General features: G+C 40.6%; 2 protein-coding genes and 1 pseudogene across 3 annotated transcripts; 2 read left to right on the top strand and 1 right to left on the bottom strand.

The window, feature by feature from the left end:
• Window positions 1–12666: 12666 nt before the first annotated feature.
• Window positions 12667–24188, top strand: PROX2 (prospero homeobox 2). The gene is made up of 5 exons (XM_044232326.1): window positions 12667–12760; window positions 15806–17196; window positions 20978–21085; window positions 22373–22567; window positions 24003–24188. The coding sequence occupies exons 1-5, from the start codon at window positions 12667–12669 to the stop codon at window positions 24186–24188; spliced, it is 1974 nt and encodes a 657-aa protein (XP_044088261.1).
• Window positions 24189–46196: 22008 nt separating this feature from the next.
• On the bottom strand, window positions 46197–122967 carry YLPM1 (YLP motif containing 1). 2 transcript variants are annotated; one of them, XM_044231184.1, is made up of 21 exons: window positions 121986–122966; window positions 112691–112927; window positions 111384–111563; window positions 109642–110636; window positions 90974–93094; window positions 88239–88359; window positions 80723–81143; window positions 80518–80610; window positions 79328–79523; window positions 78720–78838; window positions 78080–78234; window positions 74327–74389; window positions 73933–74052; window positions 73532–73708; window positions 73369–73452; window positions 73006–73089; window positions 69157–69237; window positions 65930–65981; window positions 60768–60898; window positions 46679–46861; window positions 46197–46356 (listed from the first exon to the last, which is right to left on the bottom strand). In XM_044231184.1, exons 1-20 carry the CDS (start codon window positions 122856–122858, stop codon window positions 46715–46717), a joined length of 6450 nt encoding a protein of 2149 aa, XP_044087119.1. In that variant the 5' UTR covers window positions 122859–122966; the 3' UTR covers window positions 46197–46356; window positions 46679–46714. The 2 variants fall into 2 exon arrangements, with proteins under 2 accessions (XP_044087119.1, XP_044087120.1); XM_044231185.1 differs by lacking the exon at window positions 90974–93094 and having other exon boundaries at window positions 121986–122967.
• Window positions 82590–83443, top strand: LOC122894005 (annotated as a pseudogene).
• Window positions 122968–130810: the final 7843 nt, after the last annotated feature.

The raw sequence follows: 130810 nt of genomic DNA, 5'->3' as shown, positions 1-130810 counted from the left end.
AAATAAATAAATAAAATCTTTAAAAAAAAAAAAAGAAAAAAGGAATGAATGAATGGGCCGCTGGTGCCTGCTCTTTTTTTTTTTTTTTTTAAGGATTTTATTTATTTATTTGACAGACAGAGATCACAAGTAGGCAGAGAGGCAGGCAGGGACAGAGAGGGGGGAAGCAGGCTCCCTGCTGAGCAGAAGCCAGATGTGGGGCTACGATCCCAGGACCCTGGGATCATGACCTGAGCTGAAGGCAGGGGCTTTAACCCACTGAGCCACACAGGAGCCCCACCATGTTGGTTTCTTAAGCTGAGTCATTTTACCTCATCCTCAGGCACCTTTATGGTGCCTTCACTCGTCCAAACTCTGTAAGTACTTCCGCTGAAATTCTGAAGGGATGGGCAGAAGCCCTAATTAGAAATAGAGAAAACTGTCTTGCCCAGCTGCTACCCCTGATCACATCCTTAGCATCCTTCACCTGGACTATTTTAAAAGCTTCCTAAAGGGACCTGGGCCTCTACAACCACTTTCTCCAAGCAATCCTCCATATCCGTGTCAAAGATCCTTTGAAACACAAACCTAATCTGCCACTCTCATGCTTGACCTCTTTTAACTGCTTCTCCCTATCAGTAGGATGAAGTCCAAACTCCTCAATTTGAACGGCACCTGGTAACCTGGCCTTGGGCTGGGGTGATCCACCCCCTGATTTTCACAGGTGCTGAGTTTTAGTCCTACCACACTACTGGCGATCGCTCCCATGTGCTATTTCACTTCTTCCCATCTTTGTGTGGGCCGAGCTCACCTCCCATTTGCCTAGGCACTGCTAATCAACCCGTAAGTCTTTTGAATCCCTCCCTAATGCCCTCTGTGAGAGTTAACTGATACCTTTTCTGTGCTTCCAAAATATTACACAGCATGTATCTCTCCTTTGCATTATAATGTGCTTTTTGTCTGTCTTCTCTCCTGGGCAGAGCAAAAGAAGGAATGGGACGATGGCTATTTTCCTGAATCCCCTGCCGAGAACACAGTGCCTGGTACTCCATAGGTACTCAAGAAATACAAGTGGAATGACTAAAGACTTCATGCTTACAAGACTGCTCTATGCAGCTGAAGAGTTTCCAAAACAGGAATCCCTTGAAGGGTTTGCTGTTAATATTTCTAGACAGCTACTTCATTTTTTCCTCTTTAAGTGATTAATTTTAGAGATTATGCAACGTTTAGATGCTCGGGCCTGGAAGATGTGACAAAGCATTTCTTCTGGAATTTTGGTGATCACCCAAGTTAATCTCAGATGTTACGATTTTAGATACATACACACTCGCACAGTGGCATGAGAAGTCTCTTTCAGAGGATAAAGGTTGAAATTGATTTCCTTGAGACGCATATGAGCTTCCGTGGAGTCCAAGGTGCAACCCAATGAGATCTCACTCTCTTCTTTATTTAGAGATTCCTAGGACACAGCACCATCCATTGCGACAGGACTTATGTATATAAGTTTGCAAACTTGTGTTTATGGCTCAAAGGGAATTTATTTCACATTTTAAAAATATTTTCCAATTCCAATATAGTTAACATACAGTGTTACATTAGTTTCAGGTAAAATACAATGATTCAACAATTCCACATATAACTCAGTGCTCATCAAGATAAATGCACTCCTTAATCCCCTTCACCTGTCTCACCCAAACCCTACCTCCCCTCGGTGTGTTCTCTGTAGCTAAGAGTCTGTTTTTTGATTTGTCACTCTTCCCTCCTTTGTTTGTTTTGTTTCTTCAATTCCATGCGTGAGTGAAATAATATAGTATTTATCTTTCTCTGACTGGCTTATTCTACTTAGCACCCAAGTTGTTGCAAATGGCAAAGTTTCACTCTCTTTTATGTCTGAGTAAGATTCCAGCATATATGCGTGTCTGTATCTATATCTATCTATACCACGTCTTCTCTATCCATTCATCTGTCAGGGACACTTAGGCTGCTTCCATAATTTGGATCTTGTAAATAATTCTGCAATAAACATAGACGTGCATATATCCTTTTGAATTTGTGTTTTCATATTCTTTGGGTAAATACCAGTAGTGTGATTACCCGATCATATGTTTTACTTTTAATTTCAAAAGGGAATTTTATTTTACTTTATTTTAAAAAATATTCTGTATATTTATTTGAGAGAAAAAATAAGCGAGTGCATGCGCACAAGGTGGGATGGAGAGAGGGAGGGGCAGAGGGACAAGCAGACTTCCCACTGAGCAGGTAGCCGGACATGGGGCTTCTGAGAGAATCATGACTCAAGCTGAAGGCAGACACTCTTTCTTTTTTAATTTTTTATTTTTTTATTAACATATAATGTATTATTAGCCCCAGGGGTACAGGTCTGTGAATCGCCAGGTTTACACACTTCACAGCACTCACCATAGCACATACCTTCCCCAATGTCCATAACCCCACCACCCTCCCCCTACCTCCCTACCCCCCTACCCCTGGCAACCCTCAGTTTTGTGAGATTAAGAGTCACTTATGGTTTGTCTCCCTCCTGAGCCCATTTTGTTTCATTTATTCCTTTCCTATCCCCCAAACCCCCCACTTTGCCTCTCAACTTCCTCATATCAGGGAGATTGTATGATAATTGTCTGATTGACTTATTTTGCTCAGCATAATACCCTCTAGTTCCATCCACGTTGTCGCAGATGGCAAGATTTCATTTCTTTTGATGGCTGCATAGTATTCCATTGTATATACATACCACATCTTCTTCTTTTTTTTTTTAATTAAAGATTTTATTTATTTATTTGTCAGAGAGAGAGAGCAAGCGAAGAGCGAGCACAGGCAGACAGAGTGGAAAGCAGAGTCAGAGGGAGAAGCAGGCTCCCTGCAGAGCAAGGAGCCCGATGTGGGACTCGATCCCAGGACGCTGGGATCATGACCTGAGCCTAAGGCAGCTGCTTAACCAACTGAGCCACCCAGGCGTCCCTATACCACATCTTCTTTATCCATTCATCTGTTGATGGATATCTAGATTCCTTCCATAGTTTGGCTATTGTGGACATCGCTGCTAGAAACATTTGGGTGCACGTGTCCCTTCAGATCACTACATCTGTATCTTTGGGGTAAATACCTAGTAGTGTGATTGCTGGGTCATAGGGTAGCTCTATTTTCAACTTTTTGAGGAATCTCCATGCTGTTTTCCAGAGTGGCTGCACCAGCTTGCATTCCCTTCAACAGTGTAGGAGGGTTCCCCTTTCTCCACATCCTCGCCAGCATCTGTCACTTCCTGACTTGTCAATTTTAGCCATTCTGACTGGTGTGAGGTGTTATCTCATTATGGTTTTGATTTGTATTTCCCTGATGTAAAGGCAGGCTCTTAACCAACTGAGCCACCCAGGTGCCCTGTCAAAAGGGATTTAAAAAAAAAAACAAAACATTTTTTGTGGGGCGCCTGGGTGGCTCAGTGGGTTAGGGCCTCTGCCTTCGACTCGGGTCATGATCCCAGGTTCCTGGAATTGGGCCCCACATCAGGCTCTCTGGTTGGCAGGGGGTCTGCTTCCTCCTCTCTCTCTCTCTCTGCCTACTTGTGATCTCTGTCTGTCAAATAAATGAAATTTTGAAAAAAGAAGAAAAAAGACAAGGAGAGGAGGTCTAAAAAAACATTTTTTGTTATATAATATATATTCATGGGTGCTGGATGACTCAGGGGGTTGAGCATCTGCCTTTGGCTCAGGTTATGATCCCAGGGTCCTGGAACTGAGCCAATGGCAGGCTACCTGCTCAGCAAGGAGTCTACTGCCTCCTCTCCCTCTGTGCTCTCTCTCAAGTAAATAAATAAAATCATATATATATATATATATATATATACATATATATATTCAGAAGGGTATATAAATATACATATATGATTTAAAGAAAAATAGTAAAAAGAATACTCATACTCAACATCCAGCTTAAAGTGGAAAAGCCCTATGTGGTCCTCCTTGCTAGTCCTCTTAGAGTTAACCTCTGCTAGGACCAACTATACGGTAACCAGTCCCTCCCTTTCACTGCAGTGTCTATACACGTGTGTCCTAAACTATAGACTTGTTTTACCTATTTTTTTAAATGGAGGAAAAGATGTATTTACTTTCAAATTATATAAGAAAAAAATGTTGTTTCTAGAAAAGGATAAATGGCTCAGTTAATGAAAACACAACAGAGTGGGCAGCACACCTTAGATAATACACACAGCATTTTTTACCTGAAGTCCCCCATATTCATATGTGTGGTCTGAACTATACGCTCATATCCTTGTTTATGTATTTTTGAATGTAATTGACCAGATGGTAAATGGCTGGGCAGTTGCCTATGTTTCTGTCTCCAGACTCCTTAAAATAGAGACTGTATCCCATGTTCATTTTGTATTACTCGTGATACCTAGATTCCATCTATCTGTGCATTTCTCCATTCAGCTGTAATTAAAGATGATGGATGGATGAATATACTCTGTGAAAATCTAGACGTTGTTGGGCCCATTTTTAAATATAATATAAATGGAATCACAGTGTCAGTATCATTCTCTGATTTAACTTCTTTCACTCAGTGTCCTGTTTTGAGGGTTCACCATGCTGAGCTGAGCTGTGGTGCATTGATTTTCACTGCTGTGTATCACAACATACACTCCACTTCCCAAACTGAAGGACGAGAAGATGGCAAAATTCAAGTGATGTTTGGGGGGTAGGTGGACTTGGCGGGTGAGTTCTCCCCAGCTCTGCCAGACAGGAGGGTTCTGGCCCCAGCAAAGAGCCTCCCCAGTAGTATTTAGACCTCTGCTAGAGGGGAAAGCCACACAGCCCCTCCTTCCTGAACAGCGGAGATGCCATATTCCTGCGCCGAGCTGGTTTTGGTATCCTCAGGATGCTTGAGGCCCAAGGAGAAAAGGATTCACTTTGGAGCAGCCTGGTCAGGGAATTTGGAAGAAGAGGTCAGGAGCTCCCCCCGGAGGCGAGTACCATGGGAGAAGCCCCGTAATTCAGTCCCCACATTTTGACGGGACTCCATAGGTCCTTAGGCAAGAAGAGATGGCATTTCAGGAAGGTCTTCTCTCAGCAGGCTTTCCCTGGTCATCTGAGTTGGGGCAGGGGTGGGAGATGGGGGGGGTAGTGGCAGCCAACCAGCTCTGGCCTCTATCTGCATATTCATAAGCCCCCCCACACCGGTTGGCTGGGCAAGGCAGCCCCCACTGTCCCCTCTGCCGCCGGCAGGGCTGGGTCTGTCAGATGGTGCCTTGCACTGAGAAGGGGCGGGCCAGAGGCTTCTCTCATTCAGCCACAGGCGCTGGGCCTGCCTGGGGAGGAAGCCAAAATCACTTCCTGACTATGCTTCTTTGTGCCCAAGGCTGGTGAAGAGTGGGCTGCTCCATCTTCTGGGATAGCAGACCCCATCTGTGCAGAGCCCAGGACTTGGATCTCCCTGAGGGCGTCTTCTCTGTGAGTAACACCATCGCTTGCATTGACCTTGAATGAGCACTTTTTTTTTTTTTTTTAATGATGGAATGTTTATTATAAAAATGTTCAAGAATGCAGACAGGTGGAGAGACTAGCATCACAAGGCCCACCCCTACATGTCATCGGGGTTGGTGCAGTATTTGCTTCATCTGTTTTTATTGGCCAAAATATTGTCAAGCACATCACAGACGGCAGCACTTTTTGCTCTGAACACCTCACTCTGCCGTAGCTGCCTCTCCGGAGCACTTTCTAAACTCTACTTTCATCACGTTCTCAGTGAGGGGACTTCAGTGAGGGGACGGTGTCATCTCCATTTTAGAAAAGCAGAAACAGCAGAAAGTGTGTCTTGAGGGCAAATGGCTGGAGTAGAGCCCAGACCTCCTGACTCCCAGCCCAGGGCACCAGTCGCCGCCACAGGAAAGTATCTCACATCCACCAGGGTTGTGCTAGATAGCGAGGAGACAGTGCAGCCCCTTTGTGACCTTGGGCATGTCACTTCACCAGGCTTCGGTGGCCTTATCCTTGAAGCAAGGGCAGGGCATGAAGATCCAAGGTTCCCTCACACTGGTCTGTGATGTTTTCATTGGTTTTCAGAAAAGACCATGTAGGGGTTTTTACCAATCTAAATTAATTTGGATACAAGCCCTTCCTCCTTTCTTTTCTTTAAAAATCAAAACAAACAAACAAACAAAAAACCAAAGTAGTTAAGATTCTTTTCTTTTAGGAAATAAAAATGATAGTGGATTGTAGTCTTTTGCATACCTATTTTGGGGGAGTTTGACCTGCAAATAAAGTGTCAAGACCTTTAGGACATTTTAGACTCAGGCTGGTCCAGTTTTTTGTTTGTTTTCATTTTATTAATGGTTGAAATCTAAAAGTCAGGAAACCAGGCACTGTCCCAGATGATCCGCAAGTCCCCTCCAGGGCGAAATAAAGTTCCGGGGCTGTAGGGCCTCCCAAGCCTGCCCTAGAGGAAAAGGAAATTGCAAATTAAGGAGTGCCTATGGTCCCGCACTAGGGAGAGCCGCCCCCACAACTCTAAGAAACAACGCTGTCATCAGTCCAATCCTTTTTTACGGACAAAGAAACTGAGAAAGGAGAGAGGCAAAGTTAACCTATGTAAGATCACGTGGGAGCTAGTAGTGAGTCTGGCCCAAGTCCAGCACGCAGGGGATCCCCCTCACAGGCACCAATGACACCGACCAGGAGGGTTTCTGACTTGGTGGTATTTATTCTGTCTGTGGACAAGGCTGCGTGGACTGGGTTGTCAAACTGACCTCCTATACCTATTTCCACAGTCAGCCAATGCAGGGAGAGCTGCCCAGGATTGGACCAGAGATGCATGGGGTCATTCACCACCCATAGCCACATGGGGAGGATGCAGGGACCCCCCCCAGAAGTGAAACAGAGATGAGGTTGTATATGAAAACACCTTAGTAAAATGTAAGAATGCTGTTTGACCTTGAGCTGTGCCACGCAGTTCGTTAAACCTGGTGAGTACCCGGATGAGAGGCTGCTCGGGAACTCTGAATTCGTACACCATGAGCGATCACTAACATGAATTGCTTGTGATGGACCCTTCGATCCTGTGCCGTGTGCATGGGAGAGGCTGTTTCAGGCTAAGGCATTTTCCTCCATATTTCACCAGCCGTATCGTGCGTGGGTGGTTATTGGATAGGAGCAAGACTGGTCCCACTGGGAAAAAAAAAAAAGACTGGTCCCACTGGGATCCAATAATCTTGCATAAATCTGGATCAAGCATCAAAGGCAGCAATGAGAATGAATTGCATCTTTTGGGCTTTGGGTGATGCCCCATAGCCCACCTTGATTCACTGATTGGCTCTCTGATGGTCCTGCTGGAGTGTATCAGAGGTGTTTGCTCTTTCCTAAATGTGGGCACAGCACAGCACAGAAAGGGAGACACAGGCTGTGAGCTGCCCTTTCCCTTTGCCCCCATAAGCAGATATCAAGGAAGATTTCTTGGAAAGGCATAGACTTGCAGGGAGAAGGGTTCCCGTGCTAGGAGGTGATCTGCATAGTTGCAAATTCCACCGACCCTGACTGTCTTTTCAGCCAGGGCCCATGGTCTCTAACACTTCAGACACCGATTTCTTTCTTAGCCCTATTATTTACTTGAAATTCCACCTTACTCTCATTTTACACTTTCTAGCTATAAAATCCTACATAACTTTGCACTTATCTCATGAGCCCTGTGTTCTGTGCTCATGTTTGTAGCTAAATTTGCTTCTTTAGTGGAGCGTTTTACGTCTGGTGCCCAGGAATGTATGTCCAGGGAAGAGTCAATGAGAAAATCCAAGCTTTGTTTGTTTGTTTTTTTAGTAGACTTTAATTTTTAGAGGAGTTTTAGGTTCACAGTCAAACTGAGATTTTCCATACATCCCCTGTCCCCACACATGCATAGCCTTCCCCACAAATGCAAGTTGTTTTAATATCAAGAGCAAAGGTTGCTTTTTAAAAATTATAATGTGAAAATGTGCCCATTGAGAATACAGGAAAGTAAAAAGAAGAAATAGAGAAATTTTAAAATTATAATGTGAAAATGTGCCCATTGAAAATACAGGAAAGTAGAAAGAAGAAATAGAGAAAAAGAACTATCCATGGTTCCATCACTCGTGAACAACATTGCTAACATTTTAATGTATTTCTGTCTCATCTCTTCTCCTTTGTATTTTTAATAAGTGATTTTCTCACTCTCTACTTATTATAAAATAATGTTCTATAAACTCTTCCTAAACATGATTTTTTAAAAAATGGATACATAATATAGCATCACATAGATAGTACCTTATTTATGTTCAACCCCTATCTACTCTTTAATTGTGGGATGATCGTTTTTGACATAAATCTGTGTGTCTGGCATCATTTTCTTGATTTTATTTCTTAGACAAAGAACCATTGGCTCAAGTGGTATAAAAATGTCTAAGTTTTGTAATATATATAGAAATGTTTCCCCAAAATACTTACTCCCAAATATGAGAAAAATGAGCCAGCTTGCTGAGAATCAGAGGTATAAAGGGTGAGATGATATTTTCACCCATCGTATTGGCAAAGATTTAAAGGACTGGCAATACCCAGTGTCAATGAGGATAAGGGGCTGCAGGGATATGTGTTGTTTTATAGAGATGTTGGTAAGAAAGAAAATTGGCTATTTAGAAGTATACACACAAGCGGGACGCTGGGTGGCTCAGTTGGTTAGAAGTATACACACAAGCAATGCAATGAATACATCCTTATAAAGAAGTCCATCGAGAAAGACGATTATCATATGATCTCTCTGATATGAAGAATTTGAGAGACAGGGCAAGGGGTTGTGGGGGGCAGGGAAGGGAAAAATGAAACAAGATGGGATGGGGAGGGAGACAAATTATAAGAGACTCTTAATCTCATGAAACAAACTGAGGGATTGCTGGGGGGTGGGGGTAGGGAGAGGGTGGCTGGGTGATGGACATTGGGGAGGGTATGTGCTATGGTGAGTGCTATGAAATGTGTAAGCCTGATGATTCACAGACCTGTACCCCTGGGGGCAAATAATACATTATATGTTAATTAAAAAATTCAGTTAATACGGAAATATACAGAGTAGAAATGGAAAGTTCTCCTGTAGACCCTCATCTCCACTACCAATCAGTTGGTACATTTCTGGAGGGCAGCTGAGCAATGAGTGTAAAAGTCTTACACATGCCTAGTCTTTGACCCTGAATTTCAACTTCTAGAAATAGATTCTAAGCAAAAAGCAGTCTAAGTTCCCAGAGATCTAGACAAGACTGTTCATTCCAATATTATTCATGAGAACGATAGTTAACATTTATCAGTAATTTACTATATGCCAGGAACTGGTCCAAAAACTGGATCCTTGCAACAACCCTATGGTAACGGTAGGTATTAATGGGTATTTCCACGCTACTGATGAGAAAGCTGAGGTACAGAGAGGCTACCAGTCTAGTAAGCAGCTCTAGAGATTTAAATCGAAGCAGTCTGACCCTGTGGTTCATACTCTATTATCTGTGTTGCTAGACTAGTGACAATATAAGAAAAAAATCTGTCTGATCAAAAAGGAATTTATTAAATAAATTATGATATATACTTACAATGGAATGCCATCAGATTTCACAGTGTTGTAGATTGATACTCATGGACATACAAGACAAAAAAAGAGAAGCCATAGGACTATGTATTTATAATTCCATTTAAAAAATTTATGTGATTAGGAGAAATCATGTAAGTTTATCTGTACACAGAGAAAAAAAGTATGGAAAAAAAATGACGAACACCAAAATGTTAACTGTGACTTTTTTTCCTAGGAGGCAGCTTTATAGGTGCCTTTCTTTTTCTCTTAGTACATTTCTATATTTGGCGAGCAAAACGACCCTTAATTGCTTTCATCATCTAAGAAACGCAGTAAAGCTATTTTTAAAGGGTTGTGGCAATGGCTCTGTCGTCAGTGAATGTGAGTGCGCTGCTGGTTAATTTTTAAATAGAAAACATTGCTGCTTCATGCCACACCCAGGTAAAGGGCTCTGGGTGGCACGCGGACCCAGCACGCAGGCTTCCTGTTTCTCAGCTGCCCAGATGCAGAGTTTCCATGATTGTCCGAGTTGGACGTCATCATCTCTGGGCATCTAACCACAGCGGGGTCCCGCTGGATTTCTAGTTTCTGGCCTCAAGACATTCCCGCTGGCTGCTGCTTCATGGAGCGCACCGAGTTCTTCTCTTACCCCCATAGTTCTGTCTCTGGGGCACACAGACTACATGGAACCTCAAAGAACAAAGCCTTAGATAAACCACAAAGGATATTTGGCCAAGCTGGTGGCTTTATGCCCTATCTGTCTGTCTATCTGTCTCTGTCTTGGCTTTGTTCCCTGTAGATGCTAGAAAGATCTGAAATAATGTATGTCTAATGAAGACACAAAAATCAGTCTACATGAGGTACACACGGAACAATTTATGCAGCTGCGTCAGCAAACATCAACGTGGCGACCGTTGGAATCCAGGCACTAGCTGGGGTCACAGTCTGAAGGTGAAGAGACAGAGCGCCCGGGTGGCTCAGTCAGTTGGGCGTCTGCCTCCAGCTCAGGTCGTGATCTCGGGGTCTTGGAAAGGAGCCTCACATTGCATCAGGTTCCTTGCTCAGTGGGGAGTCTGTTCTCCCTCCCACTCTCCCTCTGTGCTCTCTCTTTCTCAAAGAAATAGATAAAATCTTTAAAAAAAAAAATAAAAAAATATAAAGGAGAGGAGACATTGAGTACTTCAGAGAGGAGGTGACATTTCATATGGATTTTAGAAAAGGAGTAGGTGTTCGTCAGGTAGAAAAGTGAGAGCGGGGCCTTCCAGGCAGATGGGACAGTGAGTGCCAAGGCCTGGACTGGTGAAGGAGCTCGGCATGTTCAGGGAGCACAGAGCCCGGGGCAGCTCAGTGGCAATGCTTACAACGGGGCACGTTTCAAGGACAGTGGCTCCGGAGGAGCTGAGACCTCTCTACCTTCGATTCAACAGGCCGCTAGCAAAGACTGATTCCGTGGAGGGCCATAAGTAGGCCCGTGTTTTAGAAAATTAATGTTGATGCCAAAGTTGCTGATGGAACAGGGATAATCAAAAGGGAATTTCCACCAGCTCCCACCACCGCAGCGACCCACCTGGCAGCTCCTGTCCATGTCCACTGCCTTCCCCCACTACCGTGGGGGAACCAGGGTTTTGCTTCTCTAAAATCGATCTCTCCCCTGGCATCACATCTCGCCCCATCTTCCTACGCAAGGACGGGTTCCAGAAATTCTCCCCCTCTGGCCTACATTAACAGACTCTCTTTCTACGGCATCACCATTAGTCTACACATATGCTGGCGTTTCTTCTCTCTTGAGATCCCCTCTCTTGACCCCATTTCTCCTTCCAGCCACGGTCCCATTTCTCTCCTCTCTGCAGAGCTCCTTGAAAGAGTTGTCAGAGTTAATGTCACCAATTCCTTCTCTTGTCTTTTGCCTTAAATCCACTGTGATGGGGGCTTTTTCTCCCTGCACGCCACCAAAACGTCTCTGACCCGGCTCTCAGACGCCTCTGTGTTACTAACAATCCTTATGTGACTTGAGCTTTCCCTGCTCCTGGAAACACTTCCTTTGCTTGGCTTTCAGGAACTCCCACACCCCTAGATTTCTTCCTAACTCACCCTCGACTCGTTCCCCTTCTACCCCAGCCTCTTTATGTTGCTGTGTCCCAGGACTCAGACCTTGGCGCCCTCCTCCCCTCTGTGTTCATCCATTCCTTGGTGAGCTCATACACCTGCCTGTTGACAACCATCAACCTTATATTTTTAGCCCAGATCTGTTCACTGAGTCCCCAGGCTTACTTATCCAACTGCTTTCTCAACATCTTCATGTAGATGTCTCATAACTATCTCAAACTCAACATGTGCAAAACAGAGCTCCTGAAACTCGTCCCCAAACCCTCTTCTCTAGAATCCTCCTGATACAGCTCCTGCAATTTGGTCCTTCGAGTCGCTCAGGCCAAATGCTTTGGAGTCATTGTTGGTGATACTTTATTTCTCTTTGTGCTCCAAATTTGTTAGCAAATTCCAATCTGTTAGCAAATTTCATGGGCTCCACATTCAACATATACCCAGGATCTGATGTAACTTCCCGCTTACATTACTACCGTCCTGGCCCGAGACACCTCCTCTCTATCATTACCTTCTAGGTCACTGCCTAGATGCCTAGAGGTGGAAAGCATCCTAGGCTGTTTCAACCCTTGCTCCCCACCCCCAGCCTATTCTTCATCCAGGAAAGAATGATCCTTTCAACCTGAGTCAGGCCATAGTACTTATAACCGTCCAGCGGGTCCTCATTTATGTCAGAATAAAGGCTGATGTCTTCACAGTGGCCAACAAGGCCCTAGTACAATGGCCTTCCATACTTAGTATGCCATGACATCTGGCTCTCTTTGCATGAATGTTAGCTCTACGTGGACAGAGGATTTGGTGGTCAACACTCGATCCATGTTTGTTGAATGAATGAATCAATGAATGAATGTAGAAATACCACAGGGAGGACAGGCTAGAGGATGGGCAGCCAGTCACGAGGTATTGGAATTGTCCAGGTGAAAAGCCTGAGACCCTGAATCAAAAAAGTGTAACGGGAAAAGCAAGGTGGAATGTAGTCCAGAGCAATTTTTTTTTTTTTTTTGCCATAAATGATCAGGCATGGTAACCAAAATCAGTGTTGAGGATGAGAAGTCAGGGAGGAGTCAAGGAGACAGGCCTGTTTCCAGCTTAAACAAGATCGGTAGTGTGCGAGGTGAGACTGAGGGGCAGCTGTGAGGAGTGTGAGCTTCAAAATGTTGAATTTAAGCAGAAGATGTTCATTCAACAGTTAGAATAATCATAACCAATCTCCTTTTCTTTTTGGAAGGTACTTAACTGAAAATATATATAGTTTGTATTACTGCAAGTCTCTCTTGGTTAAAATATCAATTCTGCCAGTTCAGGGATCATTATTAGTTAGAAAGCAGGCAATGCATGTTAAAGGATGACCCAGGTATGCCTAGCAGATGGTAAGAAAGAGCTGATGTAAAAATCGCTATTTCATATTATACAAATAATATATATTCATTGTCAAATGATCACAGGAAGTTTACAAACGTGTTTCTCTTCAAGAGGTGGTAAATCATCCAAGCTGTTGAAAAGAATTTAGCAATATATTTTCAAATGTACATTAATTTGGCAAATGATCTATTTTATTTTAGTAATTAACAAATGTCTTACTCAAAGCAAAAGACTTCTAATGATTCTGACCCAAGAACCTCACTTTCAGCACCATTTTCCCCGTGACGGCCCCGTGACGGCTGGGCAGCTGTCACCACCTCCCACCTTCCACCCTGGTGCCCGGAGCAGCATGGCTCACGGAGAGCTTGTTCGGGAATCTGGTCTCCCAGCAGCTCCAGATGGAGGCTGTGGCCACGTCCATACAAGAACCCAGAGGCTCCTGAAAAGCCAACTTTACCTGCAGTAAAGAATTCCAAGTAAGCTTCAGATTGAGAGTAGGAAGGAAACAAGCAGTCTCTCTCCTACGAGCATTTGTGCAAGTGAAGCAAAAGAGAGTGGAAATTTCTGGAGGAAAGAAATTCATTTACCTCTTATAGGAAAGGAAGCATCCGCTTGACCGACAGAGAAGTCAGTCTCTTTTTCTCTTTTTAGAGATTTATTTATTGATTTGAGAGAGAGAGAACAGAGGGAAAGGTCAGAGGGAGAGGGAGAGAGAGCCTTCAGGAGAGCCGGACCTGGGTCTCCATCTCACGATCCTGCCAAAACCAAGAGTCAGACAATTAACCGACTGTGCTAAGGAGCCCCGAAGTCAGCCCCTTATATAGGTCTTTCCATTTCCAGGGTGGCAGCTAGAGTGTGGTTGTGTCAAAGGATTTAGAATCTTAGTGGCTAAAAGCCAATCTCAGCCTCACTGAGCCTCAGTTTCCTCATCTGTAAAATGGGTGAATGACACTGACATTCAAGTTTGGCACCAGGTGCAATGAGGTGGCGTGGACAAATGTTTGGTAAACTTGAAGTGCCTTAAACTTGCTATCTGAAGCCTCCTGATTCAAGTACAGTGTATTTTGATACTTTGTGGGGGAAAATATAGCTTTAGGCAGGCTTTCCTAAAATAGCTCCCTGCTTCTTCCCACACCCACATCCCAACTTACAGCCCCTTATTGCACTTTTCCTTCTTAGCAGGTATCACGACCTGGAAACAGACGTGTTCATTCCCTCTTCTCCTGAGGGACAGCCAGCCTCATGAGAGCAGGATTCTGCTGGTTCACCGCTGTCTCTCTAAGTGCTTGGACAAAGGCCCAGCGCATAGGAGGGGCTTAATAAACAGTCGTTAAACGTGAACAATGAAGGCAGAATCTGATTCTTCCGGGAGCAGGACAGCTGGTTCTCAAACTTGGGTTTACGGGTTTCAGATGCAGGTTCCCTGTCCCATAGAGGGATTCTGATGGTGCAGGGCAGGTGGGGATTCCTGAATTTGCTATTTTAAACAAGTGCTGGGTTGGGTGCCGGGGGCTTGTGGTATAGACACTGAGAAAGTTACTCTGAATCAGATAAACCTTGTTTTGACTCCAGCCTGCCACTTGCTTGTGGTATGACCATAGGAGGATTACTTAACTTCTCTGAGCCTGTTTCCTTATCTCTTAAGTGAGAATGACAACACGCTCAGGGAGTTATGAGAATTAAATCAGGTAATGGATGTAAAGTTCTTGGCACAATGCCAGTGGTACAGTTAGCTGCTGCTATTACACTTATTATTATCATTGTTGTTATTATTATTATTCTATTGTTATGTCCTAGCAAGAGAATTTCTCCCTGAAGGATCACTCTTAGGAATGTTCCTTTTTTTTTTTTTTTTTTTAAAGATTTATTTATTTGACAGAAAGAGGGAGAGAGCATAAGCAGGGGGAGCAGCAGACAGAGGGAGAGGGGAAGGCAGGCTCCCAGCTGAGCAGGGAGCACTACACAGGGGTCAATCCCAGGACCCAGGGACCATGACCCAAGCTGAAGGCAGATGCTCAACTGACTGAGCCACCCAGGCGCCCCAGGAATGTTCTTTTTTTTTTTTTTTATAAACATATAATGTATTTTTATCCCCAGGGGTACAGGTCTGTGAATCGCCAGATTTACACACTTTATAGCACTCACCATAGCACATACCCTCCCCAATGTCCAAAACCCCACCTCCCTGTCCCTCCCCCGCTTCCCCCCAGCAACCCTCAGTTTGTTTTGTGAGATTAAGAGTCACTTATGGTTTGTCTCCCTCCTGATCCCATCTTGTTTCATTCATTCATTCATTCATTCATTCAAACCCCCCATGTTTCGTCTCCACTTCCTCAGTTGTCTGGACAACTGTCTTTCTAGGGACAACTAGAAACTGTCTAGGACAGTTGTCTTTCTCCGATTGACTTATTTCGCTAAGCATGATACCCTCTAGCTCCATCCACGTCGTCGCAAATGCGCCCCAGGAATGTTCTTATAGTAGAATCCCAGCCAGCAGTGTAGCATCACCCGGGAACTGGACAGAAATACAGAATCTGCCCCACCCGAGCCCTGCTGAACCGCATCCACACTGTAACAACCTCTCTAGGTGCTTTGTTTCCAACTTCAGGTTTGAAAAGCACCACTCAGAATCACCTGTGCTGTTGTTTTCTTCCCGTCTCTCATTCCAGAGTCGGCTCAGGTTTGTAAGCTCTGGCATCACGGAGTCTGAGTCCTTGACAGCTGCTTCTCATCCTTCTGAGTGCAGAGGAGGGACACCCCCCGCCCCAGGCTCGCTCTGGGTACCCCTCCCGCTGAGGACATTCGGAGAAGGGACTCCTTCAGGGAGCCACGGCTCTGAGCAAGTGTCTTTTTAGCCAGGAGCTGGATCCAAACTCTGGCTTGCTTCCTCCTCTGTCCCGGGCTTGCTCCTGCCTGCCAGAGCCCTGTATGGAAGGTGAGAGAAGCCCAGCCCCCCCGGAGAAGGGCAGAGACTCTCCCTTTGCCTGGAGCCCCGGCCCCAGCTCCAGCTTCATCGACCCTGACTGGTTTGGGGATGAGAACATCCAAGCAAAGAGGGCCAGGGTGGAGACCATCGTCCAAGGCATGTGCCTCTCTCCTCACACTCTGGCTCCGGCGCCCAGCAAGGCCCGAGCCAGGGACGGTGCCTGTTGCTCAGGGAAGGCCCGGGAGCGGAAGAGGAAGCAGAGCCTTCCCATGCAGCAAGGCCCCCTGAAGCCAGGCCCTGCCGGGGACCACAGCAGCCGGAAAGGGGGCCCTCGGGTAAGAGAACAGCTCCACCAGCTGAAGCAACAGCTAAAACATTTACAAAAGCACATCCTGTGGGCTGCTGAGCCCAGGGACACGGCCCAGGACCCAGGGGGCTCTGAGACGGACAAGGGCCCTCTGAGGGCACAGCAGAGGAAGGGCTATGGACGTAGGCCCCGGGCTCTGGACAGTGACCACTACCAGGGTTCCCATGGGGACCACCCTGAGGAGGAAAAACACAGAGCCTCTGAGGCGGAACACCAGTCTGAGGAGCCCAGGTTCCTTCCCTGTGGAGCACAGGCATTGCTGGAGATTCTGAGGAAAGAACTGACCGGGGCAGTGTCCCAAGCTGTGGACTCAGTATTACAAAAGGTACTGTTGGATCCACCAGGCCACCTGACTCAGTTGGACAGAAGCTTCCAGGGGCTTGTGCCAGAGGGGAGAAGTGAGCCCTCACCTCCTGAGAGAGGTGCCTGTAAAGACCTATTTCCTCTGGCCGCCTTGCCCAGGAGGGCCCAGCCACAGACTGGGGTCCTGTTGCAAAACTTCTCACTGGCCAAGTCTCTGGACCCTCCCAGGTACCCTGTCTCTCTGAGGATGATCCCTATACCCTATCAGGGTCCCCCAGCAAACTGTCCTTTGACTGCGCCTTCCCACATCCAGGAAAATCAGACTCTTGGCCAGCTGCTGGGTCCCAGACCCAGTGGTCACTGGAGCATCAGTCTTCCCCACGACTCAACTTCCCAAAGTCATTGCTCTTCAGAGTCCGGCCTGCGACCGTGGGGAGCAGTCAAACTGCGGCCATCGGTGCTGAGCCAGCAGCAGTACGCCTTGCCCTTCACTTCCCCCCGTCTGGAAAGACTGCCCGTTCTTCCCTCGGTGAAGATGGAACAGGGCGGCCTGCAGGCTGTCCCCGATGTGCTGCCTTTTCCTTCAGTCCACATATCCTTTACTAGAGAAACAGGAAGCCTGGAAGGTGAGGGGAGGTGGGGACAAATAACTCCATGGCATTAAATAGCTTTGCTTTCCCGGTGGCCTCCTTAATGCTTGCTTCCAGGCTCTCCTTCCCTGTGGTTCAGTTACCAGGTTCTGACAAGAAGGTGGCGACCTTCTGGCATTTAAGGATGCTGGGAAAGTTCATCTGCCTTCTTGTGTGACATACTGGATCCTACCATTATTGACTCTTTCCTTTGAGTCTGAAAGAGTTTCATTTGTTTGTAAACTCAGAAGGCCTTCCAAAATAGGATAAATACCCAGCGGAAGGAAAAACACCATAATTTGGTTGTCAGCAGCCTGTACGCCTAGGCAGAGAGGGTCGAAGGAAAGACCTCGTCTGATGCCCGGCTTCCCAATCTCTTGGCTCCACAGGCAAAAAAGCCTGCATTGCCCAGATAATTCATGGGGAAGACATGAGGGACCCGAAACTTCTGAGGCAGATGGAATAGGGGACAGTTTCCTGAGGGACTAGACCCAAGAGGCAGCTGGGAGGGGTAAGAAGCCTTTAGTCTAAGGAACAGCTTCTAAGCGGCAAGTGAGAGGACTAGAACTTGGGGACTGGGCATCTGGTGGGGTGGCGAGGGCATGGGGAAGGCTGAGGGGCCCGGGCAGGTCTGTAGGGATCTGGATCTTACTGCAATCCTCAGGCAGACCCCACTCTCTCAAAGAGTGCTGCCCAGAGGAACCCTCCCTCGGGATATTAATGGTTGTTAAGTTAGGGAAAAAGCAGCTTCGATAAATACTAGATTATTGCTACTGGTTATTTAAACACTGGTTGTTAAATACTGGTTATTTCTATTACTGGGTAGTTTGACTGCGGGACTTCTCAGAGCTTTTAGCCTGCTCATGTCCTCTGTGAAGCTCTAAGATGAGAAGGTCTGCAGCCTCAGACGCACGTGAGGGAAGATCGTCTTCCAGCAGGCGTCCTTGCAGCGCTACCGCTCCTGACAACATTAGTTAGGATGTTGCTTTTTTAGCGAGCGCAGCTCACACCGCTCCTTCTCACGGGCGGCCTGTAATTGAGTCTCCAGAGGTCAGTGCGTCCGTGGAGCTGCATACGCAGGTGTGAGCAACCTGGGCAGCTGTATGAAGGGCGACAGGACGGGGTGGGGACCCGCTCAGGGCCACAGGGCGGCGGGCTCTTGTGTTCTAAATACCACGAGCGCCCTCTTCTGGTCGCAGGTGTTGGAAACGCGCCTAAAGCTTGGGCACCACCTCGCCCCGCGCAGGCAGGCAGGCCGCGAGCGGCTCTAAAACCAACGCAGGAACACCTCGCCGGCCACTACTGCCTCTCAGGCAGCAGGAAAGCTTCTTGGAGGTGTAGAGAGAGATCGTCAGGAAATCGCCCTGTGTGGCAGGGCCCACCTGTCTGGGCCTTCTGTAAGAGGCCACTTGGTTAAAATTAGGGCCATAGTGGAAGAACCTAAAGGACCCAACCCCAGAGGTTCTTCCCTTGGCAGGGCAGATGCTGATACTTCTCGGGCACCTACTGTGTGCCTAGCCCTGCCCTGTAAAATGAAGACTGGGCTCCGCTTTGGGAGGTTTGGGGGCCCACCCACGGGTCCTGGCTGCATGGAATGGTTTGGGGCCCCCAGGCGGCATTCTGGTTCCCCAGATGGTCCCTCATTCCGGTTGCCTACACTCCAGCATCAGCGATGTGTTCTTCTGGGCGGCGACAGCTACTTTGAAGCGTAAAAGAACGTTCACGGTCGCACCCCGCCCGACGCCACCGGCAGAGCCGGCGCGGTGACCAGACGGCAGGGGGCAGGGGGCAGCACCTCCGCGCGGCGCGCCTTCTGGTGGCCGGCAGGGAAGCGGCAGTTCGCAGGGACCCGTCCACCACCTCTTAGCCGCAATTCTGAGACTCGAGAGCCCTGAAAATCCCGGTGATGTCTTCCCCCTAAGGCTGATGGAGACGTTTTCGGCGGCAAAGCCTGACCTGCACTGAATGGAGGCTGTCGATCGACCATCCCAATTTGCTGTGGAAATCTGTACTGGGGTTCGCACTGCTGCCACGGACCCCGCCCTGGCCCTTTGCTCACCTATGACAGATGCACCGTGTGGCCATTACTCGGGAACAGATTCTGAAATCTGAAGCCCATTTGGCCCAGCGTTTCGGAGAGGGGGCTGTGGGCTGGTGTGACCCCACCATCTTCAAGCCTGCGCTCGAGATCGAGAGGCAGGGACAGAGAAGCAAACAGAAAGTCCCAAGATAGACACCTGGGGAGCCAGGAGTCACACCCCGGATCTGACTGGCCGGCACACACTTTACTCCTACGCTTACATTTTAGAAATGAGGCCCAGAGAAGGTAAGGGGCTTGCCCCTAATAGGTATCTGAAACTGGGTCTTCGGACTCCTGAATCCAGCCTTCTTTCCACAGCATTTGTGAACCTAATTTAGGAAGGATAAGAAGTGGGTCCAAGGAGGCCCAGGCAGGGGTCCTCTGGGCAGCCGCCTGGGAGCCATGGCCAGCTGTGGCTGTAATTCATTGGTCTCCTTTGGCTAAACTGCTATCTCCCTACTGAGAAGTCTTAATTGTCCTAAACGTACAGCTCTCTGACCTGAGCTCCAGCGTGCCTCTGTGTAATGCTTCTCACCCAGCCCCAGGCCTGTCCCGGGAATGCTATGGGTTCTTATGTAAGAATCTTTATTTCCCTCCCACGCTGGCATTAGGCCGTCGCACCACAGCTCCCTGCTCTTGTGAGAGGAGAAGAGATCTGTTCTCAGAGTGAGGTATGGGTTGGAGTATAACGGGTTCAGGTTGACCATCTAATCACTCATTCATTCTTTCAGCCAACAATCATTTATTGAGCACCTACTATGTTCCTAGCACCAGGCTAGCCACGTGGAATACAAAGAGGAAAGGATAAGGTCCTTGCCCTCAAGGAGCTCACAGTCTAAATGGGGAGACACACATGCAGTAAAATTTCCAGTCAGGCCATTGCTGCTACAGAGGTTTGTACAAAGAGCCTTGGTAGCCCAGGGTAAGGAAGGCCTAATTCAGCAGGGAAATATTTCACAGAGGAGGGGTGTCCGAGCTGAGCTGGGCGGGGTGAGGGAGAGCTCTGCCAGGCACATGGGGAACAGGTGCAGCTGAGAAGTTCAAGCTTCCTGAGCCGAAGCAAACTGGGATCTTGCACTTAAGCTGGTTTGGTGCTTGTTGGCTTAAATGCTGCCAAGGGAGCCATGAGAGCAGAACAGGGACTATCTAGTTAGCTCACCTCCTTTTACAGATGGGGAAACTGAGGTAGAGAAGGGGAAAGAAATCTCTACATGGGGTTTTGAAATCTAGGACAGACCTGCCATCTCTTCCCATTCTATTCTGAAAGTAGACACGCACAAAGTATGACAAGCTATATTTGATGTTATATAGGCCTAGAATTTTGCACATAAAATTTTTGTTTAATTCTGAAAATTTACTGTACACATATGGCATTAATCATCTGGAAAAAGTTGTTGTTTTTTCCAGTAAGCTCTAGGCCCAACGTGGGTCTTGAACTCAAGACCCCAAGATCAAGAGCCACATGTTCTACTAACTGAGCCAGCCAGGTACCCTAAGAAAAAGCTTATCTGATCAGATTTGCTAGAGACAGAAAAATGGAACTAATACACCATTCAGCTAGAAAAAATAAAATAGAAACCATAAGGAACAGGACAATTCATTATTTGGATAAAGTGATACAATTATTTGATAAACTGATATTATTTTCCTTGACGCTGAGATAAATCCAGGAGGGCCTAAATCCTGGTCACTTGAAGAAGGCCAAACTGATGTTTTTCTTCACACGCTACCCCAGCTCCAACCTCTTGAAGGCTTACTTCCCCGATGTCCAGGTAAAGTCATTCCTCACTTCTGAAAGCCTCGCAAAACTCCCAAGAGGCAGTGGGTTTTGGCCAGTGGGAGGCAAGTCCTAGGTCATCATACTTGCCCCTCAGGTCCCCTTCGTGTTGCTGCTGGAATCAGTACAATGTCCAGTGCTGGGGCTGAGAATCTGCATGAATAACCTTGGACCACAAAGGTTGGGTATCTGAATTTTAAGATTTTGAGCTGTACATCTACCCAGAAACACATGGAGAGGGAAGGTAATGGCATCTTTGGCCTCGTGTTTTGTCTCTGTTGGGCAGACCATGAGAAAGAAAATATATAGAGTCAGGCACTGTCATGTTTATATCCAAAGTGCTGGACTTCAAAAATGAAGGTGCACAGAGATCAAGCATGACAATAAGGAAGAGAAAACTCTGATGGTTTGAACCAGACCTTGCCTGTTCCCGTCAAGTTTCTGAGGGCCTCCTCTACCCTGGGTGTTGGGATAGGGCGGGTAATACTTTGTATCTACATCTTTGTATTTTCCAGATCTTTCCCTCATATTCAGTTGCTCAGCTGGCCCCTGCACCACACTCTGATTTCAATTCATTCTGCAACTCCAGGGCGGCAGTGAACGGCTCTCTGCTCTATACCCTTATCCCTTCCTTTCACCCTTGACCTGGCAGCAGGCTCTGGGGCTGCCATGTAATCTGCCCAGGTGCAGTGGAAGCATCTGGCCTTGACCACAGACTCTCCCAAAGTTACACGAGATACCATGGAAAACTTTTCATGGTTTAAAGAAAAAAAGGCATAAATCCAGTATATCAAAACAGTATTTTCTAAGAGACATTATAGCTAATTGAGATTTTTCTGTGTACAAGTGAATAGACTAGGAAGACACTGTGGCTTCTTTTTTAAAGAAAGCCCTTTTGCACAGACCTGTAGCCCTGGGGCTAATAACACATCATATGTTAATAAAAAATAAAAGACTTTTTTAAAAAGCCCTTTTGGGGGTGCCTGGGTAGCTCAATCAGTTAAGCATTCGACTCTTGATTTCAGCTCAGGTCATGAACTCAGGGTTGTGAGACTGAACCTGGGGTTGGGCTCTGCACTAGGCATGGAGCCTGCCTAAGATTCTCTCTCTCTCTCTCTGCCCCGCGCCCCCCTAAAAAAAGAAAGCCCTTTTGAATGATGGTTGAAGCCATCCTCACTAAGCCCTGTGTTGAACCGGAAGTGGACAGTTCTGACTCTGAGCACCTCACAGCAAACGTGATGTTTTTTGGCAAAAGACCTGATGGACCCTGTTGTTTGTACAGTTCAACCGCTGCATAACCTCCCAGATGATTAAGTGGTTCAGCAACTTTCGGGAGTTTTATTACATCCAGATGGAGAAATTTGCCCGGCAAGCAACTACAGATGGTGTCACAAATCCCAAGATGCTGGTGGTACTCCGTGACTCAGAGCTTTTTCGAGCTCTCAATATACACTATAACAAGGGAAACGATTTTGAGGTAAGACCATGTACTTGGATCCCATGAGGTCCGATGAGTGCCTTCCCTTCGTGATTGAGTTCTAGAAAAGATCCCCTTCTGTGTCTGTCCTTGAGTCGCTGAGAGCTGGGGCGGCCTGGGGCCAATGTTTGTATCACCCACAAAGACGAGACTCAACATCTTCTCTGAGGCAGTGGGTGGCTATCACAAGATGAATATACAGGCGGTCTTCGTTCTGAAACTAAAACAGAAGTTGACCAGATGTTGTGCCGTTTTAGATGTAACACTCTGCAGTGAAAATACCACAGCTTGTTGACCTTTTTCCCCTTCGTGCCAGGAGGCCCACAACTAAATGCCCGGCTGTGGTAGCACCTAGACTTGGCCCCCGTTTTCTTTACAATTTGTTCGTTTCATCATTTGGTTCTTTATTCTCGCTTGGACAGTTTTATCTGTGGGCCTTTCGTGGCAAGTCACCTCAGATCCTTTCTTTCTGGAAATACTGAAATAGACAGTAGTCAAGCTTCTCGGTCCTCTGGGGATCTCTGTGAAGGCACACTGGTGGCACCTTAGAGGGAAAGCATCAGTCGAGGGTGAGCGGGTGGCCGAGATGTCATGGGTGAGAACCTCTAATGCAGACACATATGTCCTGTGGGCAGCTGACAGCTCGGCTGGGCTGGCCGCCCGTTCTGGAGGTCGCGGACTACACTTCCCTCTCCCCGCCTTTCTCACTTGATTCGGATGCCTCTGAGAAAGGGAAGAACTATCGGCAGCTACCAGATGTCTGCCAGGATATGTTTGGAAACCAAAGCTTCCTTTCTGAGGCTCGTGGGGGAAAGGCCATGTGGGTGGGGCACACAGTGTGCATTTGGCCCACAGTGGCAGCAAGTCCTGGGCCAGGCGGAATTTGGAGGACTGTGGGACTCCCCATCATTTATGGTACCTGTCTGCGTGAGGTCCTGGAACACATTCTTGAGTCCCCCTTCAGCCTCGTGCTTGGCTTTGGAAGCAGGAATGATTCCAAGTCTTTTGGATCCAGTCCCCAAAGATGGTGGGATGAGGTACAACAGCTGTAAACTTGGGGGGGGGGGTGCCTTTCCTCATTAGGCACTAAGGGAAAGCATATTAAAGACCTTTGAACCACAAATTTAATTTCAACTGGAGTCAAGAGTTTCCCACTTACTAAAATCACCACCATTCGTAGAATCAGCTCCTCCTACAAAGGGAGTGTCCCTAATAGGCTTTCTCCTAGGGGTGTCCCATGGGTACAATCATTTTAAGGTTTGTATTTGATGAGAGAGAGCAGGGGATTCTCAGGGCTGCAGAAATCGAGAGGCAGGAGAGCAGAGATGCTCTTATCAGCCCGCTACCCAAGGAGCAGCAGCATCGAGGTCTGCATGGCACTGGGTCTCCTCGGCCTCATGTCTTTTCTTTCTTGTGGGTCTCTCTGGGAATGCAGGTCCCAGATTGCTTCTTGGAAGTTGCCAGCTTGACGTTACAGGAGTTCTTCAGGGCTGTCTCCACGGGGAAAGACTCAGATCCTTCCTGGAAGAAACCCATTTATAAAATTATTTCGAAACTGGACAGTGACATCCCAGAGATATTCAAATCTTCCAACTATCCCCAGGAGCTGTTTCGGAATTAAGATCCCACAAAGTGAGGAGCAACTGGCCAAGGTTTCCTAGATTTGTCTTAAATGACAGTCAGTATAGTTGTAGTCATAGGAAAAAAAAGGGGGGAGCAGAAGGAGAACCCCCCCACAGGTAAGGAGAACCCCCCCACAGGTAACAATGACCATTTCTGATCATCTATTTCCTTTTTCAGAATCCTCAGAGTCTTAAACCTAACCATAAAATATATCAACCAAACGTAATGGTGTGCTGGTAGCATATTATAAAAGGGACACAACAGTTTGCGATTGGAACTGAAATCTCCACTTCATTGTTTCCCGGTGTTGGGACCTTGGGAACTTGCCAGCATTCTGCATCTGCAAAGCCAGGTCGTGAGGACGAAAAGATATTCTGACCTCAAGGACTCTGCGAACTGTTACTCACTACACAGGTGTTCGTTTTCTCCCCCTCGGCTTTCAGATGAAGTTATCTCGTGTGTGTGTGTTTTGTTTTCACACATTCCCGGTTCTAGTTACCTATTTATTGAGCTCTGCCTGTTGGCTAGACACATGCAAAGACATTATCTTTAAGCTTTCCAGTCGGAAAAGGAGATATTATCTTCATCTGAAAGATAACCAAACCCAAGTTGGAGAGCTGGGAGGCAGCTTGCGGAAGTATAAGGCTCGGGCGCTTGGGTCGGCGGGGATGGTCAAGAGTCTGGAGGAACCCAAGCCCTTCTGATGCTGGACGATATGCAGGACCACCTCATGCTGCTTTTTGTGATCTCCAACAGGCCACTGTCCCCAGGAAGCATCCAGCACTAACGGGGCACCGTCATCTGACACCTCCTGCCTAGTACTCAGGAATGCCTCATCACCCAGGACTTCCGCTGATTGTGCCAGCGTGCAGAAAGCTAAACTTTCTGCTAGACTTGAGCTTTGCTGTTCATTCATTCATTGGCTGAGAGTTTATCAGTGGGAAAACCCAAGTAGGTGCTAGAAGACCAAAGCAGTTGATGCCCCAACCTCTTACATGCAGAAGAAACTGAACGTCAGACCTGGGAGCTGGAAAAGGCCTTAGGAGATCATCTGGCCCGCCCTGCCTTAGTTAGGAAGGAGGGAACTGAGGTCCAGACGGGACCCTTGCACAGCCTGTGCAGAGTCCCACAGACGATGAAAGGCATAACTGGGAGGAATAGAGCATGGCACGTAGAAACAGAAATGCTCCCACTCCATACGGAAACTATGGTCAATCTTTCGGATGAAGGAATTCATGAAATCAACATTTTCCCCCCTACTGGCCCAACACAAAGTGTGACTGATTCCGAGTGTCTAGGCAAGACCTGTGCAAAGCTGAGACACTGCACCTGTCTTCACCACTAGTGAGGGTCAAGTCTTGTAAGCACTGCAAAGGTGTGCATGCTGGGGTCGGCCCACACAGAGCTCAGCACCTGCCCTTCTAAGGGATGTCTGTGGTTTCATTAGCTTACTTCTTCCCCGTCTAGACAAAACAAGTTTGGGGGTGGCTGGATCAGAGCCAATAAAATCCCTAAACTATTGCTAGATGTATCAATATAAAAAGGTATGAAAATTGACTTTCTTTTGAATTTTCTCTTCAAACAGCTTGGAGGGAAACTAAAACAGGTGGATTCAGCCCAAACCAATCTTTTCAGGTTGCTTTAAGGTTATTTGTAAATATCCTTTGATACATCTGGTTGTACTCAGATTACCTTTGCCATATTTTCTCCCATAATATTCCCTTCAAAAAATGAAGCAGTCTCCAAATCTAAGTTTTAAAAGCAGGCAAGCACTGAGTAACCCAAGCAAGGGCAGTTACCAACGGTTGGAGATGGCAGACGGACCCACTACCCAGACTGGAATTACATAGTTCCTAAAGATATTCATGGGAAACAATTCCAAGTTCACATGATTGTCTGATATGGGGCAGCCATTTCTGGGACATTTCTGTCCCAAACCTGAAATTCGTTAGAGTGTTTGAAAGATTAAGCCAAGCCACTCCAGGGCAGTGAACCTGGTCCCAGGGACCAATTAGATGAAACGTACAAGCTCAGATTGAAAACACTTGTGTCCTACGGTCCTTCCAGGAAGCGTTCTCTACCCACTGACCTAAACACAGAAGAATGTATAAATACACATACTCTGCCAACAGAAGAATTCTAATTTTTTATATTTTTGTTTCTACCAAGTATATCTCTTTCTCTGTTGGGAACACATTCTGAGCTGGTTATTAAGTTCTTTTAGCTGTCATAACATTGCCGAAGATCTGGCCATCCTTTCCATTAAGGTATATGTGGGCACTATTCTCTCCCAAATCAGACATTTTCAAAGTCTGGTCAAACACTGCACAATTGTCTAATCCTTTAATGGTAGACAGTAGGACCTGGACTGGGGTTTATGACGATGGCACTATGAGGGAGTTAATGCTCAATTAGTGACTAAAAGCAGTAGTTGGCATTCCACGCAGGAAAATGTTCACTAGGAATCTTATTTCAAACATGGCTTCATACAGTATACACAGCTCCAAACCAGATTTGCACAGTGAGGAGGACAAAGGGACTTCCTGGGCATATGGACGGAGCCTGCCTGAAGTTTTTCCTTTCTATCCAAGGAAGGGCAAGGCACCCAGGGCAGAAGGAACAAAGCCCCCTTTAATAGGGTTTTGTACCTCAGCCCTAGCCCTTTATGGAAGCCTGCGGGTCCACTCTAAAAAAACCCTTTGTTTTTAGTAACAAAATACAGAATCATCAGAAAAAAATAATTTAAAACAGGACTTCTATAGCATAATTTTATATGTATCTTTAGAAAATATTTCTTCTAAAAATCCTTGTAAAATTATGGTAATGAGTTTCTTGAAGTCCTATATATTCTAGATTTTCATAATCTTTGATTCTAGCTCTTTTCTTTATGGTTTTGGCTCTTTGTGCCGTAAAATAGATACAAAGTTTCATGATACCTGCGTTCAAAGCAAAATGGAAATTTAAAAAAACCTTTAATGTTTTTTATACACACTCTATGAGGCATTGGCACATAATGCAAGATCATTTCCTCAGGACTGAGAGAATAAAAAAAAATAATGAAAGCGTGAAGGGTAGGGCAGAGATAAAGAACAGGCTGGCTACAACAAGTTACAGTTCTATCAGGCTGATGTTTAAATTATGCACATTTAAATTAGAGGAGTGCTCTACAATTCTTAACAGCTGCTTCTGGGCTTGATGCTTTGGGGGAGAACATAAGCTTGTGAAAATATAGCAAATATAATACTCATGAAAGTATAAACATATTCTTGGCCAGATTTAAGTATATATGACACACACTGTAAAGAATGAGCTCTGGTTACCTATTTCAGAGTATTAATAATACATACTGTATCTCAGAGGTTGATCATGGTACTTACAATTGAAAATTATGTATTAAATGCTCCCCTGTGGAAAAAGATAACTCATGAGGAGTAATTTTCAGGGGTACACAATTCCTATAGACCAAGAAGGAACTCTTCCAGACTATAGAAATCTAAGTATGCAGGAGTTGAATGCTCAGTCATATAAAATAACAAGACGACAAGACAACAACAACCCCCAAGCCCCAGATGTTAGCCTCCAGAAGAAGAAGGGACTGTCTGAGGAGAGGTTGAGGGCAGGTAGACATAATGAAAACAGTAAGAGAACGTCTACCCCAAGTCTCACCAGCTCACACATCTACTCGCTCTCCGAGGAATCTGCCTCCTCCTTCACCAAGAGTCTTCCGCGCTGTGTGGTTTCTCACCATCTTCCCCTTTCACGCTCACAGACTTGTTTTGTTATTTCCAAATTCTCCAGTCACCCCTCACACACACACATCGGGTCCTAGTCTTCCCTTTGAACCCCCTTCCCCTCCATTTACTGACTTCTGTGGCTCAGACTCTTATTCCTTGATAACCACTTCTGGCCTGGAAATTGAGCTTTGGTAAAGAACGCTGTCTCTACCCTAACCTTTTCCCCGCCTTCTCCTCAGGGGTCTGATCTGTCACCCCCAACCCTTCGCTCTCCTCTCCATCAATACCTTTCTTAAGAAGAGTTCTGCAGTTCAGTGCATGAGTCCTGGAGCCTGGTTTCATCGGGCTCCAGCACCTACCAGCTGTGGATCTCTGCAAGTTACTCGGCTTTCCCCCCTGTAAAAGAGCTATAATAAAACAGCTCCTACCTCACAGTGATGTTCAAAGGTTTAGGTAAAATGTGTGTGGATTTCTCAGCCCATTCCCAGCGCACAGCATGTTGTTAGATATATTATTACTTAGCAGCCCTGAACTGCTAGCAGAGTCAGGAATTTGCACAGCTTTACAGTGGAAAAAGAGTTCTTAGCTTAAGAACTTTAAAATCTTAAAAAAAAAAAGAACGGCACTGATGTGTGATGTTATGGATGTAAGATGTATTCTGAATTTTGTTTTTATTACAACCATGCAATAAAATGCACAAATACTGTGGTGACGCATAAAACTAAGCTTTAAACTGAGATGTTAACATTTTCTTTCTCTCTCTTTTTTTTAAAAGATTTTATTTAATTATTTGACAGAGATCACAAGTAGTCAGAGAGGCAGGCAGAGAGAGAGGAGGAAGCAGGCTCCCTGCTGAGCAGAGAGCCCAATGCGGGACTTGATCGCAGGACCCTGGGATCATGACCTGAGCCGAAGGCAGAGGCTTTAACCCACTGAGCCACCCAGGCGTCCACCAGAGATGTTAACATTTTCTGAGAGGGAAAGAAAATCCAGCTAAAAAAGCCTTGTGCTATAAAGTCCATATACCTTCCTTCATCTCCTCTTTACAACAGTCCTGTGTTGATGTGTCTACTTGGCACATGACGTAACGACTGTCGCTATTTGCTGGTTGGTTACTAAAGGCACGTCTTTTACAGGCTGATACACTGTAGTCGGACACCCTCTTAACCGTAAGTGTAGTGACTAACGAGGTATTTATAAAATTATTCAACTTGTCATCTTTAACAACTGTCCATTGAATAGGCTGTATGGCTTGAATATTTTCTTGATTAACTCCTGGATGGTTGTTCAAAGCATCTTTGCAGCTGTTCTACTCCTTAGAAAGTTGGATGGGTACGTAGGGGATCCTATACTGACACAACCATACTTTCCCTCTCCTAATGTTTAAAAGCCATGCTCAGGATCACATTTCCATAAAGCTAAGCTTGCTTTTTTTTTTTTTTAAATAATTTTATTTATTTATTTGACACAGAGAGATCACTAGTAGGCAGAGAGGCAGGCAGAGAGAGAGGGGGAAGCAGGCTCCCTGCTGAGCAGAGAGCCTGATTCGGGGCTCAATTCCAAGATCCTGGGATCATGACCCCAGCCGAAGGCAGAGGCTCTAACCCACTGAGCCACCCAGGTGCCCCAGCTTGCTTTTTTATTACAAATAATCTGGTCCCTTTTGTGTGTGTGTGTGTGTGTGTATGGTTTGGTTTTTTTTTTTTTTTCATCTTATAGTCATTAATATTGATCTCCCTCCTCTGCTTTTTCATGGATGTGGGTTGGTAATGATCTTTTTCAGAATATTTAAGACTCTTGATGTTTTTTGGCCACTCTGTTCCTAAATAAATTGACTTTTTCAAATCCAGTGTTATGAGACATTGGGATTACCAATTTGATGCTTTGCTGAATTCTTACTATATTAAATCCCTACAAAAACCCACAGTTATGCCTGGTGGCATGTATTCTTTACCCCAAAGCTGCTTTTGCTCAAGATGATTATCTTGATGTTTAGATACTTTCTCATCACATACCTCATTACTTCATCAGAGCTGAGCTTACTGGACCAGCCAGAATTTTCCAACCAATCAAGTCTGGAACTCTTCTCTCCTATAGAACTCCGGCTAAAAATGGAGTTAGAAATGGGTTTCCAAGAAAGACTGGGGTGCAGGTATTGGAACAAAGCATAACCTATACGCAGTTTTGCTAGATTGTAGATTTATCAGCAAATCCTGGGAACAAAAGGTTTAATGACAAGGAATTTACATTCCTAAACACCTTGGTTTTGATATACTAGGTGCAAAGACGATTAAGATCCTCACGCCATGTAAATGGTAGGATTATGTATCCTTAAACTCTGGAGATGGCAGTTACCAACAAAACCTAAGTGAGGCAAAGTTTAATACACTGACAGTGCTTAGAAGATGGTATTGACTGTTTCCATCTCCTTATTACAGAATCATACCTGTTCACTTCAAACACATCAGGGGTTTCCCTCAATCTTCTGTTTGAGGAACTACACATGTGCACCACTTATTGAGCAAGTCTCAAATGCTCTAAAGCTTGGCAGAGAAGGAATTTTCTAGCATTCAGTCCATTGCTGTTGTGCCAGAACTGGTAGATTTGCCCCCAAAATAAAGACCAATAACAGATATTTACATTTGGGGGTAAAAATTTTTCATTTCACTTCCTTTGCATAAAGTGACCGTGATTTACCTCCTTAAAACACAGTCCTTGATAAATACATCTTTCATGATGATCACATAAAAAGAGAAAAGTCACTTTCTGTTGCAAAAGCTAAGGTACCTACATCCACAAAGCATCAGTCCCCCAAAATACGAAGTCCTGAACTCAGGCTGGTGATGGGATTACAAGCAAAGTGACTCATTCCACACCCCTTGATAGTTCTTCAAACCCCACATGGAGCACAGTTTCTTGACCACAGTGGTGTTGCATGAAGCCATGTGGTATAACACTGCACAGAAACACACACACACACACTTTTAAAGCTGTAAAAATCTGAATAACCTCTGTGGAGTATTCCAATGTCAGTTTCTTAGTTTTGAGATATCTCTGATTTATAGATGTTACCAGAGGTGCAGACTTGGTGAAGGATGCATGAGAACTTCCCTGCACATTTTCTGCAACTTCCTATGAATCTGTAATTTTTTTAAAATACAAAGTTAAAAGACACACACACCCATATAGAATTAGAAACTTTGATAGAATTCTATTGAAGGACTGATGTAAGAAGCAAATAAAAGTCCATGCCACCATAAATGAGTGCTTTTATAAGGACATTTAAAACTATAAATAACAATTATCTTAAATACCAAAGCAGGTTAATTTAATAAAGTACATTCTAGCTTCTTGATTAAATATTAGTTTTCATTTTGTTAGGGTTTATTTGGTTTTGCTCTGTGTACGCAGATAATCAGAGCTATCAGCTAATTCTGCTCTCCTCAGAATCAGAAGAGTCATACCTGCCTACCCACACCACTTGTCTTCTCCTATCTATGATCTCTACAAATCAGTCTTCCCTAAACTTTCCAGTTTAAATTACATCATACCACAACTCACTTCTATTGTTAGGAAACTTCACCACAACTGGAAAGGTTGTGGCTTGTTTTTAGACCCAGGGGCACATATGTGTTTCACATTAAGACATTTTAAATCTTGGCTTTATTTGCTCCCAGGAAGCCAGATTTTCCATCTGCCTAGACTGTTTCTTGTCTAAAGTATCTTTGGGAACTGCATTAACTTTCAGGCTATATGGATTTTATTTTGCACTTAGAGTTTCATTAATTGTTATTGTTATTAACAAGTATCCTTCCAATAACTCCAACATCTTCCACACCTACAAAGTACTAACACACCAGGGCCTTTGGAAGTTATGATAGCTGAACTTATCTTTAGATGAAGATGGAATAAAAGTAAACATCTTCTATAGCCCTCTGGTTCTCAAACTTGGCTGCACACTGGAACTACCTGGTGGGCTTTAAAAATTACCAATGTGGGGGTGCCTGGGTGGCTCAGTCAGTTAAGCATCTGCCTTTGGCTTAGGCCAGGATCCTGGGACCCTGGGATCAAGCCCCGCATTAGGCTTTCCACTCATCAGAGAGCCTGCTTCTCCTTCTCCCTCTGCCTGCTGGTTCCACCTGCCTGTGCTCTCAAATAAATAAATCTTCAAAAAATAATAAAATATTTAGGGCTAACTTACATTAAAAAAATAAAAATTATCAATTTTGGGGGGGACTGGATGTCTCAATCAGAACATATGACTCTTGATCTCAGGATCATGAGTTCAAGCCCCCCATTTGGTATAGATATTACTAAAAAAAATAATCTTTAAGGGATGCCTGGATGGCTCATTTGCTTAAGGGTCTGACTTTGGTTTGGGTAATAATCTCAGGGTCCTGAGATGGAGCCCTGCATCGGACTCCCCGCTCAGCAAGGAGTCTGCTTCTGCCTCTCCCTCTGCCCTTCCACCCACTCGTGCTCTCTCTCCCTCAAATAAATAAAATCTTTTAAAAAGAAAAAAACTTAAGGGGGCACACCTGGGTGGGTCAGTCAGTTAAGCATCTGCCTTTGGCTCAGCTCATGATCCCAGAGTCCTGGGATCAAGCCCTGCATCAGATTCCCTGCTCAGTGGGGAGCTGCTTCTCCCTCTCCCTCTGCTGCTGCTCCCCCCAACCTCACTTGTGCTCACTCTCTCAAATAATAAAATCTTTAAAAAAACTCGAAAAACATTTTTAAAATTACTGATGCCTGAGTCCCATCTCTAGACTCTTAACTGTTATGACTACATATTATGACTCTTTTTTTTTAAAAAGATTTTATTTATCAGAGAGAGCGAGAGAGGGAGAGCGAGCGAGCACAGGCAGACAGAATGGCAGGCAGAGGCAGAGGGAGAAGCAGGCTCCCTGCTGAGCAAGGAGCCTGATGTGGGACTCGATCCCAGGACGCTGGGATCATGACCTGAGCCGAAGGCAGCTGCTTAACCAACTGAGCCACCCAGGCGTCCCTACATATTATGACTCTTAACTGTTAACTGCATGTTACATGTAACTACATGTAACATGTAGTTAACATGTTAACATGTAGCTTGAGCCTTGGGAATTTTAATAGATTCCCCATGTAATTCCTAGATGTAAAGTTTTATAACTAATTGCTCTACCATACAAATTTTTGCATGGAGCACTATTTATATTTCGCCAGTCTTCCAAACACGCATGCATAGAGAGTACTCTTATGCTCAAGTGCTAATGGAATCTAACCAATTATTCAACTAGAACCTTACCAGCCCTTGGTTTAGGGCCACCATGGTCAATATGCTTCCCTGACAAACTTTAGGAATGCCTTCCAGATCTTGCAGAGTCCCTATCAACACACTCAGAGTCACATCTAGTGAAAGCACAAGGCTCTTATCAAAAACAGAACATCCTCAAAGTATATCCTTAAAAAAAAAAAAATCAAACAAAAAACCCAGACTGAGTCATGTTGGGTTCATAGCAAAATCAAGCAGAAGATACATAGATTTCCATATATTACCTGCCTCCGTAAGCACAGGCTCCTTCAGTATTAACATCCCCACCAGAGTGGTGTATTTGTCACAACTGATGAAAGTACATTGATACGTCAGCATCACTCAAAGTCTATAGTCTTCATTAGGGTTGGTGTTGTACATTCTGAGTCTGAACAAGTGCAAATGACATATATCCACCATTACAGTATCAAACAGACTAGTTTCACTGCCCTAAAATGCCTCCCTTCTCACTAACCCCTAACAAGCACTAATCTCTACTATCCTCATAGTGTTGCCTTTTCCAGAACATTGACATTTTCTACTTTCTTATATACTTGGGATTATATAATGTATAGTGTGTGCTTCTTTCATTTACCAATATGCATTTAAGTTTCCTCCATGTCTTTTGATGGTTTGAAGGCTCATTTTTTTTTAAGTGTTGAGTAATATTCCATCGTTTTGATGTACCACAGTATACTGATTCTTTCACCTACTGAAGGACATCTTGGTTACTTCCAGATTTGGGCAATAAATATTTAAATTTAGGGCTGCTATAAACAACCATGTTTGGGTTACTGTGTGGCCATAGGAGTGTGACTTCTGGATGGTAAGAATATATTTATTTTTCTAATAAGTTGCCAAACTGTCTTCCAAAGTGGAAGTATTCATGTTGCATTCTCATTAGCAATGAATAAGAGTTCCTGTTGCTATACATCTTCACCAGCATTTGGTTTCATCAATGATCTACCTTGTTGTTTTCATTTGCATTTCTCTGGGGTCATATGATATGAAGCACCTTTTCATATGCTTACTTGCCAACTGTATATCTTTTTGATGACCTACCTGCTAAAATCTTTGGCCCAATTTTAGTTTGCATTGTTTTCCTATTCTTGAGTTTTAAGTGTTCTTTATACATTTTGGATAATAGTCTTTTATCAGATATGTATTTTGCAAATATTTTCTCCTAGCCTGTGGTCTTTTCTCTTGACAGTGTCTATCATAGAGCAAAATTTTAATTTGAATCAAGTCCAACCTATCAATTCTTTCTTTCATGGGTTGTCTTTGGTAATCAAAAAAGTCATCACCAAACTCAAAATCATTTAGGTTTACTCCTATGTTATCTTCTAAGAGCTTTATTGTTTTATGTTTTACATTTAGTCCTATGATCCATTTTGAGTTGATTTTTGTGAAGGGTGTAAGGTCTGTAACTAGATTCAACATATTTGTACACTGATGTCCAGTTGTTCCCGCACCATTTGTTGAAAATACTATCTTTGCAGGCACCTGGGTGGCACAATTGGTTAAGCTTCTACCTTCAGGTCAGATCATAATCCTGGAATCCTGGGATTGAACACCACATCAGGCTCCCTGAATAGCAGGGAGTCTGCTTCTTCCTCTCCCTCTGCTCCTTCCTCCGCCTGTGTGCTCTCTCAAATCAATCAACCAAACTTCAACAAAAGTACTCTCTCTGCTCCTTTATATTGTCTTTGCTCCTTCGTCAAAGATCAGTTGATTATACTTATTTGAGTCTACATTAGGATCTCATTTCTGGTCCCTTTATTTCTGTCTATTGTCTATTTTGTCTGTTTTTGTCTTGATTACCATAGCTCTATAGTAAGTCATGAAGTCAGGTAACATCAGTTCTTCAATTTTGTTCCTCTTCAATATTGTGTTGGCTATCCTGGATCTCTTGCCTCTCCATATGAACTTTAAAATCAGTTTGTCAGTATCCATAAAAAAACTTGCTGGTATTTTTACTGGGATTGCAGTCAATCTATAGACCAATTTGGGAAGAACTGACATCTTGACAATATTGAATCTTCCTATCCATGAAGATGGATTATCTCTGCATTGGTTTAGTTCTTCAATTTCTTTCCACAGAATTTTGTAATTTTCCTCTTATGGACGTTGTACACAACTTGTTAGATTTATACTTTAATAGTTTGTTGTTGGGGTTGCTAATATAAATGGTATTCTTTAAATTTGAGTTTCATTTGTTTATTGCCAGGTACATAGGAAAGCAATTGACTTTTATACATTAACCTTGTATCCTGTAACCTTGCTATATGTGTTAGTTCCAGGAGTTTGTTGATTCTTTTGGATTTTCTACATAAATGATAGTGTCTTCTGCAAACAAAGGTGGCTTTATTTCTTCCATTCCAATCTGTTTATCTTTTCTTTCCCTTACTTGTCTTGTTGCATTATCCAGGACTTCCAATATAATTCTGAAAAGCAGTGGAGAGAAGGGACTTCTTTGCCTTGTTCCTGATCTTGGTAGGAAAGTGTCAATTTTCTCACCATTAAATATGATGAAATATGTTAGCTGTAGGTTTTTTTGTAGTTACTCTTTATCAAGGTAAGGAAGTTTCCCTCTATTCCTATTTTATTGAAGTTTTTTTTTTTTAAATCATGAATGAATTTTGTGTAGTGTTTCTTTTATATGTTTATGTGTTGTGATTTTTCTTCTGTAGCCTGTTGTGATGGACATCATCAACTAATTTTTGAATGTTGAACCCTATCTTGCATACCATCCCACTTGGCTGTGGTGCATAATTCTTTTTACACATTGTTGGATTCAATTTGATAATATTTTGTTAGAGGTTTTCATATATGTGTTCATGAGAAATCTGTAGTCTACAGTTTTCTTGTAATTGGTTTTGATATCAGGATAATGCTGGCCTCATAGTATGAATTAGGGAATATTTTATCTGCTTCTATCTTCTGAAATAGATCATAGGAGGTTGGTATAATTTCTTCCCCAAATGTTTTGATAGAAATCCCAGTAAACCCATCTAGGCCAGGTGCTTTTTGTTTTTGAAGGTGTGTAAGTATTGATTTGATTTCTTTAATAGATACAGACCTATTCCAATTGTCTTTTTCCTTTTATAGGTTTGGCAGATTGTGTCTTTCATGTAAACTGGTCGATTTCATCTGGTTGATCAAATCTGTGGGCAGAGTTGTTCATAGTATTCCTTTGCTATCCTTTTAATGTCTATGGGCTCTTTAGTGGTATCCTCTCTTTCATTTCTGATATTAGTTATTTGTGTAAAGAATGTTTTTTTTAAAAATTTATTATTTAAGTAATCTCTACACCCAATATGGAGCTCAAACTCATGACCTGAGATTGAATGGCATGCTCCTCTGACTGAGCCAGCCAGGCACCCCAAAAATGTTCTTTTAATACCTAAAAAAATTTAACTAGATCTTCTCATGTAAAGTGGGTATTCCAGATTTGACCAAACTAATACTTCTTCTTTTATAGGGTATCAAAACTTTTATTTTCCAGGATTATTCAAACTAGTGTTAAACAAGATGTGTGATGTGAGAAAACATTTTCATAGCACCTGTAAATCCAGTTGTCATAATTCCAAAGGGAGAGGAAAAGAAGTTGAAAAAAAGAACTTCATGATTAAGGGAGATAATCTCAGTTGAAAATTTAATTTCCCTACCATTGAAACATAGCACCTATTCCCAAAAGCTTAATAGTCTTGATCTATGTATGGCTACTACCTCGAACATATTTTACTTATACTTATTAATTCCAAGTTTATTCAAAAGATTGAATTCAAATGAGAGCAGCATAAAAAACTGGATTTTAAAGTACCAAGAAAATAATTTTTGATATCCCAGCCATTAAGTTAGGACTCTTTCTTAAGCACATGTACAGATAATTATTAGGAGGACATAAAAGGAGGAACTGTTTCCCTATGGCCCAATATTTAAATTCTTCTGTATTTCCCTGGAAAATTTGAAACTATGCCCCAAAAGGGCATTTACAAGAATGCTCAATCTAATATTGTCATGACAGTGAAAAACTGTTACAAATAAGAGAAATAATCTATGTTATATAGATATCATGTAATACACACATACACACATGTATACTTATATATATGTGTGTGCATATGTATACACACAGACAAAAGGGGTCTTCAGACATGTTAAGAATATCACTCATGTAAAAAAAAACCAATAAAACCATATCCTTGCAGGTATGTATATATATATATATATATATATATATATATATGCACAGAAAAAGATTTGGAAAGCCACACAAAAAAATTGTAACAGTTATTACCTCCAAAATTTTAAAATGTCTGTTGCTCAGTGGGGGTTTTAGAATTTGTAGTATTTTTTTAAATTATGAGAACAAATGAATTTGTACTTTATGGCTTGAATAAATTTGAAAAAGTTAATTCCTCAAGACATACTTTAAGAAATCAAACATAGCAAAAGTATACCCACCTTGACATGGACAGGTAGCAACAAAGAAGCTTTAATGACATACAACCTCTTTCCCCAGTAGAAAGAGTAGAAAGCAATGAAGAGTTATAAGGACATACATTCTGGTCAAATTCACAGCTGAGTCTGGCTGTTTAGCCACTCTACTTAACCAAGGGAATTCTTGCTGTCTTCTTTCTCTGGGATACGTGTGTGCACACTATTTACTTGTGCATACACAGGTGCTTACCTGCCATCTTGATGAATGGAGGCACTGAAAGGATGTCACCCAAGGAGGAGGCAAACAGACATGCATCCATGTGACAACAAGCAATGGACAAAAAATAACCTACTGCAAATTCAACATCAGTGTATTATGTAGGTATTGCTATCTGGCTCAGTGAAAACAGAATTAGTGACTCCAAAATATCAGTCACAAGGTACTGATCAAAATATTTACATACAATCTATGTAATCTATGTAATATAACCTGATGTTTCCTCTCTTAGAGACATCTGTACAGTAACTGCCTTTCAGACATCTTTTATGAATCATGTCAGAAGTCCCCAAATGGTGGCCTGAAGGCAATATGTGGCCTCCAGCTGACTTGCTTTGCCACTACTCTATTGTCCTCAGAGTATTTTGAAAAAACCGCATCTCATAAAAATCCAGCTTTCCACTTTTATCTTCATCTGGTTACATGGTCTACCTTGCCTCCCAGCGACCACAGGCTGGAGAAGAGCAGTCTCACTGGGCTGGGGCAAGTGCTCTGCATCCTCTCAGTCCCTACACCAAGCCCTACTGCCTTCCCCGGCTGAGAGCCAGCTGCCATTGTCACTCTGCTTCCACTGCTGATGTTCTTACAGTCGAGTGAAGAAGAAAATGAACACTTGGACTTTTATCTCTACCCAGTGTGGGAAAAGTAAAGATACATCATGTAGAATGTTTTGGGAAAAATTAGAAAGAGGACATCTTTCCGTGAGAATGAAGAATATTCCTACATGTCTAGTTTGCAAAGTCTGTTCCTGATGAAAGAACAGAACATGCCATTATGAAACTACTGGCCAATTCTCTCACTTACGTCTTCCTGTCTATAGCAGGCGTTTGAACTTATGAGGCATGGTTTATGTAATACTTATGGAAATGCCACCAACTGGAAGATATAGCGGCAGTGAAAAAGCAAATTCAAGAATTCTATGAGTTACACATATATTGACCCGTCTGAACTAACTTTATATTTAAATCCATGCATCAGTTTTGAATATGGTTGAGCAGCAGCTGTACATAACAGGTATTGCATATTAGGGATTCTACGAATAGAAGAAGAGCAAAAATATAGTTCTAACCCTCCACGAGTTTGCATTTGGAAATGGGAAAGGATGGGGCAGAAAGATAAGACAGGCTTATAAGTTAATTCTACTAGATAGATAAATTAAGAGATCACAGATCTATGGATGGACAGTTGGGCTGCTTCCATATCCTGGCTAATGTAAATAACGCTCCAGTAAACACAGGGGCGCATACATCTTTCCTTTTGGGGGAAGGCGTTAACTACCCAGTAGTAGAATTACTGGCTCATTTGATAATTATATTTTTAATTTTTTGAGGTACTTCAACACTCTTTTCCCACAGTGGCTGCACCAATTTGCATTCTCATCAACAGTAAGATGGTAATAATGTTGTTTAGTGATAGATGGTGACCACACTTACTATGGTGAGCACCAGAAATGTACCAAACGGTAGCATCATTATATTCTACATCTGAAACTGTGCATATTAAATCTACTTAAAAAAAAAAACAAACAAACATGTGGGGCACCTGAGTGACTCAGTGAGTTAAGCCTCTGCCTTTGGCTCAGGTCATGGTCTCAGGGTCCTGGGATGGAGCCCCACATCAGGCTCTCTGCTCAGTGGGGAGCCTGCTTCCTCCTCCTCCTCTCTCTCTCTGCCTGCCTCTATGCCTACTTGTGATCTGTCAAATAAATAAATAAAATATTTTTTAAAAAATTAATTACATGAAAGCCACATCCAAAAAAGAAAAAAAAAGTGACCATAGGACAAATCAAGCAAAATCCTGTGAGAGCTGGAAGGAGGGAGCGAAACAAGAGGGTCAGGGAGAGCACAGCTTCAGGGAGAATGGAGCCTGTGAGCTGGGCCTTAATACACAATTCCTAAAGGAACAGGAAATTTGAGGGAAAGCTGAAGGTACCGTAAATCACAGCGTGTGCCTGCAGTGTAGTGCACATGTGGTAAGCAGAGTGGAAGAGAAAGCTGGCAAAGTCACTGGGATCCTGTCACTGACAGAGCTGACTGCCATGCTGATGGAGTTGTCCTTCACAAGATGGGTAACAGGGAACTTCCAAGTCAAAGAGGTTAAGATGCCTCTCCCTGGAGGTAGAGCAAATAGGCTAGTTACAGAACCTAAGGAATTACAAATTACAGAAAATCGTAACATGTGATTTCCTCTCCTCTGTTCTTACATAATAATTCAGTACTCGTCAAATTTTTAAACTTCTACAGTTAAAAAAGAGGTATCAAACAACCTAGTAAGCAATAAATGAGACCCCAAGTGTACAGTTATACTGTGGGAGTTCAAGGAAGATGGTTTCCGAGGTAACCAACTGAATCATGTATTTACATCAGAATGGACTTCCAGGTCCACAGACATTAGGAAACATGCACTTATGCACACACAGACAGCACACACAATGCTGGAACGGTCACCACCCTAGAACTTATGAAGGCTTCGGAAAGAAGGTATCATAGTTAAGGAAAAAGGAAGTGCCAAGTCCGGGACCAGGAAACCCAAGTTCTAGCCTTGTTTGGCCACCAAACAACTGTAGACTTTGAGTAAGTAATTTGTCTCTTTTGGCGTCGGAAACTTCCTCTCTGAAATGAAGGGATTTGACAGGAATGAGCCCTAAGGTCTTTCCAACCTCTTCTCGAAATATCAAGAGTTTCAAACTGGCAGCCTTCAAGTCAGAAACGGCAGGCAAACTACTCAGGCCAAAGCATTTGCAAAAAAAAAAACCAAACCCAACCAACCAAACCAAAACCAAAATAAATTCTTAGTGCCCAAACACCGATTTCACATAAAAACTCAGATTTTACACTTTTCTTGAAAACCCAGAAAACTTGGCAACAAGGACCCACATCCGTATATGGCCACAGTCCACTATGGCTGATGAGGCGCTGCCTCCCCTTTAGCCAGACCTACCTTGTTCTCCAGTTTGCCAGTCTCCACCCTCTGACTCAATCCTTCGTTACCTGTCCAACTGAATAAGCGTGTGATTACTGCCACACTCATGGCGGCCAGCTGCTCTATTCACTCAAGAGCTACTTGAGCCGTGCACCGAGCTAGCTAGATGCTGTAAAAGAAATAAACACGAGACATACCTAAGAATTAGAACTCACCATCAGACCTAATAGGTGTCAGAAGGATTCCAAGTATGGTGGAAGAGACCGCTTCAATTCTTGAAATATAGGAGAAGGATCTGCGATCTAGATCAATGTTGTCAAAAACAAGAATGTGCATATTTGGTAGAAAGTGCAAGCTTCTTAAGTAGAAGACTCAAAGTCAAGTCCTTCCCTATACAATAAACCATTAAATCTATAAGCTCTTCATAGGATCACAGATGCAAGGTCCTGCTGGCAGGCAGAAGGCTGCGAGTAACTCCAGAAGCTCAGCCCCGCTCAAGAGGAGGCTGGTGGACTGTGGTTTAACGTGAAACCAATGGAGCCTGAGAACAGGATCCCACCAGTCACTGAGGTGCACAAATATCCGGGTACGGGGGACAGTGGCCTGAGGATTTAACTTTCAGTCATGTGTGGACCAGGGACTCATCAGTCTCTGGCCCTCTAAGATGCATCATGATTCTTTGTCAGAATCCTATCACGCAGGATTTTTCAGGAAATAAGATTGGCCTTTGTCATTTCACTACGGCATCCCTTCTGATAGTTCCCCCCTGTGCTATGCTGGCTCTTCAGTGCCTGTCACCCTCTGAGGATGTCTACATAAAGGATGCCATTGATACTGTTCCTTCATTTCTAGAAATCAGGCAAGCATAGGAAGTGGCAGAGCAATGATGAGATATAAAATTCAAACTTTATAAGAGCAAAAGAGAGCATGGATATCCGTCAACAGAAACCTGCTATGTTAAATCACATGTTAAGGACATAGAGTCGTCTGCAGCTGTAAAAGGAAAAAGGGATGGAATGCTACTGAGCAATACGAAGGAACAAAGTGCAAGCAGGCAACTGCTTCAGCATGAATGAATGCCAAGAGAATTATGCCATGTGAAAAAAGGCCAAAGGTTACATCTTAAATGATTTCATTTATATAACATTCTTTAAATGTTACAACTACAGAATTGGAGAACAGATTAATGGTTGCCCCGGGAGATGGGGGGGTATGAGGAAGATGGGGAATAGATGCACTATTTCATATGGCATATGGATACACAAACCTACACACGTGATGAAATTGCACGGAGATACACCTGCAGAACATACATTCCATGCCATGAAAAGAACAGAAATATAAATGAAGCAATTGCTTACAAATTTTCAGTAAAGCTCCTTACGATACAAAGGTACCTTTGGGAAATTAAGGAAGGAGGGAGGGTGCGAGAGGGAAGAAGAAAAGAGGAGAGGATAGAAGGGGTAGAAGAGAGGAAGAAGAGGAGGGGGAATGGGAATGGGAATGTTCCACACATAACATCTGAATGACCACCAAGACACACTATTGAAAAGAAGAAAACAAAATAAGGTGGTTTGTGCAGCACTCTACCATTTGAGTAAACAAAACCAAAAAATATTAATACTTAATGCTTATCCACAAAACCTTTCTGAAAGGAAGCAAAAGAAACAGGCAACACTGGTTACCTCTATTGATGGGATGTGGAAGGCTCAGGGTTACGAAGGAAGGGAGACTAATATATATGTCCTTGAACCTTCTGAATTTTATACCAGATGAATGTATCACAAAATTACTTTTTTTCCCCCTTCAATTTATGAAAAAGCAAATCCCTGCTTCAGTGCTTTCACCTTTGTACACACCTGTGGACTGGCCACTGCTTCCTGTTACTACTTAGTACTTAGCCTTTGTACCAAAGCATCTTAAGCGGCCATACTGGTTCTGAAGGTCAGTTTCACCGCTTACCTGAAAATGCTTCTGAATTATTACTCTTCCACCCCTCCGCACCACCCCCACTGCACTATTTCATATGGCATAGCTTGGTTTATAGTAGCTGGCTATAAAAGGTGATTACTATCTTCAAGCCAAGTGAAAATTTTTTATTTCAAAAGCAAAAAAGGGAACAAACCAAGAAATAATAACAAGCAGTAATGATGATGATGATAAGCTACCAGTTTTTTACCTTTTACTCTGTGCTTGGTACTGGGCCAAGCAGCTTACAAGCGTCCTCTCAATTGACTACTCACAGCAACCTTTGCTGGGCAAGTTTTGTTATGTGCACTTCATAGATGAGGAAATGGAACCTCAGATAGGTTAAATGATTCGCTTAAGGTCACATAACTTCTGAGAGAGGAACTAGAACGTGTACCAGGGTCTGTCAATACTAACAAGGAGGAATCATTCTTCTGTGGCTTAGTACAATTCATCTCAGTTTTGATCGCTCTAAACTGTATCTGAAAGAGCCATACAATTTCCTGGTAACTGACGGCTTGTTACTTTCACAGTCCTACCCGTGAGCCAGGATCTAGACACCAATATTACCAAAGTACCTAAAATTTGCAGTCAGCAGGATAAAATACTTAACATAAAAGCTGAGGCACCACCAAAGTAGGAAAACCTAGGTTGAAATTTTCAGTCAATCCAATTCAAAATTTAATACTCGGTTTGTCCAAGCAACCACCAGAATTCTTTCACGAAGGAAAGAAATCCAACCAGAAAATTTAAGATTTTTGTCTCTGTCAATAAGCTTCTGAATTAATCACTGATATCTAAAGTCAAACATAACTTCTTAAAAATTATGTGAATCAAATAAGTGTCAACAGACTACTGTGTATAACTGATGGCTTTTCATCCCGTAATCAGTCACGATGTATTCTGAATAAGCCGACTTAACCCTAAATAAAATTATTTCTAAATAGGAAAAATCTCTGCATCTCATCAAGCACAGCTGAATCACTAAAGTGAGATTTTTCACAGTTAGTTTAAAAGATGTGAAACATTAAAGATACCAGGAACTTTGCCCAACACCAGATTATTTTGTATTAAGACACAACACAGGATTTTAAATAAACTTAGTATGATTAAAATAAAATAAAAAACTTAAAACACATAACACAGTTTTCTGAGATGATAAGGAAAACAATGTTAATAAGACAACTGTAAAATGCTAGCAAATAAATGGAACCCAAGTTTGGTCCTCTGTATTCCACGAGATATTTTAAGTATATTTGTGTTATCAAGGCATTTTCTACAAACACCAAATTTCTCCAAGCTATTCTTGGGCTTTTGATTCTATTCTCCATAGAGTGATAATGCAAATTCAAGAATTTTTTAAACAGTCCCATTAGACTAAAAAAGTCAAATATCAACTGACAGTCTTCATTATTTTCTTTTGGGAGCCCAATCTTTTTTCCATTAATCTTCTTTCATTGAGGTTATTTGTTAGACCAACTTTCTAAAGTAGCCAACATTCTATGTTCGTCCCCTGTTGTTAATCTGTATCTTCCAAAAGCCAGCAGAGGCCATTTCTGACTCTGTTCCCTCTTCCCTATCCTCTTTAGTGTACGATTGCAGACACAAAGCCATGGCTGTAAGGCAAAATATGGCAGATTTAAAGTGATTCATGAGTGATTACCACTTCTTATTTCATTGGAATTCTGAATACTGTTAGAACACAAAAAGGTTAAGAAAACTAAAGTAAAACAATCCTCTATAAGAACATATATATGCTTCCATTGTTTTCTGAACTAGAAAACATATTCTGGAAATACATTTTTTGGTAAGAAAAGACATTTGGTAGATTCAAGGGAGTCTACTGTACAAACAATAATTCTATTGGCTATCTTGTCATGTACCTTCGCTCAACATCATAAAGGCGGCTGAGAAAGATGGGTCCAAAGAAGTGCACTGTGGGCCAATAAGCAACCAGAGTAGCTTGTTCAATACTACAGACAGTGGAAGTTATCCAATATAGCAAATTATACATTCAACATTGACTTGTTAACGATCTCAAAGCCTCTTACATGTAAAACATTCAGAACTTCAGAGGAGAGAGGAGAACGGAAAGTTTTCAGGATTCCCATTAAATTAGTCTTCAGTACTAGAATTTCACATTCTTGAACCCAAAGTGATACATACTATCTGAATGCTAATAAATATCATTTCTGGTCACACAGTATTTAATGTAGGTCATAAAATTAAAAGGTTTTTGTCCATAGCCCCAAAGTGAATATTACAAAATATTCAAGCCTTTTGCGAACAAATTTACAACTTGCTGAGTTGGATTACAAAGTGGAAATGGTGTTTGAGGAAAAAAGCTCCTGTCTTCTCTCATGTTAGAAAATGATGTTTCTTTCTTTGCAGAATGGGAAAGGTAAAAGAGGTTTTTCTTTGTTTGTTTTTTGTTTTTAAATTGGAATGATATTTGGGTGTTAGGTCTGTGAATTTCTAGGTTCCACCTCATAGTATCCACAAGAGAGGAAACTCTGTGCAGAAGTCCATGCTTTCCAATAATGAGCTGTCTGGCAAGAACCTGAAAACCTGACAGGCTTAGAGGCTGCCTGCCAGAGGGCTGCGTGTCTCCATACTCATCCTCCCCTGCAATCTTGATGAAAACTTCAACGATTCAAGTTTAAGGATAAGGCAACAAGTTCCGAAGTTCTATGGAGTACATCAGTTCTGCCCACCAGGAATCAAATCCAGATGAGGGAAAAATCAAAGCAAACACAGCATGAAGGGACAAAGTGGAAAGAAGGAGGAACAACAAGAGGATCCAAAAAATAAAACAATGAAACATCAAGCTGTAACTGATGTACTCCAGGGAACCGACACTTGGAAGAAGAGGAGGACAGGATACTGGCAATCATCTCTTCAAGTCTTCAAGACGCAAAGATAGAGAATGAAATCGGCTATCAAACAAAGATCACTGAAAGCCCTCCTTGTGCTTACAGTATGTGCTATGGAGTCACTAAGCTATATAATATTCAATGGGAAAGAGGTTTTGGATGTTCGGCTAGCACGTAATTAGAACACACCATATTAAAAGAGCAGTAAAAAATAAAATTAAGAAAACAAGAGAAAGGGACCCATGCTGTATAGCCCATGAATCTCATCGGCTTTATCGTGAAAGTTTATTGTTTTTAATCCTAGTACAATCAGCTACCAGTTACATACAGTAAAAAACAAAAACAGCCACAAAGCAATGATGATAGAGATAGTCTGTGACATTGTACAGCGGAGGAAATGTTTTCTGTTGGAATCCTCCAGCAGACCCTCCACCTGGCTTCAGCAGTTAAGCTATCACTCCCTCCCTCCCCAAAATAGTTAAAAAGAAAAATTAATGTCTTGCTTGGGTACAGCAAGATTCTAATACCTCTTGGGGACACTGGAGAACTTTAAAAAAAACTAAAGTGGTAGAAACAAAACAAAAACCGAAATGTGGAAGGCAAGGTGACACACAACGAAGCTCCATGAGGTCGTGGCTTCAGATCACCTCAAAGCGAACCACCTGGAAAGAAAAGAAAAGGCTGTCACGCCACGGAACAGCAGGCAGAAAGTCCAGTAGACTCCAGTATCGCATCATTCCACTCCTCAAATCTATAGAATCCAAGCTTTTCTCAACTCTTGTAATAAGGGAGTCAGGTTGCAGAAAATCGCCCCCTTTTCCAACACCGTGCACTGTAAATGTTGGCAAGTAGCACATACTTACTTTTTTAAGAACCAGAAAATAATACAAGGGAAGCATTTTTAGCAAAGCATGCTGTCTCCTTTATCTCAAACACTTCAAAACAACCACCCAGTAGGCTATTTATACGATTGTGCAATCTTACCTTAGAGGAACAATGACTCCGTTCAAAAACTAAGTATCATATATATTTGGTTCGATTGAGGGCTTTCTCAGCCAGGTGACCACTTTCATCTGTGATCTTCTCCCAATCAGTCTGTCCGACCACAAAACCTATGGCCCTTTTCCTATCTGCGTCCTTCTTTTCTTCCAGGTCCGCCCATCTCACCTAAAAAGAACACAGCATTAGGCTGGGCTTTAGGGAAAATAAATATGGAAAGAGCTTCTTCACTCTCTGGATAGTCTAAGGGATAGGGTAACTAATCTGAAACCGAGAGATAAAAACATTAGGAATTAACTGGGGAGAAGCGGAAAAAGCCATGTAAGTTACAGAAAGAAAACTCTGGTCAGTTACCAAGTGCTAATCCTTCTAGCTCCGGAACAGTTCAGCTTTCAGCTCAGTTCTGGCACCTACCTTTCCTCTGTCTCTCTCCTTTCTGGTTCGCTGATCTTACTTTTCCCTCTGCCTACTCTTCCTACCTTACACGCTCAGCCCCTCCAACCCATTCTGCCAGAGTGATCCCCAAATACACACGGTTATGACTCTCACCTGCTTTAAATCTTTCCCCTGCCTAAAAAATAAAATCTAAGCACACAGGTCCCTCTGGATTTGGCCCTGTCTACTCTCCAGTGGTGTTTCTGGGCAGTGTCTACAGCCTTTTATATAAGCAGTACGAAATTACTTCTAGCTCTCAGAGCACCTGGGGCCATTTCCCATCTCTGTAATTGTGCATGTACTCATCTCCTTCCTGAAGTGCCCTAACCCTGTCCACCTGCCGGAAGTCTAGTCAGCTACCCCTGCTTTATCTTTCTTGTTCTTTGCCAATCAAATAATTAATCAATCATTGCTTCCTTAGAGCTACTTCTGGATTTTGACATGTTCACTTTTGAACTTTCACACTATATTGCAATGATCTATTTATAGACCTGTCTTCCCTAAGAGACTAAAAATACCCTAGATCAGTGGACTTTTATTTATCTCTACACAACAAATATTTCTTGAAATCTAAACTTAGAAAATAGGGAGCTGTTACTATTTTCATTCATGAGATAAAGAGATGAAGAGATGGACTCAACTGTTAGCATTTATGGAAATATGCAGATTTTAACTACAAATACATAGATCAGGGATATTTCCCTTGGTTGGTATTCTGATATTTTTAGAATATAAGCAAATACATTTTCAATTTTAGTAATATATCAAATATAGATTCTTATATAAACAATTAAAAAATAAGTAGATCTATTCTGCATAAGCTGAAATACTTAAGGAGAAACTGTGAAACTGTGGACATAGCACCAAAGTCTGTAGAGATCGTATACATATTTTTAAAGATTTTGTTTATTTATTTAACAAAAAGAGTGAGCACAAGTAGCAGGAGCATCAGAAAGAGGGAGAGGGAAAAGTGGGCTCTCAGTGGGGAGCCTGACACAGGGCTAGATCCCAGGACTCTGGGATCATGACCTGAACTGAAGGCAGATGCCCAAGAACTGAGCCACCCAGGAGCCTCATGCAGAGATTGTATTTTTTAAAAAGATTTATTTGAGAGAGAAGAAAAGAACATAAGCACACAAGTGGGAGGGGCAGGGGGAGGGAGGGAGAATTTCAAGCAGACTCTGCACTGAGCTTGGAGCCTGACATGGGGCTTGATCTCACAACCCTGACATCATGACCTGAGCTGAAACCAAGAGTTGGACACTTAAACTGACTGCACCACCCAGGCACCCCTAAGATTGTATTTTATTATTTATTTATTTATTTGACAGAGACACAGCGAGAGAAGGAACACAAGCAGAGGGAGTGGGAGAGGGAGAAGCAGGCTTCCTGCCAACCAGGGAGCCTGATGTGGGGCTCAATCCCAGGACCCTGGAATCATGACCTGAGCCGAAGGCAGCTGCTTAACAACTGAACTACCCAGGGGCCCCATAAGATTGTACTTTAAAGTTAGCTTGTGATTTATTATCTGTGACAAGAAAACCAGAGCATGCATACTCCATGCTCCTCATACTGGACACAGAAATGCAACTGCTCTTACAGGTGCACGGACCTTCCCTATTACCAAAATGAAATGACTAGGCTTCTCCAAACAGCAACCACTTGGTCAAAGAGAAGATAAGTAGTAATAGGAATGGGAAAAATTGGTAACACAATTAAAAAAAAATTTTTTTTCTTTGAAGATTTTATGTATATTCGACCAAGAGAGGGAATACAAGCAGGGGCAGGGACAGAGGGGCAGAGGGATAGGGGGAAGTAGGCTCCCCATTGATCAGGGAGCCTGATGCAAGGGTTGATCCCAGGACCCTGAGATCATGACCTGAGCGAAAGATAGACACTTATGCAACTGAACCACTCAGGCGCCCCAAGCCCAACTCTTTTTAAAGCAGATTTTTAGTGGGTAAAAAACCTAAATTTCCTTCATGGACTTTAGTAGAATAAATAAATAAATAAGCCTAAATAATGTGGGCTTTTTGTATACAGAGCTCTCTGGGCTTTCTGCTATGGATTTATGCTAACTGTGTTTATTTTGATAGATTCATACATTCTCTCAGTTGCCCTTGGGATCAAGGGGACACATTTTAGCAAAAATGATTATGGTTAAGGGGAATGAAGAATGGACAGACTGGGGGTGCCTGAGTGGCTCAGTGGGTTTATCCTCTGCCTTCAGCTCAGGTCCTGATCCCGCATCGGGCTCTCTGCTCAGCAGGAAGCCTGCTTCCCCCTCTCTCTCTGCCTGCCTACTTGCGATCTCTCTCTCTGTGTCAAATAAATAAATAAATAAATAAAATTAAAAAAAAAAAAAAAGAATGGACAGATTGTGGCCACCGAAGAAAGAAATGGTAAATAGTCCACAGTACATCTTTGGTACAGAGTACACACTGGTCCATCTTACCCTGAATAAACTAAGAACTAACTTTTAAGTCTGTAGCTTAAATTAAGTCTTTAAAACTCAGATAAAATAAAGAACATAGGATTAGAATAAAAAGTATGTAATTATTTTTTAAATAAGCAATATGTTTTAGAACCAATGCCCACAATTTTAAGTTGAAATTAAAATATTTTGGGGTGCTCAGTCGGTTAAGCATCTGCTTTTGGCTCAGGTCACAATTCCAGGGTCCTAGGATCAAGCCTCGATTCGGGTTTTTTGTTCCTCAAGGAGCCGTCTTCTCCCTCTCCCTTTGCCTACCACACCCCTGCTTGTGCCCACTCTCTCTCTGTCAAATACATTAAAAAAATCTTTTATTTTTTTTAAAAAAAGATTTTATTTATGTATTTGACGGATAGAAACAGCCAGAGAGTGAACACAAGCAGGGGAGTTGGAGAGGGAGAAGCAGGCTTTTCACCAAGCAGGGAGCCTGATACAGGGCTCCATCCCAGGACCCTGGGATTGTGACCCAAGTTGAAGGCCGATGCTTAATGGCTGAGCCACCCAGGTGCCCCCATAAATAAATTCTTTAAAAAATAAATAAATAAAATATTTTGGAAACTACTGTATTTTGTTTGTATCTTTAATATGCACTGGTGCTATATTAACATTATTTATTTGCATCTTGGACTCCTCCACTGGAGGTCTGCTCTAAGAGGCCTCATTTGCAGATCTGACACACACTCAACACTGTAGAATGAATGAATGATTACCAAAACACTAACTATCGGAGCAGAATAATGCTTTCAACTTGAAATGGTTTCTTAAATGTCAGTGCCTCTCTTAATCTTCCCAGAGGTACTTTAACTGAGATTTACCATCATTTTTTTTTTTTGCCATTTATCTTAACCATTAAAAAATGTACAATACAGAAAAGTCTTGACTAACACTCAAAGGTTTGAGGTATATACGTTTCAGCCACTATCACTAAAAATATTTCTAAAATGTGTGAGTCCTGCAAACGAGGGAACAGTTCACCTTCCATTCATCAAAGAAACACAAAGTCCACTGGAGCTACCATTTTATGCCCAACTAAGCAACCAAAATTTTTAAAAAATAAATTATATTTTAAAAATAAAACATTTTCATAAAATTCTAGTTATGATTAACCCTATAGAACTACCTTCTTGTTACAGTGGACATTAATCCTAGCAGCCTGCCTGGTATTTGTAAAAAAAACCCTCAATTATAAAGAAAGCAAGAGACTTCAGAAAAGGAGTAAGTTATGAATTCTGCATTAGTTGCTACCCGCAGGAGCTCCTTGTGGTCTGGTGTTGATTTGGTGAGTGGTTTTAGAGTTACAAACTATTTGAGATGAGGATATGAGGCAGGGGAGGAGTCAAAGATAAGCCACTTCAAAGAACTAGGATGTGGAAGTTAAGAAGATGGCAGCAAAGTAGGACGACCCTAGGCTCACCTTGGCCCACAAATACAACTAGATAACTATCAAATCATCCTAAATAGGGGTGCCTGGGTGGCTCAGTGGGTTAAAGCCTCTGCCTTTGAGTCAGGTCATGATCCCAGGGTCCTGATCCCAGGATTCTGGGATCGAGCCCCACATCATTGGGCTCTCTGCTCAGCAGGGAGCCTGCTTCCTCCTCTCTCTCGCTGCCTGCCTCTCTGCCTACTTGTGATCTCTTGTCTGTCAAATAAATAAAATCTTTGGGAAAAAAAGTCATCCTAGATACACCAGAAATCAAGCTGAAGACTGGCAGAACAAACCACACAACTAAAGGTAGAGGAGAGGCCACAATGAAGAAGGTAGAAAGTGTGAAGGGTTGGTTTGGGAGAGAAATGGATGTCAGCTGCTGTGGTGGGGAGGGAGCAGTGGTCAGGGAGAAGGGGGAGAGACATACTAACACACTGGGGAGTGCAGGGGAAAACAAAGCCCCATCTAATTGTCTTGGAAAGCAAGAGGGGCTGAATTTCAGGACTTCTGGTAATGGAGTTTCAAAAATCAGCAGGCTTGGCTGGAAGACGCCCTGAGGGCATTGCCCTGCTCTTGGAGAGAAGGCAGGCAAGCGTGCAGCCTGCAATCTGAAGAGTGCCTGTGGCATACAGTGTGAAGGTCATTTGCTCATCTTGGAGCACATCCCGGAGAGAGCATTCACAGAGACAGACTCCTCTGGAAACAAGGAACTAACTGGCCAGCACCATTTCCCTCCCTTGCCCCGGAAGCACAAGCGCAGGACTACCTGTGGGAACCAGCACAGCACTGACACCCAACACTTGACACTCACTTCCTAACTTGCCTAACCCGAGACCCCTCCCCACTCTGTGCATGCACAAACTCTGGTGGGCCTGCCTCTCCCAATCACACTAGCCTCAGTCCCAGCAAGCAGAAACCCTCTCCCCAAGACTGAACCAAAGTCTTGCTCACGCTGCCATCTCCCAAGGCAGGAGTTTTGCAGAGCTTCAGTTCTGGCAGTGGGGGCAAAAGGTCTCATTTCACAAACTGACCACAGCACACCTAGTTAAAACGTACTACATTCAGGCCTGGGACCTAACACTGCCCACAACTGGCAAAGAGCCTCTGCAGATAACTAGCCTGAAGGATAAAATGGCTAGGACAAAAGAGCAGACCATATGCAGCATATACTCCCAGAAGCATATACTCCCGGAAGTGCCAGGCCTTGGGGAATAGGGGACACAGTGCAGGGCATCATAGGACCTCTTCTTCATAAGGCCATTACCCTCAAGAATGAGAGCTGTAGCTGACTTTCCTAACACACAGAAAGAGGCACAGAGAGTTAGACAAAATGAGAAAACAGAAATTTATCCTAAAGTAGAGAACGAGGACAGGGCCAAAAATCTAAGCAAAACAGATATAAGTAACATGCCTAATAAAGAATTTGAACTAATGATCATAAAGATACTCACTGGATCTGAGAAAAGAGTGGAAGACATCAGTGAGACCCTTAGCAGAGAGAGAGAAGGAATAGCACAGCAGAAATAAAGAGTACAATAAATGAAATGAGAAACATGTTTGAGGGAATGAACAGCAGGATGGAAGAAGCAGAAGAAGGAATTAGTGGTCTAAGGAGACTGAGTAATGGAAAGTAATTGGGCTGAACAAAGGAAACAAAAACAATTATGCAAAATGAGAATAGTCTTAGGGCACTCAGCGACTCTATCAAATGTAATAACATTCTTATTATAGGAGTCTCAGAAGACGGAGAGAGACAAGAGGGGACAGAAAATTTATTTGAAGAAAGAACTCCCACCAAAATCAACAAAAGCAGATCCACACCAAGACATATTGTAATTAAACTGGCAAAATATAATAATAAAGAAAAAGTCTTAAAAGGAACAAGACAAAAGAAGGCAGTAACTTACAAGGGAAAACTCGTAAGGTTAGCAGGAGATTTTTCAGCAGATACCTTCCAAGCCAGAAGAGAGTGGCATGATATATTCAAAGTGCTAAATGGGGAAAATCTGCTGCGGAGAATACACTATTTAGTAAGGCTATCATTCAGAAAAGAGAGAAGAAGACAAACAAAAAACAAGGGAGTTCATGATCAGTAAACCAGCCCTACAAGAAATATTAAAGGGGACTCTGACTGGAAAGGAGAGCAAAAGTGACAGTATAAAGGTAGGAAACACAAAAGCAATAAAAATGAATATTTCTGTTAAAAAATAGGTCAAGGTGGGAGCGCCTGGGTGGCTCAGTCAGTTGAGCAACTGCCTTCAGCTCAGCTCATGATCCTGGAGTCCCAGGATCAAGTCCCGCATTGGGCTCCTTGCTCAGCAGGGGGTCTGCTTCTCTCTCTGCCCCTTCCCCGCTCATGTTCTCGCTCTCATTCTCTCTCTCTCTCTCTCTCTCTCAAGTAAATAAATAAATAAAATCTTTAAAAAAACCAGTCAAGGAACTCACAAAATAAAAGGATGTATAATATTACAACATATACTGAAAATGTGGGGAGGAAAGACAAAAAGAGTAAGTTCAAACTTAAATGACTATATAGACTGCTACATGCAGAAGAGGTTATAAGCAAACCTAAAGATAACCATATATCAAAAACCACTAATAAATATGCAAAGAATGAGGAGAATGAAATCAAATACATCACTAAAGAAAATCAGCAAACCATGAGAGAAAGACAAGAAAGGATCAGAGAATACCTTCAGAAACAACCATAAAACATAATAAAATGACAATAAAAGCATATTTGTCAATAATTACACTGAATGTAAATGGACTAAATGCTCCAATCAAAAGACATATGGTGATGGAATAGATAAAAAAAAAATGAGACCCATCTATATGCTGCCTATAAGAGACTCAACTCATTTTAGACCTAAAGATACCTGCAGATTGAAAATGAGGGGATAGAGAAATATCTATCCTGCAAATGGATGTCAAAAGAAAGCCAGAGTAGCAATACTTACATTGGACAAAATACTTTAAAACAAAGATTATAGGGGCACCTGGGTGGCTCAGTGGGTTAAAGACTGCCTTCTGCTCGGGTCAAGATCCCAGGACCCTGGGATCCAGGCCCACATTGGGCTCTCCGCTTAGCAGGGAGCCTGCTTCCTCCTCTCTCTCTTTCTGCCTGCCTCTCTGCCTACTTGTGATCTCTGTCAAATAAATAAATAAAATCTTTAAAAACAAAAAACAAAAAACCCAACGACTGAAACAAGAGATAAAGAAGGACCTAATAATAACAACGAAAGAGACAATCCAACAAGAAGATATAACAATTGTAAATATTTATGCACCCAGCAATAGAACACCTAAATACATAAAACAGTTAATAACAAATATAAAGGAACTAATCAATAATACAGTAATAGTAGGGGACTTTAACACCCCTCTTATATCAATAGATCATCTAAACAGAAAATCAACAAAGAAACAATGGCTTTGAATGACACTTCGGAACAGATGGATTTAACAGACATATTCAGAACATTCTAGCCTAGAACAGCAGAACACATTCTTTTCAAGTACATATGGAACATTCTCCAGAAGAGACCACATATTTAGCCCACAAAACAAGCCTCAACAAATTCAAGATGAAAGTCATACCATTCATCTTTTCTGACCACAATGCTATGAAACTAAAAGTCAACCACAAGAAAAAATCTGGAAAGAGCACAGATATGTGGAGGTTAAATAATGTGCTACTGTGAATGAATGGGTCAAATAGGAAATAAAAGAAGAAATTTAAAAAGTACATGGAAACTAATGAAAATGAAAATACAACAGACCAAAACCTCTGGGATGCAGCAGAAGCGGTTCTAAGAGGGAAGTATAAAATATTATAGGCATACCTCAAGAAGAAAAATCTCAAACAACTTAACCTGACACCTAAAGGAGCTAGGAAAAAAAGAACAAACAAAACGTAAAACCAGAAGAAGGAAGGAAATAATAAACATGAGAACAGAAATAAGTGATATAGAAACTAAAAAAACAATAGAACAAACCAATGAAACCAGGAACTAGTTCAATATCAATCAGTATCAATTAAATCGATAAACCTCCAGCCAGCCTTACCAAATAAAAAAGAGAAAGGACTCAAAATCACAAATGAGAGAGGAGAAATAAAAACCAACACAACAGAAATACAAACAATTATACGTGAGTATTATGAAAAACTATATGCCAACAAACCTAGACAACCTAGAGGATGTAGATAAATTCCTAGAAACACACAAACTACCAAAACTGAAACAGTAAGAAATAGAACATTTGAACAGACTGATAACCAGCAAAGAAATGGAATCAGGAATAAAAAAACTGCCAACAAACAAAAGTCCAGGACCAGATGGCTTCACGGGCAAATTCTACCAAACACTTAAAGAAAGAGTTAATAGCTATTCTTCTCAAACTATTCCAAAAAACAGAAAAGGAAAACTTCCATATTCATCCTATGAGGCAGCATTATTCTCTTAACAAAACCAGAGAAAGACATCACTAAAAAAGAGATCTATAGGCCAATATCCCTGATGAATGTAGATATAAAATTCTCAACAAAATACTAGCAAACTGAATCCAGCAACACATTAGAAAAAATCATTCACCACAATCAAGTGGGATTTATTCCTGGGTTTCCAGGGTAATTCATATTTGCACATCAATCGGGGGTATAGCTCAGTGGTAGAGCATTTGACTGCATATTTGCACATCAATCAATGTCACATCAGTAAGATAAAGGATAAGAACCATATGATCATTTCAACAGATGGAGAAAAAGCATTTGACAAAGTACAACATCCATTTATGATAAAAACCCTCAACAAATTAGGTTTAGAGGGAACACAACTCAACATAATAAAGGCCATATATGAAAAAAACCACAGCCCGTATCATCCTTAATAGGAAAAAATGGAGAGGACAGAAACAAAACAAGGATATTCACTCTCACTACTTTTATTCAACATAGTTCTAGAAGTCCTAGGCACAGCAATCAGACAACAAAAAGGAAAAAAAGGCATCTAAGTCAGTAAGTAAGCAGTAAAACTCTCCCTATTTGCAGACAAGATACTACATAAAGAAAATCTGAAAGACTCCACCGAAAAACTGCTACACGAATTTAGCAAAGTCACAGGATACAAAAATCAATGTGCAGAAATCTTTTACACTTCTATAAACCAATAATGAAACTGCAGCAAAAGAAATTAAGAAAACAATCCCATTTACAACTGCACCAAAAAGAATCAGATACCCAGGAATAAACCTAGCCAAAGAAGTGAATGGAAAACTCTGAAAACTATATACTCTGAAAACTATAAAACACTGATGAAAGAAACTGAAGATGACACAAAGAAATGGGAAGACATCCCATTCTAATGGATTAAAAGAACAAATCTTGTTAAAATGTTTATACTCTATCCTAAGCAATCTACACATTTAATGCAATCCCTATCAAAATCGCAACATCATTTTTCTCAGAACTAGAACAACAATTCTAAAATGTGTATGGAACCACAAAAGATCCCAAATAGCCAAAGCAATCTTGAAAAAGCAAAGCAAAGCTGGAGGCATCACAATTCTGGACTTCAAGTTAAGTTGAAGTATGGTACTGGTACAAAAACAGACACACAGATCAATGGAACAGAATAGAAAACCCGGAAATGAATCTACCTACCTACCTACCATTTATAACGGTCAACATAAGTTGACCATTACTATGGTCAACTAATCTTCAACAAAGCAGGAAAGAATATCTAATGGGAAAAAGTCTCCTCAACAAATGGTGTTGGAAAAACTGGATAGCACCATGTAAAAGAAAGAAACTGGACCATGTTTCATACACAAAAATAAATTCAAAATGAATTAAAGATCTAAATGTGAGTGACTAGATACCACAAAAATCCTAGAAGAGAACACACACAGTAACTTCTATGACACGGGCTGTAGTAACCTCTTCCTGGTCTTCTAAGGCAAGGGAAACAAAAGCAAAAATAAACTACTGGGACTACTTTAAAACAAAAAGTTTCTGCACAGCAAAGGAAACAATCAACAAAACTAAAAGACAACTTATGGAATGGAAGAAGATATTTGCAAATGACATATCCAATTATGGGTTAGTATCCACATTACATAAAGAACTGATAAAACTCAAGAACCAAAAACCAAATAATCCAATTAAAACATGGGCAGAAGATATGAACAGACATTTCTCCAAAGACACACAAGATGGCCAACAGACACATGAAAAGATGCTCATCATCACTTATCATCAAGGGAAATGCAAATCAAAACTCTAATGAGGGCGCCTGGGTGGCTCAGTTGGTTAAGCAACTGCCTTCGGCTCAGGTCACGGTCCTGGAGTCCTGGGATCGAGTCCCACATCAGGCTCCCAGCTCCACGGGGAGTCTGCTTCTCCCTCTGACCTTCTCGCCTCTCATGCTCTCTCTCACTGTCTCTCTCTCAGATAAATAAATAAAATCTTAAAAAAAAATACTACAATGAGATATCACCTCAAACCCGTCAGAATGGCTAAAATCAACAGCACAAGAAACAACAGGTGTTGGCAAGGATGTGAAGAAAAAGGAACACTTACACACTATTGGTGGGAATGCAAGCTGGTGCAGCCACTGTGAAAAACAGTATGGAGGTTCCTCCAAAGTTAAAAATACAACTACCCTATAATCTAGCAATTGCACTACTGGGTATTAATCCAAAGAATATAAAAATACTATTTCAAAGGGATACATGTACTTCTATGTTTACAACAGCATTTTTTACGATAACCACATTATGGAAGCAGCCTAAGCGTCCACTGATTAAGGAGTGGATAAAGATATGGGGTGTGTGTGTGTGTGTGTGTGTATGTAAATAATGCTAAGCAAAATAAGTAAGTCAGAGAAAGACAAATATTATACGGTTTTACTCATATGTGGAATTTAAGAAACAAATGATCAAAGGGGAAAAAAGACACAGAGAGAGACAAATTAAAAAAAAGACTCTTAGAGCACCTGGGTGGCTCAGTCAGTTGATTACCCGACCCTTGGTTTGGGCTTGGGTCATGATCTCATGGGTCCTGAGATTAAGCCCTGCTTCAGGCTCTATGCTCAGGGCAGAGCCTGCTTGAGATTCTCTCCCTCTTTCTCTGCCCCCGCCCTACTTATGCTTGCTCTCTCTCAAATAAATAAATAAATAAATAAATAAATAAATTCTTGAAAAAAGAAAAAAGAAACAGACTCTCAAGTATAAAGGACAAACTGAGGATTACCAGAGGGGAGGTGATGGGGGTGGGGGGAACGGGTGAAATCGTCCATGGGGATTAAGGAGTGCACTTGTCATGGTGAGCACCAGCTGCTGAATGGAAGTACTGAATTACTACATCGTACACTTCTAAAACTAGTATAACATGGTATGTTAACTAACTGGAATTAAAATAAAATTAAAAAAAAAAACTAGGATGTGCACAGCCTAATTCTCTTTGTTTACCCAGCTTACACAGTAAATTACATGGGATCACATACTCCATAGAGTAATAGTTATTTGACTAAAAATAAACCAGAGAAAATATTTGTCATTTGAGATTATTGCTACTAAACTATACCAAATTATTATTCCCAAGGAGGAGCTATTTCTAATTCTTTTTTTTTCCCTCCAAAGGGAGTTTTAAAATTTTCTTAAATTCATTTATTTGTCAGAGAGAGAGAGAACACAAGCAGGGATAGAAGCTGACAGAGAAGCAAGCTCCCTGTTGAGCAAGGAGCCTGATGCAAGACTTGATCCCAGGACCCTGGGATCCTGACCTGAGCCGAAGGCATACGCCTAACCGACTGAGCCACCCAGGCGCCCTGAGCTATTTCTAATTCCATTGCTCCAATTTTAAAACTGGAATAGGAGGAATCAACACAGGTAGTGCCTGGATGGAGTGAGGCACACAGAGGCCCCTAATCTCCGTTTTCCCTCCTTTCCAGTTACATGGACATGGGTGGGCCTAGGGGCCATCTGAACTATTTAAAAGAGCTTGGAAAACTGGAGTTCTTTGTGATGTTATCCAATGTAATGAAGTGTTACTGGCATTTTTATTCTCTTACAATAAATACTCTTTCAATATCAAAAGTACTGCAGAAATCCATAAAAAAGAAACGATGTGTAAAGATAAAGAAATGACACACAACGTCATCTTAATTAAGGAAATGCAGATGCTATTTTTGTCTTACCTATCAAATTGTCAAAAGTTTAAAAGTCTGATAATAGCACCTTCAGTGTAAGTGTGGAAAAACAGGCATTTACTTACATGTGGGTGTATGAACAGATGTAATCTTTTTGGAAAGAGAGCTTACAGTATTTTTCAAACTGACAGAAGATTGCAGCTTTAGTGCTATCTACCCTAGGGATATACTTTCAAAACGATGCCAAGAACATATGCACCATAGTATTTACATTAACAATACAGTGAAAACAGCTAAGTATCCACCAGTAAGGGACCCGATAACTGTACAACCAAACATTAGGCAGCTATTTAAAAAGAATGGTAGGTCTGTATATACTTAAAATAGGAAGACCAAGACATATTAGCTAGAAAAGGCTTATCCAGATCATATATAATATAATTTTTTACTTTGTTAATTTTGTTTTAAAAGATATACACAAAGGTCAATTTCCTAAATTTAATGTCTGTACAATGTTTTGGTTACATTTCTCTGCTCCTTTTCATAGCAAACTTCATCAAAAAAGGTGTCTCCATCTGCTGTTCTACAGTTCATTTCCTATTACTTCTGTAGTCTGCGAAAGAAGAGAGTTAGGGGCTTGGTGCCCTTTAACTCTCTAAGAAAACTTGACTGATTACTGATCAATCAGTGATCTCCATGTTGCCAAATCTAATAGCCACTTCTCTGTTCCCAATTTACCTGCCTTCTCTGTATCATTTAAGAATTAACGACTCTCTACTTCTTGAAACATTCACCTCCATGTGAATTTCTAAATTTTGAGGTCCTGCGTTTTATTATCATTTCTAACTTAAATGGTCCCTCACTGACCTCATTTTTTAGTCTCAAACTGGACTCCCCTGGTTTTCTCTGACTCAGTAAATGGCACCACCCACATGGCGTGCTTACGGCCAGAACCCTGAAGATTCACCTTTGCTTCCAGCTACTCCTGGACCCTCTATATCTAACCCACTAGGAAATCCTACAGATTCTTGGGGCGCCTGGGCGGCTCAGTTGGTTAAGCATCTCACTCCTGATGTCAGCTCAGGTTATGACCTGACCGTCACGGGATCAAGCCCCTCATGGTCATAGGAGCCGCTCTGTGCTCAGCAGGGAGTCTTCTTGAGATCCTCTCTCTCTCTCTGCCCCTCCCTGCCCTGTACTCACTTTCTCTCACATAAATAAATAAATCTTAAAAGAAAAAAAAAATAGAACTCCACAGATTCTCTTCAACACTCTCCTCTGCACCTGGCTATTGTGCCCCAGGACAAAACAGCACACGTGGCCACTTCAAATTCTGTTAAGATTGACAATGTGCTGGCCATGAGATTCTGTTCTCCATTTTTAAAGTTACCTGTGCATTTTAACCTGATAATTTACAAGGTCTGACTCCTTCTTTTGATCTGTAATATGATATAGTATAAATTAAATCACTCTAAAAAACAGTATTTGTATTCTTATCTGCCTATAACCTTCTAAACCAGCTGCCTAAAGGAGCCCTTCAACCTAATGGCAATTATTGACAAAGTCTCTTACCCTCTTCTTCCCAGGTTCAGAAGCACGAGTGTCATAATCATCAGGGAGCTGAAGATAATCCTCCATTCTGCTGGCAATTGCCTCCCAGTCACGTTTCCTTTTAGTACCAGTTCTCAAGCCATCCAACTTGTCTGAGGGACAAACACAGAGCCGCAGCATTAAGGAGGAGTGTGAGTTTGCACACAACACACAAACAAAGGAAAAGAAGTCTGGAACACTGTCAGAGGGCAGGGCCACATTTTTGAGGGCAGCATCGCTTGCAGATCCAACTATCTTCTTGGCGGAGGTAACAGTTCTGGGCAAATTCCATTGTTTATCTGGTGTTCTCACTGGCAGGCATTACATTACAAAGTTGGTTTAAGTAACGAACACGGGCAGGGCAAGAAAAGTCACTTGTCTCCTGGCCTCCCACCCCACCAAATCACACTTCGGCTCTTGTGTTCCGAAGGAAAATGCGGAGACGGGTTTTTCTAAAAGCTATTTCTTCTACTCTTTTTTTTTTTCCCCCCTTTAGCACAATATTAATACCACCCATTTGATCTGTAATCATGTGTGATACCGTGTCTTATGAAAAGTAGATAGTACCAACAACTTAATGAGCCAAGCTAATGTTTAAAAAGGTTTTTGATTAACAGTTCCTTGGGATTTTGACCAGTGAGCAAGGATTCCCCATGAGTTAATGTTTCTGAGTAAGCTGATTGTACGAATCACCACATTCTTTGGTTATGCTGTGAAGTGCTACTGACCATTCTGAGGCTAAGAGTTAGTCCGCCAAAGTGACCAGATCTAAATTTTCTTTCTGAATCCTCAATCTGAGAGGGCTAGGTTTCCCAAGGGCCCCAAACTGTAACCAATTAAAAGAAGAGAGATAGAGGATTCAGAAATTCTGAGACATGAGTTTAGGTGTGTTCAAGTACACGCAATGAAAATGTGTAGTCATTTTTAATTGGGTGTTAACACTGATTTTGAATTCCCTATGTGAGATATTACGAGTTATTTATATTTTTAGCTACATTGAAGTACTAAACTCTTGAATAATCTGTGATTACATACACATACTATTATTAAGAAAGTCAATAAAAGAAAACCAAAAAACGTCAGAAATACACAATAACCATACTTCATTAAACTCCATAAAGGGTGCAGAGTGTATATATGATAAAAAAATCTGTTAGGCACCAAGTTGGAGAGAACTTGATATGAAAAGGAAAATACAATGGAAGCAGTGGCAGGAAAAGAGGGTGAGTTTGTGCTTCAAATGTAAAAGATTCACACACAACTAACTGTACCACACCATACAGGCTTAAAAAAACAGTAAGATTTCGCATACTTGGCAAAGCTTTTATTTCCTAAAACCCTCCCCCATAAAAGCAGTATTACTGAAAAATCTGCAAGCAGACTACAACACTTTACAAAACTCAATAAATTTTTATCATATCACTTTGGAAAAACTTTTAACATGAATGAGTTCAACAGAAACGGTTTCCTGATCTCTTCTGTAAATCACATGCTGTACCAAATGGCTCTATCTTCACGGGTATGACAGGTCGTAGAATACAAATTCTTAAAGTGATCCCTTGACTGCTCAGGGACACAGATTATGGTATTAGAAAACCAATGAAGTCCCACAAACAATAAAACTGTTCTAGTTCAACAGTATACAGTATTACTAGAAGAGTAGGAAGCTCTAACACACTTAATAAATAAACCTCAGACGATTTCCAAACTTAAGATTAACTTTGACATTAACATACTTTAAAAGAAAAAAAAATTCATATCTGAATTCCAAGAATAGAGCATGGCCAAGGCAGCAATGCAGAAGGGCAAGGGTGAAAACTGCAAGAACGTTTCCTCAGACACCGGGTAAGTGACAGGAGTTACAGACCAGGAGTCCCATATTTGCAACATGGAAGATCAGAAGAGCATGTACTTCTAGTCTGAACACCTTTGTTTGTAATGTTTAATTGGAAATTTCATTGTGCACAGCATGTTTAAAGCTTCCTTCTTGGGGATGAAGAAAGGTTCATACCTCTTCCACATGGCATCCTGGAAACCCAAACACACAGATGTATGGCATAAGGTGAGGGAAGAGGAATCTGGGATGTTAATTACAGAAGACGGCTGGTGTCCCATACACCCATACTAATGACTTTCAGAGGTTTGAATTTCAAAAGATGAAGTTTTAAGATGAAGATGAAGGTCTAAACATCCAACTTGGCAGGTCACAGAATTTTCCCACATCTTCAGAACAGTAAATATTATATAGCACGACATAAAATTTTTGTAAATACATCTATGCATTTTCTAAATATAAATGGTGTTTCTGAAAATTCATTCATGGCAAACATACGAGGGTTATGTGCCTATATGAATAAGTGCATTCCAACTGTGAAGAGATGAATCTGCCTGACACGTAGAAGGCTAATACACAATAACCAATAGGCAGAGACAAATGACAGATGAGGAAAGCAAAAGTACTTGGTATGGAGAAACCTATAATAGGATAACACTCTCAGACCTTCTCTTGGTTTCTCACAGTTGGAGAAACCAAAGCTGTATCGTCGGAATATAAGTAGCTTCAGTGCCGAATCCGAGCATCTGAGGTGGCACGTAACACCCACCCTTGTATGAGGGTGCCCAGCTGAGAAGGAGCCAGTCAGGGGCAACTGCAGCAGCCCACAGGCAGTCGTTACGACTCTACTACACCCGTGCCAGATGCATTTCAGGTCGGTTCTGAATCTTTCTAAAATTACGCCACTCCTGATTTAACATTAAACATCAGCTGAACTGCATGCTGTACCTAATGAACACAGATCAAGAATCCGCAATGAGAATGAACCAGCTGCACGAAAGGTGAACAAGTCCTTTCTCATTGGCAGACTCATTTGTGAATCAAAACTCCCCAGATACAGATGCAGCTCTTCTGGCTCAGTGTGCGACACCGATGAAGCTTAGTATGTTTCCATCTTGCATGATCATGTTACCCAAAGTAATTCAAGAATGTTGGTAGAGTACTCACAAAAGTTAATTGGACCTGGTAATCAATCTATTGAGTTTGTTATGCTAAAGAAGGCACCATAAATAGGTTAATTCCCAGAGGAAAAGCCTCATGTTTTAGGGAAGAATCTTTGTTTCATTTGGCTACATGGACCAATCTCAAAGAAGCCAGCACTTTCAAGAATGCTCACACTCAATCTGCCTTCCTCCACGGGGAGATTGGCTCTTAAGGTAACAGAGTGGTACAAGATGTGAGTCATTACATAAAACATCACTGTCACTCTTACTAAAACAGCAGCAGTAGCAAACATGGTGGATTTATGTTCTGAATTCTTACTGGACCTGCAGTGCCTTTAACTGAAATGTCTATTTAACAAATCCATTTCTGGAATTAACTGCCTAACAGTCTTTCTTTAAGATGAACTGAATTTGTATAAAATGTGTTTTCTGAGAAGCAAATGGTAGACAGGCCAGGATTTTTTCCAAAATCAATACCAAGTTTAATATCATATTTTCTTGAATATTCATCACAGCTAAATTCCAATAACCTTTCTCTTTAGAAATTAGAAAGAAGAATAGAAAATGGACTGGCTCAAGTTTAAAAAAGCATTATCATAGATCATATATTACATAATGCCTCTGAATATTATATGCTTAGTTAAAATATTGATCACTTTTACAATCCTCTTGTCTCTTTATTTATGATCTTTTTGCCCCAAAAGGTAATTGCTATTTAGAGAACCAGAAGAAGGAAATGATCTTGCAGTCTTATAGGTTATTCTCAAAGTACAGTACAGAACTTCAAACACTTAATTTAATATCAAAATAAGCAGATCCAAAGCATTATTATTTAGAAAGTAGTTTGTGATTATTATTTTCCTACATATTTAATTGCACTTAAATATTTATAAATGCTTTAAAAGTTTAGAGGAAGAGATCACTGACAAAGATTTCCCAAAGAGGGAAGACTAGTTTAAGAATATGTCAGTACGCACACATAATTTTCACCTGTCACACATTAAAAAAAAAAAAATTCCTGGACTTTATATCAAAGCGCCTATCCCAATAACGGAGTAATACTAAAGTTTACGGAACTACCTTTTACATAGGACCTAGTGAACATCAATTGCTAACATGATGGGCAAAATAAAAGGCAGAAACTTATGCAACTTGTGTAAAATGCATTCCTCTTACATCAGAAACACAATGTATCCCAAACAGTGAAGCAGCTAAATGACTCAGATTTGTTCTATGAACTTAAGATATTCAGATGGTTACTTCAGTTTTGGAGTAACACCATGATACTAGAAGAGAAACGCAGAGACTGACAGTTACACTTCATACATTAGAAAGGTCAATCTTCCAGAAAGCCCTTATCTCATTTTTTAAGATTATTTATTAATACATCTTAATCAACGTGATAAATGATTCTCTTTAAGTGAAGTGGAAAAAAAAGAAAAGAAAAAATGTTTTGAAGTTATTACGATGAAATATTGGAAGAAAATCCATTGGGTATGTTTGATTTTCTATTTGACAGACAACCTCACATTAAGCAACTCCAACTTTTGATTTAGACAGTAATTTTAACCAGTTTACCTTGTAATCTGCCACTAAAAACAAGTTGAAGGTAAGAATCTTATAAAGTAGGTTCCTCAAAAACCTGAATTACATATCTACCTCCCCCCACCCAGAAACTCTATTTATTATACAAGGAAAATAACTGCCTTTTAAGGAATGTTTAAACTTCAATATTTATTATTATTACTACTATTATTTCCCAAAGTATTCATCATCAGGTTCAGCTTTGGACTGCAGTTAAATACTCTTTTAAAAAAGCAGAAATCTCATCAGCACTAACATTTCTGATTAATATAACAGAATGGATTTTAGAAGTGACAGTATTTTATTGCTAAATTCATACTTCCCCTTACTCTAAAATCTTGAAGTGACAGTGAAGGTGATTCTTCTAAATACACTTCTTTTTTCACTCTGTCACAAGATGAAACTAATTAAACTGAAAGCTAGCAAAATTGAGGATGCAAGGTAGGCCAAAAATCTTGGTTTAAAGCAGAAATTTGGGGAAGTTTGTTCTTCTTACAGCAGAAAGATCTATGACCATTACCATCAGGTATCACATATAAAAACAGGAAAAAGGAGATACCCACCTAGCTTGGCCTCAGATGTGTCCATCTCCCATTTGCTTTTCGGAATGTAACCCTAAATCGCACACAGAGAGAAGCTCGAAGGGTTAGAAAGAGACACATACATGCATATCACTGTTGAACTGGAAAAGCATTAAAACTGGGAACGGATTCAGTTTCCACTCACTAGTTTTATATATATATGTATGTATATATATATATATATATATATATCTCCTTAGGGAACACAGTCTCATTAACTCTGAAGAAACTGAATTACTCAATTCACCCAACTTCACTGCCCAGATTTCAGAGTAGTCACTTCAAAATAGTATCATGAAGGCGCTTTGAGGCAGCTACAGTTCGGGACACACAGTTGTAGTCCGAACAACAGCTGGACAGCAAATATGGTGAGAACGTACGGTCGTTACTGCGCTAGTATTAATACCACTCAGAGTAGCAGAGCATTTATAATAACTAGCTAGCTTATTTTCTAAATACAACTGTGGTTCTCAAGTGATGGTACAAAGAGTGTTCTTCGAGCAGCTACTTTATATCGCAGTGTAAGTTTCAGTACTTGAAAGGAGAAAACATGGTATCACTGAACACAACTACGAAGTTCCAACTTCATTTAAAAATGACTCAACCCATTTACCGGTTAGATTTTACAAAGGCTGGTTTTTACTGAATCAACGTGAGAGCATTTCTTTTTCATGGTTGGAACCTAGATTATTATTTTCAATGTCTTTTAAAATGACATTTTCCTAATATACGAAAAACCAGAAATCCCCACAGGTATTTATATTTTATTTAGTAAAAAACAAACAAACAAACAAACAAACAAGAAACCTGGGCGGTTTATTTCAAACAATGTCCTGTAAGATTTTCAAATTTCCCAATATACCTATTTTACTATATAGTAATCCTTTCTGCTTATTCACCTAGCAAGTATACGGTTGTGATTCCGCTTTTCCTTTACTTGGACTCTGTTCTCTATTAGATCCTAACATACAGAACTTTAGTATTAGGGCTTATTATACAGAACAGAATCATCACAGGTGTCAGCATCTTCTTGTAAGAATTAGTATCTCTACTCTTGGGAATATTCAAGTTCACGGAGCAGACTGACACAAAGGCAGGCTGGCAAGGATGCTGACACTTCATGACAACAGCTGCTGTGTCTGAGTACGGGAGCATTATCGTTCTTCCAGGACACCTACAGGTGTGGTACTTCTCTAGTCTTTAAGCCCGACTAATAATTCACTTTCACCTATTAGGTAGTACTTCAGATTGTAAATCATACCATCTTCCCCAAATGCATTTCTAGAACAAACCAAGACAAAGCTATGCTGAAGTGACTGGCGCTGAAAGTACTGATGTGATCTGTACAAGTCATATCTCCGAAATCACCTGAAAACCTTAAGCATCACTAGAATAACATATTTACAGATTGTGAATCATATCTACTAGGTTCACTGAAGTACTAAAGAAGGAAAAATATCATACCAGTGATCCCCCAAAAGGATTCTCTTAACCAAGAAAAGGTTGGATTTTGCCCAGTTGCAGTGATTAGTACAAAGCAGAAAATGCAAAGTTTATTGAGAATTCCACTAAAATGGTCCAAATGACATGAGACTTGCTCTTAACCCTTTGGTTAAAATTCTCCAAGAATCTTTTACTTTTGGAATAGAACCCAATAGCAGAAGATCTGGATTTGGCCTTTTTGAATGGGTTAAGAGAAGTTTTAGAATATAAAGATATGCAAAATGAGCATATTAATTTCCTCCTGCTGGAACCGCCCTGTTCTTCCTTAAAATTGTATCATCTTCTCACTGGTTGAAATGTTAGGCCACTTGGAAATAAAAGAGATAGTCCAGCAGGGTAGAGTTCTAAGACTTCTTTGCCATGTTTTTTGATGTAATAATAGAGTATTACAGCGTGTTTCACTTTTCAAAATAAATAGTACATTCAATTAAAAGTTTCGAGCTTTGACCTACACTTAGACAAGTCAGATGTTACGAACCATATCCTGAACTGAAATCTCCACAAAAGGAAGACGGAGCTTCAGAAAGCTAGCATTATAGATTTATCACATGATCACCTTCTAGGACACACGCTGCAAGTAGCCACAGGTCATTAGCCATATTCCACAACTGCGTGGGCCTTTAATAAATGAACTTCCTGCCTAAGTTTTAGATCATATATGTCAAAAAACCAACCTAATTAAGAAAAATATTTTGTTTAAAGAAAAAACATACTGAGACTCAAATGCAATTAACTTTAAAGCTTATTTTTTAATCCGCATATGAAATCTAGGAATGTAGAGGTTGACACCATCTCTTTGCACACACAGTTTCTTTTCAAAGTCCTCTGTATCACACACGGGATTGATGGGACCACTCCTTAGAGAGTCTATATTCTCTAGGGGTAAGAATCAGGGTTCTCACTTTGTACATTTCCAGAAGAGTATGAGAAGCAGCTTTAGCAAGGGCTGATGTATTAAATAAACCAAATAATATTTTGAATTAAAAAAGCCAACACTGATTCAAGACATTGCTAATCTCTGTGCCTCATTAGCAAACACTGAAAAGTAACATAATTCTACAGGTCGCGTATTTTTCAATGACAGGGTAAGGCAAACATCTCTACAGAGGTGTGATCAAAAGCATTTACAGTAGGTACACGGGAACTTTGAACTCACACTACGGAAGCCTCTAATAAGCCTCAATAAAATGCATTGCCTACACACTCAAATCATTTTCCCCATCACTGAAAAGGATAAAATGCAGAAGAACAAATTCAGCAGTCAGTGGCAACCCTCTGCCTTCTCATTCTAGAAGTTCTTCTGCCTCAGTTGACAGAAGCTCAATTTTGAAATCTCGTAGCAAAGAAGAGACAATTATGCATATGTTGGGTAGGCTGTACCACATATCTGCTGGAATGTAAGAATGCCTTTTCATATGTAATTGATTTTTTTAAAAAGTAGACTTCCCTAAAGCCACCCACAAGTAGATGAGTGAGTACAGGGTAAGTTTCTTAGCATTCTTAAAATTTTCATGTAACAATACAGTAGAGGGTTCTTCTGATCAGGGGAAAAAGAAAAAGTACCAGAAGTCTCCTTGAAGATGATTATAGAAATTTCTACCATTAAGGTATAAATCAACAGTAGGAATCTGACCATAGATCTGAGATTAAACCCTTAAAAATTTTAATAGAGACACTTTGTTCAAAGTGGTTGGTCTGTCTCCTACCAGTTCGCTTTCCTCTTCCTCTGCATCTTTCTTTTCTTCCTTCTGTTCTTCGATATTTGCATCAAAATCCTCCATCTCTACCTACACCACCCCAATAATAATTAAAAAAAAAAAAAAAGAAAAAAGAAAAAAGATGAGTTAACATTAAGGAAAACGTTGAGTCCCTCAGTGAGATCTGAAACAGCAAAGGTGCCCAAAGCAGGGCAGCACAGAATCACTGTTACATCCTAATTTTAAAACCCTAAAGTTTGAAACAGAACTTATAAAAAGACAGAATGACAGTCCTGCCTTTCATTTTCCCAGGATATCCATCTTTATAATTTCCTATTAAGTTGAATATAATAATATATGCTAAGTTGATGATTACCTGTTTTGGATGCCTGTGATTACCAGGATTTCTCTTCAAAACCTCTAGCAAGTATTTCTCCAATCCAGTAAAACATGTGTATGATTCAAATTTCAAAATGTAAGAAAGGGTATTGTGAAAAATAAGATGATAGTAGCTTGGCCCAGAATGGTAGCAATGCAAATAGAGAGCAGATGGATTAGAGAAGTATTTATAAGGTAAAATTGACAAAACTTGTAGACTGACTACATGCTGGAGGGAAAAGGCTGAAAGTTTGTATAACACAGAATAAAGAGCAAAAGACAACAGAGTCATGGACGGGACTGGAAGAGATTATGCTGAGTGAAATAAGTCAAGCAGAGGGAGTCAATTATCATATGATTTCACTTATTTGTGGAGCATAACAAATAGCATGGAGGACAAGGGGCGTTAGAGAGGAGTAGGGAATTTGGGTAAATTGGAAGGGGAAGTGAACCATGAGAGACTATGGACTCTGAAAAACAGTCTGAGGGGTTTGAAGTGGGGGTGGGGGGTGGGAGGTTGGGGTACCAGGTGGTGGGTATTATAGAGGGCACGGCTTGCATGGAGCACTGGGTGTGGTGAAAAAATAATGAATACTGTTTTTCTGAAAATAAATAAATTGGGAAAAAAAAAAAAAAGACAACAGAGTCGAGTCAAGGTTTCAGCTACCAAGTGATTGGTGGGTCTAATCACTCAGAAAGAGAATACCAGAAGAAGAACAGGTTTGGATGAATTACATAGTGGACAGGCTGAACTTGAGATGTACTAAAGTAACATGTTTTTGGTAAGGAATTTGGAAAATAATGGTAGAATTATAAAAATCACCCATAATCCCTCTACTAAGATATAACTAGTGTTAAGATACTGATAAAATTAATTTGATTCCTCACAATTTAATATTAAGGGCACATATGTGGCAATCCAAGCTATCTATATCAAATGTACAGAATGATAAGATCCTAAGAGCCCTAAAGAACTCCAACATTTAGGACTGAGTAGGAAGAAAAGCCATCAAAGGAGACTGAAAGGAATGGCCAGAGACGCATGAGGAAAACCAGGAGAAAGTAGACTCGGAGGAACCAAAAGATAAATGTTATCAAGAAGGTGGACATGGTCAACTAAGTCATATGTGGCTGCAGGATTAGGCAACAGAAGTGAGAATTATCTATTTTCATGTAAATCTTTGCTGAGAATGTATCGGAATGGCTGGGGCAGAAACCAGAGGAAACTGGTAGACGAATGGCACTGGGAGGTAAAAACACATAAAGACACAATGACAACATTACGTATAGAAAACTCTCATTCACAGGAGCTCAAACCAAACAGAAGTACACAACTGATTAAAAGAGAAAAATCTCTCCTTTTCATGATAAAGATTTACTTCCACCAAAGTAAATTCCACCACAGCATTCCTGGTAATGTTTAACTTAAAACGAATCATGTAAAAACAACCAGACAAACCCAAATTGAGGGGTAGTCTACAAAACAACTGGCCTATATTCTTCAAAAATTCCTTGTCTTTCCAGACAATGACATGGCTGAGAAAGTATTTTTAATATTAAAGGATGGTCTCCTGGATTTTTAAAAATTGCTATAAAGCACATTATGGAAACGTTTAATGAAATGTAAATATGGACATTACATGAGATCATTCAGGAAATTTAATTCAGGAAATTTGTACTACTTAATATAATACTTTATCAATGTTAAATTTCCTGAATTTGATAACTGGGACTTCTAGTTTTATAAGAGAATGCCCTTGTTCTTGGGAGATACATACTGAAACACTGTATTAGGGGTGAAGGGCTAAGGGTTATGAGGTTTACAACTTAACTCTCAAACAGTTCTACAATCACAGTGATAACAATAGTAGGAATAAGAAGACATATATATCTATGTCATAGCCATCAAAATCCTAGAGAACACAGGCAGCAACTTCTTTGACCTCAGCCAGAGCAACTTCTTGCTAGACATGCCTCCAAAGGCAAGAGAAACAAAGCCAAAAATGAAGTATTGGGATTTCACTGAGATAAAAAGCTTTTGCACAGCAAAGGAAACAGTCAACAGAACCAAAAGACAACCGACAGAATGGGAGAAGATATTTGCAAATGTCTTATCAGATAAAGGACTAGTATCCAAGATCTATAATCTACCAAACTCAACACCCAAAGAACAAATAATCCAGTCAAGAAATGGGCAGAAGACATGAACAGACATTTCTGCAAAAATGACATCCAGATGGCCAACAGGCACCTGAAAAAATGCTCCACATCACTCGTCATCAGGGAAATACAAATCAAAACCACAATGAGATAGGACCTCACACCAGTCAGAATGGCTAAAATTAACAAGTCGGGAAACACAGATGTTGGCAAGGATGTGGAGAAAACCCTCTTACACTGTTGGTGGGAATGCAAACTTCCCAAACTGGTGCAGCCACTCTGGAAAACAATATGGAAGTTCCTTAAAAAGTTGAAAATAGAATCACCCTGTGATCCAGCCACTGCACTATTAGGTATTTACCCCAAAGACACAAATGTAGAGATCCAAAGGGGCACCTGCACCCCAATATTTATAGCAGCAATGTCCCAAAAGAGCCAAACTATGGAAAGAGCCCAGATGTCCACTGACAGATGAATGGATAAAGAAGATGTGGTATAATATAAACAATGGAACATTACTCAGTCATAAGGAATGAAATCTTGCCATTTGCAACAACATGGATGGAGTGAGAGGGTATTATGCTAAGTGAAATAAGTCAATCAGCGAAAGACAATTATCATATGACTCATATGTGGAATTTAAGAAACAAAACAGAGAAGCATAGGGGAAGCAGGGAAAAATAAAACAAGATGAAATTAGAGAGTCTTAATCAGAATTCCCTGTGATTAATCAGAGACTCTCAATCACAGGAAACAAGCTGAGGGTTGCTGAAGGGGAGTGGGGTACCTGGGTGATGGGCATTAGGGAGAGCACTTGATGGAATGAGCACTGAGTGTTATATAAGACTGATGAATCACTGACCTCTACCTCTAAAACTAATAATACACTATATGTTAATTAATTGAATTTAAATAGAAAAAAAAAAGGACATATATATCTATATAAAGAAAAATGTGGCAGGGGCGCCTGGGTGGCTCAGTGGGTTAAGCCGCTGCCTTCGGCTCAGGTCATGATCTCAGGGTCCTGGGATCGAGTCCCGCATCAGGCTCTCTGCTCAGCAGGGAGCCTGCTTCCCTCTCTCTCTCTCTGCCTGCCTCTCCATCTACTTGTGATTTCTCTCTGTCAAATAAATAAATAAAATCTTTAAAAAAAAAAAAAAAAGAAAAATGTGGCAAAATATTATCAGAAATCTCAGTGAAAGTTGTATAGGTGTTCTTACATGATTCATGCAACTTTTCTGTAGTTTAAAGTTTTTTCCAGATAAAAAAGCTGCCAAAAAAGGTCCCTTCTGTGCTGCTTTCATGGCAGAGGACACTCACCTCCTCAATAGCAGCATCTTGCAGCAGAGAACGAATGTCCAGACGCATCATATGACGAGGTGCAGTTTCCCAGTGGTCAGCCATCTATTGAAAGATTCAGGAAGTCAAGTCATCTCGGGAAACTACTCAAAGACCAGCTGCACATTTAAGACAAATTTAACTAATACTGTGAAGTCTAACAGGCCAGTTCCTGGAAGAAGGCCACACCTTTTTCACTTAGATACAAAGGATAAGAATCATTTGCTAAAGAAGGTAGAAAAGATTTTCTGAAAGTAAAGAGGATAAACAAGAACTTCCAAACAACATTGATCATACAGACAAAATGAAGCTGAGAATACAACACTTCCTGTTTCCAAAAATCACCTTATTTATTTCTTTAAGTTTTCTTCCATGAATATTTCTCTTGCCACAAGTCTGGTTATCTGCGCTCATTTCAGCCAAATATACCTAAGAAAGAATGAACAGCGATTAAGCAAACAAATGTAACACTTACATGATAATATAAAGTACTCTAAAGCTGTTTTACCTCAAAACCCTTGGTTTTTGCTGCACTCCAAAACTGGTCAAAATGTCTAACTCTGTCATTGATGGCATCCAGGATGATAAAAGGGAAAAAGCCGTCATCCAGAGTCTTTTTGAAAGTTTTGAACATGCTGGTGCGGTAGGTTTCCTCCATCTCAGCTTCGTATTCATATTCCATGACCTAATAGGATATCCCAAAAGAGATACGGAGTTAGCAAAAACAAAGAACCATCCTAAACCTCTTCCCTGGTTAGCCTCTGGATAGAGATAACTTTGTAGTCAGTCTTTCCTTAACACCTAAGTACTAACCTTTGTGTTCAAAAAAGACACAATTACTCTCTGAACACGTTTTCCTCTCAATATTATTAATGAATCAGAGCACAGTCCGAGAGGAATATGCCATACCTTCTTTTTCACTTTCTTTCCAGAATCTGGGTCTTTTTCTTCTTTTTCCACTTCAGTGATGAAGTAATCATCTAAGCTTAGAACTCTAGGTGCGGGTCCTCCAAATTCTACCTCTTTATCCTAAGAATCATGTAGTCAAGAGAGTTAAAGAGAATCCAAAGAATAAATTAATGAATGCTCAAACCAAAGTTCCTTCTCATAGCTACATAACATGCAATCTTCTGGTGGTTTCAAATCAAGCAAAGGCAAAAATATTTATTTAAGCAGAACAAAATGTTTATGGGACAGCATCTCCCACATGGGCCAATAAGAATGAATCAAATAGGAAATACCAGTATGAATATCATACAAGAAGGAACAAAAGCAACGGATTTTTTGGCTTTCCCATACTCACTCGAATAAGTTTTGCAACATGTGTCTTTCCACTGCCAGGCAATCCTCTCATTATAACAACAATCTGAAACATAATGAAAAACCAAAAAAAATCACTCAGAGAAGATTTTTTTACAATGATGTCTTATAGTTAAGTGACATACCATTCTCCAGGATACACCATATGATAGGACATGAAACAAACCTTAATACGTTTGAAAGGACAGAAATAATATAAAGTATGTCTCTGACCATAATGGAATGAAATTAGAAATTAATAGTAGGAAAATTTTGAAAAATTCACATGTGAAAATTAAACACCACACTCCCAAATAACCAATGGGTCAAGGAAGGAATTTAAACATCAGAAAATACTTTGAGATAAATAAAAATACCAAAACTTATAGGACGCAGCTACAGCAGTGCTGAAAAGGAAGTTTATAGCCATAAACACCTATATGAAGAAGAAAGATCTCAGATTGATAACCTAACCTTCACCTTCAGACACTGGAAAAAGAAAAACAAACCAAATCTGAAGCAAGGAGAAAGAAGGAAATAATATTAGAGCAGAAGTCAATAAAATAGACAACTGAAAAACAATAAAGAAAAATCAATAGAACCAAAAGCTGGTTCTTGAAAAGATCAACAAAATTGACAAACCTTTAGCTAGACTGACTAAGAAAAAAGAGAAAAGACTCAAATTATTAGAATCAGAAATGAAGGATGGAACACAACTAGCAACTTTACAGAAATAAAAAATTGTTTAAAGGAATACTACCAACGGTTGTATACAAACAAATTAGACACCTTAGGTGAAATGGGCGAATCCCTTGAAAGACACAAACAACTGAAAATGACTCAAGAAAAAATAGACAATCTGAATATGCCCATGACAAGTGAAAAGATTAAATTAGTAATTGCAAACTACCTGCTGATGTACTGTATGGTGGTTAACATAACACACACACACACACACAAAAAAAAAAAGTAAGAAAGAAAAAGAAAACTACCTGCAAAGAAAAGCTCAGAGGTCCACATAATTTCATCACTAAATTCCAACAAATATTTAAAGAACTCTTTACAAGTTCTTCCAAAAAATAGAAGAGGAAGGAACAACTCTCTACTCATTTTATAAGGCCAAGCAATTGAAATCAAGCAGATACTCTAAAACCAAACACCAAAAACATCACAAGAAAACTATAGATTATCTCTTATGAATATGGATGCAAAAATCCCCAATGAAATACTGGCAAAGGGAGTCCAGCAACATTATTATACACCAAGAATTATACACCATGACTAAATGGGATTTATCCCAGGGATGCAAATTAACATCCAAAAACCAATCACTGTAATCAATACATCATTATCAATAGAGAAAACAAACAAACAAAAAACAACCCCCCAAAAATCACATACAAAAGAATAAAATCACACACATTAAAAAATAAAAATCACAAAAATCTCAACTGATGCAGGAAAAGCATTCAACAAAATCCAACATCACTTCATGATAAAAACATTCAACACACTAAAAATGGAAGGGAATCTCTTCAACCTAATAAATGACATCTACTCAAAACCCACAGCTCACATCACACTTCATGGTGAAATACTGAAAGCTTTCTCTCTAAGATCAAGAGTAAATAAGGATGTCTACTCTTATCACATCTATTCAATACTGTACTGGAGGTAAGCAAGAAAAGAAAAAAATTAAAAGGCATTTGGATTGGAAAGGAAGAAGTAAAACCCTCGCTATCTGCAGATGACATGATCTCGTATATAGAAAGTCCTAGGGAATCCACTAAAAATTAGTTAGAATAAATGGAATTTAGCAATGTTGCAGGATCAATATATAAAATAAGATCAATATATAAAAGTCAGTTGTATTTCTATACAACTGGAAACCCCAGAATGGAATTTAACTATATCAATAACAATATTAAAGTGTGGAGTGGCTTAAACAATCCAATTAAAAGACAGAAGCTGTTAGACCACATTAAAAAATGTGATCCAACTATATGCTGTGCTGTCTAATAGAGACCTACTTCAGATTCAAAGACACATAGCTTGAAAATAAAAGGATGGCAAAGATAAATCATGCAAATAAGCAACCACAGGAAAGCTAGGATAGCTATACTAAAAATAGATGAAATAGATTTTATTTTATTTATTTTTTTTTTATTTATTTGAGAGAGAGAGACAGTGAGGCAGAGCATGAGCGAGGAGAAGGTCAGAGAGCGAAGCAGACTCCCCATGGAGCTGGGAGCCTGATGTGGGACTCGATCCCGGGACTCCAGGATCACGCCCTGAGCCGAAGGCAGTCGTCCAACCAACTGCGCCACCCAGGCGTCCCGATGAAATAGATTTTATGACAATGATTTATGTAGTCAAAACATCTGATGGAAATCTCTAGTATCAGTCTGCTGAAACAGAATCTAACTATTTTGCAATATAAATTTAAGAATGTATACATTTGACACCTGTCAGAATGGCTAAAATCAACAACATAAGACATAGCAGGTGTTGGCAAGGATGTGGAGAAAAAGGAACCCTTGTGCACTGTTGGTGGGGATGCAAACTGGTGCAGTGCTGTGGAAAACAGCATGAAGGTTCCTCAAAAGTTAAAAATACAACTACCCCCTGATCTGGCAATGGCACTACTGGGTTATTTACCCAAAGAATACAAAAACACTAATTCAAAGGTATACGTGCACTCCTATCTTTACAGCAGCATTATTTACAATAGTCAAGATATAGAAGCAGCCCAAATATCCAACTGAACAAAGAAGATGTGGTGTATATATAATAGAATATTATTTAGGCATAAAAAGAAGAAATCTTGCCATGTGCAATGACATGGACGGAAAGAGCACAATGCTAAGTGAAATAAGTCAGTCAGAGAAAGACAAATACCGTATCATTTTACTTACATGTAGAATTTAAGAAACAAATGAGCAAAGGGAAAAAAAGAGGGAGAGAGAGAGAAACATATCAAGATACAGACTCTTAAGAGGACAAACTGATGGTTACTAGAGGGGAGAGGGGTGAGCGGATGGGTTAGACAGGGGTGGGGATTAAGGAGTGCCCTTGTCCTGATAAGCACCAGGTGACGTATGGATGTGTTGAATCACTATATTGTACACCTGAAACTAATATAACACTGTTAACTAACTGGAAAAAAAAAAATACACATTTGGAGGTCACTAGGAAAACAAGCCCAAGCAAATCAAGTCTCCTAATTCTCCCTCTTTTTGTTTCACATGCCATAAAACCAAATCCACTTTCCCCCTCTTCAAAATAACAGAGCAATGAATGGACCTCTTATGAACTGTTTTCTGAAGTTTTCAACATGTTTTTCTGCCAAGCAATTAATCTCTAATTTCCTAAATTCTATAGGGTAAGCAATTTGAGATTATATAATAACTTGGAGATGGTAAGATTGCCTTGACTCTGGTATTACCCTGTCACAGAAAAATCGAGAAATTCTAACTCAGGATATTTAAAAAAAATTTTTTTTTTAGATTTTATTTATTTATTTGACAGAGATCACAAGTAGGCAGAGAAGCAGGCAGAGAGAGAGAGAGAGAGAGAAGGGGAAGCAGGCTCCCTGCCATGCAGAGAGTCAGATGTGGGGGCTCGATCCCAGGCCTCTAGGATGATGACCTGAGATGTTTTAACCCACTGAGCCACCCAGGCACCCCTCTACTCAGGATATTAAAAAGATCTCCTATCAGCCTCTGATTGACAAAAAAGTCAACTACATAGGACTCACTCGCTCAGGTCGGCTTTCTCGGCCAGGGGGTTTCAAAATATCATCCACGTTCTTAGATTCAGGTTTCTTCTCAACCCGTGGAGCTGGAGGTGGCTGGTGGCTTAGTGAAGGAGCTGGCAGGGGCATTCGCTCCTCTGGGTAAGTTCTTCGTTCTCCTAGGATTCCAGCAGTCGAACAAAATTACTATTTATGTGGTAATTATTTTAAATTTTAACTCTCTTCAATCATGCTAAGGTAATATTATTCATGATTTTGGGGGGGCCACTTTTAACCTTAATGAGAGAAAGTCTAAAGAAACATAAATCTATTAAAATCAAGAAAATAAAAAGATTCAGGTACGATTTCAGGCAAACAGAATGTCCTGAAAAATACTAAATCATCTTTGTTTGCATTAAATTTAGCAAAAAGAGAGCCTGATGCAGGACTTGATCCCAGGACCCTGAGATCATGACCTGAGTCGATGGCAGGGGCTTTAAGCTGCTCTGCCACCCAGGCGCCTCTACACTGCTACTTTTGATAATAATGTTGCCATCTCTGAAAAATCTGTGAGTACATTTTACTCTGAAAGTTTATATCCTTAGCTGATTTGGATACAGAAACATCTCCACTGATTTGCATTCTCAACATCCTCCAAACATACCTCCAAACATGGATGGACCTTCGTAGGCTGGTCGGTCAGACTTCCGGTCATAGGATGGCCTATCAAATCCCCCTCTTCTGGATGAGGAATGGTCTTTTTTGTCTCGATATGACTGAGTCCTGTAAGATGCAACAGGAAGTGCTTTAGAAAATAAAAAAAAAAAAAAATGGGAGGTCTGTCTTACAATGCAGTATTTACTATCTGCCCAATTTTCTCCATGTATAGCTACTATACAGTTGACATTTTCATTTTTATTTTGCTTTTCCATTTAGATCTGCCTTGCATATACACATCTAAAGAGCTCATGAATTGCAAAAATACACTATTTGCCTATTACTTAGGTAATGACTACACCTTTACTAACAATATTATTTCTTTGCCTTACTAGCTATCTCCATCTCCCATTCAATTCTCTGGAATTCAAGCTCACAAAGTTTAAACAGACTAGGTACATAGTCTGGAACTGCTCATACCTTTCCAAATTATACATACATATGTACAAGAAGAACACATCATTTACTGAATTTCCTTTAGATACAATGACTTTTGCTGAACTTAAGCCTATGATAATTTGTACACCTGGCAAAAAGATATTTTTCATAACATACCTATCATCTCGAGGTCGGCGTTCTCTATCAAATCGATCCCGGTCATAGTCAATCACACCCCGATCTCGGTCTCGGTCTCTGTGTGTCTCCCGATCCCTTTTGAAATCTCGATGATCTGCCATGACATTACTCTGACGATCAAAATAAGGCTCACGGTCTCTGTCTCTATCATAACGGTCACGTTGGCCTGTGTGCTCTATGAAAACAATTAGTACACGGTAAGAGCTACATCTCCTTTTCTGAAATAAAAGCAGAAAGGTGCAAATTTAACTATAGAACTGGTATAAATTATGATTCTAAATTCAACTTATGAATCTTTTAACTATATGGAAGGGAGACCCAGATAATTTACCAAAAGGAAAATCACATGTAATTAGGAATTTTGATTTAAGAATATTGATCTCTCAAACCACCTCACACCAGTCAGAATGGCTAAAATTAACAAGTCAGGAAACAACAGATGTTTTTGAGGATTTGGAGAAAGGGAAACCTTCCTACACTTCTGGTGGGAATGCAAGCTGGTGCAGCCACTCTGGAAAACAGTATGGAGGTTCCTCAAAAAGATGAAAAGAGAATGACTCTATGACCCAGCAATTGCACTACTCGGTATTTACCCCAAAGATACAAATGTAATGATCCGAAGGGGCACCTGTACCCCAATGTTTATAACAGCAATGTCCACAATAGCCAAACTATGGAAAGAGCCCAGAGGTCCATTGACAGATGAATACATAAAGAAGATGTGGTATATATATACAATGGAATATTAAGGAGCCATCAAAAATGAAGTCCTGCCATTTGCAACAATGTGGACAGAACTAGAGGGCATTATGCTAACCGAGATAAGTCGATCAGAGAAAGACAATTATCATATGATCTCACTGATATATGGAATTTGAGAAACAAGGCAGAGGATCATAGGGGAAGAGGAAAAAAATGAAACAAGATAAAACCAGAGAGAGAGACAAACCGTAAGAGACTCTTAATCACAGGAAACAAACTGAGGCTCACTGGAGGAGGGGGGTGGCGGGAGGGATGGGGTGGCAAGGTGACGGGACACTGGGGAGGATATGTGTTGTGGTGAGCACTGTGTATTGTGCATGGCTGATGAGTCCCAGACCTGTACCCCTGAAACAAATAACACATTATATGTTAATAAAGAAAAAAGTACTGATCTCTTTGACTCCTACCTGTCTCAAAAGTTGATCTTTCAGGTAGTGGATCTGGGCGCAAAGTTATTCTTTCTCCATAGGGTATCTGCTCAACTTTATTAGTGGACATATCTGGTGAACAAAATCAGGGAAAAAACACTATAAGAATGAAGGTTAAAGAAGACAAAGGTGAAGCTAACAACTTCTTAAGAATCTCAAATACAGACCTGTCACCATCACTTACCTCGGCCATGGCCATAATCAACAGTCTGCTGCACTGGCGGTGGCTTGGACATTGGTGGCATACCCATAGGCAATGGGCCAGGAGGGGGGATAGGAGGGTGAACATGTGGAGGTGGTAATACTGGAGCAGGTGGAATTGTTCCAGTTTCTGGTTTAAATTCTGAATTCAGTCCTTGTTCATCATTTGTATCCCAGAGACCATAGAAAGAATCTTCATCCCAGCGTTCCTGTTCCACAGCTGAAGTCTGTGGCTTTATTACTGGCGGAGGAGGTGGAGGTGGAGGAGGCGGTGGCGGTGGTGGTGGTATTGGGATAGGCGGCCTGGTCACGGGAACAGATGATCTTACTGGTGGAGCAGAAGGCCTTATAATCGAACCTGGTGGTTTACCCATAGGAGGGGGTGGTCTATAGGACCCCGGAGGCTGGAGAACAGAGTAAATGCTTTAGTGGATAAGCAGACCATCATGTTTTCACACATCAGTAGAAATTAAAATCTGATTCTCCATCCATAAAAGAAAAAGTTGATAAACTGGAGTCACTCAAAATTAAAAACTTTTTGTGTTTTAAAATACACCATAGGAGAAAAATACGCAAATCACGTATCTGATAAAGGATTTGTATTTAGAATACGAAAAATTTTTATAACTTAATAAGACAAACAATAGAAAAATATATACAGGCAAAAAATTTGGACATTTCTCCAAAGAAGATACCAGAATAAGCACTTGAAAAGATCCTTAACATCATTAGTCATCAGGGAAATACAAATTAAACCATAATGAGATACCCTCTCATACCCAGTAGAATGGCTGTAGTTAATGAAACAGACAATAGCAAATGATGCCAAGAATGCAGAGAAACAAGAACCCTCTTAGATTGCCAATGGGAATGTAAAATGGTGCAACCACTTTGGTAAATGGCTCAATAGTTGCTCAAAAGGTTAAACATAAATTTACCATACACTCAGTGATTCCATTCCCAGGTGTCTATCCAAGAGAAACATATCCACTTAGAGACTTGCACAAGTATTCATAGCAGCATTATTCAGTAACCAAAGGTCTATCAACAGATGAACGGATAAACAAAACATGGTATATCCATACAACAGAATTTTCTTGGCAATAAAACGAAATGAAGTGATGATTCACGCTACAATATGGATGAACTTTGAAAACATGAGGCTACTTAAGAGACTTGAAAGACCACATATTGTATGGATTCCATTTAAATGACATGCCCAGAAAGACAAATCTAGAGAGTCAAAAAGTAGATTAATTGTTGCCTGGAACCTGGGGCAGGAATGAGGATTAACTGCAAACTGGCAAAAGGGAATCTTACTGGGGTAATGACCATGTTCTAAAACTGGGTTATGGTGATGATTGCTCAGCTTGGTAAAATTTATTAAAAATCACTGAGTCACACACTGAAAATGGGTAGATTCTTTGTTATGCAAGTACCTCAATTAGGTTATTTAGGAAAAAGAAAAACAACGGTCTTCGACCTTTTGCTAGACTGGGCTGGCTCTCGCTATTGCAGTGGTGACCCACCTCATCCTGTCTGATATTCTTACATCTGGAGATCTTCCTATTTCTCTAAGCTCTCCCACCTAGAAACACAAACCCAGGGCCTTTCTTACAATCTCACTCTTTGGGTGCCAAGGTGGCTCAATCTGTTGGGCGAACCCTCTTGATTTCAGCTCAGATAGTGATCTTGGGTTGTGGCATCAAGTCCCATGGCAAGCTCTGGAGTAAGCAGAGACTGAGATTCTCTCCCTCTCCCTCTGCCCCTCTGCTTGTTCTCTCTCTCTGTGTCTCTCTCTCTAATAATAAAATAAATAAAATCTTAAAACAAACAATCTCACTCTCAGTTTTTTCTTCCCTCTCCCCTTAACTCAGTAACAGGAGTATGGCTCCAGCTCAGCCCCAATGTCTGCCTTGCCCTGAAGCACCCAATTCTAGGGACTCTTCTCCAATGCCTGAGATTTACAGGCCTGAAGAAAATCATGCGTCCTTGCAAATGTCATCTGTTGAGACACCCCACATGGAGACCATCTCTCCTCTTCCTCCCTCCGTGGATCTGTTTGTTCAGGACAGCCCGATTCTTCCACCAGTCTCAGAGTAAAACTACTACCCACTTCTATAGAAGCGAGAACAGCGAAGAAGGAAGATGTGGCCTTGGCCAAGAAACGGACGATCAGAACCCTATTCTCTCAGACCCAACTACATATACTCAATGACGAATTTCAGAGACAGAAATACCTCGTCTCCCAGCAGATCCAAGAACTTCCCAATTCCAAACATTAGCTACATGCACGTTAAGACATGGTTCCAGAAACAGAGAATGAAATGTAAGAGGTGCCAGAAACACAATTGGCCAAATAGCAACGGCATGACTCAGGACAGATCAGCAAATACAGAACACCCAGGCTTCTCTTCCTGTCACCAGGGATAACTGATGAACACTTCCAGAACCTTTCCATAGGGAGCAACCATTCCTGCAGCAGTTAGATCTGGTGTCCCCAGGCCTGGAACAATGATTCCTGGAACAACCAGCTCCACAACTGTGGAGAAAAATCCCTGCATCCCCAGATCCAGTTCTAGTCAACTCTGGTCAGTGATGTGGAGTCTATCTTAGGAACGGCTGGGGAAGCCATAGAGTAATACAGCAAACTGCTAAGTACCTTAGCACCCAGCAAAGAAAGGATTTATTCTCAAATGACTGAACGTACAGCCTGAAGATGAGTGACGATGAGTATATTATTCAATCTCAATTTGGGCTCATCTCCTAGGATCTGTCTTTTAGGGTCCTGCATCTCTGCCTTGATATTCTGTTTCTCACTATGCTGTGTCAACTGAGGGGGTACAAATGGAGTCTAATCAAAGAGGTTCCAGTAGCATTGGCTGCTATGGACAACATAGCATGCTTCTGGCTATAGATAACTAGATGCAGTGATAATTTGGATATCTTTAGGCTCTAAAATCTAATCTCAAGAATTGGAAGTAAAAACACAAAGGTGTGGGGCGCCTGGGTGGCTCAGTGGGTTAAGCCTCTGCCTTCGGCTCAGGTCATGATCTCAGGGTCCTGGGATTGAGCCCCACATCGGGCTCTCTGCTCAGCGGGGAGCCTGCTTCCTCCTCTTTCTCTGCCTGCCTCTCTGCCTGTTTGTGATCTCTCTCTGTCAAATAAATAAGTAAAATCTTAAAAAAAAATACAAAGGTGTGTGATGAAGGCTTATTTGTATTTTCTGACATTGTGAGGCTTTAGTTGTTAATAACCTCAGTTGTTACAGTAAAGTGTTAAGCTATAATGTGCTTCATGGGTTTCCTCTGCCCCTTGTGTTGTTTTATTATACTCCTAATTTGTTCATTATTCTAGTATTTGTGGAAAGATGTTTTGTATTTTAATGTATTATGATAATAGTACCAGTTGACTGGTTGGTTTATAGGTTTAAGTATAAATAAATAAAATACCCATTTCAGGGGCGCCTGGGTGGCTCAGTGGGTTAAAGCCTCTGCCTTCTGCTCAGGTCATGATCTCAGGGTCCTGGGATCAAGCCCCACATTGGGCTCTCTGCTCAGCGGGGAGCCTGCTTCCTCCTCTCTCTCTCTCTCTGCCTGCCTCTGTGCCTACTTGTGATCTCTATCAAATAAATAAATAAATAATCTTAAAAAAAAAACCCACTTCAAAAGTATTGGGCGTTAATTAATGAATCGCTGAACACTGCATCAAGGACTAATTATGTACTATACAGTAGCTAACTGAACATAATCAAAAAACAAACAAAAAAACCTTGTCCTCAACATTATCATCCCCTCCCCCCAATGTACCACCCTCTTTTTCACCTTCCTGAAAAGTTAGGGACTTAGTTATTTAAATATAAATGTCCCAGGCCCACCCCACACTTACAGAATTTCCACAGCGGGTAAGCCTAGTACTAGTTAAAAACAAAACCTCTGTGAATAATTCTGACGTTGACCCCTTGGCTAAGAACCTCTGCTATAAACTATCTTTCTCACTCTGGTGACCTCTTGCTACAAAAAGAGTGAATTTCCAGAGACAGAAATAAACTCTAGCTAGCCTCCTCATTTCTATTCAGTTGTCTGGTTGACAAGAGTAGTTTGTGGCAAGATTGGTACCAACATACAACATCAACACCAGGAAACACCAAAACAAAGAAAATTAGTGGGACATTTGGTAACCTCCCCAAGAGGGAGTGCCACTGTAGCATGCAATGTTTACAATGGTTTTCCCAAAGCAATCACCAAATATCAACAGAAATGTGTATTAAAGAGACAGTGGAACCTCTTGACAGATCCTTTCTACTCAGTACTGAACCCCAGTTGTCAAATTCTATTTTAATCTTCGCAAGCTTGATTCAAATGCTCACTACACTTTTCTCTTAGTTCATTGTTTCTGGTTTGTTTGTTCTTCACGGACAGCTATTTTAGACCTTATAGATACCAGCCAACAATATATATTACTTACATATTTACTCATGGATGGGTTGTACTTCAAAAAACAAACTTTTTTTTTTTTTACAAAGCGAAGGTCAAGCAAAGCTTTATTCCGCCAAAAAACAAACTTTTTGAGTAACAAATGGATTTGGCCAATACACAAGAAATGTTGTTTAACTAGAGATCACTACAGGCTACAGTTAAAGACAAAGGGTTACTACCTAAGGGTAAACATTCAATTATGGCATTTTAAACTTGAAGAAAATGCCAATATAAGACAAAAACTATTGTGTCTGGAGCTATCCAGTCCTGTTTCAAATATCTTAAGAACTCTTGGGACCATGTCTATAAATAAAATAGAAAATGTTTTCTTCACACTACACAGTGAAAGCAATACATTTGTAAAAAACAAAAAACAAAACATCCCTACATATTTACATAAGAAAGAATAACTACATTAATAATAAAATAAATTGCTAAGAAAAACCTCAAGAGTCAAAGAGATAAATGGGTAAAGAACAAAAGAGAATTTTTACAAGAAGAAATATAATATGGGAAAAAAACCTCACATTCATTAATTATCAAAAATGCCTATTAAAATATCTTATTAAGACTATTAAATCTACTAAAAATATTAAGTAGCTGACACTTGCAAGGCTCTAGTATACATGTTATACAACTATTTTTAAAAGCCATTGGCTGTATTCCAGGAATCATTAAAAATGTCCTTATTCTGTAACTGAAAGTATCCCACTTCGGGAATTTAAGATGATTCTTCTTCTTTTTTAAGATTTTATTTATTTGAGAGAGAGAAAGTGCACAAGCAAGCAGGGGGAGGGGCAGAGGGAGAAGCAGACTCCCCTCTGAGCAGGGAACCCAACGTGGGGCTCAATCCCAGGACCCTGAGATCACGATCTGAGCCATTAAGCAGACACAACCGAGTGAGCCACCTAGGCACCCCATGAGCTCTGTTTAAAAGGAAAGACTAGCAAGGTTAACAGACAAACTACAATAAGATAATGGCTATGACAGAGGCTTGTACAAGATGTTACAGGGGTATATGTGAAGGCAACCATCTTACACAAGTGGAAAAGATACAAAGCTGAGCTCTAAAAAATGAACAAGAATGAACGAGGTGGAAAAGGGGATAAGAAGAGAAAGAAAAGAAACTCTGGCTTTAGAAAACAACATGCATGTGCAAAGGGATGGAGAGGTAAGAGCCTGGCACACTTGCAGAGTTGTAAGAAGCTCCATGTGGAAGAAAAGCAGAGTGTAGGAGAGTGATGGTAATGGTAAGTAATGGTAAGCGGAGGTCAGTCCAGTTCAGGAAGAACATAAAGTGTTCTAGATTTCATCCTGAAAGCCATGGGGGAATAGTGAGGTTTATGTTTCTGCATGTCCATCTGGCTAGAAGTCCTATCAGTGCTGTCTGAAGTGAAGCAGAGGGGTAGAGAATGGCACTAGAGAACTTTGGGGGGGTAATAGAAATTCTGTTCTTCTTTGTATTTGTCAAAACTGGGTGGCTCGGTGGGTTAAGCCGCTGCCTTCGGCTCAGGTCATGATCTCAGGGTCCTGGGATCGAGTCCCGCATCGGGCTCTCTGCTCAGCAGGGAGCCTGCTTCCTCCTCTCTCTCTCTCTGCCTGCCTCTCTGCCTACTTGTGATCTCTCTCTGCCAAAAAAAAAAAAAAAAAAAAATCTTTAAAACTCAAGCCTACGTAGGCTTAAAATGACTTATGACACGTAAACTATACTTCAAAATTTGGTTCAAAAATACAGTAAAATAGGGGCGCCTGGGTGGCTCAGTGGATTAAGCCGCTGCCTTCGGCTCGGGTCATGATCTCAGTGTCCTGGGATCGAGCCCCGCATCGGGCTCTTTGCTTGGCGGGAGCCTGCTTCTCTCTCTCTCTCTCTCTCTGCCTGACTCTCCACCTGCTTGTGATCTCTCTCTCTGTCAAATAAATAAATAAAATCTTAAAAAAAAAATACAGTAAAATAATTACTCTATCAGCAGAATGGAAAATGGATCAGAGGGGAATGAGATGCGGAGATGAACGAGGATGTTTCTGGAATAATCTAGGCAAGAGCTGACGAAGGCTAGGACTGAGGTTGTGGGGAAGTGCAGGACAGTGCATCTGACTAATATTAAAAAGGTAGTAAAATCAGTCAACAGAATGACTGAAGATGAAAGGGCAGGACAAAGGAAAGAGTTAAGGCTGACTTTCAGGTTTCCAGATTGCGCGACTCGGTGATGGTGAGGAGAAAGAACAAGTTTAGTGGAGAATGATAATGAGCTCCGATTTGAATACGCTGAGCAACAGGACACACATCCGGAAGCTGATGGTTGCACACACAGGACAGGAGACACAGAGAGGTGAAATCATGGTGGCCGTTGGTGTTAACAACTATGTATGAGTTTTATTTGTTAGACCAGGATGAAAGGGAACACTGAAAAATGAAGAGTTAATCTCATGAAATGGTTTGAGTTTTTTTTCTCTCATTGTATTGTTATAAAGTTATTTGCATGACAACATTTTTAAAAGCCCATCACTGGCACTAAGGTAAAAACAACAAACAACAAAAATGAATGGAAAACAAAGGGAGAACTTGATCAAACAAGTCTTTAACAGAACTTTACCGCCTGAACTGGGGCATGATGTTTGATCCCTTCCATAGCTGAGGAACCAGTAGCCCAAGGAGGTGGGGAGACCAGGAGGCTCACAGGAACAAGGTTCAAGGGGAGCCCCTGCAACTGCCCAGATGAAAAACAGGACTTTTTGAACAAAAGAGATTATTAGGAAAATTCTACAGTTTTGTGATCATGAAGCCATGTAGCTCAGGCATGCTTGGTGTACTTATCAAAACCTAGGGAAAAGATGCACTTGTCACACTTCTGACCACTTAAAAGATTTTCAAAGGTCAATTACCATTAGCTTTTTACTTTCCCCAAATTTACATTTTATCTAGAGGAAATTTTATACTCACTACAACAGAAGAAAATCAAACAACATAGAAACAAACAAAGCAGGAACACCTTCATTTCCTGAGCACATATTTTCCCATACCGGGTACATTCCAGGCCTTGAAGATGCGTTCTGCAACCTCGCGTCCTGGGGAGGCAGATGGTCAGGCATCTGTGGCTCCGACCCAAAGTCCTTCATCTTCTGAAGCTGTTCTTTCTGCTCCCTGTGAACAAATAAAATTGCCATGGTCCATTAAGGCATGTTTACTCCATTCCTAAGTGACTACAATTGTTACCACAGAACAAAAGATAGACCTCAAAACCTTCCTCTAAAACCCTCTACAGTGCCCAGAGAGCACCTGCAGGGTAACACTCTCTTGCCTTTATACAACTAACTGACCTGTCATCTACAACCTATAAATGACTACAAAGTATTCAAGGATCTTCAAGGGCCGACTCTACAATCTGCCTCATGAGTCTATTCTAAAATATTATCTACTTGTCATGTGTTTCTTTCATTGAACAAAAAGTTCTCTCGCTATATTTTTTGTTCAAGACTCTAGACCAGAAGTTGCAAAATGGTGGCCAAATATGGCCTAGAAATTTTTTTGTTTTAATTTGGCTTTCACATCAGTTTTTAAAATCTGAATTAGCTGCCATTATTTACAAAGCAAGATATTTCACATAAAAATTCACATATAAATTCACATTTTAAAGGGATTTGGTAACAATGGGCCTACGTTCCCTCATGTCAACAATGAACTGACTGGAGTAGTGGCCGTCCACTTTACATGAAGCAGTCTGCCACATTCCTCACCACACCCCAGTTATACTGGCCCACTTTTACTCATTTTAGTTACCTCTGTGGTTCTTGTGGGTATTTTAGTTACAGGCCCTGCTGTGTGTAGTGAGAACAAATGTCAGTCTATACCTTTAAAAATGACACTTCATATTCCTAAAGAGTAATTTTGTAACTCTTTATGCTTTTCTTCAAATCTCTGGTCAAATTCTTTTTTTTTTTTTTTAACTTTTCCTTAAAATGCCTACTTTAATCAGGTGTAACATCTACTATAACCTCTTCAGACCTTTTACCCTACATTGGGTATAGTGACTCAAATAGACACAAAATAAGGGTCAATATCGTTTATTTTTTGCCTCATATAAATCATATTATGACTGTACACCAATACAACATAGCTTACATGTATTCAACTATGACAATTCTTACCCATCACCTTCATATATTTTAATTATGTTTATGTTGCCTAGAAAGAGCTTTATAAAAAAAAGATGGTGAAGAAGAAGCACCTTTTATCCAGCATTTCCATATAAAGCAATAATGGATGACAAGGAAATTTTAAAAAGAAAAGGAAAGAAACCTTGGCAGCTTGCAAACACCAATCAGCTTGGTGTTCTCCATGAACAAAACAGCTTTTAGAGCTGGACAGACTGCATTCAAATTCTGGGTTTGCCACTGATTAGCCAAGTGGACTTAACCTCTCTGAGCTTTAGTGTCATCTGTGAAGCGAGGATATGGATGCGGATGCGTCTACTTATCTCTGCAGGCCTTTGAGATAAAAGGATTTAAGACAGGAGGACTGAGATAATATATACTAAATTATTAGCACAGTGCCCCCCACACAGTGGAGGTTAAATTAAAGGTGTCTGTAACTTAAAACTGAACAGTGTAGCAACTAAATGTTCTCTAGCATGTTTTCACACCTTCTTCATGAGTCATCTGGAAGCGTCCAATCTCTCACAGCGTATCTTCTATAGACAGAAATCTCCTGTGCTGCCCAAGGTACCAGATCTTTCATCTGGACCTACAGGTACTTTTCCTCATTACACTTTTCCAGTCATAAAGCTGCAGTTATAATTTCAACTGGTATAATCCACAAATGTAGACCAGAATTGAAAAATGAAGGAAACATAATACACTGGAATATATCAAAACCTAACCATTACTTTATTTTCTCAAAACACTGTTAATTCCTAAGAAATTACTCCAAGGCTTACAATCTATCAATGACTCCTAAATTCTCCTCTCACAATACAGTTGGTTTAAGGATTAAATGAATATATACAAAGTATTCAATACAGTTCCAGGCACATAGTAAGCATGCAATGTTAGCTTTTTTATTTTATTTATTTTTATTGCAACTACCTGGGAAGCATTATGTAGATCCCTATACATAGGTGATTGTAAATCAAGAAATCCAAGTTCTAGTCTCCACTTCACAAAGAAAATATTTGATTATGCAGAAACAAGTAACATCCTCAAGTAGAGATATCTGCTTCTAGTTATAAGGAAAGATAAAACACCCCAGAAAGAAAGTATCAATGGTTAGACAAATCTGAGGACACTTCCAGGTAAACCATTCTTGGCTTCAGCAGAGAAAAACCTTACAGCACTTTCCAAAGTTTTATCGAAGATTAGCAATATGAAGTCTATGAGATCTAATACCAAAGAACAAAATGCCTCCTGGGAGGGGTGGGAGGGGGAAGGTATTACATATGAGCTCTGTGAAGTCCAGAGCACTGGAAAGTTGAAGTTTGACACTTGAAACATGCACAAGTATACGGTATGTCCGCAACACATCTATAAAAGCCAAGAGTGGCTACCAAATTTTCACATTTCAGGACATAAGCTTATAATTAACACAGTTCCTAAATACATATCCTAACCCTAAAACAGCACTGAACGGCCAGGTTACAAATTAAAATTATAAGATAAGAACTTGAAGCAAAATTATTCCATTCAAATATATCACATCACTTTAAAAGAGCAGTCTGCATGTGGTTTTGACTAAAAGAAATGATCTTAAGTAGTCAACTTACCGAAGCATTTTCAGTTCTTGTGCAGCTTTCAAAATGATTTCGTGCTGCCTCTGACTGAGAACCATTACCCCTCCAAGGCCTTGGTCAGAGTCTAAGTTTGTATCCGACCCCATCATTTCAGAAGAATGATGTGAGGAGGGCATATGTTCCGCCATGGGGGAATGTCTATCCACATCAGATGGGTACCATCTGTCTGACAACCGTTCTCTTTCCCAGTCCATTCTGTCAGGGATATAATCTCTCTTTTCCCGCCATGTATCTCCTCTTTCTGGATACTCTCGGATCCTCAACTCACCCCTATCACGAAAATCTCGATCATACCCATGGTCTCGATTTCTTTCTTCTCTCCATCTATCATCCCGATATCTATCCAAAGGTGGAAGAGGTGGGAGGGGTGGTAAAGGTGGAAGAGATGGAATATCCCGTTCACGAAACTGTGATTCTTGTTCATCCAGTGGTCTCCCATAATCTCTGTCCCACTCATTATCCAAATTTCTATCATACATATCCATGGGTCTTCCAATCCGATCCACATCCCTGTCCAAGTCCCTGTCCATTTCCCTGTTGTAGTCCTCATCCATATCCTGATCTCTCTCCCAATCATCCCACCAAGGGCCTCGTCTATCTCCATCATGAGACCGAGATGGTGGTGCTGAGAACCTGTCCTCTCTGTTATATGGATCTAGTGTTTCTTCTTGATAGTCACGTTCACATTCTCTCCAGTATCTTTCTCTATCCCAATCATCAAGTCTTTCTCGTTCCATTGGAGCATTTCTACCATCTAATGGGAACTCTTCATGCCCTCTCTCTTCTCCATGGTTCCATGGAGCCCTAGGAGGCTCATCTCGGTGATATGGATACATTTTTTCCCCACCATCTCCTGGTTCTGGTCTAAATGGACCTCTGTCACGAACAAAATCTGGTCTTCCCAGTCCCCTTTCCCTACTGCCTGGCCCTCGAGGTGGTCCCCTCTCCCTACTCCCGGCTCTTCGTGGTGGTACTCTCTCTCTACTCCCAGCCCTTCGAGGTGGTCCTCTCTCCTGACTGCCAGCCCTTCGAGGTAGTCCCCTTTCTCGGCTGCCAGCTCTACCCCTGTCCTGGCTGCCTTGCAGACCACCTGGCACTTTCTCTCGACTGCCTCCTGGCCTCATCAACCCTCTGTCTCGGCTGCCTTCTCCTCTATTCATCTTCTCTCGACTGTCTTCTCTTCTACCCATCATCTTATCACGAAAGTCTTCTTGCTTGACCAACCCTGGGCCACGGCTGAGCGCCTGGCCTCGACCTCTATTCACTAGTCCTTTTTCCCGTGTGTCTTCCATCCTGCTTTGCCCAGGACCTCTGTAAGATGAACTGCTGCCTCGATTGCCTTCTAACCTATTATCTCTGTTATCTGGCCGAGGCAGCCCCTTCTCTTGGCTGTTTTCTGAATGGGGCAGACCGATACCCAAAGGTTTAAAATCATTATCTGCAGTTAATGACGATGACGTTGTCACTGCTGCTCCTCCCTCCATCCCCCCTGGTTTTGAGGGAAAAGCAGATTGAGAAGGTAGAGGTTTATTTGCAAGGGATACAGGCTGAGTAACAGCTTGGGCTTTGTCCATTTGAGTCTCCATACTTTGAGAATTCTGGTCCCAATCAGAAGGCTCTATGGGCCCTTCCGAGACTTCGCTTTTAGGTGGCTCTTGTTGAGAGTCGCTTAGATTCTCATTTGACTGAGCCGCCTTGGTGTCCTTTACATCTGCAGCAATGGAAAATGTAGCTGACTGCATTTTAAAATTCTTCTGCTGGTTACTATTGGTGTCTGCTAATTGTTCTTTGTTTCCTGAAAGAGGTTCTGCTTGTGACTTAGGTTGCTGCTGATGCTGCTGTCCAAAAGCTGGCTTGGGGCCTTTCCACTGTGGTCCACTTTGTCGAGGACTGAGGGACGTATTGGGGGTAATATAAAACTGAGATGCTGGCCCCCGGGGAATCATTCCCCATTTGCTTTTAGTGCCCTCTGGTGGGTGACCTTCATATCTGGGTCTTGGCCCATCGGGGCGATTTCCTTCAAAACGAGGCCCTTTGGGTCTCGGTCCTTCACACCTTGACCCTAAATCCTCAAATCTTCGAGGACCATCAAATCTACAAGTAAAACAAAAGATATTACTCAAGACAGTAAAGCAGAAAAAAAATATTCTCCATGTAAGAATATTTAAGGCAATCGTGCCTTAGAATCTGTTTACAAAAATGACTCTTTCAGTCATCATATAAATCCTGAGGCATCTACCTAGAATCAGTATGCTAAAGTGGCAGTGCTCAGAAGGTCTCAGGACAGGCTTTGGAATTCACATCAGTATTATTATAATTCACTTCAAAACATCTCCTGCAGCAAGTCACTGATACACTAAATTGTTAAAAAGCAAATATAAACATTGTGACTTAATAGATGGAAAAGTCCACTCACTTTTAATGGGAAAAAAATGCCACAGCTAATTCTGAGCGTACTTTTAGAATTAAAATACAGCCAAAAACTAAACAGGAAACGATTACTACTATAATAAGGGATGATTATAAATATTGTTGGAACTAATATCATCCGGACTAACTGACAAAAATTCAAAAAGACAGTAGCCAGCTATATCTTAGGAGTGCACCCTGACATTTTAAAGTCTGGACAGGGCCCTAAAAATCTGCTATGGACCTACTTGCTCATTCTGTAAATTTTTAGTGCACATCCCCTGCCAAGCACTATAGTACATCCCAGGGATATACAAATAAAATGTCATCTGTTGCCTTCAAAGGGTTTACAATCGAAGAGAAAGAGAATCTAAGTGTAAATAAGTGCCCAGAGGTACAATGACAAAAGTCTATCTGCATTTAACAAAGGCAACAGAGGAGGGGATGGTCATTTCTACCAGACTAAGGGGGTATGGGCTGCTATGCAATAAAGGCTTTATACAATAGATGATGCTGACATTAAGTCTGGAAAGACACATTCTCTGAGGCCAGGCTAGCAGAGTGTATTGGAAATAAGGGAAATGGGTGGCGAGGGCATCGAAGGTTAAGGAAGCACTGTGAGGAAAGCAGAGAAACACACAGCAGCATGGCATGTCTGCAAACAGTTCAGCATGGCGGCAGCAAAGAGGAGCCAGAGTAGGTGACAGCCAGGAAAGGAGTGCGAAGGGAGGGAACGAAGAGACAAGGTAAAGAGTAGGCAAGAATCAATCTCCAGGAGACCTTGTATGCCTTGTGCAGAGACTACTGGTGCTCCTCCAGTAGTCATTCCCCCTTTTCCTTCAGTAACTAAGCCTCTTCATTTTTAGCTGGACACAAAGCTAACCAAACTAAAGACTGACTCTCCCAAATTCTCCTGCGGCTAGGACTTGTAGCCATGTTCTGGCCAATGGGCTGAGAGTGAAAAATGACTGGCGCATCCTTCTGGTTATACCTTCCTGGGTTATAAGAGGAAGGGCACATCTTCCTCTTCAATATTTCCTTTTTCATGCTGGCTCTGACATGGTGGGGAAGCATCTTGGACCATGCAGATAAGGGCATTACATGAAGGGATGAAAAGTAACAAATTAGAAGGAACCTGGACTCTTGACATTGGACAGCCATCACGTAAGTGCTGAGAAAGAATAAACCTCTAATATATTAAAGCATGTGACTGTGGGTTTGTTACCATAGATGAATTAATTCAGCTGGGTAAGAAGCTGGGAATTACTTAATGAGACTTAGAGCCAACTACAGACAGTCTGATTTTTAAAAAGATTGCCCTAGCAGAAAAGTCGCAGATGGATAGGTGGGAAAAGTCTTTTGTAGATTGTTTCTACAATTTGGGTAAATGAAAGTGAAGCCTGTTCTATGGCAGTGACTGACATGAGGATGTAGAGGAGATAAAAGTGAGAGATGTGAAGGACGGTAAAATGGATCGGATTTTCTAACAGGGGAGATTAAAATGATAACAAAAGAATTTAGGATGATTCCAAGGTTTCTGGCTTAGGCATCAACCGATGGTGATACCTTTCATGCTTTTAATGAGATAGAGTTTTTCTCTTATTTGCTTGGGAAATCAGTGAAAAATAAAAATTTCAGTTTCGGATAAAACATTTATCTCCTATGCCTATCAGGAATAGCCATCAGGTTTTGATGGTCTAGAAGTCTTTTAGTATCAAAGGGAGGAATGCTCTCATCAGGGGACACAACAATAACTCCATTAAACTCAACTTGAGACCGCCACCTGGCTACTTTGGGTTCTGATCAAAGGCAAAGAAGGTGGGGCGCCTGGGTGGCTCAGTGGGTTAAAGCCTCTGCCTTCGGCTCAGGTCATGATCCCAGGGTCCTGGGATCGAGCCCCACATCAGGTTCTCTGCTCAGCAGGGAGCCTGCTTCCTCCTCTCTCTCTCTCTGCCTGCCTCTCTGCCTGCTTGTGATCTCTGTCTGCCAAATAAATAAATAAAATCTTTAAAAAAAAAAAAAAAGGCAAAGAAGGGACTTACTGTACTGGCTGGGGGTGACTTGGCCCTGAGCTGAAAGGGGAAATTGGGTTACTACTGCACAATGAGGATAAGGAAGACTATGTCTGCAATGGAGAGCCTCTAGAACACCTCTTAGCACTTCCGTGTTCTGTGATTAAAGTCAATTAAAAATTACAGTAACTCAATTCAGATAGGCTTGTCAATAGCCCAGACCCTTCAGGAATGAAGGTTTGGGTCACTCCACCAGGAAAAAAACAGGACTACCTGAGGTGCATGCTGAGAGCAAAGGGACTATAAAATGGGTAGTGGGGGACGCCTGGGTGGCTCAGTTGGTTAAGCAGCTGCCTTCAGCTCAGGTCATGATCCCAGCGTCCTGGGATTGAGTCCCACATCGGGCTCCTTGCTTGGCGGGGAGCCTGCTTCTCTCTCTGCCTCTGCCTGCCATTCTGTCTGCCTGTGCTCGCTCTCTCTCTCTTTAAAATAAAGGCTTCTTTAAAAAAAAAAAAAAAAGAAAGAAAAGAAAAGAAAATGGGTAGTGGAAGAAGGAAGTTATAAATACCAACTATAGTTACATGACCAGTTGCAGAAAGAACTGTAATAGTTTTGAGTATTTCTTCCTTAATTTGGTATGTTTAAATATATACATATTATTAGTCAAATATTGTTGGTTGATTTTTCTTCCTTATCATCTAACATAAGATGTATAAATAATAGTTAATTTTATATCTCAAGAGTTTAAATTACAGAGTGTCAGAGAGTGTGAACCAGCTAGAAGAATGAAGATTTTTCCAAGGACAAAAAAGGGACTTTATATCCTCTTCCAGGAAATAGGTAAGAATCTTTTTTCAGTCGTCCAGGGATAAATATTTTATGTCAGATGCAAAAATCTCCCTTGTGACCCACCCAAATCAGAAACATATAAGGGATCTCTGGGAAGAGTACTACAGCCTAGCCAAACTGACATCACACAGAGTTATCACAAGGAATTTTGATATACATAAATCCATTATAAACAGAAAGGAGACCAACAGCAGATGAGAATTTTGTTTTTACATTCTGGAAGACAAAGAGCAAACATGAATGGTAACATATGGAGCAAGGAGAAGCTGCAGTTTAGAATGATGGTAGTAGAAGGACATAAAATAAAAATGGGGCTGGTTTGCTCACAGAACCCTAGAGAGTCAACATTCTCAGATACCACGAAGGACAGAAATAAGACTTGAGGGCTAAAATATGTAAATTAAAATCTATATTCAGAACCATCAACCAGACTTTCTTTAGGCTGAAAGTCCCTAAATTTTTGAATCTGAGGGCCCTCTAACTTTAGCAGACAGTTCTTTGCCCTACCACCTAAAACAAAGCCTGAATTTACTGAGTGAGAGCAAGAATAGTTGATAAGCCCCCCATATGCACAGAGAGTTTCCAATTAGCTTGTCTGTGTCCCCCATTCTTAAATATAAATGGATATTTATTTTAATATCTAGATATTTGAGGAATATCTCTAAAACAAAAGGAAGAGACCAAAGGTAAACAAGGTCCTAAATCTGGAGAAAACAGAGATAATGCAAAAAACACAAGAGAACTTTAAAAAAAAAACCAAAACCCAAATAATATCCTCAGAGAGATTCTTAAAGATACTGTAGCTATAAATCAATTTGCTGTATATAAAAAAGGATCAGAACCAAAAGAACTACAGAAATTTTTAAAAAAATTATCCAAACAAAATGCAATAAAAGGGTTAGTAGTATCTCAAAGTACAACCAAATGAAAGAGAAAAGAGACAAAATCAATCTAGCAGGTCCAAAAGTCTACAAACAAGGAATTCCAGAAAGAGAAAAACATAAAAGAAGAAAAAAAAATTAATGAAGAAATAGCATAAAAATTTAAGAATTAAGAGACTCTCATATCCAGACAGAAAGACCCTAGCTCACCAAATACCCAGTATAATTAGTAAAACAAAACAAAACAAACTATGAACTTTTAGAATACTAGGGGAGGGGGGGGAGTTTCTGGCAATAGGGAGAAGTCATCTAAAAAGGACAAGAATTTAAAAAAATTTTTTAATTAAAAAAATAAAAGGACAAGAATCACAACAGTACAGCATCTACACTAAGTGACAGAAGAAAATAGAATGATGTTCCTAAAACCTTGAGGAATAATTACGTTCAACGTCAATACTTAAATGGTATTAAACAGTTTGGTACTGGCATAAAAACAGACACACAGATCAATGGAACAGAAGAGAAAGGCCCAAAATAAACCTGCACATATATGGTCAATTACTTTATGACAGAGGAGCCACGAATATACAATGGAGAAAGGACAGTCTCTTCAATAAATCATCCTGGGAAAATCATCAAACAGCCACATATGAGAGAACGCAACTATGGTGCTATCTCATACTATACACAAAAACTAACTCAAAATGGATTAAAGACTTGAAAGTAAGACCCCAAACCAAAGAACTCCTAGAAAAAAACAAGAGGTAAGCTCCTTGGCATAGGTCCTGGCAATGATTTTTCGAATCTGATATCAAAAGCAAAAAGCAAAAATAAACAAGTGGGACCACATTAAACTACAAAGCTTCTGTACAGCAAAGAAAACCATCAATGAGGGCACCTGGGTGGCTCACTCAGATAAGCATCTATGGCCTTCGGCTGATCCCAGGGTCTTGGGATTGAGCCCCACATCGGGCTCCCTGCTCAGTGCAAAACCTACATTCTCCTTCTCCCACTCCCCCTGCTTGTGTTCCCTCTCTTGCTGTCTCTTTCTCTGTCAAACAGATTTAAAAAAACCTTAAGAAACAGAAAAACAAAATGAATACCATCAACAAAAAACAGAAAGGCAACCCATTGATTGGGAGAAAATACTTGCAAATATTATATCTGATAAGGAAAGAACTCATACAACTCTGGCAAAAATACAGACAATCTGATTAAAAAATGGGCAGAAGATCTGAACTGATATTCTTCCAAAGAAGGTATACAGATGGCCAGTAGGTACATGAAAAGATATTCTACATCTTTTGTATGCATCTTTCCTGCATTCAGGAAGTGCAAATCAAAACCACAATGAGAGGGGCGCCTGGGTGGCTCAGTGGGTTAAGCCTCTGCCTTCGGCTCAGGTCATGATCCCAGGGTCCTGGGATAGAGCCCTTCATCAGGTTCTCTGCTTAGCGGGGAGCCTGCTTCCCCCCTCTCTCTCTGCCTGCCTCTCTGCCTACTTGTGATCTCTGTCAAATAAATAAATTAAAACAAAACCAAAACCACAATGAGACATTACCCTACACCTGTTAGAATGGCTATTTTCAAAAAGACTAGAAATAACAAGTGTTGGCAAGGATATGGAAAAAAGAGAACTCTTGTACACTGTCAGTGGGAATGTAAATGGTGCTGCCACAAGGAAATCAGTATGAAGGTTCCTCAAAAAATCAAAAGTAAAACTACCACATGATACATCAATTCCACTTCTGGGTATTTGTACGTGAAGAAAACAAAAAACTAACTTGAAAAGATACATGCATCCTCATGTTCACTGCAGCATTATTCACAATAGCAAAAATATGGAAACAACCTCAGCATCCATCGATGGAAGAATGGATAAAGAAAGTGAATACTGAACTGAATATTATTCAGCCATGAAAAAGAATGAAATCTTGCCAATTGTGACAGTATAGATAAACCTCGAGGGCATTATGCTAAGTGAAGTAAGTCAGACAAATACTGTATGAGCTCTCTTACATGTGGAATGTAAAAATAAATAAATCAGTAGGAAAAAACCAAGCTCCTAGATACAGAGAACAGGCTCGTGGTTGCCAGAGGCAGGTGTAGGGTACGGGGGAAATGGGTGAACTAATTTTTTTAGTTTAACTACATCAAAAAATTTTAAATGCTCAACTTCAAATTCTATATCCAAATGATTAATCAAGTGTGAGGTTAGAATAAAAGTATTATCACACACACAAGACTCAGAAAATGTACCTACCTCCAACCCACAATCTCTCAGTAAGCAACTTGGGCAGGCACTCTGGGGAAAAAGGGGCACTAAACCACAAACAGGAAGCCATGAGATTCAGTAGAGAGTGAATCCAATCCAGGAGGATAGTCAAGGGAAATGCTGAAGGAACAGCCATATGGCAGATCTTTTGAGCAACCAACCACCCAACCTGCCCAGGTGAAAAGCAAGAAGATGAATAAATTTGGGAGAGCAATGTCCTCAGGAAAAAAAGAGCTGGTGCTTTTGAGACTAGGGTTGGAGAATTATTTTAAATATTTTTCAAGAAGACAATTGGAAATTCTAGAAAAGTCATTACGCTAAAGAAAATATAACACACTGCTTACCTCTATAGCAAACCTGGTTTACTTATCTAACAGCAGTGATATAAATGTATTATTAGACAGATGGGGTTGGAGTAGCGTAAGAATTAAATCCTTATCAGACCTGGAAGCAAATATATAACATCTAAAATGTGTAAGTCAAGAAAGCCAGAGCATATTATTTAGTGACAGGAAGGTAATTACCAGAAGAAACAGCTAAAGAATTAAAAGATGTCATTAGAATCTAGGCTGGAGGCTTTGCCTGATTTTTCCAAACTGTAGGTATGTACCACTTGGATAAAAATGTAAAATGAATTTAAGTGGCACAAAGAGATTACCCCTAACCATGAGGAAGAAGGACTTACTCTGAGGCTAGAAGAAGAAAGATGAGGATAATAAGGTAAACAGAAGGGCAGGAAGTGAGTTTCACTGGGCCTGAAAGCCTTGATTTTCTCTAGGAGGCAGGAAGCTAAAATAAAGATACAAAGCAAAATAAAAATGTTTGTGGAAACAAAGAAAGCAGCACTAGTGCAGATGGTCTCTGCAAAGTGGTGAAGGCTTGGCATCGTTATTGTCAGGCAAAGGAAAAGGAGCTGACCAGAGACTTGTCAAAGGATACACCACAACGCTTAGGATGGAGGTCACTTATTTACTTATTTACCTATTTATGATACTGTTTCACGGATTGTGATGGTTTAGTTCCTTTTCTTGAAGTTACATTTATTAATTCAAAGTGCCTGGAAAAACACCTGAGATCATTAAAATTGTGTAAAGCCATCGGCTTTGTATTCAATTCAATAATCACTAGTTCACTTCAGTGTTAAGTAAGACTATCCTCCACAAGGTACAAGAGTAAGAACCCTTGTGCATTTGTTACCCAGTTTTATCAACAAGTCTGAATACAAATGAACTGCCTTCCTACCCAGACTGTGAACGCCTACAGAATTTTGTCCATAACCAAGACATTCTGGCATAACTAAGACTGACTGAACACCTGTCAGGACCTGTCAGCTCTAGAAATAAATGGATACATAACTCGAGTTCACAGTCCACGGGATGAGTGAGGCAAGTAAACCAACAATTAGAACACAATTTGATCAAATGGGACATGTTGGCCTTGTTCACTGAGGGATCCTCATGGTCTGACTCACTGAAGGATCTCAACACATAATTAGGGCTCCCTGCCCCTAGGGCAGGAAAAATAGGAAGTAATAAAGCAAAAACTGACAGGAAAGGGATTCCAGACAAAGAGAAGAGCACGTGTCAAAGCCAGAGGAAGAAAAAACGAAGCCAGAGGCACTAAAGGATGTGCAGATAAGGAAGAAGAGAACACAGTGGCAAGGCTGTAAAAGTTAAGGAACTCATTACTACAAGCGTCATGCCCGCACATACAATATGCAGATTCCTTAAAGGGGAGGGCGCTTTGCTTTCAGATTAAATTGCTGATCAACAGCGAAGGGTCATCATTTTATTTTTATTTGGGGAGTAAGAAAATGTTAAAGCAACTGAAATATACTTTCAACACTACACGTAAATGGCAATTATTTATCAGCACTGCACTTTCAAATTTTTAAAGCTTGAGGATGTAACAAAATGTAAGACTATCAAAACCTTTTGTATTTATAAAAGTAAAGAATTCTTAAGCCTTTAGAAGAAATATATTAAGAGATATTCAATTTAAAAGTATGCACAAAAATGTCATGTTTACATCAATACAATGAAATGCTATGACCTTTTTAACATATAAAAACATTTGAAATAAAGTACAAACATAGTATATATTCACTGAATACAATCACATCAAAACACATGCATTGCCCATTGATTAGATGAAAAGAAAAACAAATATTTGGTATTTAAATATTCAGAAAATTGTTGTACAGTTAGGCATTCCATAAACTTCTAAAAAATAAAAACCCCCAAACTAGGTATGAAACCATTAGAGGTAATTTATAAAACTTTATAAATGATTTGACATTAAAAAATAGACTCCAAATGTTGGTATAAAAACTTAAGAGGTATGCAGAAATACATATACCCTTAAACAAGATAACACCTTATGTCACAACAGTTATAAAAACATACTCAAATCAGCTGACCATGGGAATTACAAAATACTCAATTCTGGAACCAAATTCCTGTCCTTTTAATTTTCATGTGAGATAATTTTTCAGTTATTTTCTAATACGTACAACCAAGATCCTAAAATCAAAATTCCCCCCAAGAGTAATCTCTAAAAACAGGAACAACCATAACAAATGGAAGCAAAGAGTAAAATTATAGTGTTTATAATCCCTTACTAAACCTAATAAGACAGGTACAGAACAGAAGAGGTCCACAATTCCAACCTGAAAACCAATCAAAAAGTATGTGTGACAGATTAGAAGCCAAGATATTACAAAGATGGCAAGTCTTGTGCAAAATGGTCAAGAGATTCTATGCAATTTTCATCAAAATTCCAGCAGGTTTCTGAAAAATGACAAGCTGATTCTAAGCATTATGTGGGAAAGAGAGAGGACCAAGAATAGACAAGTCAATCTAGACTGGGGGTCAGTAAACTAAGGCCCATGGGGCAAATACAGTTAAGAATGATTTTTTAAACATTTTTAAAGGTGAAAAATAAAAGGAAGAAAGAAAAATATTTGACAGAAACCAAACATGGTCTACAAAGCCTAAAAATATTTACCATCTGGCCCTTCACAGAGAAAGTTTGCCAACCTCTGATCTAGAGACACAGAATTGGAGGACTTATACTAAGAGATATCAAGATTTATTAACAAAACTACAGTAATTAAAACAGGATACTGGTGCATTTCTGGACAAATAGAGTCCAGAAATAAATTCCCACATATAGTCATTTGACTCGTGATGGACTTACTACCAACACAGTAAGGAAAAGATGACTTTTTCAATAAATGGCACTGGGGTCAACTACACAGCCATATGAAAAATAATAAACCATGACCCCTACCTCATACCACACATTAACGAACAATCAATTCTATATAGATTGTTGACCTAAAAATAAAAGGTAAAACAATAAAAGACAGAAGATAAAATAGGATAATGTATTTACGGCTTTGCAGTAAACAAAGGTTTCTTAAAGTGGGACACAAAAAAGCACCAACCATGAAGGAAAAGATCAACAAATTAGACTATTAAGTTAAAATCAATGATGTCTATTAATCAAAAGACACCATTAACCTTTGAGGTTCCTCTGGTTTCACTGGATCCTAATTTTAGAATTGTTTTGTTTTGTTTTTAGACAGCCTAGTATACTCACACCTATGAGAATGGCTAAAATCAACAACACAAGAAAAAAAGTTGTTGACGAGGATGTGGAGAAATGGGAACCCTCTTACACCATTGCTGGGAATGCCAGCTGGTACAGCCACTATAGAAAACAGTATGGATGCTCCTCAAAAAGTTAAAAAGAGAACTACCCTTTGATCCATAATTGCACTACTATATATTTACTCCAAGAATACACAAGTACTAATTCAAAAGGATACATGCACCCCAATGTATACAGCAGCATTTTCTACAATAACCAAATCACGGAAACAGCCCAAGTGCCCATCCACTGATGAATGGATAAAGATGTGTGTGTGGGGTGTGTGTTTGTATATATACATATACATGTGTATGTGTAATGGAATATTAGTCAGCCACAAAAAAGAATGAAATCTTGCCATTTGCAACAATGTGGATGGAGCTGGAAAGCATTATGCTAAGTAAAATGTCAGAGACATGATTACCAGATGATTTCACTCACATGTGGAATTTAAGAAACAAAACAAATGAGTAAAGGGAAAAAAAAATAGACAAACCAAGAAAGATTTTCTTTTTTAAAGTAGGCTCTACTCCCAACATAGGGCTTGAACTCAGCCTTGAGATCAAGAGTCCCATGCTCTACCAGCTGAGCCAGCCAGGTGCCCCCCCCTCACAAGAAACAGACTCTAACTCTAGAGAAAAAACTGATGTTACCAGAGAAGAGGTGGGCAGGGGTGGGGATGGGATAAATAGAGGACGGGAATTAGAAAGCGCAGTTGCTGTGATGCGTACCGGGAGTTGCATGGAAGTGTTGGGTCACCATATTGTAATACCTCAAACACACATTACACTGTATGCTAACTAACTGGAATTGAAATAAACTCTTAAAAAATAAATGGTTCTATTATAAGGATTGCTATTTCATGACTTTTTTCTTATAGGCTTTCCCGAGAACAAAGAGAAAATTTACCTCTTAAAAAAGAGAATAAAACTTACATTATCATGCAATTACTATATGGGTCCATTACAGCCTTCCATAAATTTAAGACATACTATGGGATCCTAAGTGACTTTTTTCTATATCTTAAATATTCTGCAATTTCCTTATCCTAGAATTCATTACTCACTCATCATTACTTATCAATTATCCCCAACTATGCCAAAGAAGATTAAAATACAAAGGTAATGAAGGAATGATGGATTTGCCTAAAAGATGAAGCAAACGTGAAAACAGCTGTCACCTCACCCCACTTTGTATTGCCCAAAATATTACACCCTACTTTTAGGCTCATTGAACACAATTGAGAATTTAGAAATTTTCATTTCCTGACTAGCATGGCAAAGAAAAGTGAGAGAGGAAGCTGTGTCAAAATCAAAAAATAAACACAGAGACAGAAGCACTCTAGGCTCTAATAAAGCTGTGAAACCGATAATAAAAGTGAAATCTCATCTCGGGGTCCTGGGATCGAGTCCCTCATTGGGCTCTCTGCTTAGCGGGGAGCCTGCTTCCTCCTCTCTCTCTCTGCCTGCCTTTCTGCCTACTTGCGATCTCTCTCTTTGTCAAATAAATAAATAAAATCTTAAAAAGAAAAAAAAAGAAATCATAGGAAATAAAAAAAAAAGTGAAATCTCCAACTGTTAAGTCCTCAGATGACAGTACCCTAGATTAATATTCTCAAACTCAAGATTCGATGAGTGAACAATAGATTTCTAAGGACAGACAGGAAATGTACTGTCATCCGCTTAGTCATTAAACTGGAAGGATATCATCACATAATATTTTGTGCCAAGAACCTGGACCGTTTTGCTTTGCCAGGAGAATGTGTGACAGGATTATTTCATCTTTTATGTTTACGTTTATGTGACAAAATTTCCTTGAGGCAGAGCTCTGCACTTGTAAAATATTTATAAAAATTCCTATAAGTTGTTCTTCACTATCCCTTTATTGTTACTTCTGTAAGTTATTTGTAAAATTTCTTTAAAATGTTAAAAGGGTCCGCTGGATCAATATGACACTTTTTCAGTACAGTGAGGATGAGAAAGACAAAGGGCTATAAGAGTGAGAAACAGTTGAGACAATCTAGACACAGAATGATATCTAGCATACATAAGGAATTCCTACAAATCAGTAAGAAAAATACATAACCCAATAGAAAAACTGGGAAAAGACCTCAACCAGCATTTCATAAGAGAGGAAATTCAACTTAACAATAATCAAATAGAAAGACAAGTTCACCTCATTCGTAATCAGGGAAATACAAATTAAAGCCATGCCATAACACCACTAGATGTCCACCAAGATTGCTAAGATTTAAAAATTTAACAATACCAAGTGTTGATGAGGATGCAAAAAACCCGCTGGTGAGAATGTACATGGACACAATCGTTTCAGAAAACTGTCTGACAATATCTATCCAAGCAGAACCATACTTACCCCCTAATGATGCAATTCCAATCGCTGGTACATTTCTAAACAAAATACACACACACACACACACACACACACACACACACACACATATAAAGGGACACATATAGCACCAAAAGACACAAAGCAGTGCTTTTGTAATAACCAAAAGCTTAAATGATCATCACTATTAGACTAGATAAATAGACTGTGGTATAGTCACAAAACAAAATACTGTAGAGAAATGGGAATGAACACACCAGAGATGAATCTCACAATAACAATGTCAAATGAAAGATGCCAGACTCAAAAAGAGTACACACAGTAGGATTCCATTTATAAAACTTCAAAAACGGGCAAAACTAATCTATGATATAAAAAGTTGGTCTAGTGGTTATCTTTGGGGTGAAGGAAAAAGGGAAGGGGCATGAGGATACTACTCAAGACACTAGTTCTCTTCATGTTTTGATCTCAGTAGTGATAACACGAGTGAGTTTACTTTGTGAAAACTCACTAAGTTATGCACTCAGGATTGTGCATATCTCTGTATGTTACCTTTTAATAAATAAATTTTATGACTGAAAAATAAAGGGTTCTGGGAAACCAACATCCACTGACCTAACAGTTTTAGAGCAGTGGTAGTCTTCTAGAAGACATGATGAATCAAATGATACACATACATACACACAACTTCAAAACAGCTGCCCCGGATGCTCCAGTATGGAATTTACACATGATGTAGTTCTACCACTGGACTTCTTGGAAACCTTCACAGTTTTTAGAAAGCAGCGTAAATCTGGATTTTTCAAAAACTCAAAGTAATTTACATTACTTTATTTTGATAGTGTGTTATTGGTAAGTTAGTTATCTGTGTTCTCCATTCTTGTTTCTCTACCCAGCTTTTGCAGGTTTCCTTGACAGTGTGGATTATTCCTACCTCAGTCTCTTTCATTCACTTACCAGCTTCCCACTGATTTTTTCTTTTTTTAACCTAGGTACACAGGAGGAAAAAGAACCATGCCTAGGCAATAGTCACAAATTAAACGCGATATGAGCTAAGTGAGCAAAAGAACTAGAAGGATCAGAGAAATGGAAATGACATAAGCTAGATTGGGTAAAGGTTTTAGAAACAGGATAGATAATGTGAGCAGGATCCAATTCAAAAACCAAAAAAAGCCATCCTTATGAAAGTTGCACGTGAAAAAGCTGGAGAGGAACATCTAAAAGCAATATAATCAACATTTATTAAGATTGCAGCAGACCAGAAAGTTGGCCCAAACCTAACTAGATGAAATGTAAAATAAAGTCTTAGAAAAAGAGAAAAACAAAGCAAAAACAACTACACAAGTTCGGGATGAGAGAGGCTTGCCCTAGTAATGGCTAATGTGAAAAAGACCAGGGAAGCAAAACAGATGTTTTGTTCAGCTACACAAGTACGTTATTTATAACAAAGCTGGTAACAGGCTCTTCGGTTCCCTGCATCTGAAGTAAGTGTTCATTCTGAAGGAGACTGACAAATTCAAGGCCCTCCTCGAGACAAGGAGCAACGTAGCAGGAGGAGGCCAGACACAATGTTAGTGTGAAAAGAAAAGAAGAATCTGAGTTTCTGCGATGGCAGAGAAGAGCAGGTAAGGCCCGATGGGAGAGACAGGAGGGCAGTGTTTAAAGAACCACAGGGACATGCTATAGACGGGGATAAGATAATTCTCTGTTATACCACAGAGCCAGATCTAGAATCAACAGGCAGAAGTGACAGCAAGACATTTAGGCACAACTTTCCAGAAAACTGTCAATACCTTATTATGCTGGTATTCCTTATCACAGTGCCAATGTTTAAGAAGAGGCCATCAACTACTTGTCACAGGAAGTAAAATGAACTCAAAAGTGGATCGGGGCACCTGGGTGGTACAGTTGGTTGAGTGTCTGACTCTTGGTTTCGGCTCAGGTTATGATCTCAGAGTCGTGAGGTTGAGCCCCTCACTGGACTCCACGCTCAGTACAGAGTCTGCTTGGGACCCTCCCTCTCCTTCTATACACAACCCCACACCACAGGCACAGGCTCATTCTCTCTCCCTCAAAATAAATAAATAAATAAATAAATAAATCTTTAAAAAAGGTGTGGGGGGGGCCGATCAGATGGCCTTGGATTCTAATTCCATCTCAATCATTTACTAGCAACGTCATCTGGGGCAATTTATTTAGAATCTCTCCAAATCTTAACTTCCCTTATATGTTTACTTCATGAGATCACAGAGAAATAATAAGATATTATTATATCTTATTATATTTTAGGATGACAACCTAAAATGCAACACAAATATCAATTGCTATAAATGGGATACTGTGCTAGATAATTGCTAAGATCTGCCTAGAAGTGAAATTATTAGCTGTACCTTATGGTAAGAAGAAAATCTAAAATAGGTCCTAAATTTACAACAAGATTTGGTGGGCAAAAGACAGAAAACATTAATATGATAGGGAAAAAAGGGAGCAGGAAATCTCTGTTTCTTAAGGTGTTAAGAATAATGTACTTTTCTGACAGCAAATTCATCACCAGATCCAAAAGGCCATGCTTAATCTAAGAGATAAGTGGGAATTCTAATAAAAAAGTTACACATACCAAGTAAATCAAGACTACAAAATGTACTTGTAATCACTGACAGTGTGAATCTCACTGAATCATGGCATTAAATACAGCAGGTAACTAGTGCTTTTGCTCTGGGAGCCCCCTGGACTCTGCTCCCACTGGGTGTGGACTCAGGCTCTACTCTCCCAGTTACATGATGCTGAGCAAGTTACTCAAACATCTCAGGCCCAGTCTCTAAAGGGTAAACATAGGGTATAAGCCTGCCTCGTTCACAGGTTGCTGAGAAGATCCTAAGAGGTAACATAATGCACGTAAAGCCTCTGGCAAGGCTTCTGGCACCCAGAGGAATTCATGTTAATTATGTGTTAACCACAGAGGTAGATCTAGAATCAACAGGTAGAGGTTACAGCAACACATTTAGGTTCAATGCAAGAAATAATAAGTTTTCAAGAGAACTGTCAACACCTTATTTGATGGTGGAGTTTTGTGCCATGTTGTTTTAAGAGTTATAAATTTGGGGAACAAATAAAAGATATATTTTGTTTCCAAAAGTCAAAATTCAGGTTAAATTAAAATAATATAGATAACACTGACACTGAGATGGAAAACTAACCAATGTACTGACGAGTAGAAAAAGTTTACAAGACAAAATGCTCCGTATGATCCCATTTTTGAGGGCATATATATTTTTAATTATTATCTCTAGATTGTAGAATTAGGTGAATTTCACTTTTTAGATTATTTTTTTGTACTATCTAAATTTAGTATAAAGAGTATATATTTCTATCACAATTTTCAGTTGGGAAAAAAATGTGATTGGTAAGGTTTCTCTACAGGAAAATTAACATTTAGGTCAACCTGCAGGGGGGAATATACTTGAAAAATGAATTTAACACCTTTTAAAAAGCAAAGCAAAAACAAACAAAAAACAAAAACAAAAAAATTTAAGACTACTAGTAAATTTCTCTGTGTGCTTTTCTAAATAAAAATGTGGTTCAGACAAAAGGAAAACATCTCCCAAATTGAGGGAGATATACAGGAAATAAGCTCCATGGGGGCGGGGATTTTGTCCGCTCTGTTATACTCATTGCTATAAGCACAGAGCAGGAATAAATATTTGCTAAACAAATGGATGAAAGTCCTATTTACTCTTATACTAAATTTTGTTGCCTATTTCATTAAAATATTGGCTTATTCATCTTTATCGCGAACAGCAGGCATATTATCTAACAAAGATAATTTACTGACTCAGTTAATTGTGAAATTAAGAAAAAAAACCAAAAAAGATAAACTTAATAAATACTACTTCTGAAGCTAAAAAGTCATCAAGAAATTGAGAAGCATTACCCTAAAACGGGACATTCACTCTGGACTATGATCTCTACATGTAGGATAAAAGCAGTGACATCAAAGAAATGGGGGCATGTTACTACTTCTAGATTTTATTATGTCGCATCTAAGAAGTGAACAATACTAACATTATTAACTGTAAACCAGGAATGTATATAAAAGTACAAAAAGAATATAAAAATCGTATAAATAAAGTTTTTTATACCATCAAGGCCTACTCAGCCTAAATCAACAAAAAAGCCAAACCAAACCAACCAACCAAACAAAGGCAGACCTACCTTGGGCCTCTTGGGCCTTCCAAGTAACTGCTTCTAGGAGGATCTGGAAGCAGTCCACCTGACCTCACTGGCATATCCTTGACTCCAGTGATTGGCTGAGATGGAGCAGCTGAAGACTCCCCAAGTCCTTGCTCAGATGAGAATGAACTATATGGCAGAGTAGACTTGCTCAGAGGAGCTTTAGAATTCATTTGTTCTGATGGGCTAACAGCTGATTGCAATGGAGGGTGGTAGGCTGAGGGCGGGCCTGAACCAAAAGACACAGGAGTGGGAAGCAGTGCTGGTCTAGGTTTCTCTGGAACCTGTGAACTCTGAGAAGTGGAGGCTGGTGGGACTGGGGCTGATCCTAACTGAGGAGGCATCCCTTGTGGAACCCCGGGGGGAGGTAATCCTGGAGGAGGTGTGGCTAAAGACAATGGTGGGAGGGGCAGGACAGGTGGAGGGGCTGTTGAGGAGAGGGACGGTGGGGGAAGAACGGGCGGTGGCCCTGCAGAGGAGAGGGAAGGGGGGGGAAGAACGGGCGGTGGCCCTGCAGAAGAGAGAGACGGAGGCATCCCAGGTGGGGGCACAGAGGTTGGTAGAGAAGGTGGCATCACAGGTGGGGGCATGCCAGGCGGTGGCACCGAAGCAGGCAGGGCAGGGGGCATCACTGGTGGTGGCAATGATGGAGGCAATACCGGAGGGGGCATTGTCGGTAGAGGTGGAGGCATCTGAGAATACGGAACGAAAGGAGGTGGCATTGACATGTTCCCCATATACTGGTTCTTCATGTTCTGAAAGGAATTGACTTTCTCCTGGAGATAGGTCTGAGTCGCTTTCATATGTCCCTGCCATGTTTTCCACTGCTTCTCATACTCCTGAAGCTGATCTTTATGAGGATAAGAATGGAGCTGCTCCTCCCACAGCTGAAACTCCCGCTCCCATTCTTGGTAGAGATGTTGAAACTGTTGCTGCTGCATCTCATAATGCCGCAGCTGCACGTCTACAGACATGGTCTACGAACAAAGGGTGACAATTATTTCAAGACATTCCTGTAAGAGAACTGACCCTAAAGTTAAAATATTAACGAATCAAGGGCATCTGTAGTCTTAATTAAAACACTAAAGACTTTGGGAGACTAGTAAGGATAAACTTGTTACATCTCCTTAATGACGATCATTCTTTCTTCCTTTGACTCATTTCCCTAAGTTATCATAGAGCTGGAGAAACCAACTAAACACTAAAGCAAATACCTATCTCAGTAATATTTGTTTTCAAATTTTTCGTACTATCATGGATCACTTTAAGAATTTTAAAAATGATTTATTACTATAGACATACAGACACAAGTTTGTGTCTTCTGGATATAAAAAGAGCAGTTATCTTTTGCTCTGTTTCTAGGTTTCTGTGGTGATTGCTATGATCTTTTTGGTGGATTTTTGCTTGTCTGTCACTGAAGCGATTTGTAGGCAACTTGAAACTACATGATAAGAATCTCTGGTTCTTAAAATCCTTAGCAACGGTCCTTTAACACCTGCCTGGGTTGACATGACCAGAAGTCTGCATTACACCTGTCCCATCCCAAGGGCATTTCTATAAAGCTGTACTTCCCAAATCCTCGGTGATGTGACAGGTAACTACTTGGAACCCCCGTGGAAAGATCAAATTTAATTTCTCTCCTTCACATTTAGATCTCTTTCAGGAATAACAACTCCTCCATGACTTGGGGCAACTTCCCACATGCGAGCTGAGGCGGCACTTGCCTGCATATGTGGCGGCTGCTGGATAATCTGCTGGTACTGCTGGAGGATCTGCTGTAACTGAGTGTGCTTCTGCATTATTCCCTGATACTGGAAGCCAACTCGATGCTGCTGGTGCTGCTGCCAGTGCGCGGCTGCGGCCTGCAGCTGTTTTAACCTAGCGTCCTCTTCCGGGTCTTCAGACTAAAAGATAAAAGAGAAAATACACTTTTATATAAGTAACAAAACAGCAACCAAATTAACAAAAGACCCAAATATTTTATTAAGTATTGTATTACACAGTTCAGAATCTTTACAACTCTGGCTGACTGAGAAAAGTTATTTTGTGTTTAGATAAAATCCCTGGCTCTGCTCACACTGTGGCTCACGAGTTCTTATATAAAGGACTTTATGAATCCCATAGTCTTCACTGGAATAATCATCTCACTGTTCCTGAACAGGGCAACCATTTCCCCAAAACAGTCGCTTTATAGCTATGTCCTTTGCACTCTATAAGAAACCTTTGGGGCGCCTGGGTGGCTCAGTGGGTTAAAGCCTCTGTCTTGGGCTCGCGTCATGATCCCAGGGTTCTGGGATCAAGCCCTGCATCAGGCTCTCTGCTCAGCGGGGAGCCTGCTTCCCCCCCTCTCTCTCTGCCTGCTTCTCTGCCTACTTGTGATCTCTGTCAAATAAAAAAAAAAGGAGAGAGAGAGAGAGACCGTTTTCTTTTTCACATTAGCCACTTTCAACTAAGAGATTACAATGTCATCATTACAGCTCAGTAAAGTTTCCACACAGGCTCTTGGGAGAACAAATATCTTTGGACCAAAGTGAGAACTTTCCGTGTGTTATGTTCAGTGACAAGGATGATCACACTGAATGCTTCAACAGCTCTGTAAGATAGCCACTGTTATACCCATTTTGCAGATGAGGAAACTGCAGCACGGAATGGCTAACCAACTTGTGCAGAGTCCCCACCACCCCCAAGAGACAGCGCCTCCCTGCCGCTGGGGCAGCTGAACAACAGACACCGCAACTCCTAACGGCTGCCCTGGCTGCCAGTGTGACAGCTCCCGGGCATCCCTTTAGCGCTTAGAGAGCCTCAGTACAGAAGAGTGTCTAATTCTTCACTCACTTCAACCATCAGAAAAATGCCTTTTCTAAACCCAATCAGGCATTTATCCAATTTTCCCATATCGGAATTTTGCATGTTTAAAAAAAAAAAATACACACACAGAAAAACATATATTCATTTGACAAAAGTATATACAAAAGACTCAGGAAAAAGCTAAACAATTTCTTAAACAGCAAATAATTAATTTTATGGTTACCTGGGGTTCCTCAGGTGGGAGAGGAGGCGGTACCTCCTCATTAGGTGGTGGCAATGGGGGCTCGTCGGACGAAGAGGGTTCTGATACTTGACTGGCGGCAGGTACTGTAACTTCTTCTTTTACCGGCTCAGGGGCATCCTTTGCTATGACGGGACCTTTTTTGTGTCCTGGCAAGTGCACTTTTGTCCTCTGCTGCAAACTAAGCAGGTGCTGCCGATACCAATACTGCTGCTGTTCCTACAACAGAGGGCATTTTTTAAAATTTTAGTTGAAAATCCTATATATTTGCAACTTGGTGTTGACAGAGACCTGCGTTTGTATTTGTGGTCACATGTCTGTATGTAAGAAAAGGCAAAGCTGGACTGAGAAAGGCAAATAAGTAAACATGATCTTTCAATTCCTCCCCCAAGTATATACATTCAAGTTACACCATATATATTAATTCAACATACTTCTCTACTCTTTTAACACACATACTTTTGGAAGTGAGAGCAGTCTTTTTTTTTTTTTTTTTAAAGATTTATTTTATTTATTTATTTGACAGACAGAGATCAGAAGTTGGCGAGAGGCAGGCAGAGAGAGGAGGAAGCAGGCTTCCCACAGAGCAGAGAGCCCGATGCGGGGCTTGATCCCAGGACCCTTGGATCATGACCCGAGCTGAAGGCAGCGGCTTAATCCACTGAGCCACGCAGGTGCCCCGAGAGCAGTCTTTTTGATAAATGCTCAGAGGAAATCCTTTCAGTATTCACAGCTGCTTATTTTTAACCTGCCATTGGCTGGTGTGGATTTATCCAAGGAGTCTCATAATTAATGAACACAACCAAATAGTTCTGTCTCTTCTTTGCCTTCTCTCTCCTCCAGTGCTCGTCCCTTTTTTGAACACCTGCTGTATGCCAGCTATATACACATAAATGAGAATATACTGTTTTAGAATACTATTTATTTTAAAAGTCTCAGCTTTGTTCTCCAAATTATACTGTAATTTAACTTTCTGGAAGCTTGTTTTGTGCGTCCACTTGAAAAACGTTACAACAGTAACAAATCTAATGCAGAAATAATTAGAAAATACAGCTGATCCTCATTATTCATGGAATCTATATTTGCAAATATGCCTACTTGCTAAAGTTTATTTCTAACTCCAAAATCAATATTTGGGAAACTCTGGCTGTCATTTGTGGACATGCGTAATAGAGCACTGAAAATTCTGAGTTGCCAGACTTGCACATTTCCTGCTGTGGCAGAACAAGGCCATGCTCTGCCTTTTTGTTTCGCTCTCATACTGTAAATAAGTGTCCTTTTCATGGTCTATTTAGGACCACATTTTTCAGATTTCTGTGCTTTTTGTTGGTGATTTTGCTGTTTAAAATGACTGCAAGCATAGTGTGGTATGCGGTCTGGTGTTCCTAAGTGCAAGGAAGCTGTGACGTGCTTCACACAGAAAACCTGTGTGTTAGATAAATTTCATTCAGACATGTGTTATGCTGTTGGCTGTGAGTTCAATGTTAATGAATCAACAAAGTATATTAAATAAGGTGTCATTAAACAGGAACACATGTAAAACAAGGTTATGTATTAACTGGTTGATTAAAATGACACCAAAGGCTCATAGGAACCTAATCCTGTATTTCCCCCTGGGAGCAATGGTTTAGTATTCACTAATTCAATGTTCTTGGCAATTTTATGGAACACAAATACCTCAAAATAAGGAGAATAGACTGTACAAATAAGCAATAACTAATTAATTAAAATCAATTTAAAAATCTCACCACTCAGACCTAACTACAGGATCTTCATTTTCCCAGTACTTAGTATATAATTCCCTATGGTTACAAGGTTGCATACAGAAAAGAGTTGTCCTAACACTAAAATATTCACACATGTACTACCCTTTATACTTCCATAATTAACAATAGCATGTACTTCTACTACAATTATAAAGATGTAGGATTTTATGAAAGTGATGTTGGAGAACTTTGGAACCCATTACTGACAGCTGAGGATCTAGCAGAAGTCCTGTCAGTTAACAACCAAAACATTTTTTATAATAGGAATTGCAAAAGAGAATATGAATATCAAAGTCTGAAACAGCCCCTAGGAAAACTGATAAATCTCTACTTTCTTTTTCAATATATCCAAAACCAAAATAAAGACAACAGCCATGTAATGCTGCCATATTAACTGTGTTGGTATTATAACTAAAAATTATAGTACAGAAACCAAATCAACACTATTCTTTGTTCATTCTAAGACTCAGCTATCCCTTATGATTTGGGGCTTTGTTTTTTAAGATTGTGTCCCAAATCAAATTTTTTACTTTTTACATAAACTTTGGGTACCTGTGTTGAGTGGATTCGTTTTGCTTAGATTCACTGGGATTCACGATCTTTGGATAACCAGGATTTTCTATATTGCTAATATTTTGTTGTATATCCTGTCCAGTCTCCCCACATGCAAGCAAAATGGATAAAAAATATACAATATATACTCTTTTCTCACTGAACATAATGTTTTATTATCTGTTTTTTCACTCACTGAATGTAATTTTCTTGGGAGAGAGCTGTCTCATGCTTTTCTTATATCCTACCTGTTGCTTAAGCATAGTGCTAGAGCATAGGAGAATGTCACTAAAGGGTTATTGATCAACTGAAGACTTCCTTTCCACTCATTTCTATGACCTGAAACTTGCTTCAAACTATTGAGAGGAATAAATTCCATCTCACTACCTACATCTTGAAGTCTGGGTCATGAATGAGCTACTATTATGTTTTTAATTACCATGTACATAATCATCAGCTCCAGAAATATAATTATTTTTCCTATTGAACATTAAAAAAAAAAAAAACCAGCACACTGACCATGATAGTTGACAATAATGTACCATTAAAACATTTTCAATGTCTTCCACTCTTTTATGAAAAAAGCAACAGGCTTATCTTTCAGCTTAAAAAAATTAATAAACTTAGTCTCTTTCAAATAAAAGTTAAAAGTTTCCCTTGTTTTTAGTTGCTTTGAAAGCATCACTAAAAGATACAAAGATGCAAACCATCTTTCATAAACCAGAAGCCAATGGCTACAGACATGGAAGACTGTACAGATCTAGATTCTTGATCAATTTGTATGTACCCACCTAACTGTCAATGCTTCCCATCTTTGTCTAAGACCTACTCTAAGGTTAAGAACCTTATTAGGAGCTCGAGTACTTGTTGATTTGCTGACAGTAGCACTGTAGGTCATTTCTATTTCATATGAACCCAAGAAGCAGAGTAACTAGATCTAAGTCAGTCCTAGGACCTGGCTTCAGCACATTTTTAAAGCTCTACAGATGAGCATCATTCAGACATGTCCTCAGTGACCCCAAGAGAAAAGTGACTTATCTCTATTTTAGAAAGAAAGAAAACCTGCTTGGACTTACTAATGAAGCCAAAGCCAAACTCGTAGCCACTTTTTCTGACTGTCCCATCGTATCAGACAACTCAATCTTACATGGGATGCTAGTTCACAGATAGAGGAAAATCACTGCATATGTCACATTCAAAAAGAGATTGAACGAAGAGAGTTCAAAAGGATGTAAGAATTATTTGTCAAAAATATCATTATCAAAAAGAACCTAATTTATTCAGCAAGCATTTACTAACCACTTGCTACCAGTACAGCAATGAACTAGGTACTAAATGATTTTCCAGGGAATTATAAAGCAGAGAATGTGTGAGGTGGGGCAGGAAAGGAAGAGGCAGAGAGGGAGAGAGAAAGAGAGAGAGAGAGATGTTTTAGAGATAATTTCAGAAGGTTGCCTTTCCTATCCAGGTTATTATCAATGCCTGTAACACTAAATGTACTATGTCCTACATCCTAAAGCAAGGGGTGGGAAGAAATCTGGCAAAATAATGGTTTTCCATTTTTTAGTCTTATTTAAAACATATTTATTTTTAATACTTTTGAGGTTCACATTCCACTCCAGGAATTAAGGTCACCAGATAATCTTAGTCCCATCTAAAAAAAATTAGAACTAAAAAAGAAAGCGCCTTTATTTCACCTCTTCCTCCAGCTCCTGCCCTCATTCTCTCTCTCTCTCCTTCAGTCAAACTTCTTGAAAGAGTTGTCTATACTCACCATCCCCATTTCCTCACCTTCCATCACTCCTCAAATCAATGCAATATGGCTTCAGTCACTATGAAACTGCTCCTGCCAAGGTCAACAATAATCTACATGTCAGTAAATGCAAAAGATAACTCACAGTCTTTATCTTGCTTGACCTCTCAGTGGTAGTGACACAGCTGACCACTCCCTCTTCCTAGAAACAGTCTTCTTTGTACTTCTGTGGGACTGCACTGTCCTGACTTTCCACCTACCCGTTTGGTCTTTCTTCTGTTGGTTTCCCTGGATACCGAGATTCTGCGGGACTAGGCTCAATGTCCTTTAAACTCTATCCTTACTCTACACACACTCCTCAGGAGACCTCCTCTATTTCTGTGCCCCAAATACCATTTTTATGCTGATGACTCACAACTCTTTCATGTCTCAAGATCTCACTTCTAGACTCCAGACCTGTACCTAACTTTCAATTGAACATCTCCATTGGAATCATGTGGCTCACGGACCTCAAACTCAGTAGGTCTAAAACTACACTCACCCTTTCACATCATTCCCAGACCTGTTCTTCCTCCTCTTCCAGGTTTTCTTATTTTATTAGTAAATGGGACCACTATCTACCTGGCAGTCAACTCCAGAAACTCAGGAATGCTCCTTGACACCTCCCTCTCCACTACTACTCAATCTCCAATTAGATTCTAGGGCACAAATATTTCTCCAGTCTTTCCACTCCTCTCCATCTCCACTATGACCATCCAAGTCCAAGATACTATTATCTCTTGCCTGGATTATTTTATTAAGTATTGTCTCTAAGTCACCCTTGCTCTTCTCAGTTTCACTCTCCAGACAGCAAACACACTGAGCTTTCAAAAATGCCCATCTGTCATATTCAACTATTCAAAATCCTTCAATGGCTTCCTACTGCCTGAAAGTCCTCATAGGCCCTCCCGACCTGTTTCTATCTACCACCCTTACCCTGAGCTTTCAGTAAGCCTTACTTTAAATGCTATCTGGTTAATTCCTACTTGTTCTTCAACTTTCACTTAAATATCACTTCAAAGGGAGGCCTCTTCAATTAGGTTATAGCTCTCAACCATATTCATTCACTTAAAAAATACTTGTTTCTCACCTACTACATGCTAGACCCTGAGCAAGACAATGCAAATATAATGGTGAGCTTAAAACCAGAAAACAAAACAAAATAAAAAACCCTGACCTTTTCCCATTCCTCATGGAACAGGCTAGTGATACTGTGTATTTTATAATCCCACAGCACCTTGTACTCCTTTTAATTACTTATTAAATGTCTTGTTCTTCCCATTGGGACAAGTCATTGAAGGCAAATGCCATGACTTACTTTCTTCACTATTTAATCTCTGGTACTAAACTAAGCACAGCACTTGGCACATAATTGCTACTCAATAAATACATGAATATTAAATAAATGACTGGAGCACCTGGGTGGCTCAGCCATTAAGCGGCTGCCTTCAGCTCAGGTCATGATCCCAGAGTCCTAGGATTGAGCCCCACATTGGGCTCCCTGTTCAGCAGGAAGCCTGCTTTTCCCTCTCCAACTCCCCCTGCTACTGTTCCCTCTCTCACTGTGTCTCTCTGTCAAATAAATAAATAAAATCTTTAAAAAATAAAAAAAAATAAGTGACTAAAATTCTAATCCAAGTCAACAGCTTAAATTTTGAGAATAAAAGGATTAATAAAGTCACAAGTTATGAAAAAAAGGCTAGTGTGCACTCTGCCTAGCCAGTCCCTTAAACACACAGAAAAATTAATTCTTCAAAAATACACATTCCATTAAATCATCAATGCTTTATCCTGAAAACTAGAAATTAAATGGAAGAATATTAAGCACTTATCCTACCTTTCCTACACCAACTGTATTTCCAATTAAATAGTTCTAGTTCATGAAAGTTTTTCTTTACAGAATTCCATATAGTAAATGTAGAAGAAATGGCAAGAAAAAATCACCATGTAATAACTTTCAGTGAAGAACCAATTTACTCAGGCAAAGACTATCAGCGGATGAATCACCAGATGGAACTTTAGAGGCAAAACTGACGGGACAATGGAGGGACTAGACTGTTAACCCCTGATCAATCTTGGTTCCAATAATAGTGGGACAACCAAGCACTGTGTGTCTCTTCATGGGATGCAAATGAAGTACACAGCACCACCCTCGTTATGAAGTACATTTGCCAAAAGAAATGTGAACTTAAATCTAAGCTTTCAGAGTTTACCAGAAACGCGAAAGGGAGTGGGACAAGTCAAATGATAAGAAACCAAGAGAAAGCAGGCAAATCCAGAATGTGGGACATTCTGCAGAACAAGTGAGACAGATTTCTCATCAGGTTCAATGGCATGGGATAGAAAGAGAATAGGAGAGACTAATCTAGATGAGGCGTTCTTAACTGAGGGTGATTTTAACCCCCAAGGGATATTTGGCAATGTCTGGAAACATTTTCATTTCCCACTGGAGGCTGCTACCAACATCTAGTAGTTACAGGACAGAGGTGCTGCTAAACATCTTACAATGCACAGGACTGCCTTCCATGACAAAGAATGACCCTGCTTCACAGTGTCTGTATTGGATCCTGATCTGAATAAACCATTAAAGCATGACTGAGTTCACTGGGGAATTTTAACATGGATGATACCAAGGAATTTTTTAAAATTAGTATGATGAGACAATAGGGGATGTCTGAATGGGTTAGGTATTAGATGATACAAAGAAACTGTTGTTACATTTTGTAGGTGTTATAATGTATTTACCTAAGGAAAAGTCCATTAAAAAAAAAAAGATTTTATTTATTTATTTGACAGAAAGAGACACAACAAGAGAGGGAACACAAGCAGAAGGAGTGAGAGAGGGAGAAGAAGGCTTCCCACTGAGTAGGGAGCCCGATGTGGGGCTTGATCCCAGGACCCTGGGATCATGACCTGAGCCAAAGGCAGCCACTTACGAGCTGAGCCACCCAGGCGCTCCAAAAAGGTCCATTTTTTAAAAAGATGACTAAGAATGTAGAGATGACATGACACGACATCTAAGATTTGCTTTAAAATATTTCAGCAGCAATAAAAAAAGGCACAGGTCAAGTAAACATGATAAAATCTTGACAGTTTTTGAATCTGAATGACGGGTTTAAAGAAGAAACCATATCATTTTCTCTACTTTTGGGTGTGTTTATAATCTTTCGCCATCAAAATTTCTAATGACATATTCCAAAAATAAAATATGAACCAAAGAATAATAAATTTGCAGAAGGGTTCTTTGTCAGAGATCAGTACTGGCATGAAGAAAACCTGTGTAATCTAATAAGCCAAAGTATCCTAAGTCTAGAACATGACAACTCTTGTAGCTTATTCAACAAATCTCCATGCAGAGTCTACAATTTGCAAGGCACTGTCCTAGGTGCTACAGAGGATAAAAAGATGAGTGAGATGGTCCCTGTCTGCAAGGGACTTAAAATCTGAAAACCAACCAACCAGATGGGTGAGTCAGGGATGGCTTCACAGAGACCCTGATATTTGAGATGTACCTTGAAAATAATACAGCTAAGGCAGGGAGAGAGGGTTGAGAAACTTGGGGTGATTTCTAGACAGAGGTAAGAAAACCTAAACAAGCTTACAAGGCCCTTCTTGGTCTGCCCCCTACACTTCTCAAGCCTCATCTTCCACTCTTTTTTTCTGGCTCTCACCAAAGAATTGCAGGCAATGAATACGCAAAGCACTGAAAGAAGTTCAATACAGACAAGGGTGTAAAAGCAGAAAAGCAAAACCAGCAAACCAATGCTCATGTATTTGTATTAAAGCAGGTCTGATTCCTTCTCCCCACCCTCCAAAAACAATTCATTTGTCACTCAAAAGGCCAGAAGAAGTCTAGTAGAGAGGAGAAAAGGGATGTTGTACTTTTGCATGGACTAACTCCGATAGTGTTTTGACAACAAAAACAATGGGAATTTCAGAATGGGTTGGGAATGGGGACAGAAATTTCTTCTCTATAACAGAGGAATCTGGGGAAAATAACCTAATGGGATGGTGTAAGCCCAAAGAATCTTTTATTCTCCTATTTTACTCCAATATCACAAGTGTCTTCTCCTGATGTGTCAAGCACAACATCTTGCTTACTTAAAACAACTTGTGTTCTTAATTTCTAATGGCAAACCATTAAAGCACCACATCCCTATCTTCTGGAAATCTTTTATATGTAAATCTGAGCTTGCAGACTAAGACTCTCTTTTCATTAGGGAATCTAAGGTAGATTAGTAATTGCTAGAAGTGTCTATTGTAAGAAATCATTAACAAGTTATTTACTCCACTTTAGTTCTATCTTCTTTCTTAAAGGAGGAATTCATTTGTTACTGCTATCCTGTCCATCTGTGACTGCTCTGTAGCAAGCATCACTTAAAACAGAAGTTTATAGAAATGACTCTCTCATGGAGGAAGATATATCAGTAACTTTTCTTCACCTTGGCCAAATTCCAAGGCAGTTACTCTGGAGCGAATGGTAACAATGCATTTCAGCAAACTGGTTATGTCTTAAAGCTTGCTTTAAGTGATTTGGGAAAAGGACGAATGGGTCCATTCCTTAAAATAACCAAGAGACTCCCAAATGGTCAAAGGTGAAGAGACTTCTTTGTATCGCATACCCATCTATACACATAATTAGATACTCCTGGTTAAGAATAAGATTTCCATTCCTCATTTGCTAACATTTGGAATTCACGAAGCTGACAGCTATCAGTGGCCCCTGAATAACTTTTTAAAGAAGCTAACTAATCATAAGGTTTGTATACATTTCAAGTAACAGCCTTTGGGAAACTTCTTTTTTATGCTGCCTCTCAAATGGAAATTTGAGGTTAAAATACAATTTTAAAAGGAAGTGCTTTGTAAAAGCAACAAAATCTAGGAGGTGGGTCAAAAGGGAACCAAAGGATATGTCTGAGAAGTAATTCTTCAGCCCCCCCCACTACTCTGTGGTTTTCAGAAACATCCTCAAACCCTGTTCTTTTAATAATCCACATTTAGCTACTTGAAAAGCAGAGATGTCAGACTTGACTCTTAAGGAATCCTTTGGAGTGTAAATTAGCTATTCATTGTGTTGGAATTAGTCTAAGCACAGGTTAAAGCCCTGAGGCCTGCTCACTTAGGGCCCTCTAGGTGAAAGATGCGGCTCAGGCAGATGCTTTCTTACCTGTGGAGTCATTGTGGAGGGATCTGGCTCTGGGGCAGCTTGCTGTTCAGCACTCTTGTTCTTGGCCCCACTCTCCAAAGGCTCTTGCTGGACAGTTGTCTTATTCCCAGAAGGGGCGGACGGTGGTGGTGGAGCTAGTAGCTGGGATTTAGAATGGCCCTGGGAGGGGCGGGAAGGAGATGCCTGAGAGGAGGGCAAATAGGACTGGGAATGGCTCAAATAGGATTGCGAGGAGGAGGAAGAGGAAGAATAAGAAGGGGTGGGCGCCAGATAGGATTGGGAAGGTGGGGACTGAGAAGGGGACGGCTGAGCGGGAGGTAGGTAGGGCTGAGACGAGGCCGGGGGGTAGTACGAGGGTGGCGGCTGAGGTGGGGGCATGTAAGACTGAGAAGGGGGCATATAAGATCCCGGCGGTACAGGGGGAGATTCAGGGGGGGAATCCAGCTCCATGGGAACCAAACCAGGAGACCCATCTCGTTGGTGGTGGAGCATCTGGTGTTTGTACTGCTGCTGCTTCTGATAGCTGAGGGCCGGCCCAGGCGGCGGGGGCATCGGTGGCGGCGGTGGCTGCCAGTCCCCGTAGCCGCCCCCCGGCATCACCGGCGGGGGCGGCAGGGGGGGCGGAGGAAGGTGATGGGGCTGGAGCACGCACTGCATTTGCTTCTGGTGCATCTGCTGCAGCTGCTGGAGCTGCGCCAGGTGCTGCTCGCGGAAGCTCATGAAGCCCGAGGAGGAGGGGGCCGCGGGAGTCGTCGAGCTCGAGTACCCGGGCCCCGGCGAGGCCTCAGGAAGCGCCACCGGCGGTGGCGGCGGCGGGACCGGCGGCGGCGGATAGTGGCTGCTCCCGCCATACCGGCCCCAATTCGGGTACATATCGGAGAAGGCGGCGCAGGGCTCGTCCCGGCGCCGTTACTCGTCGCAACCGACCTCCAGGAGCTGCGGCGGCGACGGCGACAGCCGGAACTCGCGGCGCCTACAGGCCCCGGAGCGTGTAAACGGAGCGCGCCAGTGCGCCGGCGCTACCGAGCTGGGCCCGCGACCGGGAAGGCGGGGACGGGACTGGAGCGACTACGCCTGCGCAGTAGCCACCGAGAGGAGAACAAAGGCGAGATAGAGCGACCCTTTGCTTAGTGACTCTCGGTTGCCATCTTCCTTCAGGTTCGGATAATGGACGTGCGAGTAGAATATTCTCATAGAACCAAGGAACCATAGAGTCTCACCGCTGAAAGGGTTGGTAGAGATCCTATCGCTCCAAAGGTTCATTTTTGAATGAAAAAAAAAAGGGGGGGGGTCCATTCACAATAGCAACAATCTCAACAACAACAAAAAAGACATGAAACAAGTAGGAATAACTCTAATAAGAAATATGTAGAATTTATATGAAGAAAACTGCAGAACCATACAGAATCATATCTGAGGGAATAAATTAGACTTGAAATAATGGAGAGGCTTACCATGATCCTGAATGAAAAGGGAAAAATTGTCAGTTCTTCTCAAATTAAATGAGTAGAGTTAATTCAATTCTAACAAAAAATCCAGTTGGGAACAAAGCTGTGAAGAATAGAAACATTTTGAAGACAGAATGTAAGACTACACCAATCCCTACAGGTATATGAAAGATAACGTCTGCTAAAAGTGAAGAATGGAATTTTTTAGAATAACTCAACGCATAAAAATTCATGTTGAAAAATCTCAACTAAAAGAAAAGATAGCAAAAACCAGATTCAAAGGTTGTCCCGAGAGGGTGACCTAGAAAATAATCCAATCTGTCAACATAATACTCAACTTTGGCTTGAATGAATCACTGAAAAACAAGACTGATACACACTGAATTCTGGAGAGAGGAAAAAAAATTGCCTAACTCATATTAAGTGTGTCAGTGTGTCAGTTGTGAACCACTTAAAGATTTGACCTTCCTTCCATCTTAGCAACCCAGATCTTCTCCTCTCTTAGGAGGCTGATGTGAGTGGAAATTGGGGCATCTAAATATCTTTCAGAAGAGCTTTCATTCTCATAGGAATTTAGCTGAATTTCTCTTAATTTTTTGTTGACATATAACTTATATACATAAAGTTAAACATCATAAGTGTACAGGTTAGTGAATTTTCACAAATCAATCACACTGTTGTAACTAGCACCCTGATCAAGAAACAGAACATTAGGGCCAAGTCAGATACCTGCCTGCCCTTGTGCCCCTTCTTTTCCCAAAAAGAGAAGAGAGAAAGAAAAGAGAAACAGAACATTGTCCAACTCATAAATCCCACTTACTTGGAATTTTAATATTTCTATCAAAGTTCTTTTGAAAAATATTAAAAATACATGTAATTTACTATAGTGAGAGCCTAAAGGAGAATATGAGATGACTGTTTCATTAGATGAAGAAAAAGCGTATGACAAATTTCGACATCCAGTCACAATTTTTAAAAACTTTAGCAAACCAGAAATAAAAGGGAACATCTTAATCTTATAGAGTACTTGTTTTTAAAAACTACAGAAAACATCACACTGAATTGTGAAAAGTTGAAGTTTTCCCACTGGGATCAACAACAGATGTTCAGTACCATCACATCTGTTATGGATTGAATTGTGTCCCACCCCACCCCTCAAATGTTTAAATCCTAATCCCTGATACCTCAGAATGTGACTTTCTCTGGAAATAAGGTTGTTCACATGTAATTAGTTAAGATAAGATCACATTGTAGTAGGGCCAATCCAATACGACTAGTGTCCTTATGAAAAGATGGTCATGTGAAGACACAGACACACAGAGACCATGCCCATGTGATGCTGAAAACCAAGATAAGAGTTATGCAGCTGCAAGCTAGAGTGGAACAAATGAAATTCTAATACATTGATGGTGGAAGTGTAAATTTAGGGCAACAATTCTGAAAAACTATTTGTCAGTACTTACTAAAGCAGAACAGACCCATAGCCTATGGCCCAGGAATCCCATCACTAGGCATATAATGAAGAGAAGTGCATGTATATGTTATACAGAAGGTATGTACAAGAATGTTCGTAGCAGCACTATTTGTAATGGTTGAAAACTGGAAAACAACGCAAAGGTCCACCTCCACTAGAATGTATAATGAAATTGTGGTACATTTATACAAAGTACATTCATAAATGTACATTTATACAAGAACAATGAAAATGAACAAACTATAACCACATACAACTCAGGTGAATCTCACAAACATAATGTTGAACAAAAGAAGCTAGGCAAAAAAAATAATATGTACTGTATGTTTTCACATATATAATTCAAAAACAAACATAATTGATATGCAACATTAGATTTCAGGATAGAAGTTACCCTTGGGGTGAAGGGATAGTGATTTAAAGGGGGGCATAAAAGGCAGCTGCTGGTAATGTTCTGCTTCTTGATCTGATAATGTTAAAAGTGAGATTAGTGGTTGCCTTTGGGGAGAGAGAAAGGATAGTGGTTAGAAGGGGATACAAGTAGGGTTTCTGAAATGCTAACAATGTTCTATTTCTTGAACCAAACAGTAATTCCACAAACATTTGCTTTGTTAAAACTCACTGAACTGTATGTTTATCCTTTGTGCTTTCCACTTTGTGTGGTGTACTTCACAATTTTTTAAAAGCTAAAAAAAAGTGGGAAGGAGGAAAGTCATAGAGAAAGATGAGATTAGATGGAAGGAAGTAGAAGATTTCTCTTTGTCTTTTTCTTTTCCATCTGGCATTGGTAGGTTCTAGCTGTCCTGTCCTCTATTCCATCCCTCAACAACCATGGGTTTTTCAGCACCAACTTGGGAGACAGCACCTATGTTTAAACAGGCCCTTCCACGTTCCCCTCATTATTTCAAGATAAAGATCCAACTGGGAATTGTTTTAGATGCTATAGGAAATCCTGTCCCCTACATTCTTACTCTCAGGGAACTAACATATAGTTGGCCACTCAAAACTTCTAGCCTGCACAGTTTTCAAAAAATCACAGCCATCTTTAGGATACAGAACCCCTATCCATGCCAGAAAATTCTTGAAAAGAAGATCTCCTCAATACATCTTAGTGACAGCGACTTCACATTATATGACCAATCCTGGGCCAAGTTTTTAGAGATGAATTTTACTAATCTAGTTTGAAAAAAGTAACAACAAAAATATAAAGTGCTCCTTCAAAATGAGCTAAGGTTTGAATTAAAGCACAAATCATGCAGAAGGTTTTGTGTGGGAGACTCCAGAGGGGGTTAGCTCTTAATTGTCAGTGCTGTCAAAGTCAACTTGCATGAGTCTTCTCTGGTCTAGGTTTATAACCCAGCTGTACTTCTTTCCTGTTATGTTTCATTCTTGCTGTTGCTAGGGGGACTTGGGTGAGGGCTGGGAAGAGGAGGTGGCATTTGATTGGTTAATGGTCTGAGGTCATATTCTGATTGGCTGATGGCTTACATACCATCTTGAGGAATACAAATCTCTGTTAGCTCTTGCAGCTCATATTGCTCTAAGCAACAGGATCTAGAGGCAGATTGTCTACTATTGGACCTTTGCATCCTTAGGCAGGCAGTTAACCAGGATTTTAGATGGATAATGTCTAAACTTACGAGTAAACTGGTCACACATAACCTTGGCCATGTTAGTGCTTCTTCTCCCTATTACACTCTCCTCCTCTATTGTTCTCATTTTGTCTTAAAGAAACCTAGAGGTGTTCATATGTAATCCCAGTTAACATGTAGCAAGTCCTTCCAACCATTTCCAATGGATCACAGTTTAGAAAAGCCTGGAACTTAAGGGTGGTTGTATCCATTACAGTTCTTTTGATGTTATCCATAGCAACAGCTGAAATTTTTTAAAAATGTGTTGAAAAGATACTGTGGGGAAAACAAAATAGACAAGAAGGTCATTTAACTAGATCTAGAAGTAGTACAAAGCCGAGGCAGGAGCTATTCTATCATCAAAATTCTGAATGCTGTAAGAAACAAAGTTCGACTCTTTTTTTCCCTTTAACCTTTAGCCACTCAGTGCCCTTGCAGATATATGGTCTGGGAAGAGAAAGGATCTAGAAGAAAGAGTCTCCACTGTTCCTCTTATCTTCTATAGCAAAAGAGCAGGATACTCTGATCTAAATCCTGCAGACAACTGTGAAATTGCATACAACTGGGGAAAATGTAACGTTCAAAACCAAAACAAAACAAAAAAGTCTGGGTGCTGTCAGGAAGGAAAAGTGGATGTGGATAAGCAACAACAAACATCCACGACCCTGGGCCACTGTTGTCAGGCTAATATGCATAAGGACAGGAGCATAAAAAGGAGTTTAGCAGTATAGATCAAATGCAAGAAGAACATCACCATAAAGATCTTGAGAGAGAACAAACACAAGCCCTCTGAGCAAGGGTGAAATTGGGAATGACTTTAAACTGAATAAAATGTATTAATTATGATGCAGTCTAAGCTGCTATAACAATGAAACACTATAGTGGCTGAAACAAAAGTTCATTTTTTCACTCATTAAACAGTTCAGAGGTAATCAGCCCAAAGTTATCATCTTCAATATAAAGTTTCCATTTCTGGGTTCAAAGTGGCTACTCTGGCTCCTGCCATCAAATCTGCACCTAGCCTGTAAGCAAGTAGATGGGTTAGGGAACCACACCTTTTAAAAAGCATACCTTTTTGGCATCGCAATTCCAGACTTCAAGCTCTATTACGAAGTTGTCATCATCAAGACAGTATGGTTCTGGCACAAAAACAGACACATAGATCAGTGGAACAGAATAGGGAGCCCAGAAATAGACCCTCAACTCTATGGTCAGCTAATCTTCAACGAAGCAGGAAAAAATGTCCAATGGAAAAAAGACAGCCTCTTCAACAAATGGTGTTGGGAAAATTGGACAGCCACATGCAGAAAAATGAAACTGGACCATTTCCTTACACCACACACACAAATAGATGGATGAAAGATCTCAAATGGATGAAAGATCTCAATGTGAGAAAGGAATCCATCAAAATCCTTGAGGAGATCACAGCTGCAGCAACTTCTTCCTAGAAACATCACCAAAGGCAAGGGATGTTTAATATTCAATGGCAATTGAATGTTTAATGTTTAATATTCAAGGGCAAAAATGAACTATTGGAACTTCATCAAGATCAAAAGCTTTTGCACAGCAAAGAAAACAGTCAACAAAACCAAAAGACAACTGACAGAATGGGAGAAGATATTTGCAAATGACATTATCAGATAAAGGGCTAGTATCTGAAACCTATAAAGAACTTACCAAACTCAACACCCAAAGAACAAATAATCCAATCAAGAAATGGACAGAGGACATGAACAGACATTTCTGCAAAGAAGACATCCAGATGGCCAACAGAGATGAAAAAGTGCTCCATATCACTTGGCATCAGGGAAATACAAATCAAAGCCACAGTGAGATACCACCTCACACCAGTCAGAATGGCTAAAATTAACAAGTCAGGAAATGACAGATGCTGGTGAGGATGCAGAGAAAGGGGAACCCTCCTACACTGTTGGTGGGAATGCAAGCTGCTGCAGCCACTCTGGAAAACAGCATTAAGTTTCCTCAAAAAGTTGAAAATAGAGCTACCCTAAGACCCAGCAATCACACCACTGGGTATTTACCGTAAAGATACAAACGTAGTGACCCGAAGGGGCACGTGCACCCAAATGTTTATAGCAGTGATGTCCACAATAGCCAAACTCTGGAAAGAACCTAGATGTCCACCAACAGATGAATGAATACAGAAGAGGTGGTATATATATACAATAGAATACTATGCAGCCATCAGAAGAAATGAAATCTTGCCATTTGGGATGACGTGGATGGAACTAGAGGGTATTAAGCTGAGCGAAATAAGTCAATCAGAGAAAGACAATTATCATATGATCTCCCTGATATGAGGAAGTTGAGAGGCAAAGTGGAGGGTTTGGGGGCTAGGGAAGGAAAAAATAAAACAAGATGGGATCGGGAGGGAGACAAAGCATGAGAGACTCTTAATCTCACAAAACAAATGGAGGGTTGCCGGGGGTAGTGTGGGTAGGGAGAGAGTGGCTGGGTTATGGACACTGGGGAAGATAAGTGCAATGGTGAGTGCTGTGAAGGGTGTAAACCTGGCGATTCACAGATCCCTACCCCTGGGGCAAATAATACATTATATGTTAATTTAAATTTTTTTTTTAAAAAGTATACCTTTTAAAATAAGGACCCAGAAGAGATACATATCACTTTCAGTGACATCCTGTTGGCTACACCTTAGTTGGTTGGCCTTCCCCAGCCTCAGGAAGGCTTGGAAATAAAGTTTCCACCTGGGCAACACAGATAAAACTCATGAGATATATTATTAAGGGAAGACAAAAGAGTATCCGGGGACAACTGGCAGTATCTGCATTCAAGTATTGAACTTAACAATACCAAGTTCTAATGAGGCTGTGGAGCAATGGAAACCTACATATGCTGTTGATGGGAGTACAAAGGTGTACAGAAAGTGTAATTTGACAATATCTATCATCACTGAAGATATACAGTGCCTTATGACACAATTTCACTTTTAAGTATATATTGGGGACTAGAGATACTTTTATACATATGTACAAGGAGGCATGTAAGACAATGCAGCCCTGTTGGTAACAGCAAAAATTGGAAACTCCAATGACCATCTAGAGGAGAATGGATAAACAAAATGTTTAATATTCATACAATGAAATATCATGCAGCAATTAAGGTGAATGAATGACAGCTCCACCTATTACCATGGATGAGTCTTAGAAACATAACAACAACAAAAAGACTATATATATTAGGAATATGCCCAAAAGAACTGAGAGCAGAGTCTTGATGGGATATTTGTAGACCCATGTTCATAGAAGCATTATTCACAACAACCAAAAGGTGGAAACAACCCAAGTGTCCATTGACAGATGAATGGAAAAACAAATGTGGTATATGCATATGGTGGAATATTATTCAGTCTTAAAAGAAGGACATTCTGATACACAACAACACAGATGAATCTTGAACATTATGCTAAGTGAAATAAGCCAGAAAAGGACATATACTGTATGGTTCTACTTAAATAAGGTACCTAGAGTACTAAAATTCATGGAGACAAAAATAGAATCATGATTGATAGGGGCTGGGGGAAGAGAGGAGTGGGGAGTTGTTGTTTAATGGGGACGGAGTTTTAGTTTGGGAAAATGAAAAAAAAATTCTGGCGTTGGTTGGTGGTGATGATGTCGCAGCAATGTGAATGCACTTCATGCCACCATAGTGTCCACTTAAAGATGGTTAAAATGGTAAATTTTGTGTTACCACATTAAGAAATACGACATATGATTTCATTTATAGGGAGCTCAAAAACATACACCTTACAAATATATAGTCAAGGTATTCAAATGATGGGTAAAACTATAGTGAAAATCAAAAGGACAAAAAATATAAAATCCAGGACCGTGTTTACCTCAGAGGTGGGGTAGAGTTGAAGGCAGGGGAATGTAATCAGAGAGAATTACATAGAAAGTTTCAAAGTCATGAGTACTATTCTTTTCCTTAAATTAGGATAGGGTACAAGGGTGTCTATTTTAGTAATATTCTTTTTTTTAGAAGATTTTATCTATTGGAGAGAGAGCTCACATGCACAGGAACAAGGGTGAGGGACAGAGAGAGGGATAAGCAGACTCCCTGCTGAACAGTGAGCCTGACCCCAGGTCTCAATCCCAAGACCCTGGGATCATGACCTAAGTTGGAGGCAGATACTTAATTGACTGAGCTACCCAGGAGCCCCTAGTAATATTCTTTATATCTTAAATATACTCTTTATATCCAATATTTATATCATACAATGTGTCATAATTC

The sequence above is a fragment of the Neovison vison genome, chromosome 13 (assembly GCF_020171115.1).
Source record: "Neovison vison isolate M4711 chromosome 13, ASM_NN_V1, whole genome shotgun sequence".
Taxonomy (NCBI): Eukaryota; Metazoa; Chordata; class Mammalia; order Carnivora; family Mustelidae; genus Neogale; species Neogale vison.
Note: the sequence above shows the minus strand (reverse complement) of the source record. Positions and strands in the feature narration are given on the sequence as shown.

Bases quoted from the DNA above. Each gene is read 5' to 3' on its own strand.
- YLPM1 (XM_044231184.1), bottom strand. From the start codon at position 122,858: ATGTACCCGAATTGGGGCCGGTATGGCGGGAGCAGCCACTATCCGCCG. The intron at 78,235-78,719 runs GTATGTTTGGAG...CTGGAATCCTAG, and splicing joins AGGTCCATCCATGTTTGGAG to GAGAACGAAGAACTTACCCA. The intron at 65,982-69,156 runs GTAGGAGACAGA...TGTGCGATTTAG, and splicing joins AGGAAGAGGAAAGCGAACTG to GGTTACATTCCGAAAAGCAA.
- PROX2 (XM_044232326.1), top strand. From the start codon at position 12,667: ATGGTAACCAAAATCAGTGTTGAGGATGAGAAGTCAGGGAGGAGTCAA. The intron at 17,197-20,977 runs ATATCCTTTACT...ACGCTGAGATAA, and splicing joins TGCCTTTTCCTTCAGTCCAC to ATCCAGGAGGGCCTAAATCC. The intron at 22,568-24,002 runs GTAAGACCATGT...CTGGGAATGCAG, and splicing joins ACAAGGGAAACGATTTTGAG to GTCCCAGATTGCTTCTTGGA.